The 130,889-nt window shown below is 39.5% G+C and overlaps 1 protein-coding gene and 2 non-coding genes across 3 annotated transcripts; all 3 read right to left on the reverse strand.

Annotated features, from left to right (window-relative positions):
• Positions 1-32,874: 32,874 nt before the first annotated feature.
• IPCEF1 (interaction protein for cytohesin exchange factors 1) lies at positions 32,875-109,139 on the reverse strand. Its single transcript, XM_043592640.1, has 9 exons — positions 108,744-109,139; positions 107,934-108,103; positions 83,534-83,607; positions 81,941-82,012; positions 76,763-76,821; positions 75,326-75,414; positions 63,383-63,755; positions 46,198-46,391; positions 32,875-37,719 (listed from the first exon to the last, which is right to left on the reverse strand). Exons 2-9 carry the CDS (start codon positions 108,090-108,092, stop codon positions 37,513-37,515), a joined length of 1,227 nt encoding a protein of 408 aa, XP_043448575.1. The 5' UTR covers positions 108,093-108,103; positions 108,744-109,139; the 3' UTR covers positions 32,875-37,512.
• LOC122490758 lies at positions 57,563-57,665 on the reverse strand. The gene has a single exon (XR_006299265.1). It is a non-coding gene; the product is annotated as a U6 spliceosomal RNA (small nuclear RNA).
• Positions 68,444-68,550, reverse strand: LOC122490654. Its single transcript, XR_006299198.1, has one exon. It is a non-coding gene; the product is annotated as a U6 spliceosomal RNA (small nuclear RNA).
• Positions 109,140-130,889: the final 21,750 nt, after the last annotated feature.

Below are 130,889 nucleotides of genomic sequence, written 5' to 3' on the forward strand. Positions count from 1 at the left end.
GCAGCCAGATGTTTCAGACTGCCTATTCCTTATTTGCCAGCTTTTTGAGGGTTTTTTTGTTTATTAGTTGCTTGCTTAGCTGGTTGATTTGGGGAGGGTTGTTGTTGTTGGCTTATTTTTTGTGGCTGTTCAGAATTTTTTACTTCTCCCTGGGATATTTGTCATCACACACATGCATGCTCTTCAATTTTCTCTGCTCAATGGATTTCCCTTTGTAATGACCAGGGTGGGAGGTCATCATTGCCAGAAGAAAGTAGAAAATCGAGACATACATTTGCTCATGGTTTGACATCATGGTGGGCCACCTACATTTCCCATTTCATCCAATAATATCCCCCTTCTCTATATCATTTTGACTTTAGAGTCAGTCAGAACTCAACCCTTAATATCCTGACTAGCACAAGAAACCTATCAGCTGATTGTTTTCCTGCATCTCTGCAAGTGGTAAACCTGATTCCTATTCCTTGCTCTTGCCTCTGCAGGAGTCCATTCAAAAAACAGAAAAATAACAAGGCCTTCCTGTTACTCTTTGGCTGTGAGACAATTTGTTCCCATCTGCCCCCAGGCTCACCCAGTGTTCTTACTCAGTAGGAAGCTGCTACTGATCATTGCTGTATTAGCTCAAAACTCATTTGCCTTATGAAATCCATGGCCCTTATTTCTCAAGAGAATAGAGAAAAACAATAGGCCTCCTACCCAGCTAGGCACTTTCCATGCAAGCCACTACATCTATATAAATTAGGTTCAAATAGCATCAGGTTATTTTCGAGATTTACAAACTCAATATTGCAAATAGTAGAACCTGGCAAGTAGCTCTTAGGATCCCCTTGCTGCCTGTCAATCAGTTGCATAACTTCTACATGGATTAAGTGAGGGGGGAGGGGGGGAGGAAACAACAAGAAAAACTTATGTTTACATCAACAACTGCTGCGTGATTTTTGTTTGTTTTGATAAATTTCATCCATTTACTAAGGATGCTGATTACATGATTTCTTTTTCATTTTTATTATGAAATTCTTCCTTTTCTGAGAATGAACTAAATCATTTTTTAATATTTATTTATTTTTAAAAAGAGCAGGGAAGGGTCAGAGAAAAAGTGAGAGAGAATCCCAAGCAGGCTTCGCACTGTGAGCGCAGAGCTCAACGCAGGACTCGAACCCACAAACCATTATATCATGATCTGATCCAAAATCAAGAGTCTAACATTTAACCAACTGAGCCACCCAGGCACCCTTGAACTAAATCTTATCATAATGAAATTCATAAATCAAATTGTATAATACAATTCCTAATAATGACTGGTGATCCCTTTATTTTAAGTAATGTTCATTACGATACAATTCCAGTGAGATCCAAAAGCAGGAATAGGTCACTGAAGTTACTTGCACCAGGATGTAGCTTGGCCCATAAGCATAGATATGCACATAAAAATATGAGTATCTCTTTTAAAGTATCATTTTCTTATAACAATGCTGAAGCTTCTGGTAGGAAATTGGGAGATCAGTTTGGTTGTTTTCTTATTGATCCTGAAGACCATTGAAGTGACCATGCTGGTTGTTCTCTAATAGGCTAGTTTCCCACTTAGAGACAGCTGGACGGTAAGCAGTTAAAGACACCATGGGGAAAAAGCCACCCTATACTTCATGCAGAATTGAACGAGAGGAAAGGGGAAATCCTCTAAATGCTAACTGCCAGGTAACAGCCACTGTGTTTCTGGCATAAATTTAAAAGCAAGAAGTGTTTCCTCTCGCTCTGGTTTTGCATAGTGCACAGATATCTTTGTAAAAAGTAGGAAATTAATCTTAGATTGGATCTATAAACTAGTCATTTTTTTTTACTCTGTTGTGTTAAAAGAGCATAGTTTTGACCTCTAGCTGTATTTTGTAATATTTTGAAGTCTAAGAAGCTCTTGTCAGCACTTTATAATGTTGGAGACTCCCACACACAAAAGCAATTTGAGTGTTAAGTGCCCACTGTGTGAGAAAATTCATAATGGGGAAAGTAAAACGTCAATAATATTTTTGATGTGTATTTTGTTTCCTAAGAACATCTATATTCATTTGAAAAAAAAGTTTCTATACATTTTCTCAAGCATATTTATTTAGTTCTTGGCTGGATGAACAGGTGACTTCCCGAGCTGTTGGGAATATCTCTGCAGCCTCTTGAAGATCAGAGGACTCTGTGATTCTTGAAATGTCTGGTTTGGTTGAACTTTCTGTTACCGATAAGGTCTTTACATTATGTGGCATTTTTGAACATAATTATCATGGACACACACACACTTAACAAAATGGAGCCTTGGAAATTGTATGGAAATTGTAATCAAAATAAAAAGCGATCAATGAAATAAAATTTACTAAGAACTTAGCTCCTTATTTGGAAGTCCAGCATCAACAAATTAATTGCAAGCTCTTTTACATTTATACTCGGGAAATAAAATGAAATTTAGAAAATGCTTTCAACTATACATTCTCTACTTAAAATCTTCATTTGAACTTCAAATTATGCTTTTATCTCCACCCAAACCATTAATTTCACTATAAAGTCTGAATGGTCATAAATTCTGATTCCATAAAATTCAATGCTACAACTTATAATTTAATACTCCCACCATAAAAATTGCTGCTCTGTGAATATAAGAATATAAATTCCTATTAATTTAATGAGAATTTTAAAAAAGAAGTGCCAGTTTCCACTAACACATCCTTCTCTTGGCCATACATTTTCCGAATTTTTCATTTAATTAATAATAATTCTGAAAACTTAAAACAAGTGATCTTGTTGCTTTTATTTTGTTCTGTTAAATGAAAAAAAAATTGCAAGTGGAGCTTTAAAAAAAAAGAAATTGGAAAATCTGTTTAATCAGATGTAACATCCAAGCTTTTAAAAGGTGTGAATCTAAGCATTGGGTGCTCTGTCACTTGTCATTCAATTTTTTGTAACACTAATGACACATTTTTGTTTTCCAAAGATAATTAGGATAATTTCCATTAGCAAAGGAGAGGAGGTGTGCTGCAGGCTTTTAATTATATTTGAAATTCAAGTAACTAAAAACAGTTTAAAAAGATACCCATGTTTCCATGGGAAAATCAAAATATTGCTTAAAAATATGTTTTGTTAAATGAGATTCTCTGTGGTTGATTTGGTACAAATATTTTTGTACAGATTCTCTCACACGCTGCCCACAAACTACTTTTTTCCCCAGCAATAAAAATGGCAGCAGAAATGTTGCTTCCTTTTTCTATAGTTCGAAGTCAAACCTACCAGAAGCAATCAACTGTCTATGCATTGATTTTGTTCTCACAGCTCCCATTCAGAGGTCTGACAAAAAAGCTGAATTGATCATTTTCCTTGAACATGTTGGGGACAAAAGGAAAGAAACAGATCTGCTGCTCTACATATGGATTCAGCTTCTATGCAGCACATATCCAAAGAGCTGATTATAGAAATGCCAAGTGGTAGCGTAAAAAGAGGGTCTAGAATAGTTCATGTTTTACAGATTTTCTACCCAAGTAAATGAAATGATAACCACACCATTAGAAAAATAGTACAAAGACCATAGATTTAACGGTGGGCACAACATGCTTCCTGTGTTTAAGACCTTCCCTAAATCTGCCCGCAGCACAATAAATCAAAAATATTTACCTAGGTGTCTGTATTTCACCTGTGTGCCCTTGCCAGGAAAATAGAGACAAATGAATACAGTTGACCTTGAACAACATGGATTTAAACTGCACGGGTCTATTTATAACTGGGTTCTTTTTCAATAAATACAGTATAGTCTTGTAAATGTATTTTCTCTTCCTTATGATTTTCTAATAACATTTTCTTTCTCTTACTTTATTGTAAGAATACTGTACATAATATGTGTAACATATAAAATATGTGTTAATTGACTATGCTATCTCTAAGGCTTCCAGTCACCAATAGGCTATAGTTAAGCTTTTGGGGAGTCAAAAGTTTTATGCAGATTGCCAACTGCATGCTGGGGGGGTGGGGTTGGTCAGTTCCTCCAACCCCCTCATCCCTGCCCCCCCATGTCGTTCAAGGATCAACTGTATAGTTTTGGTTGTGGTAACACCAAAGAGAAATGTTTAAAAATATATAACATTCTTTCCATGTTGATGGTCTGGTAGTTTTTCTTTAGTTTTTTGTTTGTTTTCTGGTTTTAATTAATGTCTTGGTCCCATCAGAATGTCTTTTTAATTATAGAAAAATAAATATTTCCATTTTCAGTAAAGACTAAGCTATCATTTTACACTTTATGCACATTTCCAGATAGGAGAGGATAGTCAGCTTTAACTTTCAAAAGAATGAACTGTCAGATCCCAGTGGTCTCACGGGCAGATCAAAATGTTGACTTGTACATCAAACAGTGAGCACAACAGTATATTATTTTTACATTATTCCCATTTGACTGTTGAGGATAATTGTATGTAAAAATATAAACTTTTGACTGTATTACTCTTATTGTGCCAGAATACATAACCATTTGGGCTATATTGTGATTGTCTTGCATGTAATGTACAATGATATATATGACTAATAAAGAAAATCTGATAGCGATATATAGATTTTCCTCGTCTTTCTCATTTGCACATCATAACTTACCTGTTTAAAAAGGATATTCTCCAGGTGAATGTTGCCTGTAAGGAGTCTAAGAATTAACTAACAGATGACTTTGGCACTGAATAAGTACTTTATTTTTTAAGTTTTTGCTTAAATTCCACTTAGTTAACATACAACATAGTATTAGTTTCAGGTATACAATATAGTGATTCTACACTTCCATACAACACCCTGTGCTCATCACAGTAAGTGCACTCCTTAATACCCATTACCTATTTAACCCATACCCCCCGCCCACTTCCCTTCTGATAACCATCAGTTTGTTTTCTATAGTTAAGAGTCTGTTTCTTGGCTTGCCTCACTCTCTGTTTTATCCCCCTTAGCTTGTTTGGTTTATTAAATTCCACATATAAGTGAAATCGTATGGTATTTGTCTTTCTCTGATTGATTTATTCTGCTTAGCATAATACTCTCTAGCTCCATCCATGTCTTTCCAAATGACAAGATTTCATTCTTTTCTGTGGCTGAATAATATTCCATTGTACATCTATACCACTTCTTCTTTATCCATTCATCAGTCAATGAGCACTTGGCCTGTTTCCATCATTTGGCTATTGTAGACAATGATGCTATTTTTGAATTAGTATTTTTATATTTTATGGGTAAATACCTGGTAGTGCAATTGCTGGATCTTAGAGTAGTTCTATTTTTAACTTTTTGAGGACACTCCATACTGTTTTCCACAGTAGCTGCACCAATTTGCATTCCCACCAACAGTGCAAGAAGGTTCCCACTTCTCCACATCCTTACCAACATTTGTTTCTTGTGTTTTTGACTATAGCCATTCTGACAGGTGTGAGGTATTATCTCATTGTAGTTTTGATTTTTATTTCCCTGACAATTAGTGATTTTCATGTGTCTGTTGCCCATCTATATGTCTTCTTTGGAAAATTTTCTATTTATTTTTTCTCATTTTTTAATTGGATTGTTTGTTTTTTGAATGTTGAGTTTTATAAGTTCTTTATATATTTTGGATACTAGCCCTTTATCAGTATGTCATTTGCAAATATCTGCTCCTATTCTGTAGGTTAATCTTTTTAGTTTTGTTGGTTGTTTCCTTTGCTGTGCAGAAGCTTTTTATCCTGATAAAGTCCCAGTGGTTCATTTTTGCTTTTGTTTCCCTTGCCTCTGTAAACATATCTAGAAAGAAATTGCTATGGCCAATGTCAAAGAAGTTACTGCCTGTACTCTCCTCTAGGACTTTTTTAAAGTTCTTATTTATTTATTTTGAGAGAGAGAGAGAGAGAGTAAGTAGGTGAGGGGCAGAGAGAGAGAGAGAGAGAGAGAGAATCCCAAGTAGGCTCCACATCAACAGCACAGAGCCTGACATGGGACTTGAACTCACAAACTGTGAGATCATGACCTGAGCCAAAAGCAGGAGTGTGATTCCTAACCACCTGAGCCACCCAGGCACCCCTCTTCTCCAGGATTTTTATGTTTTGAAGTCTTACATTTAGATCTTTAATCCAGTTTGGATTTATTTTTGTGTTTGGTGTGAGAAAGTGGTCCAGTTTCATTCTTTTGCATGTTGCCGTTCAGTTTTCCCAATACCATTTATTGAAGAAACTGTCTTTTTCCCACTGGATATTCTTTCCTGCATTCTAAAAAATTAATTGATTGACTATATAGTTGTGGGTTTATTTATAGGTTTTCTATTCTGTCCCATTGATATGTGCCTATTTTTGTGCCAGTTCCATAGTGTTTTGATCACTAGAGTTTTGCAATATAACCTGAAGTCCAGAATTGTGACACCTCCAGCTTTACTTTCTTTTTCAAGTTTGCTTTGGCTATTCGGGGTCTTTTGTGGTTCCATACAAATTTCAAAATTGTTTTCTCTAGCTCTGTGAAAAATTCTCTTGGTATTTTGATAGGGATTGCATTAAATCTGTAGATTGCAGGGCACCTGGGTGGCTCTGTCCATTAAGCATCCAACTTTGGCTCAGGTCATGATCTCACGGTCCATGAGTTCAAGCCCCACATTGGGCTCTGTGTTAACAGCTCAGAACCTGGAGCCTGCTTCAGATTCTGTGTCTCCCTCCCCTGCTCACACTCCTTCTCTGTCTCTGTCTCTCTCTCTCTCAAAAATACATGAAGATTAAAAAAAAATTTTTTAATCTGTACATTGTTTTGGGTAGTATAGACATTTTAACAATATTTGTTCTTCCAATCCATGAACATGGAATGTCTTTCCATTTCTGTGTGTTGTCTTCAATTTCTTTCATCAGTGTTTTATAGTTTTCAGAATACAGGTCTCTCACCTCTTTGGTTAGGTTTATTCCTAAGTGTCTTATTGTTTTTGGTGCAATTGTAAATGGTATCAATTCCTTAATCTCTCTTTATGCTTCTTCATCATTGGTGTATAGAAATGCCACAGATGTATGTACATTGATTTTTGTATCCTGCAATTTTACTTTACTTTACTTTACTCGGTCCTATCAGTTTTTTGGTGGAGTCTCTCCTGTTTTCTATATAGAATAAGTACTTAAAATAAATGAAGTAAGTGGGCTTTTTCTCTTCGATTGTTTCTACTTTTAAAATCAAAATGTCCCTAAACCTTGACAACTGTGACTCCTTCAATTAGAACTGCCAATCCAACTATATAGGGAAATAATCCTCTGCTATAAAGTCCATTGTTGAAAAAAAATGTAGGCACTTCTAGTCTTCTTTTCAAAAATAAATTTGGTATCTTAAGCAGTGAAATTCTTTGCAAGAAACAAGAAGTTCAATGGGGTAAATTTTAGAGCATACTTTAAGTTGTTCAGCATAATTTTTTAAATGGGGAAGCTGTCTCCATGCAAAAACACTTTATGGTAAGAAAAAACTAGTGTAAAATAATATTGGATAACTCCAGATTACATATTTTAAAAAGATATAAACACGAAACTTCTGAAAAGAAAAACCTAGGCCCAGATCCCAATATATGCAAATGTTTTCTCTGCCTAGTAGTACCAGAGGAACTTCCTGAAGCACAGCTTTGTTCTTCTGCTCAAAACCTCTGAATGATATTCCATTACCTATCTGTTAAAGTCTAATGCCTTCATGGAGTGCAAGAATCTTCATATTTTGTGTGAACATACCACAATTTATTCATCCCACTATTAATGAACAGTTGGGTTATTACCAATGTTAGGCTGTCATAAACAATGCTACTACATCTATAGTCTGAGGTGTGTGTGTGTGTGTGTGTGTGTGTCTATACACACACGCATATATATACTTCTCTTGGATACATACCTGAGGGTGAAATTGCTTAGGAAATAATATCAAATGATTTCCTAAATTGGTTTCATTAAAGTATGCTTCTTCCAGCAGTGTGTGAGAGACTTCCAGTGCTATACCTCCTAGTCAATATTTCATCTTGTCAGTTTTTAACAATTTTAGCCACCTCAGTGGTATATAATGATATTTTATTAGGGGGTTAAGTTGTATTTCTCGATAATAATTATGTTGAGCATCTTGTCAGGGCTTCATTGACATTTGCAAATTCTTTTTTGTGAAATTCCTATGTAAGTTTTTGGCTATTCTTTATTGGGTTGTATGTCATTTTCTGTTGACTTATAACTCTTTACATTCTGTGGGGTTTTTCGTTTGGATTTTTTTTTTGTTTGGAAGTTTCTTGTTGGTATTCATTGAAAATATCTTTTCCCACTTTATGGCTTAACATTTTACTCTTTCACAGGCATATTTGAATGAATGAATAATTGAATGAATGAAATTCTGGATTGTAAAACACTCTAACTTATCAATGATAGTGGTTTTTACATCCTGTTTAAGACATCTTTGCTGACAACAAAATGAAGAAGATATTCTATGTTTTGTTCTAGAATCTTTTACCTTTCACAGTCCATAATCCTTTCACAATACACAGTTATGTATGGGTATGAAATTAAGAAGGATTTTCCATATGGACATTCAATTAACCCACCACTGCTATCAAAAAAAGAGCATCCCTTCTGCCTAGTAGAACCGAACCCCCATGTTATAACTCACTTAGCCTTATATATCTGCATCTGGTTCTCTTTTTTTTTTTAACTTTTTTTAATTTTTATTTATTTTGAGAGGGAGAGAGACAGAACTTGAGTGGGGGAGGGGCAGAGAGAGAGAGAGAGAGAGAGAGAGAGATGGAGACACAGAATCCGAAGCAAGCTCCAGGCTCCAAGCTGTCAGCACAGAGCCTGACATGGGGCTCGAACCCACGAACCATGAGATCATGACCTGAGCCGAAGTCAAATGCTCAACTGACTGAGCCACCCAGAGCCCTAATGCATCTGTTTCTCTTTAATCTGTTCTATTGCACTGTTTTAGATACAGAAATTTTACAAGGACTCTTGATTATCTAAGAGCATAAGGCCTCTAACTTTTTTCTTTGCCCTCAAGATTGACTTTGCTATCCTTGGCCCTTTATTTTTCCATACAAATTTTAGAATCAGCTTGTTGATCTCTACAGAAAAGGCCAAAGAGATTTTGATTAATGCAAAGTATTGCCTGCTGGGAGGGACTGTGACTGGGGCATACTGTTCGAGAGCTGGACAATGGAAGCAGCTTTAAGTCTGGTTGAAACCAAATTTTAAAGGGCTTTGAATGTTATTTAAGGAATGTATACTTTCTTCAGTGGACAGTGGGAAACCATCAGAGATCTTTAAGCAGGAAACTAAGATGATTAAATTTGCATTTTTGAAACATCACCAGGGAGCAGCATCCATGCCAAATCTATCCATCTACATTCCCATATACCTGCCTTAAAAGTAGAGTCGTGTTTATACCCACATGCTGGGCAATGGACTATTCCCCCTGGAACCTCAAAGCAGAGAAGTTGTTTCATGCCTAGGATTGGGTGGGAAGAGATCTCCCCAGGTGTTAGAATAAACACAGCCCGCAATGTGCTTCTTTCTATTGCACCAAAGTTCAGTCCAAGTCTTGTTTTGAGAAGCAGGAGAGTGCCACCCTCTCTCAACCAGTTCATGTCTCCAGGAAAGATGTGTACTTCTCCGGGATGTCAAGGTGACGAGAGCAGATATAATGGCTCTGTTCTGGAGTTGTGCCCAAATGACCCACCCTGCCTCCCACTCTCTTGCTCCCCCTTCCTCTAACCCCCAGGTTCCCTGAGGCAGAGAACACACTCATCACTAAGACGTGCTAGACATATAACACAGGCGGAACAACACATACACTACGTGCCATAAAATACACACAAAGCAGCAACTTGTTAAAAGATCTTCATCCATGACTCAGACTCCTTGCATTCCCACTTCTGATCCAGACTGCAGGAGCAATCAGACAGTCCTGCAAAAGTACAGACCGTTCTCTTTCAGAAACTGGCTGACTGAGCAGCTTATTTAAAAATTCGTATGCATTTTTAGGACAAGAGTCAAAGAAAAATGCTATTCAAGAAGAGGAAATGGGAATCGTAGTTAACCCACTTATCAAAAATAGATGACAGGAACTGTCTATTTAAATTAGATTTAATGCCGAGAAGATCTCATAGCCCTTCTTTGCTTCTCACCCATTTCCTACAAGGTCATGGGGCTTTCAGGGCAGTCAGGTGGCCAGCTCAGCCTCGGACCATTTCTGTAGGTCAGATCTATAGTCTGCATCCTGACAAAGCTTTGTTCATGGAATTACTTGGATCTGTCTTTTGCAAAAACAAACTAGACCAGAATAACTAGAAGTCTATAAGAGTATATGTCTTCCCTTACTAAGTCTGTGTACCCATCCTACGGAATATTAATGGACTTCATCTCTGTCCAGATCCAGGGGGATCTTCTTTTTTTAATTTTATCCTCTCCCTTGTGACAGGCTCCACATAGGAAGGCTGAGTCAGCCGCAGTGCCCAATCTCTCTGAGCTACCCGGGCCTCTTATCCAGGCCTCTCCAGCCTCTCCACCTCATCAAGGAGACACAGGGGCTCCCACTAGAGAGCAGTAGTGTGGCTCCTTTTACGACTTTCCTTTCACAGCCCAATGCTGGCGGCAGTGCTCAGGCTCTCCCCCTGAAACTAGACATGCCTTTGCTTAGAGAAAAATCAAAGCAGACATATACTAAGAACACCAAGCTAGGAAGCAAGTTGAAAGAATTTGATTTTGAATATTACCTAAAGAAACACCAACGTGGGGCTCCTGGGTGGCTCAGTTGGTTAAGCGTCCCCAACTTCGGCTCAGGTCATGATCTCCCAGTTCATGAGTTTGAGCCTCACATCCAGCTCTGGGCTGACAACTTGGAGCCTAGAGCCTATTTCCAATTCCATGTCTCCTTCTCTCTCTGCCCCTCCCCTGCTTATACTCGCTCTCTCTCTCTCTTTCTATCTCTCTCTCAAAAATAAATGAACACTGGGGAAAAAAAAGAAAAGAAACATCAATATAATCATAATAGAAAAGTCCAAAACCTTTTGGACTTTTTTTAGTATTGAGTATTTTCACCTTTTTGTTTGCATAGGGAGGGTAGGTGAACCATTGTCTTTTGAGTGTTTAGGACCTATAAAGACATAATTCAGCTCTGCCCATCCAGAAAGCCTGAGACATGTCTCAGGGAGTCCTGGTTGGTCACATGGATGGCTGAATGAATCTGTCGGGTTGGAACTATCATAAAAAATTAAGAAGCCATATCAAAAGGATCACATGCACAATCCTACGTGTGTCACAACCTGTCACTTCCTACCCTGCTACTTCATCACCTCTGCTGCTACTCCCCCGTTCCTCCCATTCTCCACTGCACCAGAGCCCCATTCTGAAGATAATGGTTAATATAAAGACTATTCTGCCTAAGGTACAGGAGAGGAGAAGAACTGAGAGGAAAACCCTATGGAATTTATGACATTCAGCTCTCCTTGATTCTTCTAGTAAAGTGATGGTATTAAATTTCCAAGGAATCACGTAGAAACGAATGCTAGATATGGCCAAGTGACTCCGCACAGACCAAGTTCTCCTATATCCCTCATGCCCACGTTATACTCCCTCTCTAGGTTGACTAAGGGACTTCATGACCCACTCTAACTTTAGCCCTCAGTCCCTTTCCTGAACTGTCTTCCCTCACTGGCACCACATCCCAGGAGACAGTCACAAAGCCACATTCTGAAATGCAGTCACAACAAAAACTTACAGCTCCTTAAATTCAAATATGTGGAGAGTGCAATGGAAACTGGCAGCTGTTTTCCATGATCTACCCATACGATGTGGACGGATCTAGACTCTGAGGGATTCCAAGCTGTTCACTTGCAGTGGAAAGGCGAATCAGTGAAGCAGGCAGAGTGGTAGTCAGCTGCCCACACCTACCTGCCAGAAAAAATCTCTTCCACTAGTTGGGAATGTAAGAGTCTTTGAAAGAAGATGCTCACTTTATGATCCTGTGACTGACAAGATATAAAGGGATATTATTGTGAACATTCATCAAACCCGAACTATCTACAGTTTTCCACTAAGTGCTTTACAATTATTATCTCACTTACTCTCCATAACAACTTTATCAGGCAGCACTACTAGCATCCCATTTTATAGATGAGGAAATAAAGGCTGAGAGATTATATTCTCCCTGTAACCCAGGTAGTAAGTTATTTCAAAACTGTGCTCTTAACTTCTACATTATACTAATTCTTCCAAAACGTATTCCCCAAGCATATAGGTGACATGCAAATAAAATATAAATAAAAGCCCATCATCAGAAAAGTAAAGCTAGAGGTGAGTTTATGGTAAAGAGAAGATTACAGATATGTATACTGATAAAAAGAAAGGATAGATAGGAATATATTTACTCTTTAAAATGTATTTGTTGTCTCTGAATTTGCTTATTATCCATGGCATGATTTATGCAATATCAACAAATTATTTTATGATAAAGAAGTAAGCCTTTATATACTCAGTTCTTGGTGCTAGTAATTATACTTTCTAATGGTAGAAAAATTGTTTCTATCATTTGGACAGTTATCTAAACAGAAATTAATCAGCAAGTGCTTTATACCTGGAGTATTACGGGTTATTGGAAATTCAAAACAGAAGAAGTGCTTACACCTTACATAAAACAGAAAAGGGTATAGGAAGGAGCCAAGATGGCAGAACAGCATGGAAGCTTTCTGTGTGTCTCCCGTCCATGAAATACAGCCAGACCAACACTAAACCATCCTGCACACCTAGAAAACTGATTGGAGGATTAACACAACAATCTGCACAACCTGAACCACAGATTTCAGCAGTTATGCGGCGCAGAGAGGTGAACTTGGGGAGAGAGAAGCCGCAGGGGGCGGGAAGATGCTTTTGCATGCAGAGAGAGGACAGAGACGGGGGGGTGGTGGGGGGAGAAGATGGGAAAAGCACCCCTCCCCAAAAGCAGCTGGGGAGAAAGTGGAAAATTAGAAACAGCCGCAGGGACTGAACTAAAAAGGGAGAAAGGCGAAAGGAGAGGGTTTCAATTCCATTAAGACTGTAAACAAGGGGAGCGCAAAGGCTGCAACTGCGCAGCTCCCTACCTGGCGGTGCTCTGGTGGGAAGGACGAATCCCCAGGAACAGAGTGGGGTCCGGGAGGTTCTCGGGCCACACGGGGAACAGCAGTTCCACTGCTGGAAGGGCATTTGGTAGAGACTGTTGAGGCCACCTGGTCCCAGCAGACCCCAGAAAATGGCCACATTCACCCGTGCTGGAACAAGGTCGTTAAGGGTGAAGCCTGGTGCCAGATGCGTGTTGTGATTTTCCATAACCCCTGAGGCGCTGCTGCTGCACTATCTCGCGAACTTTTTCTGGGGGCGGGCTGGCACCTGGCCGCAGTCTCTGGGCATCGGCAGCAGCACAGTAACCCAAACTTTCCTGGGTGCTGCCGGCATTCGGCCTTGCTCCGTGAGACCCTCCCACAGAGGGGCGGAACCGGTCAAAGCCGCAGTCCTTCGGAAGTAAGGGGCCGGGGAAAACAGCAGCATCTGAGACAAAACTCGGGAGAGAGGTACTACGCGGGGCTCGGTCACGGACAGTGTAAAAGCGGGGAGTGGACAAAAGCTGAAGACAAAAACAGGTGCGCGATTGCTGATCGTGACCAGAGCTCATATACTAGAGACTGAGCAGCTAGGTGACGCCATTTTCACCGATCCTGCGCATGCGCATACGCATACGCACCTACAAGCATCACAACGACCCACCCCAGTAGGCTAGCAGCGCCATCTGGTGGAGAACGGAGCCATTACACTAAGCCCCGCTTAACTGGGCCAACCTCCCTCTTCAAGAACAGAAGTCTCACCGCCTGCTTAGTTTATGGACTATAAAGTGCTTCATAGTCTGACTTCTAGGGGAAAAACGAAGTGATTTCAGTCATATTTCCGTCTGTTAGCAGGTCCATTTATTCAATTTTCTTTCTTTCTTTCCTTTTCTTTTTTCTTTTCTCCTTTACATTTCTATTCTTTTTCTTGAATAAAGAAAGAAAAAATTCATTTTTACTTTCAATTTGTATTAAAAATATTTTTTGTTATTTTTTACATATTTTTTACTTTTCTGTAAATTTTTTCAAATGCTATTTTACTTCCATCATTTTATTTTAGTTTACTTCAGTGTATTCATTTTTTCAAATTTTCAAATGATTTCCTGTGTTTTTTTCTTTTTCATTTATTTTTCTTGGATACAGAAAGAAAAAAATTCATTTTTATTTTTAATTTTTATTAAAATATTTTTCTTTATTTTTTCTACTATATTTTTTACTTTGTGTAAATTTTTTAACAGTTGATCTTAGCCAAAAAGCCGAGAAGTGATGTGTGTAAATTTTTTCAAATTCTAGTTTACTTCCATCATTTTATTTTAGTCTGTTTCAGTGTATTCATTTTTTCAAATTTTCAAACGGTTTCCTTTTTTTTTCTTCTTTCCCTTTTTCTCTAATCTATCAAGCCGCTTTCAACACACAGACCAAAACACACCTAGGATCTAGCATCATTTATTCGATTTTGTGTGTGTGTGTGTGTGTGTGTTTTTAATTTTTTAATTTTACTATTTTTTTTTTTAATTTTTTTTTTCAACGTTTATTTATTTTTGGGACAGAGAGAGACAGAGCATGAACGGGCGAGGGGCAGAGAGAGAGGGAGACACAGAATCAGAAACAGGCTCCAGGCTCTGAGCCATCAGCCCAGAGCCCGATGCGGGGCTCGAACTCACGGACCGCGAGATCGTGACCTGGCTGAAGTCGGACGCTTAACCGACTGCGCCACCCAGGCGCCCCTAATTTTACTATTTTTTATTTTAATTTTTCTACCTCATTAATTCCTTTTCTCCCTTCAAAATGACGAAACGAAGGACTTCACCCCAAAAGAAAGACCAGGAAGAAACGACAGCCAGGGACTTAACCAACACAGATACAAGCAAGATGTCTGAACCAGAATTTAGAATCACAATAATAAGAATACTAGATGTAGTCGAAAATAGATTAGAATCCCTTTCTGCAGAGATAAAAGAAGTAAAAAATACAGAATGAAATTAAAAAAATGCTAGAACTGAGCTGCAATCATAAATGGTTGCCTCGGTGGCAAAGATGGATGAGGCAGAACAGAGAATCAGCAATATAGAGGACAAACTTACAGAGAATAACGAAGCAGAATAAAAGAGCGAGGTTAAAGCAAAAGAGCATGATTTAAAAATTAGAGAAATCAGTGACTCATTAAAAAGGGACATCAGAATCATAGGGGTCCCAGAAGAGGAAGAGGGAGAAATAGGGGTAGAAGGGTTATGTGAGCAAATCATAGCAGAAAACTTTCCTAACCTGGGGAAAGTCACAGACATCAAAATCCAGGAAGCACAGAGGACTCCCATTAGATTCAACAAAAACCGACCATACCAACAAGGCATATCATAGTCAAATTCACAAAATAGGCAAGGAGAGAATCATGAAAGCAGCAAGGGAAAAAAAGTCCCTAACCTACAAGTGAAGACAGATCAGGTTTGCAGCAGACCTATCCACAGAAACTTGGCAGGCCAGAAAGGAGTAGCAGGATATATTCAATGCGCTGAATCAGAAAACTATGCAGCCATGAATTCTCCACCCAGCAAGTCTGTCTTTCAAAATAGAAGGAGAGATAAAAAGTTTCCCAGACAAACAAAAATTAAAGGAGTTTGTGACCACTAAATCAGCCCTGCAAGAAATTTTAAGGGGGACTCTCTAAGGGGAAAAAAGATGAAAATATAAGTAAATAAATAAATACCAAAAGCAACAAAGATTAGAAAGGACCAGAGAACACCACCAGAAACTCCAACTCTACAAGCAACATAATGGCAATAAATTCATATCTTTCAGTACTCACTCTAAACATCAATGGAGTCAATGCTCCAATCAAAAGACATAGGGTAACAGAATGGATAAGAAAATAAGATCCATCTATATGCTGTTTACAAGAGACCCACTATAGACCTAAAAACACCTTCAGATTGAAAATAAGGAGATGGAGAACCGTCTATCATGCTAATGGTCAACAAAAGAAAGCCGGAGTAGCCATACTTATATCAGACAATCTAGACTTTACAATAAAGACTGTATCAAGAGATGCAGAAGGGCATTATATCATTATAAAGGGGTCTATCCACCAAGAAAACCTAACAATTGAAAACTATGCACCAAATGTGGAAGCACCCAAATATGTTAATCAATCACAAACATAAAGAAACTCACCAATAATAATACCATAATAGTAGGAGACTTCAACACCCCACTCACAGCAATGGACAGATCATCTAATCAAAAAACCAACAAGGTAACAATGGCTTTGAATGACACACTGGACCAGATGGACTTAACAGATATATTCAGAACATTTCATCCTAAAGCAGCAGAATATACATTCTTCTCCAGTGCACATGGAACATTCTCTAGAATAGACTACATACTGGGACACAAATCAGCCCTCAGCAAGTACAAAAAGGTCGAGAGCCTACTGTGCATATTTTTAGACCACAACTATATGAAACATGAAATCAACTACAAGAAAAAATTTGGAAAGGTAACAAATACCTGGAGATTGAAGAACATCCTATGAAAGAATGAATGGGCCAACCAAGAAGTTAAAGAAGAAATTAAAAAGTATATGGAAGCCAATGAAAACGATAACACCACAACCCAAAACCTCTGGGAGGCAGCAAAGGCAGTCATAAGAGGAAAGTATATAGCAATCCAGGCCTTCCTAAAGAAGGAAGAAAGATCTCAGATACATAACCTAACCTTACGCCTTAAAGAGCTGGAGAAAGAACAGCAAATAAAACCCAAAAACAGTAGAAGACAGGAAATAATAAAGATTAGAGCAGAAATTAATGCTATTGAAACCAAAAAAAAAAAAAAATAGAACAGATCAATGAAACCAGAAGCTGGTTCTTTGAAAGAATTAACAAAATTGATAAACCACTAGCCAGTTTGATCAAAAAGAAAAAGGAAAGGACCCAAATAAATAAAATCAAGAATGAAACAGGAGAGATCACAACCAACACAGCAGAAATAAAAACAATAAAAAGAGAATGTTATGAGCAGTTATATGCCAATAAAATGGACAATCTGGAAGAAATGGACAAATTCCTGGAAACATATATACTATCAAAATTGAGACAGTAAGAAATAGAAAAATTGAACAGGGCCATAACCAGTAAGGAAATCAAATTAGTAATCAAAAATCTCCCAAAAAACAAGAGTCCAGGACCAGGTGGCTTTCTGGGGGAATTCTACCAAACATTTAAGGAAGAGTTAACACCTATTCTCTTGAAGGTGTTCCAAAAAATAGAAATGGAAGGAAAACTTCCAAACTCATTCTATGAAGCCAGCATTACCTTGATTCCAAAACCAGATAGAGACCCCACTAAAAAGGAGAACTATAGACCAATTTCCCTGATGAACATGGATGCAAAAATCTTCAACAAGATATTAGCCAACCGGATCCAACAATACATTAAAAAAATTATTCACCACGACCAAGTGGGATTTATACCTGGGATTCAGGGCTGGTTCAATATCTGCAAAACAATTAATGTGATTCATCACATCAATAAAAGAAAGGACAAGAACCATATGATCTTCTCAGTAGATGCAGATGAAGCATTTGACAAAATACAACATCGTTTCTTGATAAAAACCCTCAAGAAAGTAGAGATAGAAGGATCATAACTCAATATCATAAAGGCCATATATGAACGACCCAACACTGATATCATCTTCAATGGGGAAAAACTGACAGCTTTCCCCCTAAGGTCAGGAACAAGACAGGGATGTCCACTCTCGCCACTGTTATTCAAGGTAGTATTGGAAGTCTTAGCCTCTGCAATCGGAAAACACAAAGAAATAAAAGGCATCCAAATCGGCCAGGAGGAGGTCAAACTTTCACTCTTTGCAGATGACATGATACCCTATATGGAAAACCCTAACGATTCCACCAAAAAACTGCTAGAATTGATTCATGAATTCAGCAAAGTTGCAGGATATAAAATCAATGCACAGAAGTCAGTTGCATTCCTATACACCAACAATGAAGTGACAGAAAGAGAAACCAAGTTATCGATCCCATTTACAGTTGCCCAAAAAAACCATAAAAGACCTAGGAATAAATCTACCAAAGAGGTGAAAAATCTATACACTGAAAATTATAGAAAGCTTATGAAAGAAATTGAAGAACACAAAAAAAATGGAAAAAGATTCCATGCTCCTGGATAGGAAGAACAAATATTGTTAAAATGTCGATACTACCCAAAGCAATCTACATATGCAATGCAATCCCTATCAAAATAACACCAGCATTCTTCACAGAGCTAGAACAAATAATCCTAAAATTTGAATGGAACCAGAAAAGACCCCGAACAGCCAAAGCAATCTTGAAAAAGAAAACCAAAGCAGGAGGCATCACAATCCCAGACTTCAAGCTATACTACAAAGCTGTAATCATCAAGACAGTATGGTACTGGCACAAGAGCAGACACTCAGATCAATGGAACAGAATAGAGAACCCAGAAATGGACCCACAAAGTATGGCCAACTAATCTTTGCCAAAGCAGGAAACAATATCCAATGGAATAAAGACAGTCTCTTCAGCAAGTGGTGCTGGCAAAACTGGACAGCGACATGCAGAAGAATGAACCTGGACCACTTTCTTACACCAGACACAAAAATAAACTCAAAATAGATGAAAGACCTAAATGTAAGACAGAAAGCCATCAAAATCCTCGAGGAGAAAGCAGGCAAAAACCTCTTTGATCTTGCCCACAGCAACTTCTTACTCAACACGTCTCCAGAAGCAAGGGAAACAAAAGCAAAAATGAACTACTGGGACCTCATCAAAATAAAAGGCTTCTGCACAGAGAAGGAAACAATCAGCAGAACTAAAAGGCAACCAACATAATGGGAGAAGATATTTGCAAATGACCTATCAGATAAAGAGTTAGTATGCAAAATCTATAAAGAACTTCTCAAACTCAACACCCAAAAAACAAATAATCCAGTGAAGAAATGGGCAAAAGACATGAATAGACACTTCTCCAAAGAAGACATCCAGATGGCCAGCCAACACATGAAAAAATGCTCAACATCATTCATCAGGGAAATACATATCAAAACCACAGTGAAATACCACCTTACACTAGTCAGAATGGCTAACATTAACAACTCAGGCAACAACAGATGTTGGCGAGGATACGGAGAAAGAGGATCTCTTTTGCATTGCTAGTGGGAACGCAAGCTGGTTCAGCCACTCTGGATAACAGTATGGACGTTCCTCAAAAAATTAAAAATAGAACTACCCTATGACCCAGCAATTACACTACTAGTTATTTATCCAAGGGATACAGGTGTGCTGTTTCAAAGCAACATATGCACCCCCATGTTTATAGCAGCACTGTCAACAATAGCCAAAGGATGGAAAGAGCCCAAATGTCCATCGATGGATGAATGGATAAAGAGGATTTGGTATAGATATACAATGGAGTATTACTCATCAATCAAAAAGAATGAAATCTTGCCATTTGCAACTATGTGGATGGAACTGGAGGGTATTATGCTAAGTGAAATTAGAGAAAGACAAATATCCTGACTTCATTCATATGAGGACTTTAAGAGACAAAACAGATGAACATAAGGGAAGGGAAACAAAAATAAGATAAAAACAAGTAGGGGGACAAAGCATAAGAGACTCATAAATATGGAGAACAAACAGAGGGTTACTGGAGGGGTTGTGGGAGGGCGGATGGGCCAAATGTTAAATGGGCAAGGGACATTAAGGAATCTACTCCTGAAATCATTGTTGCACTGTAGGCTAACTAATTTGGATGTAAATTAAAAAAAGAAAATTTAAAAGAAAAAAGAAAAGGGATTAGATTCAGTCATCAATCATATAATATAATACATGTTTCATGTTCAGAGAAAGTGAAGCCATTCCAGCCAAGATAGACTGGAAAAGTAAGTGGGATGAAGGAGGTAAGATGAATATAGTATGAAATGGAGGTCAGCAGGTAGGATGATGGACATTGGAGGCAGAGAGATTCACAGGAGGGATTTGGACAAGAAAAGGAATGACTCTTGTTAAAAACAAGGCAACAGACCCAAAATGGAGTTGCTTATGCTAAGCCACATATCACCACATGGAGCTTGAATTTCATTACAATTTCGGCTTTCCCAGAAATGGCATCTTCAACCAGTCAATCAGGAATCTCCTGGCCAGCACTATGACGCAGTCTTCCTGATGGACTCCCGCCCTCCCCTATAACGAAAGTAACCTGCAATTCCTCAACCCCCTGTTTTGCCTAATACCACTTCCTTGTTCCTGCTCCCTTCTGCCGATAAAAATCTCTCTTTGAGTATAGCTTTTCAGAGCACCTTTCTATCTGCTATGTTGGACACTGCCTGATTCATGAATTGCTGAGTGAAGCCAATAAGATGTTTGCTCAGTTGAATTTTCTTTTTTAGCACTAAAGACCCAGAGGTCAGTGCTGAGACTCACCTCTCTGCTCGACGGCCCTGGAATTCACGCACAACATTTAAAATTCATCTCATCCCAAGCATTGGGAACAATGCTAAGTGCTAGGAAAAGAGAAAGGAAAAGACATAGCTTTTGTCTTTATGGGACTCAGACCCCAGAGTAAAACAAAAGAAAACAAGAAATTAAAGCAGCATCTGCAACAGTGTAGCACCTCATTAAAATTCTGAGCTTTATAGCCCCACTGACCAGGCTTAACCCCTGGTCCCTTCTATTCACTAACATATTCTCAACCTCTCTGAGCCTGTTTCTACCACTGCAAAATTACTAATAACTGAAATGAGGATTAAATTAGTCTACAGAAAGCTTTCAATAAAAATGAAAATGACAGTTATGTGGTTTTATAATAATGTTAATATTTTAGAATGCCTTCACATAGAAGTGATTCTCACCCCATTATTTACTTAAGTTATCTGATTGGTTTAAAAAAATGCCAGTGCCTGGGTTGTACCCAGGTGGCTCAGTTGGTTAAGCATCTGACTCGAGTTTGGCTCAGGTCATGATCTCATGGTTCATGACAACGAGCCCTGTGTCAGGCTCCACACTGACAGTGCGGATCATGCTTGGGATTCTCTCACTTGCTCTCTCTCTGTCCTCCCCTGTCCACACACTTTCTGTCTCCCAAAATAAATTAATAAACTTAAAAAAAGCAAATAAATAAAATACATAAAAAATGCCAATGTCTGGGCCCTGTTCCAGATGGATTATATCAGTAGTGTCTGGAGGTAAGGGCCTGGTGATCAGGGTTTTTTAAAAGTTCCGCAGGTAATTCTCACAGATGTGCCTGTGAGTTGAACACGCAGAAGGGATAAGGCATGGAGGGGAGACAGCCAAGGAGATGTCTTGGGACTGATGACTCCTGACCTGGGAAGTAGGGATGATGAGAAAAAGACTCTCTGAAGGCCTGATAGATGAGGGAAGCCAGTTTAGATCTCTTTCTAAGTCAACATGACTGTGTATAAGCTTTGTTTAAACCAAAAGCCTGATTCATGGCTGACGTGCATGCGTTGTACATCTGCTTTGTGAACAAGTAGCCTAAAGAAAACCCATCTTGTCCTTGAGATACCAATCAATGCTCCTACACCCTGCATTCCTTTGTGCTAGAACTCATGATTCTTGTCTATATGCTAATCTATAATCATAATCTTTTGAGCTTTTACAAGATGTAAAAAGCATGTAACCCTGTAAAAAACTGTTCATTCTCCAGAGTACCTTCTTCCCCATGAAGAGTGTGTTTCCCAGGAAGCTATCCTAACTTGGGCTCAAATAAAACTCTATCTCACCTTTAGAGATTCTAAAAGATTTGTTCATTTTATGCTGAGAGGTATCAGAATCCAGTGGAAAAGATGGGAAAAGGAGATGTGTTGTACCACGTGTGGGAGAGGTCAGGAGCTGTCCTTTGGGGACTTAAAAATGGTTCCCCTCGGGGTTCCCGGGGGGCTCAGTCACTTAAGCATCCAACTTTGGCTCAGGTCATGATCTTGCAGTTCATGAGTTCCAACACTGCATCGAGCTCTGTGCTGACAGTTCAGAGCCTGGAGCCTGCTTCAGATTCTGTGTGTGTGTGTGTGTGTGTGTGTGTCTGCCCCTCCCCTGCTTGTGCTTTCTCTCTCTCTTTCTCTCAAAAATAAACATTAAGAAAATATGGTGCATCTCAAACTCCTTGAGTTCCCCCCTCACAATCTCTTGTTTTTAAATGTTCTTTCAACCTGCAGCAAACCACAAACCAGAAAATACACACTGTTGACCAACTGCAGTGGAAGGGACAGCAATCAATAGTAGTCCCCTTCAAGTGGTCCCATGCCCTCATTCACCCTGACCTAATCACGCCCTCTAATCTGGTCACTGAGCACATAAGAAAGAGTCCCTGACATGAGGATCACTGGGACCTCCTTTTTAGTTTAGAACTGTCCTTAAGAAAAGGAAGGGTGTCACTGTGGCTGCAGCTGGGTCTCGCAAAGCCATAAATCTGTAGCAGGCTCATAATACATTTTCAGAGAAGCCATCAGGGTGAAAGACACTTAAAAGACCCAGGCAAGCGTGGGTGGCCACTTATATCAGCCCCTATCGCCTAGCTTGCTAGAATTTCATCAAATGCTCTTCATTTTCTCCCCTGTATATGAAATGAAGGACATGATCTGCAGACCAAAATGGCCAGAAACAGAGCATGATCCCTTTACCTACAATTCCATTTCTTGGCGTGGGTACCTCCCATTTGAATGGCCTACCCCACAGGAAGAAGAGGAAGCAAGTGTTCTGATGGCAGTAGTAACACATTCCCAGCTTTCAACAGAAAACCAGCACGAGGGCCCAAAACATTGATATGCAAGTCACTCTCGGGCTATGAGTCAGTTTTCTTCTCAAAGCGATTAGCAATTACCAACATTTATTCAGAGAGCAGGATTCAGGCAGACGCTGACAGTCCGTCATTATCACAACAAAAGAATCACAGCTTTTATCCTCCCCAGAGGAAGTAAGATTTGAAGAACTCCAACTTTCAAATTCTCTCTCTTCCCAGACCTATGATTTATTGCATCAACAACCTTAAAATAATATAAAGTTCAGCCACTTATTTATGAAGAGCTGCTTACAGATGTTCCTCCCAAGAGTCACCTGCAGCCCCCAGAAAGCTCTGAGAGCCTACTAAACACAGATTTAATGGCAAGCCACAGGGGGAGCACCATCTCCACACTCCCCACCCTACTGACCACCTTCTGGGAGAGACCACCCTTTCCGCACACCTCCTGAGGACCGCTTCCACTGTGTCACACCCTGACCACCCAGCTGCTCTTGTCATGTGGTCAAATCAATCATTATTTGCCACCTTCCAGTTACAGGCCAGCACCAGAGGCTGTAGAAGCAAGAGTGAGCAAATGACCCATGTATATCATCTCAGAGCTTCAGTAATGGAGCCAAAGCCAACCGGGAATAAAATTGAATCCACCTATAGCTCTTACTGGATGCACAATTTGGGGCAAAGCATTTGCCACTCTGAGCTTTTTAGTGCAGTTTCCTCCTTTATCAAAAGGATAAAACCTACCTCACATAAAAGAGCGTATATCAAGCCCACTGCCTCATGCAAAATATGTAGGCAACATGTATTAAGCGTCAGAAGTTACCAGTTTGTCTCAGCCTTTACCAGCTGGTAAGTATGAATATTCTAATGGTCAACCCTGCCCCCGAAACCTCAGCCTACATCCCTCAGGTCCATCATACCTGAAAGGCCAGCCCTTCCCCTGAATTCCCTCTTGAATTATTCCCTCAGAAGCTATTTTCAAATAGGGATCGTTGCTCAAACTGATGTTTCTTTGAGGGAACAAGTGCTGGGAACTCCTGTTCTACTGTTTTGCTGACACCTCTCCCCTTGCTTGGACTTTCATAGGAATTTCATTAAACGTGTGTCAATTTGGGGAAAAGCGACATCTTTGCTATGTTGAGATTTCTAACTTGTGAACAAGGTATGTCTCTCCAGTTATTTAGATTTCTTTGATTTCTTTCTTCAGTGTTTTTTACTTTCAAGCATATAAGTCCTATCTATACATTTTTGTCAGATAAACACCTAAGTATTTCATTTTTTGAATGATTATAGATGGTATCCTATTTTTAATTTTAGTATCCATGTGTCCATCGCAAGGATATGGAAATACAACTGATTTCGTGTGTGTTCATCTATCCTAAACCCTGTGATTTTGCTGAACTCCCTTTCTAGTTCCAGGAGGTTTGTGTTTGTCTTTTTTTTTCTTAAGATTCTTTGGGATTTTCTACACAGTCATGTCATCTGCAAAAAGGGGAAACTGTATTTTTCCCATGTCATCTGTAGGACTTTTATTTCCTTCTTTTGTTTTATCACACTGGCTAGCACCTCCAGCAGTTGGGAATAAGAGTGGTGAGAGTGAACATCTTTGTCTTTTTCCCAGTCTTGGAGGAAAAGCATTCAGTCTTCCACCATTAATTATAATATTAGCTATGTGGGTACCTGTGTGGCTCAGTCGATTAAGCGTCCAACTTCAACTCAGGTCATGATCTCCCAGTTCACGGGATTGAGCCCTGTGTTGGGCTCTGTGCAGACAGCTCAGAGCCTGGAGCCTGCTTCGGATTCCGTGTCTCACTCTCTCTCTGCCCCTCCCCACTCACACTCTGTCTCTCTCTCTCAGAGATAAACATCAAAAAAAATTTAAATAATAATAATATTAGCTATAGATTTTTGGTTGAATTCTCTCTCAAGTTAAGGACGTTCCCATCTATTCTTATTTTGTTGAGTTTTATTATGAATAGGTGTTGAACTTGTCAAATGAATTTTCTGTATCAGTTAACATAATCATGTGAGTCTTCTTTAGCTCATTGATATGATAGATTTCTTGATTGATTTTAAATATTGAACCAGCCTTGCATCCCTAGAATAAACTCCACTTGGTCATCGTACATACTTCTCTTTATATATTGCTGAACTTTATTATTGCAAGAATTTCAAATCTACATTTATGAAAGATATTGGTCTATTTTTTTTCTCCCAATTTTATCTGGTTTTGGTATTAGTGTGACAGCAGTCTCAGAAAGCAACCTGTTCCCTACAACTTTTGGCTTCTCTCCGCCAAACTTCAATCCTAACAGTCCCACAGGCCCTGTTACTTTGCTTGTCCTTTACATCAGCCTCATCTGAGGTCCTTTGAGCAATCAACTAAGTGTGACCTTATCTCAACCCCAATTGTGAGCCAGTTCTTTTTCATGTGTTTTCAAGTTCTGTTCAATTAAGTGGTGGGTTTAAATTCCCTGAACTTACTCTGCCCAGAGTGGAAAACTTGCAGCCAGAATACACAGTCACATTTCGAACAGAGCAGAACACCTGGTCATTAATATGTACGTACACATATGCATATATATCCACAGGTATAATATATGTTCAATGGAAAGTACGTTAATATTTATTTTGATGACTTTTCTACAGGAAGCCAAATTGCCTGTTTCATTAATACATCTTGTATTTTTCTGACTTAATGCTGTCCCTTTGTGTCTCAGACTAGCATGCCTGGTCCCTCTGTTCTGCTCCATCTATAATCATAACTCAAAATCCAGCTCAAACCTCCCCTCCCTTCTAAAGCCCTCCTTCACTGCTCCAGGACATAGTTTTCTCTTCTTCATCTGCACCTTTTATAATTATTGTCTGTGATATACATTTGACAATGAATTTATTCTTCCCCGGGTCAGGAGGCAAAGATTAATAAGAAAGACTAACACCACAACCTTCACTTGTATCAGCCCCTGAAGGGCAGTTTGAATAAAACGCTGAGAGTATCTTTTAAAGAGGCAAATGAGGGGCGCCTGGGTGGCTCGGTTGAGCGTCCAACTTCAGCTTAGGTCATGATCTCACGGTTCGTGGGTTCGAGCCCCGCATCAGGCTCTGTGCTGATAGCTCAGAGCCTGGAGCCTGCTTCAGATTCTGTGTCTCCCTCTCTCTCTGCCCCTCCCCCACTCACGCTCTGTCTCCCTCTGTCTCAAAAATAAATAAACATTAAAAAATGTTTTTTTAAAAAGAGGCAAATGAATTGCACTTGAGTCTGGGAGGGCCTGATGACCTACTAGTAAGCATTCATCAGCTATTTTCATTTCTAAGAAAATTGAATAAATGTACTTCCTGCTCTTTTTTCAATAAAATACAACTAAATATTGAAAACAGAAAAACAATAGAGAAAGTTATTAAGTTAAAAGGCATTAGTGAAAAGATCCATAAAATTGACAAATGTCTACCAAGGCTGACAAAGAAAAAAAGAGAAGACAAATTATCAATATCAGGAATTAAACAGGAGTTATCAGTATAAACCCTGCAGACATCAAAAAGATGATAAGGAGATATTATGAACAACTCAACCCAAATAAATTTAGCAACATAAATGAAATGGACAAATTCCTCAAAAATGATAAACTATCACGACTTGTCCAATATGAATAATTTGTATATGCTATACTAAGAAAACAGAATTTGTTATTTAAAAATTTCCCCCCCCCAAAAAGATGTCTCCAAGCCCAGATAGTTTCACTAAAGAATTCTACCAAACTTTTAAAGAATAAATAACACCAATGCCACACAATCTCTTCTAGAAAATAGAAGAGAATATTTCCCAATTTGCTTGCCTATGATCACTGTAAATATACATGGATTAAATTGTCCAGTCTACAGAGTAGCTAATGGGGAAATAATAAGATCCAACTTCATGGTGTCTACAAAAGACTCACTTTAGCTTTAAGGATATAGTTTAGCTACACAGTTGAAAGTGAAGGGATGAAAATACATATTCCATGCAAATGGTAACCAGAAGAGAGCATGTACGGATATACTTACATCAAGACGAAATAGAGTTTAAGTTAAAAACCATCAAAAAAAGACAAAGAAGGTCAGTATATAACGATAAAGTGTCAATCCGTCAAGAGAATATAAAAATTATAAGTATATATGCCCCCCAAATTGCTTCATAACACAATGCCACAAAGTGGGAGACTTCTAAACAACAGAAATTTCTTTCCCATAGTTCCAGATGCTGGAATTTCAAGATCAGGGAATGAGCATGGTTCAGGTGAGAGCCCTCTTCCTGACTACACACTCCTGACTTCTTGATTTATCATCACATATTGGAAAGAGTGAGCTACTGCCCTGGACCCTTCTTAGAACACTAATCCCACTCATGAGGGCTCCACCTTGGTGACTCCATTATTTCTCAAAGGCACCTCCTCTTGTTATCACCACATTGGGGATTAGATTTCAACATATGGATAGTTTACGATTTTTGAGGAATTTGTCCATTTCATCTATGTTGCTAAATCTATATGAAACGTTCAGTCCACCTTAGTGATGTTATGTGGGACCCCATACATCAATCAAACATTCTATGAGCCATGGAATGGTAGTGTTGGCTGAGGAACTGTAGAAAGGCTAATCCATGTGTGGATACTCGTCAATCCTAGTTGGAATGAAACATTGCCTTTTCCCAGGTTGAAGGGGTCCAACCTTATCAACTTACCAAGTATTTGTTAGGTTTCCTCAGATCCTGGTACCTTTTGGGGACTCAGCATTGGTTTTTGTTACTAATGGACTAGATATTCAGCAGCAGCAGCACCAGCTTTCAGCTTGATGACAAAATGCATGTTCTGGGACCCATGATTAGCCTCCATCTCTGTAACCATTGTTTCTCTGCCCATGAGCTCACTGCACAAGCTCTGGAGTAGTCAATGACAGAGGCTAGTACACATCAACTGGCTGACTCACATTGTCCCCTTGGTTACCTAGTACTTCTTTTTTTCATTTTTTATTAAATGTTTATTTTTGAGAGACAGATTGCAAGAGGGGAAGGGGCAGAGAAAGGGAGACACAGAATCTGAAGCAGGCTCCAGGCTCTGAGCTGTCAGCACAGAGTCTAACACGGGGCTCGAACCCATGAAGCACAAGATCATGACCTGAGCCAAAGTCGGCTGCCCAACCCACTGAGCTACCCAGGTGCCCCTGCTTAGTGCTTCTGAAATGATGCTCTTTGATGGGTATTAACATTTAAGGCAAAGATCAGATCTTCACATATTACGCCCACTCTTATGGGTAGATTCTCAAGTCTCTCCCCCAGACCTCCTTGTCCTTGATTTTCCTTGGGCCACTTCTCTCTCCACACAAAGTAGATGACCTGGTGCATTGCCTGAAGCTCAGACTCCTGGGAGGTTTTCCACTCACCAGTGGCTTTTAGAAAGTGAAACTTTGGGCAGGAACAATCATTTCTGGCTAGAATTCACATGTCAACTCAACCCATTAATGACCTAAGTTCAAGCTTTTTCTTCCTCTATCTGACAGAGAACTCCCCCAGGAAGTCAAATGCGTGAACAGAGTGAGAGGTAATGACTCAATACTGGCAAGTGGCTTCAGTGCCTGAGTCGTTTGTTCATGCAATGAATTACTTCTGCACCACCCTAACTTAGGTCTATTAGTACCCACTTCATAATGTTTAGTTCTGGCTGCAAAGTTAGCTGATACTCCATGGTTAGAAACTCTACCACAGTTAGTATCTATGAGGGCTAAATACCATTCCAGAAACTTTTTTTTTTAATGGTGACTCTTTATTGCAAATGGCAGGGCCTTGGTCCAGTGACTCTCATATTACCACGGCCTCTTCCTGCTACAGAGACCATTCTTGTTCTGGGCCACACTCAAAACTAGAAACTTCCCATGTCAGTCACTGAATAAAGCCAGAACAATCTTCACAAGTAGAGAATATTTTGCCTTGAAAACTGAAACAGGCCCACCAAGCATAATGTTTCCTTCTTACTGACAGAAGTGCAAGATACAATAACTTTTCCTCTACTTTAAATGACATGTCCTTGCTTTCCCCAGGCTATCAGGCCCCTAAAGAGTTCGCATATTTGGTAGGCTCCTGAATCTCTGTAGGGTTTATCTCTCACTCTCTGAATCCTTGTATCTAATCATAGCCTCCAGAGCACTTGCTACTTCTTGCTCATCAAGTCCTTACCGTTTATTACATGATATTATCAATAGAGTGGACTGATGTGTTGTTCTATGGAACATCATGTTATGTCCTGTTTCAATGGTCCACTGTCAGAGGAGGGAAGAAAATGCCTTAACTTTTTTACTGTTTTGTGACATAGAGCAGCAGAATTAATATAGACCTAGAGCAAGGCCGTAAGTGTGTATGGTCATTCATCACATAAAAACATGAAGTGCCTCTGACCCTCCTTCATGATGGATGTTGAAAAAAACATACTTACCTAGCCAAAGTCCATGTACTTGAGGCTGTAATCTGCCCTAGGAAAGATACCACATACAACACAGCAGCTACAATTGGGGTTCTAGTCTGGTTAAGCTTGCAAGAATCCAGTATAATTTGTCATGATCCATCATGGTTCATCAGGAGTCAAACTGGTAAATTGGTATGAGTTGGGACCACTCACCTTATATTCTTTTTATTTCAAATTATTTTTAATGTTTTTATTTATTTTTGAGAGAGAGAGAGAGAGAGAGAGAGAGAGAGAGAGAGAGCACGAGTGGGGGAGGGGCAGAGAGAGAGGGAGACACAGAATCAGAAACAGGTTCCAGGCTCTGAGCTCATGAACTGCAAGATCATGACCTGAGCCAAAGTCAGATGCTTAACCAATTGAGCCACCCAGGCGCCCCTAACCTTGTATTCTTAAAGTCTTTTAGGGTGACACTAATCTGTCATTCCCATTGCATAAAATATTGGTTTTTATTTACTATCTTTCCTAAAGGACGTAGCTTCAAGCCTTTTATTTGGCCTCTCTTACCACAATAGCTTTTAGAACCAGCATAAGAGTTCTTCCAGCCACTAAGTATGGCCATTCCAATTATATATTCAGAAAACAAAAGATAAAGGCCATTCATCACTTGACTTGTATATGCCCCTACCCTACCCTAACACAGTGGCCATAATATTTGGGGATGGTTCCTAAGAATCAGCAACAAGTTAGGTCCCATATCCAATTGCTTTTGAAAATATACATACTGTATATTGTCGGCTTCCTGTATATCTTGTCTCTTCTATAGAAAAGCCATTTTCTATCAGCAATCTCCAAAGATCTGGTCAGCACCAGTCCCAGGCTGTCATTCTGACCTTGCTGCCCATGACAGTAATTCTGACTACCTTGCTGATGACTGTTAAGTGCTGCCAGCTGGCCAGGGCCAGGGCCAGGGCCACCCCGGTTGGGCATGGGGAAAAGAACCTCCTGGCTTAGGCAGCTCTCATTGAGCTGAGAACAGTTCTCTGGAAATGGGGGATGCTGTTAGCTACAAAACCTCATAGCAACTGGGGAAGGAAAGATCTGGCCAGGTGAAGGGTCCTGGGCAGGCATCCGCTGCGTCCACAACAATAACCTCTGGCATTAGGATAATAACTAGCTAAATACCCAAGCGCGCTGTTTTCCTGGGAATTTTGTCCCTTCTCTACACCTCCCACTCTAGACAGAATTGCCAAGACAGACTGAGTGGAGATTTCAGTGTTGGTAGAGTGTTTATTACTTCCTAAAACATATGACTAGAAAAACTAACAGACCAGCATCCTAGAATTACCTATAAATACAGGTTTCGTTGTTTGTTCATTTGGTTGTTTGTTTAAGAGAAAAGATGAATATAATGGTCAGATTGCGATTTACAAGGGCCAGGACCTCTAAAAACTCTATGCTTGTCAGAACATTTGAACATCAAAAATACGTTTGAACATCTGCACTCACAAGAGTCTCTTTATCCTGTGACTTGGCCAAACCCTCGGTCAGTCTGACATGGCACAGGGCAGCTCACAAACCCAAGAATATGAAGTCTAGATATCCTTTGCTTTATGATTCTTGTTGCTTGAAAGTAACTAATGCTTTGTCTTAAATGCAGGCATTATTAAACCCTGATCTGATTGTTAAAATACTGTTACCTGTTACATCTGGGTACATGTGATTTTAAAAGCTAAGACTTTGTGGGGGGGCAGGGCAGGCTGGGACCCCCTGGATGGCTCAGTTGGTTAAGCCGCCAACTTCCGCTCAGGTCATGTCTCACGGTTCGGGTCCATGAGTTCGAGCCCCACGTCGGGCTCTGTGCCAACAGCTCGGAGCCTGGAGCCTGCTTTGAATTGTCTCTCTGCCCACCCCCACCCCCCCCCCCAACTAGTGCTCTGTGTCTCTCTCTCTCAAAAATAAACATTAATGTTTATTTTTGAGGCAGAGAGACACAGAGCATGAACGGGGGAGGGGCAGAGAGAGAGGGAGACACAGAATCTGAAGCAGGCTCCAGGCTCTGAGCTGTCAGCACAGAGCCCGACACGGGGCTCGAACTCACAGACCATGAGATCATGACCTGAGCCAAAGTCAGAGGCTCAACTGACTGAGCCACCAGGTGCCCCTAAAGAAACATTTTTTTTTTAAAAACCTAAGACTTTTGTTTTCTCCTCATAAAGATGGAATTACCTTTCTTATGTGAACATATTTTGATGAAATCAAATTCAAGTCGCGTAGTATGACAAAGAACTTTCATGCCTGTGCTTAAAACTTGGAAATCTAGAATTTCTGGGAGAAATCAATGGTTCAGAAATTGATGGGACTACGCAGGCTATTTGAAAATGGAGGCTTGCAGTAGGCAGAACAATGGTCATCTCCTAATCACTGGAAATTGTGTGTGCACCCCAAAGGGGGAATCAAGGTTGCAGATTGAAGTCACGTTGCTAATCAGCTGGCATTAAAATGGAAAGAGTCTCCTGGATCAATCAAATGGACCCAATGTAATCACAAGGGTCCTTAGAAGCAGGTGACTAGGAAGAAGTGTGCACAGAGATACGATATTGCTGACTTTGGAGTTGGACGAAGGGAGCCAAGGAGCAAAGAATGTGGGGGACCTGAAGAGGGAAGGGAATGTATTCTCCCCTGGGCCTCCAGAGAAACATAATGTTGCCAACACCTTGATTTTAGCCCAAGAAAGCTAAAATCTGACCTCCAGAACCATAAGAAAACACATTCTTTGAAGCTGCTAAATTTGTAATCTGTTACAGCAGCAATAGAAAACTATAAGATTGTTCTAGAAATCAGGAACACACCGTACATATACCTTTTGCTCATCCCTTTGGTCTAGAATAATTTTTCCCACTTCTATGTGGGAGCCTAGACATAATTGGTGGTAGCCCAATGGAGAAAACAGAGGGTAGGGCTGAACGTGCGAAGTGAGAACTGGGAGAGTGGGGGCGGGGGGGGGGATAACCCTTTGTTTGTATAGACAGCAATTAAAGATGTGTGAATCCAGTTCGAACGCAGGTGAACTTCCTCCCTTCAGTGATCCAAACTAAAGGCAATTTATTATGCTATTTCAATATTTGTTCATTTCTCCCCAAAACAGCTTACATGTTTTAGGGAACATACGTGCCACAGGTCTTAATTTTTATGATCTGCAAATTTAAAAAATTCTCTGAATAAAGTGTGAGTGCCTAACAATGTAACGTTTTTTTGTGGACCAACAATTTTGAAAAAATACATATTTTTACTAACAAGCCTGTAAGGTAAGGACCACTGGAGAATAACCACATCTGTTATTACTGAAACAGACTTTCCAACACAATTAAATGCTTTGAAAATAAGAATAGTCTAGAATCAGTTATTCTTATGATGGCCACCAGAGGGCACTATAACCTTTACAGAAACTAAAAGCCCAGTCCTCAAACCCTTCCAGGGGGAGCTTGTTCTTGGAGGAATCAGCACAGCAGGGCAGAAAATGAACACAGTAGTAGATTTCGATATTTTTTCCATGTCATTTTACTAGATATATTTTCTCTTGTTTTTATTTGTATCTTACAAGTCACTCTCAAAAAACAAAGCAGAAGAAATGAGCCGTGCCTCTTTTTTTCTGTTCAAAGAGGATAGGTGACAGAGAACGAAAGCACAATGACATTGAAGGTGTCATTTCCACATTATCATCTTGCCCCAAACACCATGCAGCGCTAACAGTCACATCCCCATCATGCAAGGACATTAAAGTCTACGGTGACTAAAAATTCTGGTTTTTATTATGGGATGCTAAATGTGTCCACGGGGCATGCTTCCCCTTTGGATGCAACATGAAGAAATATCAATACAGTGCAGTTAAGTCTCACAGGAAGAGATACGGACAAACTTTGTTTTTTAACGGAGAATCATTTTTAATGTCTTCTGTGGTCTATGGTAGAATGGGGAAGAGTAAAAATGTGCAGAGGAAGCAGGGAAATTGCTTCCTGTCTCACAACCTAGAAGAACACAGAGCTGTCAAAATCCTGTTCAGAGAGAGGAGCTTTCTGTGACGGCTGGAATTATTCCTGCTCCCTAACCCGCTTCATATGGGTTGTTAAAAATCAGTTTCAGGGGCTTTCCTTTTTCATTACCTATTACAAAACCCTAGCAGGGCGGCCACCTGACATTTCTAGGACTCGATTTCTCTTGCGAGGTAAGTACACAAAAAATTAGAAGGAAAATAAATTGGACTCTCAAATATCATATTCTAATAGACTGAAGAAGAGATATACCCTAAAACGAACCAAAGGTTATTGGTTATTTTTAACACACTGGCCTGTTTTGGATGGGCATCCTCTGGACCTAAATTACCCACATCTTCTGCATGGCTTTGTATCAAAATGCTGCAGGAGAAGAAATTGGGAGAGGAAGGCTGAGGGCCTAACCCCGAGTCACCAGACTCCATCTCCAACTGGCTTTTAGAGGAAAACAAATGATCTCCATTTCTTCAACCACCTCTTACATCCACAGATCTCACAGCACCCAACAAACATGGAAGTTACAGAAGGAAGGAAAAGGAAGCACAGTGATTGGGTCACACCGCAACTCATGGTCAACCCAGCAGTCGGTTGCTGCAGGAAGGGCAGCCCCTCAGCCCTGGGGAAGAGACCGTGCTCAAGTAAAAGAGCCTCCCCTCAGGCTCCCAGCCGATGACTTCACAAAAGCCACCCCGGCCACCCCGGCAATGCATGCACACTGCATGTCACAGGGCTGGGGCCCAACAGTGACTGCGCAAGGAACCGGGAGAGAGAAGAATGAGAGAAATGGGAGGAGTTTCTTTCCTCCCTGTCAGAAAAGGAGGAGTGATCACGCATCCCACCAAGACCACTGGGGAGGGAAAGGGACAGAAGCCTGAAACACGCATACGTGCAAACAACAAAGTGCTACGTAAATATAAGGCTTGGGTTTCACACTGAAATCTGACTCCAAACGTAATCTTTCTTAGGCTTCTGGGAGTCTTGGCAGTAATATATACCTTATGATTCTTCTTAGGTCTTTGATGCCAAGCTGAGATTGTGCCGGAACAAAAACTTATTAAAAGTAATAGACGCCCTTCAAGTGTGGGACCATTTGATTCAGCACGTGCTGCAATGTTCCAGCCACGGAGGTATCCTATCAGGCACTAGTTTGGGTCTACAGGCTAACAATAGAGAGAAATGGTCCTCCACACAACCCCAAAGAGGAGTCCCATCCAGATCCTAATCCACAGCAGGTGCCACAGGTTTGGACCCGATTACACTCAGGTTCTCTGCTTCTTGAGCTGGCATGGTTCTGGGTCATTTCACAGCCTTCAGACCCTACATCTACAGGAATGGGCAAAAGAGTTACCCTGTGAACCCCATGAAACTACCCAAAATCCATTTCAGAGATGACCTAACCCTCAGGAATAAACTGGAAGTAATCCAGTTTTCCTAATATCCTTTGAAACAACAACAACAACAACAAAAAGGCTGAGTTATTCCTAAACTGAGTGTCAGGGAAAGTGTCACCCACTCTTCCTGTCACTTCCCACTACCCTCCACTTCCTCTTAGTGGCCACAGTTGAAGCTGGGACCTCACAGAGGCAGCCCCTTACTTCCTAACACAAAGCAATGCAGAGTGAAAGTGTTTTCAATGGGTGAAACACTAACCAGAAGGTGAGCCTGGTCTAGAAGAGAGGGGGCAGGACGGGGCAGTTGGATCTCACTTTCACTGGGGGACATTCTGCACAGTATGTGCTTTAACAAAGCCAAAGCTTCTAGACTAACCTGACTTTGAAAAGTAACTGAAAGGTTTAATTCAGCAATCTCATGGACCTCTTTTGCCTTTAATTTGGAGTGCTCCTAAGGAATTTACCCTACACGGTCACCTAAGCGTGTATTCATGAAAAGCCAAAGCCAAAGTAAAGCACTGAGGTGTATTCACAAGCCCAGGCCGAAAGCTTCTGGGGCACCTCAATTTAGAAAAATTGTTTTGAAGTTTATAGGTTTGTATTTCAAGCCAAAGGAAAGAAGGTGGAATTATTAATTATTATGTCCATTATTATGTCTCCTTCTCTCAACAATCTGTTTACACTGTGAATCCTAAACAATTAACCTTCTAATAGCTGCTAATTGTAGAAATAATCAGTGATGATTCCCAGAGTAAAGACAGTAAAGCACTGGCCTCTCAAAGCAGGAGCTTCGGGGTCTAATCTGAGGACCTGTATGGTTGCGTCCAGAGCTGGGGCCAACAGAACATTCACCGGGGCCAGGCCCCCTCTTCCGGGGAGTCCTTGGCCCAGCACACTCCACTTGGGATGGGTCCCCTTAAATGTTTACTGGGCCATAGGGACTGACATAATCTCTTATCTTACAAAAGCTTCTAGTACTCTGACTTGTTTCCTGTTTTTTTTTTTCTTTCTTAATATGAGGATTGTTGTTGTTTACAAAGTATTAACACTTCTGAGTAAAGATTGAGGAAATATTCAACAACTATTTCCATCTAGTTTGCAGATTAAAAAAGACGGTTATTTCTACTTGAATGTCACGCCACACTTTGACTCTATAAAGCACACTGTGTTAGCCTGACCATTTGCTAGGGGTAAGGCCAAACTGGGTTTTTGCTGGGTTGTGGTTATTCTTATGAGAAATATTCATGATTAGTAATTAGTAATAAAATGAGTTCTCTTTAACAGACCCCCAAATTTCTATTAGACCTTAGACAAAACACCATATTAGCTGTGTTTCATTTGGTTTAGGGCTTGTGGGCATAAATGGCATAAAGCTTACAAAGTTTATTCACTACAAGAAATAACCTAAGATGAAAATCCTTTTCTGGTTAAAAGAATGCCTGACCACAGATAGAGAAATCTGAGCACTCTGGGTTGAGAAAGAGAGGGAGAGAAAGAGAAAGAAGCCAGAAAATGGAAGATTATTAACGCATGCCTCCGTATTTATCCCACAAGATATCCTGAGCATTCCTCATACAGCATAGTGCAACATAATAACTCCAGTGAATCAACAGTATTCCTACTTTCTCAAGCAAAAAAGTATATACTTAGAGAATATACATTGAGCAAAATGTATAATTACCATCTTTTACAACACTAGTAATTTGACCTTCTATAAATATACTTAAATAACAAACATTATAGAGAGCTATTCACAGAGGACCCGAAGTGAGACATAAACATACAAAAATAAAATAATCATATTTTAACTCTTTTGTTGTTTTCATTGGGTTTTCTGGAGTCAGGATATCAAAACCATTCAGACACCAGAATCGTCTTGTCAATCTTGATCCTGGGGAAACTGGACATAAATTGACACTGTGCAGAGGCACCACACCCAGGGACGAACGCAGCAAACATTCCCTGCTGGACTTATTTCTATCTCCTACAGTGGTTTAGAAAGGCTAGGAGGGAGTGGAGGTCTCGAAGTGTAATGAAACGTATTTCTGTAGCTGCTCTGTGGAAAGGAAACTTTAATCAGATCCCCCCCCACCTGGGTAGAGTGTGGAAACATCAAGCTGTCCTTTGAGAGAGTGGGAAGATAGGGCACACCTCCTCCTCGGGCTCTCCCACACACCACTCGCTCTGAAGTATTTCTCAGCTCACGGAAAAGGCACCACCATTCTGGACCAAAGGCAAGAGATTTTGGTTCCACAACACCACAACTGTCTCGTTCCAGTTGCTGCCGCAAAACACACTCCTCCACTCAAAACATAAATGATTCGAAGAATTCAACTACCCAACCCAGTGGAATATGTACATCCTTACATTCTTCTTTTGGAAAACACAACACTTCTATGAATAATTATCCTTGGTAGAACGTGATCTTTGTCCATTAGAATCTTCGTCCCGCTGTTGTTCTCTTGAGGGCGAAGAACAGAACACACATTTCTCACATCCCACCTAAAGCCTAGCATAACCGTGAGCTCCTAGGAGGGACACGGTGTTTGTTCAACTGAGCTCAATCTCTCCAGTCTCCATGTAAGCACTGCCACCGGAAGGAGGGCTCCTGTTGCCAACACAGTAGGTCCTCACCTAAGTCGCGTCTTTAGAGGACTAGCCACCGCTTGAGGAATTGGTTTCAGTTTTCCCTTTAAGGAGAGCTCTCGCAACATCTTGAAGAGTTGCTCAGGGTACGATAAAAGGGGAGAGAATGTTGGCTTGTTCTCAGATAGAATTTCCAACATGGGCAGAGGAAGGTGGTTTCTCGAGTCCCTGGGGGGTGCCCTCATGGGCAGACATGGGGGCCCGCTGCTGCTGATAGATATCCTGGATCAGCAGGGTGTTCATCAACTTCCACTCCCTGTATTTTCTGGCTGTCAACTTCGGATCGTCCAGCAACTGGTTAATCATGGCCAGGTCATGTTCTTTACACTGTCCAAGAAGGAAAAAAAAAAAAAAGGAGGGGGGTGGGGAGATGTAGTGAGTATTTTAATTTCAATAAACCCTCTTCAAATCTTTTACAAATACACATATACCTTTGCCATAAAATTATCAAAGTGTTTTTACACATTAATATTCTAATCCGGAAGCCTAAGATATGACAGGACATTCATTTGCATACATTTGCCAAGAAGACGTTAAGTTCTCCTACCCAAGGGCCAGTAGAAGAACCTAGCCAGGATCTTCCACATGGATCTTCCCTCACCGACCCTTATTCCAAACCTCAGTAATGTTTCTATCTCAGAGTGACCATTATTTCTTCTACAACTTACAACTGTATAATCATTTCATTGACCACCCAAACTTCACTAAGTAAAACTGGGATGTAGTACGTTCCCTAAGACACAAGATGGCACAAAATATATCTTTATTAAGTTATCTTCATTTTTGATAACTCACGTGCATGTATTTAGTTAACACACACTGAATAAACATATAGGCTACCTTTTTGTTCAAAGAAAAGACTACTAGCCTCCCATCAAAACAGTATGTGTTTCGATGATACTAATGGAACAAACGATCTATCTGTATCGTTTTACCCTGCCTCCTCTGTAACCAGTAACACACACGTCTGAAATGCCTGGGTCAGGTGAAGAGAGTGTTCTGTAGCCAAGGAATGAGAGAAAAATGAGGTGTAACAGCCTCCACGTTCAATAACGGTCGCTCAGTCCTGAAAATTTTATCTCAAGTCTATTCTTGATTCCATCATCCATCTGACCATAATCCTAATCCAATTCATCACACCTGATGTGTCCCTGCCCCTAATCCTCACTTTAAATCCACCCTCCACGGGCAGTGCAGGACATCCACCCAGAATGCCGAGTCCTCTGAATGGTCCTCCTTCATGTCCAAGGTCCTAAGGATTTGAGCTCTATCTGTTGATCCCCACGCCCTTCTCATTTTCTGCTGTGTTGATGTGCATTCCCGCCCCCCTGCCCCACACGATGCCAGTCCACACTCCGCGATGTTGTGCCACAGGCAGGACCTTCCATATCTTTCTTCTGGTGAACTCTACTTCCTGGAGTTGCCTTCACATGGAACAGTTTCCAATCTTTTTTTACCGGATTTTACTATAACTCATAAATCTATACTCACTTCAGGCATCCTGTTCTCCAGAAAGTCTTCTCTGAACCCCTAAATGCACTGAGAAGCTTTATTTATGCTCTCATGCCTTCCAATGCTTAGAACTTAACATGTTATACTTAGATGTTCATGGATCTGTCATGCCACCTACTCTTAAGCTTCTTTTTTAATTTTTAAGTGTTTTTTTTATTTTTGAGAGACAGAGAGACGGAGCATGAGTGGGGGAGGGGACGAGAGATGGGGAGACACAGAATCCGAAGCAGGCTCCAGGCTCCAAGCTGTCAGCACAGAGTCCAATGCGGGGCTCAAATTCACGAACTGTGAGATCATGACCTGAGCAGAAGTCAGACGCTTAACCGACTGAGCCACCCACGTACCCCGTATTCTAAAGCTTCTTAAGAACATCGACATTTTATTCATTCCCGTGTGTCTTGCACGTAACACAATGCCAAGTGCCAGGGAGACAGTCAATACATGTTTATTTTAAACCAATCTTTCTGCCTATCCCCAGGCCACCATGCGTGTAGCTAAAAATTCACAACCGGAATCAGGGGTTGTAGTTCAAATTTATGACCAGTGCCACTAAGTGCCTTTCACTATTATCCATTAGTCATATTTTCCTACCCCTTTTTTCTCCCAATCTCCCAAATTACTATTTCAAAACCTTCCATCTCTTCCCAAATCTCCTTCCCTCCCCCATCCTCCTTTGCAGTTGAAGACCTTGTTTTCTATTTTTTTTTTTTTTGAGGAAATGGAAACAATCAAAAGAACACTTCTCCCAAGTTCCTACTGCCCACTCCCTATATCAACACAAGCACATCCCTGCCTTGCTTCCTGTTCTTTTGGATAAAAGATCTGTGCTCCTAGCAAAGGCCAGTCTCCACTTGTGCACTGTCACCCACTCCCTCATACTCAAGAAACCCGCTCTGGCAATTCTCCCCTCTTCCCTGTGACTCATTAACTTCCCATCTCTATCTACTTGCTCATCATATGTGCCGTTACCTCTCCCATCTTCAAAGCCTTCTCAAGCCCACATCCCTGCTCCAGCAAAGGCTCTACTCCTCACCTTGTCTCCAATGTCCCCTTGCCCATTCTCTCATAGAACCACGCCCATCACGGTTCAACCCGAACTCCTCTTGCTCAGGCCATCAATGACCTCCATGTTGCTAAATCCAGTAACTATCATTAACTTACTTACCAACAGCATCTAAAACTATCGGCTCCTCCTTCTTAAATACTTTCATCGCGTCATTTCTGTGACACATTTTTCTCATCCCCAAAATGGCCATTTATTCTAAATCTCTATTGCTGATTCCTCATTCTAGTCCAATCTCTTAAGATTGGAGAGCTCTAGAATCTCAGCCTTTAGCTGCCTCTGTATGTACATCCACGTTCTTGGTAATCTCATGTCTCCCATTCTCCCTATGCACTAAGGGTCACAAATTTATTTTGCAAGCCTAATCTCTCCCCTGAACTTCAGACTTGTTTGTCTACACCCCCTCTTCTGCAGCTCCACCTGGACATGAACGGGGCATCTCAAATGTAACACGTCCAAAACGAGGCTCCTATTATTCTCTAAGTGTCCCACCCACCCCAATTTCCAGTACTCATTGAAACCTCTTCCCGCCATGGCCTTTTGCAAAGCACCCAATGGCAATTCCACATTTCCAGTGGCTCAGGCCAAACACTGGAGTCACCCTTGACTCCTTCTCTCACTGCCAGTCCACCAGCAAATCCGGAGCTCTACTTTCCAAATATGTCAAACTACAGCACACCTGTGTTCAGAACCTTCCAAAGCCTTCCTATCTCACTGAGTTGAAGTTAAGGTATTAGCAGTGGCACTAAGGCACTATGTGATGGAATCCCCCATTGCCTCTCTGAGCTGTTTTCTCCATGCTCCAGCCCCCCAAAACACTCCAGCCAAACAACCTCCTTGCTCTTCCTTAAGCCTACTAGGCATTCCCGGACCAAGGCACTTGCATTTTTGTTCTTTGCCTGTAACATTCTGCCTCAGATAGCCTCAAGACTCACTCCCTTCTTTTCAGATTTCACTCAAATTTCATCTTTCAAAAAGGCTTTTCATGCCTTTCCTAATTAAAAATCATCCATCAGCATTCCTCACCCCCACTTCTATTCTCTATCAAATCTATCATCATTTAGCGTACTATAAAATTGTTTTATTTACTTAGTTATTTTTATTTTCTCCTCTACCTAAACATAAGCTTCTTAAGGAAAGGGATTTTTGTCTCGTATGCCCACTGTGAGACCCCAAGTGCATCAAAGAACGGTTCATACGTGGTAGACATTCACTAAATGCTTGCTGGAAAAAGAAAGAATATATGAAATAAAATGTGAATGAATAATTACCCATTTGCTTTTAAATCTCTTTTTTTAATGTCTATTATTTTGAGAGAGAGAGAGAGAGAAGAGAGAGCACAGAGGAAGGGCGGAGAGAAAGAGAGAGTTCCAAGTAGGCTTTGCACCGTCAGCATAGAGCACAGCACGGGGCTCAAACTCACCAAGCACAAATCGTGATCTGAGCCAAAATCAAGAGTTGGATGTTTAAATGACTGAGCTACCCAGGCACCTCTGCTTTTAAATCTTTTTTATATCGTGAACTCTATTTAGAGCCTAAGGAAATCCTCTCCATAAACAAACAAAAATGTTTACATGTATGTATTTTATATACATATTATTTATTACATACGTCCTATTTGTTTACATATAAATATATAGATACTTCTATCTATACATTTGCATATCGTTTTAGAGATTCTAGAACTGGTAGCATTTATTCGATCCAAATGAGGGATCTGGTTTTAGATGATGACAAACATTGGCACAAAAATGTATTATTTGTTCTTCACACTTTAACTTATGTTTTACTTGGGGCATTTTACTACCTTTTGCTTCTTTTTTTTTTTTTCCTGTTTTCTTGAAATGTGGATCTCCAATAAAGTACTATGTACATACTAGTCTGAGTGGTAAGATTTATAATTCTGAATCAAGAGAGCAATAATGTGGTGACAGATGGAGGTTAAAATATACATATACATATATATATATACATATACATATATATATATATATATATATATATATATATATATATATACGGATTCCAGAAAGGAAAGAAAAATTGTGTAGTGGTAAAGTAACCAAGGAGTGATAACAAGCAGGTTGACCGTGAACCAGAAGCAGAGGGAAGGCAGGGTAGACGAGCGGGTAACTAGAAAAGACTGGTGGTAGAAAGTCAAGCAAGGCCAAGGGAGTTTTCTCTCTTCCCTCTGAGTTCTCAACACCTACATTCAGATAACAATCTTCCCCTCTAAAATAAAAATAAATAAGCTTTCTTCCTTTGGTATCACAATAGTGCTATTCATACGAAGTTATTTAAGGAGTTTTATTTTGTCCCTAAATTTTGACATCTGGGGTGAAACAGGTGATGGAGTTTAAAGAGTCCACTTCTCATGATGAGCAGCGGGGGTGGTACAAAAGTGCTGAAACACTATATTGTACACCTGAAACTGATATAACCCTTTATGTTAACTATACGGGAATGAAAACTTAAAACTCCGTAAGAAATTTTTAAATCTCTAGTTTCTTCCACACACACAAAAATTGTGACATCCACTTCAGAGAGAGATCCTAATATTTTATCAAAAGAACGAAGACCTTTGCAGAGTAACACAATGTGAAGAATTGATTCTCTTAAGGCAAAATGAATAAACCACCCCTCTAAATGTGATCAAAGGTTTCAGGAAAGGGTCTCTTCAACTTTGGCCTGACACTTCTCATATAGTTCTCAGCTCTAAGCAGTTCAAGTTTCTTACCGTTTGGCTCAAGTCTGTGTTAAGTTCTTTTATGGATAAAAAGAAATTACTGTAGACGAGAATAGAAAGGAAGGAAATTAATAAAACAAAAAGAGCCTCTGAACTGCTTCCTAGCCCACGACTCAGTCAGCAGCGTGGCGCACTGGCCCTGCTTCTCCCTGCTGTGGTGCAGGAGGCCCACCGGACGCTTTGAACTACCTTTACGACATCCTCCTGGTCTCCTGGCAGGCAGGCGGGGTCTGGCAGGGCTTCCAGATAATACCATGAAAGAGACAATGCTATACTTTCCTTTTTCACTCCAAATAGTCAGTGCCTGATTCAAGAACTAAGCGCTGGAAATGTCTTCTACCAGAGCAGTTGAGGAAAGGAGGGTTCGTTTCTCTTTGGACACAGACCAGAATAACCCTGAGAGAAAGTTCCAGGCAGACCCATTAATCGTTCATTTTAAAATAAAGACATGTTTAGCCAAAAGTCAATGGATGTTGAGTTATCACAACTTCCTAAAGATCTACATTTAGTATATGACATGATAGTTCATTCAACATCCTGGAAGAATTCCCATGAAGAGAATTTGTTCCAATACAATCCCAATGCAGGGATTTTTCTTTATTTATGGAATGTGCCTATCACTAACATAAACATTATTGTTAGAAGTTTCCTTGTTTCTGTATGAAACAGTGTGTTTGTCCACACCGCATCTTTGAAGTATTTTTCAAATCACATTTATATTACAATGTAATATGTACAGAAAAGCACTCATATAAAAAGGCTTGTGCTTGATGAATTACCACGAAATGGACATATCTTGTAACCAAGCCACCACTGAGGTCAGAAGGTGACCTGAGAAGCTGTACTGTGGCCCCTTCCAGGCATCTCTCCTGTTCCCCTCAACTGCTCTGAATTTTAAAACAATTATAATTAAATGTGATTCGATTAAAAATAGCTAAAGTAAGTCTTAAAGACTTTTGACATGAATAATCATACATGTACTGAACGATCTTTCTCCAGTAAATAGGCCGATGTGCTTTTTTTCCCCAAAAGGCCAGTTTCCACATCAGCATGACTTCCCCCTCATGATGAGGTTCACAGGAGGACCGTATAACATGGATTATGTTTCCGCAGCCTAGCATTACATTTTTGTGAGGCCTAAGGGATCCTGTGGAAAGGGATCATTTCCAGCAATGTACAGAGACAACAGATGTTCACATGGGTGTGGTAGACGCCCCCGAGATGGCCCCCTATGCTCCTTGCCTTCCTGGCATTCCCACCCTTATGTAATTCTCCCCTCCTTGAACACGGGCTGACTTTTATACCAAAGTTTTATGCTCCTAATGCACAGTGCCCTGTAACTGTAATATGGTGTCACTGCTGAGACAGGACTGATCCATCTTGCTCACTCACTGTTCCTGTCTTACTCACTCTGGGGAAAGCCAACTTCCATTTGGGAAGCTACCGTATGTTCACAGAGCAAGGAAATGTGTGAACAACTGGGACCTCAATCCAACAACATGCAAGGAACTGGATCCTGCCAACAACCATATGATAGATAGAGCCTAGGATCACATCTTCCCCAATGGAGGAATGAACAAAGTCCCGGCTGATGCCGGGATTGCAGTCTGTGAGAGACCTGGAAGAGAAACATCTAGCTCCATGCCAAGATTCCTGACCCACAGAAACTGTGAAAAGACAAATGTTCATTGTCTGTAGTTGGTAAATTTGGGGTTGTTACCTCACAATAGATAACTAATACACAGGGAGAAAAGAAAAAGCTGAATTCATAAATTCCATGGCCACAGTGCATGGAGAGCAAGAGGTCACAGAGAATCATATTATGGGCCAATAAAAGCTTTGAATTCTTTGTACAAACCTGGCCTCCCTGTGGCCAGGTCAGGGCATGGTCCTGTGACCATCTAGAGTCCTGAGTTGCTATTCTGTTCTTAGCTATTCTGCTAAGACCATAGTCTTTCTCCTTCTAGAAATGGCCTGAACTGTCCATCCTCTCCTTAGCATGTTCCTTGTTTCTCCCAACATGGACTGCAATATATCATCCATTGACATACATTTCCTCCTCCATGAATGTCCTTCCTTCTAACCCTAATATTCTTCATCTCTTACTCATGGGCCAGTTGTCAGCATCTTCATGACTTTGTCCCTAATGGCTTCAGAGAGGCGGCCATGTCCCTCCTCTGGGGCTACCAAAGCACCCAAGCTTGTATCAGCTACACCGCTCAGCAGACCGCATTCTATTTTCCTCTCTGTTCCACCATCCAGTGTGGTGCACTCAGTGGTCCCAGCGCCCAAGAATAGAGCCTGGTACACAGTAAGATTTAGGAAATATTGGTCTAATGAAAAATGTATTCACTCACATCAGTTATCACAAATAAAATCGTAAAATACTACACTGAATGACCAAACATGTTTACCAATTTCATACATACCATGGAATAGAACATTTTTGGCTCTGAAAGGAGTGCTACTAATGTCTATCATTAAACGTTAGAGAATTTCTCTACACTTTGTTTTTCTTTGTATAATTAAAATACTCCTCTTCCTTTTCTTTTTCAGCCTCATTTTTGCAGCCTCTTAGGATGCTTAGCTATTCTACTAACAGGGACATCTGACGAAGAGTCCCTCAGCCGTTTCTTTGTAGCCTTGGCTTTTGATTGCTGTTTCTTCCTGGAAAGAGACTCAAATTCTTGACGCAAAAGGACATGTACAACCCAGAATGAAACTGCAGAATCTATCAAGGCTTTTCAGCATCTATAAATCTTCTGCTAATTTGGGACTATTTTACAAAGTATCCTGGCCTCCTCCTGTTCATGCTATAATCTACATGTGAAAGCAGGATGCTTTTGTTGTGAAGAACCATTTTAGTTGAAGAGGACCTGGAAATAGCCTCAGTACGTTTTGCGCCCTGTGCCTCATTCCCATTGTGAAAACACTTGCTAGTCTATTACCATCGAGTGTACCTTTTCCATTGCCTGTCTCTCACGTGTTTCTTCACTCCAGAGCCTACGTCTGAGAATCATGAAGTCTTGGCTCTATCTGAAATCTAGATATTTTCTTCTGGAAGTAGGAGAGAAGAAGAGTGGCACTCTTTAATGAATCCAATGAAATTCCAAAATCTTATGAATCTCACTGTTTATTCTCACAAGGTGACTATCCCAAGCCTTCATCAACATTTACTGTGCTAAGTAAAGGGTACAAAAAAAATTACACATGGTCCTTATCTTCTAGGAGCTTGACATTTGAACTTTTATACCAAAGTGAATGTAAAAATCAAGGCCTATTGTAGAAAAGTGCATTTGGTGCTACTGTGCAAATGTTCTAGTGCTTTAAGGAGGCCAAAGGTCATCCCAACCTACAGAGATTATAGTTACTTTTACTGCCCTCCCCTCCACCCAAACACACACACCGGTGAGCACGAATCTCTGCAGAAGCAGCCATTCCTTGCCCCACACCCAGAGTTTATCCACAATCTGAAATTTTTTACCTTCAATGTGCTGTTCAAGGTTCGGATTTTGTGCAGTTTCTCATTTATGGATGGATTCTTACATCGCTTCACAAAGGACTTTCTCAGCTCCTTTTTGGTTGAAGGCCGTCGGTCCCCGAGAGGAGAGAGACTAGCTTGCTCCAACGATTTGTAGAGTCTCTCCATTTCATCATCTTCAGACACCTTTGTTTCCTCTATTAAAATAAAAATTTTTTAAAAAGCAATAACAATAAACCCAGTTGAAATCAAATTGAGAACATGAGACATTGTGGTCTGAACACCAGGCCCTGCTGACACTTGATCTCGCACTTCTAACTTCCAGAACTATGAGACAATAAATTTTTGTTGTCTAAGCCATTCAGTTTATGGTCCTTTGTAATGACAGCGCCATGTTCCCTTCGAAGGCACTAGGGAAGGCTCTGTTCCAGGCCTCTCTCCTAGATCCTGTCAGTTCCTTGGCTTGTGGCAGAATTCCAGTCTTCATGGGGTGTTTTCCCTCTGTGTATGTCTCTGTGTCCAAATTTCCTCCTTTTAGAAGGATGTCAGTCACATTGGATTCGGGGCTCTCCCTCCTGACCTCATCTTAACTAATTAAATCTGCAACAACCTCATTTCTAAGAAGGGCACATTCTAAGATACTTTTGAACTAGAATTTCAACATAGAAATTTTGGAACTCGTGACAGTCCACCATCTAGCTCCCTCCAAATTCATGTCCTTCTCACATGCAAAATGCATTCACCCAATCCCAACATCTCCAAGAGTCTTAACCCATTCCAACATCAATTCTAAGTCCAAAATCTAATCCAAATAGCATCTAAATGTGGTATTGGTGAGACTCAGAGAATGATTCATCCTGTGGCAAAATTCCTCTCCATCTGTGAATCTGTGAAACAAGTTATCTGCTTCTAAAATACACTGATGGGACAAGCAAACTCTAGCAAACTAATATATAATCTAAAGCTTGAGAACCATTGCTCCTGATAAGTTTTTAATGTCCTTCCTAAAACTGCCCTTTGAGAGAAGGAATCCCCATGTGATAATGTGGCTTTGAGCAGATAATGATCATTTCTCACGCTGCCACATACCTCCACCCCCCTTCTTAACCACAACTTGCTAACCTCAGCCCAAATGCTTCCAGTGACGTGACTCTGCATGGGATCTAGTGGGGGACCACATGAGCTAGGCTAAGTCAATGACAGTTCCACACACTGGCCAGAGTCATTGATTCAGGGATAAGCAGATGTCTCGGGTCAGAACAACTGGGGCCAGGAAGACTCAGTTCTGAGACTTGGGTGGGATATCAGGGAATCAATCTCTCTTGTTTTCCTAAACATGTGATAATATGAGCTGGAGGCTTCCACAGATCACCCCAAGAATCGTAAGAATTGAGCCAATCTATAGGATACAGCTGAAATATGGATCTTGGTCACTCTACTGGAGCCCTTGCAGTTCTGGAAGCCAATACATTGCCTTCGTTAAGCAACTGTCAGTGTAGTTATCAATCACACACAACTGAAAGGACCCCAAATGATATAGGTTACCCAAAGAAAATCTTCATCTCTGGATATTGTTTTAATACCCACTAGAACTTTGGTCCTTTATTCCTTCATTCCCTGAAAATAATTTTTCAGCAAGATTTCTTTGTCCACAATGTACTTTTTAGTCTCTAGGTGTTTCACGTCTTACTCTGAGAATAAGCTTGATAGAGGGCCATATCAAAGGTATGGCATTAGGAAGAACTGAAACAAAAGAGGCCTCTCCAAAGGGTAGAGAAAAGCATACAATATTAATATAGGAGCTTCAAAATCAAGCAAAATTGATTTAATTTACAGTTTATTTTTGTAAGATTAGACATCTTTAAGCAATAACTTTTCCTCATCTACTACCAGAAAGCCACCACAAGGTGTTGCCAATGTTTTTTTCATAAACTGGAGGGAGGGTAAAGATGTTGAACTAACTTTGCAACTGACGTTAAGTATCGGTCAGTAAACCTCTTTGCTCTCTACCAAAACAGACTCCAAAAAGGGGGGGAATATTCAAAACTGCATTTGAACACAATTAGAACTTCCGGCTCAGACTGTGTGCAGACATCAAAAGTGAGTTTTTCTCAATAAGCACATGAAAAGATGCTCAGCATCATTAGTCATTACAGAGAATCCAAATCACAACCACAATGAGATACTACCTCGCACCTGCCAGGATGACTAAAATCAAAAAGACAGACAAAGTAAGTGTAGAAAAGGATGCGGAGAAGCTGAAACCCTTATACATTACTGGTAAGGATATAAAACGAAGTCACCACTTAAGGAAAAGGTTTGGCACTTCCTCAAAAGCTAAACAAAGAGTTACCATATGACCCGACAATCCCACTCCCAGGTACATACTCAAGAGAATAAAAACGGCATGCTAACACAAACTTGTACCAACTGTTCATAGCAGTACAATTCATCACAGACAAAAGGTGGGAACAGCTTAAATGTTCATCAACTGATGAATGGATAAACCAAATGTGGTATACGCACATAATGGAATATTATTCTGTAATTGAAAGCAACGAAGTACTCATACATATTACAATATAGATGAACCTTGAAAACATTCTGCTAACTAAAAGAAGTCAGTCACAAAAGACCACACACTGTGTCCCATTTACATGAAATGTCAGAACAGGCAAATCCATATAAACAGAATTAGTGGCTGGATGGGGCTGGGGAAGCGACAGGCAGAAATGGGGAACGATAGCCAATGTGTATAGGGGTGTGGGGGTGTGTGTGTGTGTGTGTGTGTGTGTGTGTGTGTGTGGTATTGAAAAGGTTGTCAAATTCAATTGTGGAGATGGTTGTCCAGCTCTATAGATATACGAAAAAAAAACACTGAACCATTTTTATACATGAATTATATGGTATGTGGAATATATATCAATAAAACTCTGAGAAAGTAGGTTTTTAGGAGATTGTCCTGATAACTGACGATACTTGCACAGCAGGAATACTAAGCATGGTAACAGTCCTGTAGTTAAGCTGTAGATACTAGAAAGTCTCAAGAAAACTGAATTAACAGATATCAGACTCTCAGAGGGGACATTAGGATTGAGGACTCTGGGGCATTTCAGACATACAAGGATACGACAGTTTTTATATGTCCTTTTTTCTACAGCAAGGCAAGTGAGACTCCACTTTGAATAAAGCCTAAACACACAGCTTTCAATGCCACAGGATTTAAGTACTATCTATTTAACAAACTTCAGGAAGTAAACCAAATAAGTATATAACAAAGAAAATAAAAATGGTTTCTTTAAATTTCTCTGTGTTCATGAAGCACCTCAGTTGTACCATTAAAGATGGTGATCGAAAATAAAATTACTTGTGACTAGTACATTACTTCATAATTAAGTCAGGGCAAAATGATTATGTTAAGACCACATATCTAATTCAAAAGATAGGAAACTGGTAAAGCTAAAAATAACTTTAGAAACTTAGAATAAGGTGGTATAAAGTACATTCCCTAAATGAAAAATAAACAGGGCTGCTTTGGATAGTTTTATCATGATTTAATATATTTATATAGATATATTTCATCTTTATGTTAAAATATCAGGAATTATCTTTCTTCCCCACACACATTCCTTTCCCTGACTGAAATTTGGGGGCATTAATCGTGAGCATATGGGTGTGTATGTGTGTGCATTATGGATGAGGTGTCTGTGCGTGGGTAGCGTGTATGTGGTATGTGATGTGTGCAGTGTGTGGGGTAAGTGTGTAGAATGGGGGGTGTGGTATGGGTGTGATGTGTGGGGTCTGTGTGTGGTCTGTAGGTATGTAGGGGAGGTGTGCATGTGTGTGCGATGCGTGTGCAACTTGATCCTCCAGAAATAAACCCACAGGTAAAGCGGACCTGTTGGGATTACCGAAAGTTAATACAGAATTCCCCTAAAATATGACCAAATAATGTTCAAAAGACACTCTCTACTTGAATTCACTTAGAAACTGAGGTAATAGGAAGCTGCAAGTGTGCTCAGATAAGGCTAAAACTGCTGGGGCAAGGGGGAACCTGACAGGTGAATGTTCCTGCTGTGCTCTCACCTCCCAGCCATCTAGCACCCCCTTCTGGGAGGAAACCTGAAACCGAAAGATTAGATGTGCATCTGACCTCTAAGAAGCAGATTCCAGAATTGCCCACAAGCATAAGGACAATACAATAACAAATGGTGGCATTAAGAGTCAAGAACATATCTCTATTGGCTCTTTTGGGTCATAATCTGAGAGATGTACAGCATATCGCTACTCAGGGGACAAACCTATGATCCAACTCCTCCCGTGACCCAGCTGGGAGCTCTGTCTTGTTTTTCCTGCCACTAATGGCTGGTGCTTGGGTCTTCACGGGGCCATAAGATGAACAGCCAATAATAATGGAAGCAGATGATAAACAGGGTTCACGGGACAACTAAAGACACAACAGGTATAAGCACAACAAAATACAACTTACACCTGACCCCAGAGCACAGGTGACTAGTGCTGGTGTGTTAATCCTGTGCCTCGAAGGGGCTACTGCATAAAGTAATGTTTAAAATCTCCCTTTCAGGGGCACCCGGGTGGCTCAGTCGGTTGAGCGCCCAACTTCACCTCAGGTCATGATCTCACGGTTCGTGGGTTCAAACCCCGCATCAGGGTCTCTGCTGTCAGCACAGAGCATGCTTCAGATCCTCTGTCCCCCTCTCTCCCTGACCTTCCCCTGCACGCTCTCTCTCAAAAATGAATAAACTTTAAAATAAATTCTCCCTTCCATGTTTTCATGTAAATAATTTTCTAAATTATAATTCCATATTAAGAGATATTAGATTATTTGTCTTATTTTAACCAGACTGTAGAAAGAGCAAGGAAAAAGACTGCCGGCAAAGACTGCTGGTCTACCTCACATTGGAAGCAGAAGTCACCTTTATCATCTCCACATCCCTTATCTTTTGCAGCAAAATAAGTGAATTTTTTCTGACAGTCCAGTGTTCACGCAATTGCCAGCCTTCCCCTCAAGAGCTCAGTCCTTCTTACATAAAATAACAGGACTTCAACTCCCTTCACCACATACGGCACTTGACAGTCTATCTCATCCAGCTCACAAGGCTTTGCCAAGGAAGATGATAACTATTTTTATTTTATGGAGGGGGGGAAAAATGGAGAGTCTTGAAAAACAGTAAGTGATCTTTCCAAAATGTAAATCAGCGATGGAATTAAGAACAGAAGTTCAATTCCACACTGTGCAGGCCCGTGAGTTTCTAGACCAGTCTTCTCAAACTTTAATAGGCAAACAATCACCCAGGGCTTCTGTTAAAATGCAGAATCCGACTCAGCCAGTCTAGCATGGCTTTGAGCCTCTCAATTATAAACAAGCTCTCAGGTGATGCTCAAACTGCTGGCCCATGGACTGTGCTCTGTGCAGCAAGGCGAGACTGTCACAAATTTGTCATGCAACCCCAGCTTCAACTCACTGGAAGAGAAAGGGACTCGAGTTACAGGTGAAAAGTAGGGACTCATCCAGAAAGCAGCTCACCTACTTTTTCTCCGGGACCCTTTACACCTGTTAGACTAGCTCAAAATGTCTCAGGGGATCCAACTAGCAAACCCTCTCAACGGAGGTCCAAGTAATGCAGAGATTTAAACTCTAGAAAGAAATAGGATTTTTTTAAAATAAGATCTTTCTTGGTGACATCAGCAGATGAGACAAAACAACATCTTAACTAATGGTTAGAAGTTTGCTCCTTTCCAAGATTATGCCAGATGAATGCGCTGCTCTCTCCCCATCCTCCCACTTTTCCCGGCCTATTGTCTGCCTCTGACAGGACAGGCAGGCTCCTGGAGGCCCAGAATTTGGCTGTCGAGAACACCGTATGCAGATTATCCCTTTAAATGCAGTATTTTCAACTTTGCCTCCCCCACTATCTTATTTTTGGTGTTTCCTTGTGCTTTCTAGAGTGTGGTTTTTATTTTTCTATTTGGAACATACGTGCTCCAGGAAATTCATATGCCATATTTCATATCAGAATTTGAAAGCAAGCCTGTTTGAGACTGAAAAAGTTTATATGATGTCTCAAGGAAGACAATGTTAGCTCCCCACCACGAAATGCCTGGAAAGGTTTACGTAGAAAACGGTATTCCCTGCTTCATGCGCTATGTTCCACTATGTTCCAAGTGTTTGAGCTAGGCCATGGAAGACACTTGTTACAAAGAGAGCAACTACATGCTTCTTTTGACATTATGTGTAGCTATTAAGACTGCAAACGTTATTTAACAGAACACCTATCGATGCGAACAGATTCAAAAACTTTCATAGGCTTCTTCTAATTAGTGATTCTGACAACTCTACATCATAGCAAAAGACTTAAAATAACACTGACAGACAAATTTGAATTATGTAACTAAGATACATCTGGATAACTCATTTTAACAGTAAGGACACTGCTAACCAAGAACATTACCACGGTATAATTTTGAGAGACAGACTGCCTATTTCCACAGCTGTTGCTGCTGGTGGAGACAGCCATCATGTATTGAGTTTTTAGTATGTAAAAGGCACTATATTACCTACTATGCCAACATTATCTCATTAACTTTGTAAGGACCCTATGAAAAAAAACATTAGCCCTGACATGAAGGACTGTCAAGATATAAAAACTCTGACCAAAGCCACAAAGAGACAAACATAGGTTATGACCCCAAATTCATAGCCTGAAACACTATGCTAGGCTAAATATATTTCATGAACTTCCTTTTGAATAAAGCCCAATGAAGAAAGATTTCAAATGAGGCAATATACAGTCAATGAGATGACAGCCATCTGGACCAGGCAGACCAAGGCTCAGATCCCTGGTCCCACTATTCTGTCTTCCAAGGGAAAATTCCCCACCCAGAGCCTCTGTCTCTGAGGTAGTAGCCAGGATTTAAACAGCTAACACTGTTCTCACAGGGCCACAGGGCACCAGACCAGGAAATTCCTAAGCTGCTCAGCAATGTAGGAGACAGGCTGTATAATCAGATTCTCTGCTCAGGCATTTTGAACTGAGCACCTGGGGATAATCCAGTTCCAATCAGGAGCCCGAAGCTGAATCATGGTTATGGTAGTCTGGTTCTGTGTACAATAAAGAGAAAAGCATAGACATGGAGAAAAGAACATTGGAAGAAGGCGAGTTAGGAAAGAGGTGGTTAAAACAAAACAAAACAAAAACGATCGCAGGTGAGATAAATTTTTAAATAGAGAAATCAGACTGGGAAAGAGCATCCAAGTAGAAAACGAGTATTTTTACTTGTCCCCTTCAAAGCCTCTCACCTTTTCTTCTCTTGGGTATGTGATGTTTCTATTAAGTTAGGTGACTCAATACTCTTTTACCCTATTTTGCTTTTATTGAAAAGACAAACCTAGTTTACTGGGTGATCTTTAATGTTGTTCTTTTTTATTATTATAGCATCTTGTGGCAGTGATTTTTAGAAATAATCTTAAGATTGAGTCCATGTAGCTCTACATTCTTGAAACAAATATTCCATTTATTTCTGAAATGTATTCTTCCAATCATAAGAGCACTCAGGATTAGGTGAAATACTTAAAGCAGACATCAAATTTTTATATCTGCTCACATCCTAAGAAAACAAAACATATTGGCATGCACACAAAAAAGGCATTTCCTTGGGTTTTTTTTCTTTTTTAAATACATTTGCAAGGTAGAGGTTGAATGGGAAATAAAAGGGGAAAATAGCTGGAAATTGCCTAAAATCAAGGATATAAATCCAGTGTACCATAGGTAAATATGTCAACCTTGGCTCCAAAAACTGCAGAGCCCATCAACCATGTGGATCCATGATGGAGACAAGTGAGCACAAAATACAAAAATGGGAGGGCAGTGGGGCAAGATTAAAGAAGTTACCCTATTCTAATTTCACTAAGCAAAACTGAAGGTTTGGAGCAGATAAATGCTCTTACCTTTTTTAAGATGGAGCTCTCTTTTCTTTATCTCGATGATTACAGTCTAGCGTGATCTATAATTACTTGTATAACATCCTTCTTTTGGCCTTAGAGGAAATCCACAGTGTACATATTTAGAGTTATGTATTTAAATATGGAGTTAAATCCCTCCCAGCAAACATTTTCCCAGGAAATGATACCAATTCTAAAGAATTGCAATTACACTTAGTTATACAAGAGACTGAATGTGCTGGAAAACTTATAACTCAACCTTCATTCCACTTTTTCCCTTCCACTTCTGATCCATTCATTTACCCAATTCATCAAATACTCTTTGAATGTTCACTCTGTGCTAAGGCAGTGCATTTTAGAGACTAGGGATAGACTAGGCAAGAATCTTTTATGAATTTGATATTCTTATATTTTATGTGCACAATATACCCCACATGTATAATTTTTTCTGACCCCCTGCTCCCCACCCACCACCACTCCATTGCTACCAACTTAGACCAGACCACCATCATTTCACTGTTTGCATATTTCAACAACTACATACGGGGTGTACTGCAGCTTCTAATATCCATTTTCCATATAATGAAGTAATTTTTTTAAAACTTAAGCCACACCCATAACACTCCCTGGGTTCAGTTCCTCCAAAATCATCCCATTGCACTTAGAACAAAATCCAAACACCTTACAGGACCCACTAGTCGTCACATAAGCCAGCTGCTGTTGACTTCTCCAATCCCTTCCTATGCTTCCCCTGCTCACTCTGTTCCAGTCACACTGGATTTCTTTCTGTTTCTTGAACCACAAAATTTATTCTATTGCTAGAGCCCTTGAATTTTATTTTCTCTCTGTCTGGGGCACTTTGCCAGATAGGTTCCTTTGTCCCATTTGGCTTTCAGATCACCTCTTCAGGGAGGTCCTCCCCGACCAGTCATCTAAATCAAGGTCCTTCCTCCAACCCTATACACTCCTACTTCATTTCCTGAATAGAACTTATTCATCACCTGAAATTATCTTCTTATATTTACCTAATTATCTCCCTACCCTGCCATGATAGACATATTCATGAGATTGTAAATTCTACCCAAGAGGACTACTGTCTTTATTATAATTCACTAAGTACTTCCAAAGGCCAATTGTGCCAGGAGGACAGTAGGTTCTCAACAAATATTTGTTAAGCATTATTTGGCCAAAATTTTCATTCTTGATCTCATTATTATCCCCTTCACCTATCCTTCAATCAAATAAACACAATAAGCTAATTTTGGAATTGGATTCTTAAAAACTCAGTAAGTAAATTATACCTACTAAATTCCAAGTATCTAAATAGGCCAAAAGTAAAAATATTTTTCAGCTAGTTAAGCAAAAAAAAAAGAGAGGACACAAGTCACCAACATCAGAAATGAAAAAGGAGGACATCACTATAGATCTCACTGGACACCAAACAGATAATGAAGAAACACTATGAACAACTCTTATGTCCACAAATTCGATAACCTAGGTGAAATGGACTAGTCCCCTGAAAGACACAATCTATCATAACTAACATGAGAATAAATAGTTAATATGAATAGACCTGTCTCTATTTTTAAAATTGAAATAATAATTAATAACCTTCTGAAACAGCACAGGCCCAGATGGATTCATTGGTGAATCTACCAAACATTTAAGGAACAAATTATGCCAATTCTCTACAATTTCTTTCAGAAGATAGAAGCAAGCAGATGGAATACTTCCTGACTCATTCTGTGAGGCCAGATTTACTCTCATACCAAAACCAAATACATTATAAAAAAGAAGACTACAGACCAACATGCCTCATGAACATAAGATATAAAAGTCCTCAACAAAATATGAGCGAATTGAACCCAACAAAGTATAAAAAGAATTATATAACACAATCAAATGGGATTTATCCCAGGTACGTGGGGCTAATTCAATATCCAAAAATTAATGTAATCCATCACATCAACAGATTAAAAAGGGGGGAAAATCACGTGATCCTATCAACATATATTTAAAAAAAGCACTTCAAAAATCTATGACCCATTTATGATTAAAAAAAAAACTCTCAATAAAAAGGAAGTGAAATTTCTCAACTTGATATAGAAGATCTACAAAAAACCTACAGCTAACTTCGTAAGTGGTGAGTAACTTGAAGTTTTCCCACTAAGATCAGTAACAAGGCCAGGATTTTCCTTCTCACCACTCCTTTTCAACACTGTACTGAAAGTCCTAGCTAATGCAACACAAGGAAAGGAAATAAAAGATGTAAAGATTGGGATAGAAGAAATAAAACTTTGTTTGCAAATTATATTACATGACATTGTGAAAAGGCAAAACTGAAGATAGTAAAAAAGATCGGTGACTGCCCATGAGGTAAGGATAGTGAGGCGTGGATAGGTGGGGTACAGAAGATTCTTGTAGCAGTGAAAATACTGTATATGATACCACAGTGATGGATACATGTCATTATACATTTGTCCAAACCCATAGAATGCACAACCAAGAGGGAACCCTAACATAAACTATGAACTTTGGCTGATAATGATGTGTCAATGTGGGCTTGTCAGATGTAACAATATCCTACTTTGGTGGAGGTAATGTTGATAATGGAGGAGACTATGCATGTGTAGGGATGGGGCCAGATGGGAAATCTCAGTATGTTCTGCTCAATTTTGGTCTGAACCTAAAATTGCTTTAAAAAAAGATATAAGTCTACTAAAAAAATATTTTTCAATCTTATACTTACTATAGTTTGTGTAGTTTGAGGAAGATAGAACCTTATTTGCTTTGGCTTTAATTAGGAAAGCATAACATTGTAAGGAGAAAAATTAGAAATTAACAACAGAAGGATAGTGCAGGAATAGATCTCAAAGGCTTAAGATATTACCCTGATGAAAAGGTCTGCCTGGAAAACTGACCTTCGATTTGCCCAAGCTGCAAATTCAGACACGTGCTGGTATCATCACAGTTTCTTGCTATTGCTAAGTAGAGAGAAATGTATTCAAGGGTCTCCAGAATAGCAAAAATGGGCTAGGAATAGAATTATAAAGACAAAAAATGAATCTGAGACCATGAGGTAAGAAGCATTTCAAAGAACTACCAAGGATTCTTCCCAGAGCAAATAGTGTAAATGGCAGGTATATGTTCTCAAGAAGACATGTAGATCAGGGGAAGTCATGTTCAGCACTGTGCAAACATATCCCTAAGAGAGATTACCACAGCCATTGTCATTAAGAAACCTACCATCTTTTTCTATAAAGACCATGGTTCCTCAAATTATGTCACTGACCTTTTGTCACTGATCTTTTGTGAATCCCATCCAGACAGCCAAAAACATATTCACTTTGAAATTTTCAAAAATATTTTGTGTGTGCATAAGTTTTTATTTTAATTCTGGTCAACAAAAATATGGAACGTTTCATGAATTTATGCGCCATCCCTGTGCAGGGATCATACTAATCTTCTCTGTATTGTTCCAAGTTTAGTATATGTGCTGCTGAAGCACTCACTCTGAATTTTAAAAGCACTCTTCTAAAAATATGTTTGGTTGCAGAAGAAATTAAGTTAAATTACTCTTAAAATGGACTGTTTGCAAATAGCCAACAGTGAAAGTACTACATTACACAAACCGCATGGTCTAGTCAAAGAGGTACTCAGGACCTGCATATATTTACTAGGAAAAAAGACGTGAAAGTGAACCAACTAGGCAGTTAACTTAAGGAGCTAGCAAAGGTCAAACAAAATAATTCTAAATAAAATTAAAAGAAAACTCGTAAAGATAAAGCAGAATTTAATTAACTGGGTAATAAAAATAATATGCAATCAATAATGCCAAAGACTTTTTTAAAGTAATAGAGCAAATAAACTTCAGGAAAATTCCGATCACACAAGTAACAAAAAGAAACGAAGCATAACTATTAGAGAGGACCAGCTAAAGTGGTCATCACATAAAGATAGGATAATTTATCTAGAAACAAAACAACTTCCAACTGTAAGGTAGGGAGACTAGTGTAAGACAAACATGTAATTAAAAACCTTCTATTTCCACAACAGCAATAATAATTATTTTAAAAATGGAATAAAAGGACTCCATTCACAAATGCAAGAAAAATTATAAAAGGTCTAAGAACAAACTCAGTAAGATATATGCTAGACTTATAAGAAAAACACTGTACTTAAAATCATAAAATGACCTGAATGGAGAAATATACCATGTTCATAGATGAAATGCCTCGATGATTGAAAGATAGCAAATTAATCTAAAAAGGCCAAGAAAATTTTAATCAAAATCCAAATGTGATTTTTTAAATTAAACTTGAAAATCAAATCCAAAAATTTACCTGGAAGATCATGCAAAGGAGAGTAATGTTCTACTGAATAATAAAGCATGCTATAAAGGGAGAATCTAACTCCTCTACCATCAAAGCAGAAGATAAAACATCAGTAAAAGACTAGAGAGCTGCAGAAATAAGCCTAGAGAGAGAGAGACATAGATTCATGATTTATCCTATCATAAATATTTATCCCTATTTTGGGATCACTTCTCAAATTATAGTTCAAAAAATGGGATCCCTGGGAAATCCAGGGACCGAATTAAGTAATAGAGATACAAAGAGCAAGCGCTCTTCACCTTGACAGGCATACTATAGAAACCCTTTAGTTTCTCCTTTGCTTCCCATTTCCACTGCCACCCCAGCTACTCTAGAAGTTTCCCCACTCTTCCAATTTCCTGTGTCCCCTTATATGTGTCTACCCCACATTCTAAAGTAGACATAATTTTTCTAAGGTATTGTTTTCATTATATGAGTACGCTGACCAGAAACAATCATCCACGATCTACTGAAATAAATTAACGACCAGCCCAGCATTCAACATCATCCAAATTTCTTTTCCATCCCTCTTTCTTACGGCCCCCCTCTCTGTGTGCAGACCCTCCCACCTGGATCACAGATTACTTAGATGTGACCTTCTCTGTTTCGAACGCCTGCTCTCCTTTAAATCCCTCAGGTACCTTCTATCTCTCTGTGGCACTTACTTTGCTTTCTTTTGTTAAATAAGTCTTATTCCTCCCACTCTCCCCATCAGATGTTAAAATTTTTAGGCCAGAAGTTTTATCTTCTTTGTCTGTGTCTTCCTGGTAGGACACGGTCATGAGTACATGTTAGGTAGTCAAAAAAATAAGGCTAAATTGAATGGACTTCAGTATCCAACGTTTTTTTAATTATCCTCTTGCTTCCTAAAGAGACATGCCACATCATTTCTACAGCAACATCTGAAGTAGCTAACTAAAATAATGTAGCATCCATCCTGTCTGCACTCAGATTGTGTAAAAATTTTGGTAATGTTTACTAACTCTTAAAATCTGGTTCATTTATGTCCCATTCTTGAGATGTCATGCATGCTCTAGTATGCCTGTCTCTTCACTAAAAATTCTTTTAAGTCAACATGATGCCCAGATTGATTCTGACTGGCCTTTTACTTGACCATTTATTTACATAAATTGAGCGTTAGTCTTATTAGTGGTTATTCAGCTTTTCAGCATCCAGGGTGTGGTCACTCCATACCCTTTATGTAAGCATACATAAAATCATCTCCACATTGTCAGCATAAAGTAAATAGAGACATACATGTGAGTCATTATCACAGAGGCATAAGTACCAGGCCAAGTAACCTCTCACAAAAGAAGGAAACGATACAGTGTAAAACCAAGCTGAGAGGACTATTCCACTGACCCCATCGCCTCTTTTCCCACTGTGCTTTGTGGAAAGACTCTGTGAGGAATCTGGATAGCTCTGGAACTCTGGAACTCCCAAAGCAGAAAGGCAGTAGGATGCAATTAACACCCTGCATTTTTTTATTAGCTCACACCACAGGGAAGAGATGTCTAAAAAGCCACTTAAATTCAGTATAAAATTCTAGCAACCACAATTGTAATTGCCTAACTGCAAAATATTTCTCTCATTGTCAAAATTAAAGAAGGCTGTAATGCACGCTGTCTGCTTCTTTCAGGACGCAGTAACCTAGAAGAATCTTTTCTAGGATACAAGCCTCATTCTCCAGCAAATACATCTTGAGACTGCGACTTAATCTAAAATCCTAACTCCTGTTTTGGACTGTGTTGACATTCCAATCCCTGTCATAAAAACACCCTGAACAATATTTCAGACACAGGAACTTCAGGGCTTTTCCTTTTTTAATTTGCAGCTAAAAAGAATAATTTTTAGAAGCCACAGAAGTGAAAAGCTACCTTATTCTCCAACACACACGTTAAAAAAAAAAAAAAAGCATAATATGCAGACTGATTACTCAACAGCAAATCATCACAAACGCAAAAAAAGACCTGGTCTCCGTTTCCATAGCAATGACTTTATGTGGTTTAACTCTTCTGGGAATTTAACCAAATCCCCAGCAGCAGGGGAAGATCATCAGCAAAAATTTTGTAACATATGGCAACTGCCAACACATTGGTGAGGGAAAAATACTTTTATTTTCTCCTCCTTTCTACTGAGAGGAATACCTTCATGTCAAGCAGTCTGAGGAAGCACAGAGATTTTGTCAGTCAATCTGCACTTAACTCAAAATTTAAAAATACCAGGTTTCTTCTTCCTTAGACTAAAAGAGACATTGGTCCCCAGCCAGCTCTGCAGCCCCTGCACTCCCAGAATGACATGGACAAGAGCTGCGTGCATCTTCTCATGACTCACAGGTTATTTGTCCTAAAGAAAAACTTAATCCGCAGGGTCATCTCTTAGCAAAGAATGCAAATGGAATTTTATTCTCTATTTTGCTTTTAAAGCCATCCTCATTTGGGGATGGGGTGTGTGTGTGTGTGTGTGTGTGTGTGTGTAAGAGAGACAGAGCACGCGTGCACGTGTGCATACATGACAGGTTTTAGTTCTACGCATGGCCCCATGAGTAAAGTAAGAGTTTTCACCTAGAAAATAATAGATGTGCTACTTTGCATGATTTTCTTTAGTTCAAGCAGCCTTGTATCTGGAAGCCTCTTCCAAGTATCAAGTTAGAGGCCATCCAGTTCAAGATACTTAAATCCTCTCTTCGGCGTATCTTTGTAAGAAGAAAAATTGTGATCAATAGGTGATATGCAATTAAAACCCAATGAAAATGGTTGGCTCAGAATGAGGAAAAACCTCCAACGACAAGGAATGCACTACTTTCCAAGAAACCCATTCAATTTTGAACTGTTTTCAACATAAAAAAGAAACTTTTTTTTTTTTTTTTTAGAGAGGGGGGCACACGTGCATGCAAGCTGGGTTGGGGCTGGGGAGGAAGAGGAGCAGAGAGCGAGAGAATCTTAAGCAGGCTCCACACTCTGCACAGAGCCCCACGCGGGCTTGATCCCATGACTCTGGATCATGAGCTGCACTAAAATCAAGACTCTCAACCAACTGAGTCACCCAGGTGCCCCAATTAAAAAGAAGTTTCTTACGCTGCATTTCAAACTACCTCCTTTTTACTTGCGCCACTAGCCACACAATCTGCATCGGTTTTTACTTCCAAGGAGACAGAGATTACGCCCAACATTTCTTCTACACAACAGCACCTCTGAAACCAGAGGCCAGCTTGTGTCTACTGTTTTCCATTCTTCAGAGGTCACTTGTGACTCCCCCCATACTCCTCATTGCTGTTTCCATTCTCCTCCTTGTCCCACTTCCTTCGCCTATAGACACAGGCGTAATTTCATAGGAGTAAGACATACGAGTAATTTCACCAATTACTTCATTCACTCCACTTTTTCAAATGTAAAGTAGATCACAGGCCTAAAATTAGGGGGATTAAGCAAAAAATGCCATGAGTAGCCAGGCAGGTAACTCAACTGCGTGAAGTATTTGGATAAGGTCACATGCAGTGGTGACAACCGTGGTGACTGGGCAAGTGGAGTCCCCAGCCTGAGCGTTCCAATTTGTATATTTCAAAATACTGTGTACACATACACACATACACACACAACTGGGCCTGCAGTTGTGATACTTGGCTCAAATTACCCTGACACCAAACATTAAATTAATGGGTATTATCTGGAGATTTGAGGACTGAAAGAAACTTTCCCTGATCAGGCTAGGGAAGAGGGGAGAGCAGCCATCTGTGTTTTCGGGCCACTCTAGAAATGTTATCCTGAGAATTTCACTGGTCAACTTTTTCTCACTAGTACACTGAAAAAAATACAAACCAAACAACGTTCTCTCATTGCTCAGTATCTTTTGATCAGGTAAGCTTGTTTTATACCTGAATAAATAAATAAGGTACAGACTATCCAAAAAGATGCATCATGATTGAAAACAAAACAAACAAACAAACAAAAAAGCTTGTCTGAACAAAAGATAAAGACCAATTATCACAGAGTATTAAGGAAGTTCACATTATAGGGACGCCTGGGTGGCTCAGTCAGTTAAGCATCTGACTTCGGCTCAGGTCATGATCTCACGGTTTGTGAGTTCAAGGCCCACGTCGGGCTCTGTGCTGAGCGTTCAGAACCCGGAACCTGCTTCAGATTCTGTGTCTCCCTCCCTCTCTGCCCCTCCCCTGCTTGCATTCTGTATCTCTCTCTCAAAAATAAAATAACCATTAAATTTTTTTTAAAAAAAAGAAAGTTTGCATTATTAATCTCTATACTCCATTAACTCTTTCCTTTGCTAAGACTTAAATTATTTTATTTCAAAAGCATAAACTGTGCTCACCTTTGTGTTTGAAAGTTCTAGTGCTGCCTTCCAAAGTGCATGAAAGTTGTCTGTCTTCCTTTCAACCACACGGGCACCTTCAGAAGCCAACCAGCAAGGACCCAGACCTTGACTGTGGTCATGGTCCAGGGAAGGTGATGGCTCTCCATTTGTTTGGAGCCACAAAGACAATGTTATAAGTATCAATTTACAAAATCCTGATCTAATCACCACAGGCTCCAGAGCATAGGACATGGGACCAAAAAGGAGTCAAGGGTTTCCTCAGATTGGTGGGAAATCCCATGTCTCATACCTGTAAGCATTTGGCCAGTAACACTTACAGTGGGTGATTAATGGCCTTGAAGCTGGAATCTTCCACATACACTCCTTTTCAGAAGTAACCCCTGCGCTTAGCCCCACCTGACTGTTTAATTATTGAATTATCATTCATGCCTTTAAATGTTCTTTTTACGAATTAACCTTCGAGTTCCACATCTATACACAAATATTCGCTCTCTAGAGAAGAGTAAACAACATCTTGGTTTACCTCTGTCCGCCATCTTTGATCCAGTGGGCTTGTCTGGGACAGTAAGATGGTCCAGGTTGCTACTCAATGAAGAAGTGTCATCACTAGACAAAGAGTTCAAAAATTCACTTTCTGATGTGGCACAGCTGTTTTCCAGGGCTTTGCGACTGTTTGCCTCTGAGGGTGCAGGTGAGTGAACATTCACGGCAAGTGTTATAGACTGTCCCTCATCGTCAGCAGCAGCAGAACTATTAACTATGTCGATCCAGGACTGTCTTTCTCTAGATAAGGAGGAGGCCAAACTGCTGTGTGTCTTTTCTGTATTTTCCAAGGAAGAGGAAGAACGTGACGTGTCCCTCAGTTTGGGTGAAGATGAAGATGCCTGCTGTGTAGCCTGTTTCACAAAAAAAAACCAAAAGTGAATAAAATAAATCATGATTCAACCAGCATTCTCTACTCTCCATTCTCAGTGAAGGTACCCCAGTGTGTCAAAAACAAATTATTAGTAACAAATCATTTTAAAAAACCATTCACACGTTTTGGGTTTTGTTTTTTGTTTTTTTTCATTTGTCTTACCAACTATGATTCAGAATAAAAGCTTTTTTGTTCTTGTATTTAAAACCCCCCTTTCTGATACAGGAGTGCTGATGCATAGGGGCACTTGTACCCCAATGTTTATAGCAGCACTTTCAACAATAGCCAAACTACAGAAAGAGCCTAAATGTCCATCAACTGATGAATGGATAAAGGAATTGTGGTTTATATACACAATGGAATACTACGCGGCAATGAGAAAGAATGAAATATGGCCTTTTGCAGCAACGTGGATGGAACTGGAGAGTGTGATGCTAAGTGAAATAAGTCATACAGAGAAAGACAGATACCATATGTGTTCACTCTTATGTGGATCCTGAGAAACTTACCAGAAGACAATGGGGAGGGAAGAAAAAAAAAAAGAGGTTAGAGAGGGAGGGAGCCAAACCATAGGAGACTCTTAAAAACTGAGAATAAACTGAGGGTTGATGGGGGGTGGGAGGGAGGGGAAAGTGGGTGATGGGTACTGAGGAGGGCACCTATTGGGATGAGCACTGGGTGTTGTATGGAAACCAATCTGATAATAAATTTCATCTTAATAAAAAAAATTAAAATACCCCCCCTTTTTTATTCAAACAGCTGAAGATACCACATTTAACTTTATATCTCAGTGATACAGAAATAGCTGCGTTGACCGTGCACAAGACATTCATTCTCAGACTTCATGTGAGGATTGTTAGTACAATCCCTTTTTGTTCTGTTTGAGTTAAGTTTGCTATAAGGGAAAAATTACAATTTTTAAGCATCGTCATTATTTAATTTGAAGACTCTTTAACAGATCACAGCAAAGTTCGTTATGAAACTGTTACAAAGACTTGATAAAATACACTGACAGATAATTCATCTGTTTGTATTCTGTATTTCCATTAGTTGCCAAAAGGAGTGGGGTTAAGATTAAATTTTTTTTAATTTTTTTAATCTTGATTTATTTTTGAGAGATAGTGTGTGAGCAGGGAGGAGCAGAGAGAGAGGGAGATACAGAATCTGAAGCAGGCTCCAGGCTCTGAGCTGTCAGCACAGAGCCTGACATGGGGCTTGAACTCATGAACTGTGAGATCATGACCTGAGCCGAAGTTGGATGCTTAACCAACTGAGCCACCCAGGCGCCCCAAGATTAAATTTAAATTTAAATTCCATCCTACTACTTATGGATCTACAGCCCATGTTTAACTAACATGCTGGGGGTTCAGTTGTATGCTGTAATGTCTTCTTAAAGAAGATATTAAAAAAACTAAACTAGTTTAAAAAAAGAATCGAAAGAAAAATGTATGATATTTATATCCATGTGACAAGAACCAAGAACTATGATGCCATTTTCCAAAACCGATTTGTAGAACTCTGAATTCTCTGTTTTAGGATCTGAAAGATCTCCATGACACAATTTACCCTATCTTCAATGCTCCCTAGAAATGTAAAAAGCCTCTTTGGGGAATTCTTTGAAATATTGAAGGATATTTTGAGCAAAGAGTAGATTGTAATCTATCACTGTATTCTCACTGATTGAGCAACAAGTCTTGACAAAGGTAATTAAGAAAAAGAATTCACAGAAAGAAAAGTTTCAGCAAAAGCAGACGCCAGACAGGAAGCAAAATACTGAGTGAAGACCATGGATGTAGACAAAGTACATATATTTAAGCCCTCCAATATCATGGAGAGTCACATTCTTTAGTACATGCCCAGCAACCACTCATAACTACATAGATGAAATCACGTTAACTCACTAGCTCTTTAATAATTTAAAACCTTTAATAAACTTTCACCAAAAAAGACAAGAATCCATTTGCAAGCTCTTCATTCATTAAAAAGAAACCAAAAACTGTACCTAGACTATGAGAAGTGGGTTGATGATATAGGATCTTCTGAAAGCAGATCCTAACACACAATGCAAGAGTGAATAACATTCTTCGGCAAAATGCTCATCTGTCCACGGAGAAAACATCAACGCAGCATCGCCAATCACTGCGTTGGAAAGGACTCCATTTATTCTGAGATTTTATCCTTGATTCATTTTGATGGTAAAATATATGCCTTCCTTTTTGGAAAATGGTGATGGTAGATATTAGTTTTGTCTTTTTTAAGTTTTTTTTAATGTCCTACATAGCTAAATAAAGATCTGGCAACCATATGTTGTTCCTTCATTTTTAATTTTATTGGTCAATAGAATCCAAAAATCTAGACAACAGAGACAACAGTGCTCTATGGGTCACCCTGTATCTCCAATGGCAGATGAGACAGAAAAGGCATCTTATAGTTCAGTTTTATTATGTCATCCTGTGGGACACTATGTCAATCTCAAGCATTCAAAAGTCCAAAGAAGTGGTAGGAAAAAAAATTGCTAGTGAGAAGCCAGAGAACAAACTAGGATTTTCTCCCCCAAATCTCAGAATCATTGCAACTAATTCAGAATGGTTGATTTTGTTCCCAACCAGTACGTCCCCAAGAATATATTGGGGACATTTTGCAGATTCTAAACTCTGTGTTCTGATGGGAACAGCCAGTATTTACCCAACGTGTGCCCAGTTTGCTGAATACTAGACATACGTTGTCAAACAATCGATAGATCCACTTTTTAGTAGCATGACATTAAAATAGCCAGTTGAGATATTAACTCACCACGTACATCTTATTAGCAATGTATTTGCACAGACATAAAACTTTCCATTCAAGAATGTGTCAGTGAGTTGAGGAATCGGTTGCCTTAAATCACGGAGACGATTTAACAACTAAAAGATCAAAGATTTGCAATTCACTAAATAAAACCTTAGTTATCTAGAGGAGAGAGTGCATACGGCCACCCCCCAAGCTGTCGAATAAATGCCAAGACTGGTTTACTCATTAGAATGAGCTACAAAATACATATTAACAAAAATACCATTCAGGCCCAGTCCTGACATGTTCCCCTATTGTGAGCTATTTTAGTAAAACTTGGCTTTGGTGGAGTCAGCCTCCTTTTCTTTTTTTTTTCCAACGTTTATTTATTTTTGAGACAGAGAGAGACAGAGCATGAACGGGGGAGGGGCAGAGAGAGAGGGAGACACAGAATCGGAAACAGGCTCCAGGCTCTGAGCCATCAGCCCAGAGCCCGACGCGGGGCTCGAACTCACAGACCGCGAGATCGTGACCTGGCTGAAGTCGGACGCCCAACCGACTGCGCCACCCAGGCGCCCCTCAGCCTCCTTTTCTGAAAAGAGAGCATGTGCAAGCTTTTCCTGTTGCCCTTGCGGATACTACTGTAATTTGATTATAGCAAATGGGCTGTTTAAGCAAAAGCCTGCACACATCACTGCTGTGGCACTTTCCACAAACTTTTTTGGACCTCAAGGAAAGGTCCTTGAGGACCAAGGAAAGACATGTTCATTGAACATCAGAAACTTTGGGGAAGTATATTCCTTTTTGAGGTACTACTCCCAACACACACAACTCAAATGCTTTCAATCCACTGTCTTTGCTCTTGCTCCATGTAACAACTACAAAATTGATTTTTAAAGGGAGAAAAGAGTGAGCAAGGGGAAAAAAGGAAGAACAAGAGAGAAGGGAAAAGAAAATGAGAAAAAAAAAACGATGTGTATCAGGTCAGAACGAGTTTTTGTCAGAAGAGAGATGAACAAAATATGAATCAACGTGAACCTGGAATGCTGTGACAGAGGAAGGAACATGAAAATGTACTTTATAAATAGATACTGTGGTGCTACATCATGCTTTCGTATTTCTACCATTCTGTAGGAACCAAAAGCCACAAGTCAAACAGAGAACATTTAGCTCAGTGCCTTCTATGAACCATCCATGTACTATACTCATAAAACTTCTCACAGCAAATCAAATGAAGGTAGAAAGAAACGACAGTCTCTCCTCTTCACCCCACCCCTGTGTGATGAACACGCGCCCATCCTTCAGTATCAGTTCAAGGACTGGCTCCACATCCTTCGGTGGCCTCAGAGCAAGATGGCTACCTCTGCCTGGTGCTCCCGGGCTTACTTCTGTCACACCAGGCGGAATGTCAGTTTATTTGTCAACTCATACCGTAACCACCGATTGACTTGTTCATCTTTTTTTTGGTGAGCGACTTGAGAATAGGCCGTTTTGTAGTTATTTTTGCATCTCTGTGTTTTACATCTATACGTGACCCACAGTTGCTAACAAATTAATACCATTACAAAGTGGTCTAGAAGAAAAACAGCCCAGAACAGTTCAGCCTCTTTCTGAGGAGCACCCTGAAATTCTCTGCAGAATTGCTACAAAGGATTTACCTTAATCCCAGGATCTATGGTGACTGTTATTGACTGCACTGCAAACACCCCCACAAGATGTTCTCATAATCTTAAAATTATTGTGTTATCTATTAGAAGTTAATAATTGCATGGTGGTTCACTCATTTCAGAACATTTGGGTTTTAAATATTTTACTTTTTAATGAGAAAATTAAAGACATTTTAAAAATCTAAGTTTTAATGAAGAGACTATATATAACTAAATTAAAAAGTCAATACTGCTTTTTCTCATATTCTTCACAAATTTGCGCATCATCCTTGCACAGGGGCCATGCTAATCTTCTCTGTGCCATTCCTATTTTATGATATGTGCTGCCGAAGCCAGCACACTTTTTCCCATTTTCTGTAGATTATTTTTATTTAAATTCCAGTTAGTTAACATACATTGTAATATTAGCTTCAGGTGTAGAATTCAGTGATTCAATACTTACATAGTTTTATTTATCAAAGAAGCTTAGTTCAAATGCTCATCAGCTCTACAATATTTTTCTTTGAATTGTTTAAAAACACAAATTTGACATAGGGAAAAATAGTCTGAGACAGCCACCAAAAGCCTGTAATTAGGAAGACGTGAGTCAGCCTATAAATTTTAAGCAACATTAGTCAAAGTATATTTAAAACAAAAAGAAAGAAAATACAGGAATTACTTAGGACTAAACATAATAAAATCAAGTGAGAAAAAAAAGAATGTATACAGGGTTTCTTTTCTTTTATTGGCCACATGAATAAAAACAGATCAGTCAATTGCTGCTAAACCCTAGGAAGTATTGTTTGTATTTCTACCGTATCCTAGCAGGAAGCATTTCTCTGAAAGCTCAAAGACTTTGCAGAGCACAACCCCCCCCCCCCGCCCCCCATCCTCCGGCCTCCTGCATGATCTTGGGCCATGAGGTGACAGAGGACCCGCTCCTCACTCCAATCCCTGCCATCCAAGTGACCTTGCAGAGGACACTTTATCTCTCCGTCCTATTCCTTTGACTTCCTCCTCCCACCATTACCCACCCCCCTCTCTATCCCAGGCCACCTTCCAAACAATTAGAGTGTTTCTCAAACATAAAACAGATCACAATATTCCCCTGTTGAGAATCCTCTAAGAACTGCCCATCACAAGTAGAAAAATAGCCACAGTCTTCATTATGGCTGAGAAGGCCTATGTGGACTCCCTATCTACACCCCCCCCCAGCTACATCTCCTTCCACCTCCCCGTCCAGTCCCATCAACTTTCTTTCTATCCCTCGAGAACAGGTGCCTTCTGCCTGAGAGGCCCTCTCTGTGGACTTCTGGTTGGCTGCTTCCTTCTCACCATTTTGGTGTCAGTTGAAACATCAGCAGGCTCTTCCCTGATTGTCACAGGCAAAGCAATGCCCTCCCAACTTGACTCCAGTCACTCCCTAACACATCACCCCATTTTAGCTTCTTCATAGTATTTATCGTTACTCAAGACTATTTGTCTGAATCACAAGTTTATTGTGCCTCTTCCTCAACTTAGAACTTAAGATGCTCTGGGGAAAAGATACGGTCTAGTTCAATGCAGCATTCCCTTATCTGCAACAGTACCTCGTACATGGTCGACACACACACAAAAATGCATTAGCTGCCTGCCTGCCTGACTGACTCAGATTCATCACAAGGAGCACATGGGATAACTGGAAAGGATATTCTTAATAAAAGGTGAACTTCAGCTTGCAAAGGCTACCTGTGACAGTTCTATTTCTTTCTCTTCGGCTTCCTCATTTGTTAAATGCAGAATGTGAAAGTCTAATGAAACCATCCTCCTCGAAGCCATGTGAAAGTGCTAGAGACGTGTAAAGTAGGGACGTTCTAATTCACATGGGGAAATACCTGTAGAGTAACAAATCTGCAGAGAACGTGGATGAAGTTACAATCATCCACTTGCCCGTTTATGGTCCAATAAAAAAATATTTATTTCATTTCAAATATGTGTTATGAAAAAAGGTGCCTCTTCCCTCCAAAAAAAAAAAAATGCACTAGGAACATAAAGAGTTCAGAAGAGGGCAAGATTAACCTGATTTAGAGGACCAGGGAAGCTTTACTAAGGGAAGTCATATTTGAATGGGAGAAAGTGGAATGGGGTGGGAGAAACAGTTCCCACAAGCAGAGAAAGTTTATCAATACGGCGCAAGAGCAGGAAAGTCTGGAAAGTTCTGGGGAGACAGCGGGCAGTTTACTGGGCTGCTGACAAAGGAGGAATCAGCAACAAGACTGGAATGGCAGCCTGAGGTAAACCCAAGGGCCTTAAATGCCATGCCAACAAGTGGAGAATTAATTTGATAAGCCATGAAGAGCCACTGGAAGGTCCTGTGCAGGTGAATCAAGACCATCAGAACCACGCTTTGGGAAGACTAATTTGGAAGTGGTTTTTAAGAGGAGGGGGACGTTAGAGACAAGGAAGAAAAATAGCCCACTCTCTCTATGACTCGGGCAGGAGCTACTCCAGGCCCCAACAAGGGCAGCAGCCGTGGGAATGTAAGGTGTCAGGGGCAGTCCCATACCTTGTGAGGGACCTCCAGAGGAGGTGCCTGAATTAGACTGCTGAAGCAGAGATGCAAACGCTAACTTCAGAAGTCTTGAAGTCAGTTAAATGGTCAACCAGAGAGCTTGCGATAACTGTATCTTCAGGAGAGAGGACGACTTTTCTTTCTACCTTTACCTGGCTTGTTTTTGAAGTCACTGATAACTTTTCATACAACGATCTCACTTGCAAGCATTTCTATTATTTTATAGAGTACATGCAGCGAAAGATCAAGTGACGTTTTGTAAATAACTGTGCGAGATTCATCCTACCAAGATTAAGTGTGAGTGTCTAAAACTGACTTAACCCCTTTCAGTGTCTAATCTTTGACTTCTTCCTCTGCCACCGACCAAGAAGCCGCAGTTTACAGGGTTTGTTTTTACTCACTGCTTCTTTGGTTTGCTTTAGATTTTTTTTCTCATCATTTGGAGCCAAAGGAATTGTACTTCGAAAAAGCATCAAATGTGAGGACCCTCATGTTAAAATAATCTGCAGGAGCTGTTTGAAGCTGTTTGAAGTTGAAGATAAACATTTATCCTCTCCGTTTTTCCGCCTATCTGATCCACCTATTGGGTGGTCTGCCAAGTTCAAAATCCACCCATTCTATTTTTCAATTATGCCATGACCTGCATCCCCACCGTCTCTCACACTAGACCACTGCAACCCTCCCTTTTCTTTGCTTCTATCCTACTCCCTGCCTCCCAGAGTCTCCCCCCACACAGTATCCCGAGTGGTCCTTTTAAGATGGAAACTGATCACATCACTCCTCTGCTCAAAACTCCCAAAGGCTCCCTAAGTAACCCAAAGCATCAAGGTCCTTAACTGGCCCTCGGGCCCCGCATGGCACGGCCACCACTACCCTCCAACCTTACTTCCTGTTATTCTTACCTTGGCTCATCCTGCTCCAGGGACACTGACTTCCATGCGCTGCCACCTATGCGCCAAGGAGATCTTTGCTTGGAAGACTCCTTCCCGAACACCTGGCTGCCTCTCACACCACGTTTCTGTGGTTTTGCTCAAACCTCAGCTCTCACTCAGGCCTATCCTGGCTATTCTATTCACAACACAGCCCAACTTCCAGCACTCTTATCTCCCCTCATCCACCATGCTCCACTTCTACTGACACAGCAGATAATTTACTTATTATGTTGACTATTTATTAGCAGTTTCTCTCAACTAAAAGTTTGACTCCATGAAGAAATAAATCACTGTCTTTTTTATTCACTCATGTCCCAAGTATTTAGAACAGTGACTCTCAACAAAATTTGTTAAATGAATGAAGAAGCATATAAGCATAGGTTAGGTTACCAATGCTTTTAATAATTAAACTTAGAGGAAAAACATGTGTAACAAAGTTTTAATGATGGTTAAGCTCTTAAGTCACTTTGTAACTTACAACCTTATTGAGTTTAAAAAGTGAATGAAGTCAATTCCTTTTCTGCCCTTTTGTGGGTTTCAAGGAATCATAAATCTCAAGGAATCGTGGATACTGATTTCGACAAAGCATCTTCCTAAATGAAATCTACAGAGTCCCATCTATTTTCAGTTTTTTTAGTAAGCCTATCAAAAGGTCCCCATTTCTCCTTTCTCTGGATGCATGCCTATCCATCCTGTGAAGTCTTCTCAAGGAGAAGCAACAGAAACAGAAACCTCTTGTTCACTCAGGGACAATCCCGAAGTGTTCTTTACTGTCTTGTGGAATGTGGTCCCACCCATTAGAAGCACAGGTCCAAATTGGTCTGGTGCTGAAATCTTACTGTTTGCAGCAAGCAATTAGAATTATTGGACACTGAATTAAATTTTCAATTCAAGAGTCTACTTTTGGGAGATAATTTTCCAGGAAAGTATTATTTTACACTTTTGAGTCATCATTCCAAAATGAAAGTTCATTACCCAAAATATTTTTTTTAAAGCAAGAACTTAGAGAAAAAAAGTTTTTCCACCGTGGCTTATATAACTCAGTCATGGCTAGCCTATGCCAGACTGAGCCAAAACAAAATGAGTTGATTCATGCTCTGGATCAAAGTCACCATGAAATTTTTGAATTTTCATCTGTTTAAATAAAAAGCTTAAATGGTATTTTAACCAAGTGTCTTGCATGTCTGTTTTTCAGAAACAAGAGGAAACAAAAACAAAATCTGCCTGGAAAATATGTGAACAGGAGGAACATATTCTGTTTCTAAGGAAAATAAAATCTAACTGTTCAACATTTATCTATTTCCAATATATTTCTTCATAAAAAAAATGTTAGCCTTAGTGGCCTTCCAGAAAATGCTCAACTTAAAACTGTAAGAAATACTATTTGATTGAGGACTCAGAAAATTCTAAAGACTTCCCACTTCAACGACCTCACTTTCTGGCAGCCCCCTCTGCACCCCTTCATTTCTTTGTTTTGAAACAAGCATTCTCTGAGCTTCTACTATAACATCAAGACCATCATTGTGTAATGCAATGGAGTCCTGATCCCTCATCTACGAAGACAATCTGGTTGTTTTTACTTTCATCAAGGCGAGTTCTAGATGGTTGACAATGCTCTTAGTAATCTGCGATGCTAGTGTGCCACTATAAAAATGAAAATCACAGTATTTTAGAACTGAAATAAATCATGTCAGAGTCGTATGTGGGGGGGGGGGGACAGTAGGAGGCAGAGAGAATTTCAGGAAGAGAAGGTTGGAGGACCAACCAAATTATTGTGTGTTACAGGTTAAAATAGGAAAGAGAGAGAAGGCAGAATAGGCAGAGGTAGACAGACAGAGACAGAAAGAAGAGAGACTGAAGCAGAGAGAAACTAAACAAATATACGTGCTACTCTGTTAAACCAGAAAGCCACATCTATTTAGTCTTTTCCAAATTTAGAAAGTGATTTTAAAAGAAGAGAAAGACGACACTAAGGAAAAGTTATGAATATGTTAACATAGGATATATTGTAAGTCTAGTTCAGAAATCAGTCTAAATTTTACCAGATTCAAAGTTTAAATTTATTTATATCTTGCTTAATTTTAGCTAGCCCTATTTCATAGAAATTTTAATAAACATACTCATTCAACAAATACTTCTTTCTGGACTTGGTTGTTAGCCAAATAAACTAGAAAAGGGACCACAATTCTCCACTGACAGTAGGTGAAAACCATAGAAGTCATTATTTAAAAGCTATTTAATAGCCTACATCCAGAAACTGGCAAGATACAAATAAAGATGAAAACTTCATCACACAACATGGAAAATTCTGGCAAAAGAGGTCTGGCAAGTGAAGGAGAGGCTGTAATCTATCAGAACCTATAATTACTTGGGTGCATGGATGGACAAGTGCAGTAGTAAGGTGGAAAGAGCATATGCTATAAAGCTAGACAGACCAGGGCTCCCATCTCAGGTGTTCCATATACTGCAAATGTGACCAGGTCATTCTACTTCTCTGAACCTCGGTTTCCTCATCCATGAAATGAAGATAACAGTATCTACTTCCTCATGACCTAGCAATAGGAAACAATTTTTAAAATCAGAAACAAAAGCACAAACCACAACAGAAATAATGGATAAACCTGACACATTGAAATCAAGAATATCTGTCTATGAAAAGAAACCGTGAAACAGAGTCAAAAAGAAAAAAAAAGCCATGTAGCAGAAAAGGAGATGTGCCTTACTTCTAACTAAGGACCAATATATAGAATAATAAAGAAACTTTATAAATACAAAATAGTAATAGTAAGACAGCTAAAACTGTACTGAAGATTTTAACAGACTAAACAGAAAATCCAAAAGGCCAACAGATATGAAGAGATGCTTGGCCTCATTAGTAATGAGTGAAATGCTGATTAAATACTACTACTTTTCAGGATTATTTGAAGGGTAAATATATTTAACGCATCTACTTAAGTCCTGCCACATGATAGTTAGAAGAACCGTAAATAAACCTCCTCAAAGATCCCTGCTTGAATCCTTCTAGGGGCCATCAATACAATGCCAATGAGCATCCAAATACAAAGCAGCATGCCATAGTCTTAACATCCATTAATAACCTGAACTTATGTTGGATGCTTCCAAAGATAAGAATCAAACTTGAACTTCTCTCTAGTGAATACACAGAATCATTCCAGGTGCAGATTGAATGCACTGACCCCACTCCTGGCCTCCTGATACCTTTCGGAATCCAGCTTTCTCTTCATCTACTGTCTTCGTCCTTTTTATGTTCATTTCACATGGATATAGTGCATGCACCCAGGACAGGCACTTTTCTTCTTTCCGAAGACCAGAAGGGTATAAATAAACATTACAGAACAAATAAATCTTTGCAAGCTTTGGCCCATCACCTAGAAGCCCTTTGCATTACCATGAGTCCTGTCAGCATGACACATCTGTGGGTCACACAAAAATCCACTGAGTTTGTCATACCTGGGGGATGCTATGGAGAAGGCTCCAGATCAGCACCCCGAGAACAGTACTTGCTCTTTGGCAGGCACTTTAATTGAGCCCATTCTAAAAATTTACCGGTCAAAGTACATTCTACGCAACTGAAAGGAACGACATCCACACATTTCATCGTGACCAACAGACTAATCACGCTGGTACGTACCAAAGGAGAGAAAGTCTCCGCAGAGTAAGGAGGGGGTGGTGTCTCCACAGCTATTTCAGGGTCTTCCTGTTCACTCTCACTGTAGCATTCTATACAAAAATGAAAATGCTTAATGTTTCAACACTGTTGTCACCGATTCCAAGATGCATGAGCAGAGGTTTTTTTTCCATCTGGCTATTGCAATTCCAATCGATTCAGAAAGGACTCATCTACTGAGCTACCTGGTGCCAGGGGATTACATAAGAGGGGAAAACACGAATAGCCATGTTAGGGTTTCTGCCCTTAAGAGGGTCCAATACATAGGAAGAGGACTGGCCATAGCTGTCCTCAGCAATTCCTCAAAAGACGTGTTGAGTCATATACTAACAGAGCATAAAATCAGTAGTGAGTAATTTTGATCATGGGAGCCATAATGAGCTAGAAAGGACTGGATAAGTAAACGATCAGTGGTGCACACAGAGTAATGGGAATACCACGTGGAGGGTGCAGGCTAAACCAAGTATATGGAGTTCTCAGGGGTGTGGTGAAAATCGAAGCTGAAAGTTTGCATGAGGCCGTATCACAGAAGGCCTTACATACCAGGGTTAAGGAGAAGGTTTTCATGTAGTGATTTTTCTCCTCACAATTTATAAACGCACTTCAAATATACAATGGGTATTTATGTCATGGAAAAGAGGACCAAGGAGATGGTTAGGATACTGATTTCACACTCTTATGTTGTAGTTCTTTATTGTTTTAAATCAAGTTGCCGCTTTCCCATTTCTGAATTTAAGCTTTTGTAATTTTTGTTATCCAAGGATACAACTCCCTGCATTTCAACTGCCAAGTTTTATATGGTCTAAGCGTTTCAGAAATAGTATCAACTCTGTGACCCTGACACCTACAGCTTCCCTCTTCTCAATATTCAGGAGTAATTTCATCATTAAGAAGATTTCAACTCCTGTAGCTTTTGAACCCAGAGAGCTACAGACTGAGCTAAAAATATGGCCTGTGTCCCCATCTGACATTCAGGTTCCTAGCACAAACTTAGAGTAATTAGCCTCAGCACACACCTGGTGGAAATATTAAAACATCTGAGAGGAAATAGTGGGATGAAAGTTATCCGTCTAGATCATGACAAGATCATGTCTCTGAGTAAGAATTCAGTGAGTGGGGCAATAAAACATTTGCATTGGCAGCTGTTTGAGATGTCAGCGAAGCCTACAGCTGCTAACGTGTGGGTGAAGTGTAAAAAGCATTCTTAGCCAGCATGGGAAGCTCTGTTCCATGTTGGTGAGTCCGTGTGAACACGTCTGCCTCGACAAATTTTCAGATGATTTTAAATGCCAAAGTAGGTTTCATTAGGACAAGACCATGCATAGAACTTGACATTGTATTTCCATTCTATCTCATCCAAATATTCTTGCTAAATTTTCAGAAATTTAAAATAGAACATACCTTCATCCTTTGTAACAGTTTCATGATGGATTACAGCTAATCCAAGCTTGTTTAACCACCTAAAATTCAAATAGCAAATAAATGCTCGACCAAAGACACTGGTCCCCTACCTATCTACCTTCCTCCTAGACCCTGAAGGAACATCTTGTGCCAGACATTATAATGCAACTGTCATAATTTACAGTCAGTCTAAACATTTGCAGAAACAGTTTAAGTCTTTAGCATTGAAACCTATAACCTCAATATTTTCCTTACACAGGGCATTCTCTGTAAGACAAGAAACAAGATGGCCCATTATCCAGCTGGCTAATGTGGGCAACTACATTAAATATTCTAAATATATAAACAAATATAACTTTTGCCATTGTGCATTTGAAATTTTTAGCAATCATCAAAACCCGTATCAAGCGCCTGGGTGGCTCAGTGGGTTAATCTTCCATCTTTGGCTCAGGTCATGATCTCATAGTTCGTGAGTTCAAGCCCCATGCAGGGCTCCGTGCTGACAGCTCAGAGCCTGGAGCCTGCTTCAGATTCTGTGTCTCCCTCACTCTCTCTGCCCCTCCCCCACTCACACTCTGTCTCTCTCTCCTTCAAAAACAAATAAACATTAAAAAATGTAAAAACAAAACCTGTAGCATTGAATTTAGTTAACTTGACCATTAAAGTTCCATCTCTATAATTCTTAAAATGTAATTTTATTCCACAAAAAAATAAAGGAAGAAACAAAAGATGATCCATTTTCAAGCCAGGATTTTTATATTACTCAATAAAAGATCTGGCCAGAGTTTGACAGGCATTCCTAAGCTGGGGAAATTTCTGATTCCTTGAAAAATTTTATATTAGGCAAAAATTGACCATGTCCTATCTTCTTACCGACTTATCATTTTACTGGCAATAAATTTCAACAAAACGTCAATAATAAAAATAGAACTAGATAAACCTTCAGGAACTCAAACTTGGCTCATGATTTCAGGCCACTGGAGGTCCATCTCAAGGGGTTAGCCAGGAACATACTATATGACACAAATTCTTAAAAGTCACAAAATGGGTCAACTTTGTATGTTCCTAGCTATCTAACCTTCTATTTAAAGGAAAAATATTACTTTAGGGTAGTGATAATATGATTGATTTCCCAGTTGTTTCCAGTCTCCTAGATTTTTAGAAAGTATTTCGTATTTTACATTCACATCTTTTTTGGAGAAACCAGTGCACTCGATAGAGGCCTAAGTCAACCAATATCAAAGAAATAACAGCAAGAATGTGGTGCACTTACTGACTCACTCTTGCTTTCATTTTTTCTAGTCCTGTACTGCCTCGTGACTATTCAGCATGCCACACCCCCACCATTGCCTCAACACCACACACTCCCAAGTCTGCAAATTTCAACATATTAGGAATCCTTACCCAACCCTCCATCTGCCATGGTCTTGCCATATTTATTTTCTATTAACAGGAAATATATAAATTTGATTTTTAGAAACAAATAAAATAGGCCTTTCTATAAGAAGGAAGCTGAACTTTCGCCTCATTTAAGAGCCCCTTCAACACCATGAAAGACATGAGCTCTTCAATGGCCACTTAAAACCAGACTGATACACAGGCCCAGATCAGGCCACAGGAACCACAAAGTGTTCATCAAGACCTGATAGAATAATAAACAACCAAAAAAAAAAAAACAAACAAACAAAAACAAAAAACAAAAAACAAAAAAAACCCAGTAAATCACAGAAAAAAACACAAATGGCTAATAAAGAAATAGAAAAAACTTATCAGCCTCAATAGTATTTTGGGAAATGCACATTCAAACACAGGAAAATATTCACCACCAGACTGGCAAAACTTTAAAATGCCATCGATTTCCAGAATTTAGGAGGAAACATTCTGATCCTTTGTTGAGTTGAACATCAAAATTGAGACAGCCGATTTTAAGCAGGCAATTTGATGATACTAATCAAAATGTAAATATCCACACCCTGAACCTAACAATTTGAATTATAAATGTCTATCCTGAAGACTACAAATAGATGTTGAAGAATGTTAACTCAGTAAGATTTGCAATGGCAAAAAGAAAAAACACTGATACAATATAATCATCTATTAATAGGAAAATGGATAAAGTATGACACTAATTTCATCATTAAAATCAATGTTATAAATGAAGGTAATAAAGGCTTTGTGATGACCTGGAAAAATCCTAACATTTTTAATTAAAAAAAAAAAAAACAAGTACAAAACAATATGATCAGCCAGATTCAATGTACTTTTAAAACTATATATTTGTACATGTACACAAATTGGTAGGCAAAGAAAAGCATCAGGAAAGATATAGGTCAGTCATACTGTTTAAAGTGGTTAATCCTGGGGACAGAAATTGAACTGGAGGGTGAAGGTGGGGGTATGGGAAGGATTTCACTTTACATCCTTCTGTATGATAGAATTTTTTACAAGAATATATCTTAGGTGTCATCTAACTAAAAGAAACATTTTAAAGTACACTTTTAAAAACTGGTCAGGCAAACCACAATGAATGTAATGGCTCACTTTTAAAATACCAACATAAACTATTCTTAGTTTATACCGGATTTCATAATTGTATACTGATCCTCTCCCCCCCTCCAAAAAAAAGCATCTAAAAGTGAAAAAGATAAATTTTTTTAACATATCAAGACAAAAATAGTTTTGAGCTCAGAATGCCTGAAAAGGCATTTCTAAGTTCCTTTCCAGAACACAGAAACACAGAAATATGGCAAAACACACGAATATTGACAATAAAGATTCCTCTCAGCACTTACCCAAAACTCGTGTCCTTTTAATTGCCGCCATTAGCTACTTGCTATGGAAAACGTGATTGTTTAGAATCTTATTTGACTGTTTTCCTTCTAGAACCCACTGGCTTCCCGTATCTCCTTTGCTAAGAACGTTTTTTAAAAACATCAAGGCAGTAAGAAAATTTCTATTTGTGGCTAAATAGATGGATGCACAAAAAGACTTATATTTACATAAATGAAGATGACAGATGTTTCCTGGGAGTTTGTTGTATATTAACTTGATGTGTTGGAGGAGCACAAGTGTTAAGAAATTGATATACAAAACAAGAAGGTTCTTCCCACAAACACTGTCTGAGAAAGGCAGCTACCAACCAGTCTTGGTTTAGAAACCAACTCGTCCATGACCCTAATTACTTACCCCCGTGCTTGTAAATTGAGGGTCCCTGCAGAACACAGCGTTTCTATTAAACATAATTACCTTTCCCTTCATCGTCCCTGAGCGAAATGTCACCACCCAAAAATGCAGTTTCCCAAGGAAGCAAACTTCTAAAACAGGACGCTGGTCTCCGCACGCGTCCAGATTCTCCACTCCCTCCCCCAGATTCTCTGCATCTCACAAAGAAATACCCAGCTACAGTATTTACTGGCTTAAACTGGCCATATCAGTAAGAAAGGGTGCTCTTCAGGTGCCGCTGCGGAAAAAATATCTTTAAATGCCATGTGCATAATCTTGTGGGAGAAGAGGGTTAACGTGGAGGCCCAAAGAGATTCCACACTGATGGCTATTAATGCCACCAGAGGCCAGAAAGGACCACTGGGGATTAATCGATGGCTCAGCTCCAGACTGACCCTCAGTATCATGGGGCTCCAAGTACTGCTGGGTAAGACGTTAAGCCTTTCACACACCACTGACACACCTAAGGCTTGCTAATCAGTAGGATTTAGTTACCAATACAAATAAAAAGAGAAATAAAGAGCTTTGTGAGGTTTTTTTATCTTCTTGTGGGCATCTGCTTTTCTCCTTCTCAGGCACTTGAGAAAGCTAGGCAAAGAAAGCTAAAATCAGAGGGTAGAAACAAACATCTCTCTTCATTTAAGTAAATACAAGTCTTGTCTGAAAGAATTAATTTGTCAATTCCTTGCCTTGTTATTTAACATGGGCTTTCCCAAAGGTCTATAAAGAGCCATTCTGCCTTCATCTGAAGGTTGTGGCAGCGGCTTAGGGAACAGGTGAGAATGTTTCTAGCTAGATGAGCCTGCCAGGGGATATCCCGAAAGAAGGGGTGGGTGGGTGGGTGGGTGGGTGTGTGTGTGTGTGTGTGTGTCTGTGTGTCTGTGTGTCTGTGTGCGCGCGCGTGCGCATGTATGCTTAACGTTTGGTGAAAAGCAGTTTTCTTTAGGTTTCTATCCCGCAAGAAGGGTGTGTGTGTGTGTGTGTGTGTGTGTGTGTGCATGTATGCTTAACGTTTGGTGAAAAGCAGTTTTCTTTAGGTTTCTAGAGCAAGACGGTGAAGAGAAATTATATAGAGCAGATTGCTCAAAAAATCATTATGTATAACTAAACAAAACAGATTAAACCATAAGCTCTTTGAATGAATTATGTATGTATTCTTTTATTTCTCTTGCTCAGGATCTGCTGCAATGGGACATATAGTAGGTATTCCACTGACACATTTTATTAGTTACGTAAAGGTAATAAGGAACACGGAATTCTGAGAATAGGGCTTAAGTTAAATAGAGGGCCCACTGATGCCTCAAGCACCTCAAGTATATATAGCCTCATTCAATTAGCAGCCATTGTGATCACAGCATAATCTAAACCAGTAGGGGATGGAGTGGGGCTGGTAGTCCTCAGTGCATACATTCCACTTATTTAAACAGAAAATAAAAAAAACAGGAAATGGTGTCAGAGATATAAAATGTTATGTTAGATGTACTCTGAGCAAGGACACTTTACAAAATTTTCAGGCTAGAACATGAATTGTGATAAGCACGGAATCATGATGATAATCACACAGCACATAAGAAATGTTATAGATATTTTTCACATAGAATTCTAAAAGCTGTGAGATCGGTCACAGTACTTTTAAGACTTTATCACTGTGATGCTGATTCTCACTGTAACATTTTCTTATAATGACTTCTGTCTTTTCCTTTCTCAACTTAGTGGTTCCCTCTGAAGAATCTTATTACTTCTTCCTAAAATAGCCATTTTGATATATGTAGTTCTCCGAAACGCTTCCAAGTCAGGGAAGAAAGCAAGAACACTTTAAGTGCCAAGGAAATTAATTTTTAAAGCAGCAGAAATAAATAAAACAAGAATTAATATGAATATAGACTTAAAATTCGAACACCTGACCAAAGTAATCTATTCCCATAAAGATTGGATTTAGCAATTTTCTCTACTTACACACTCATTTCCTGTGCATTTTCAGCTGCAAAATAAAAGGTCTTGATTTGTGGATGGCTGATCTTAAAAGCACTTGAAGGGGGGAAAGCACAGAAACATTAAGAAAAAATTAGTGTAGTTGTCAATGGGTTTGAAATGAAATTAAATATAAATATGGTCAACTCATCTGCTTTCTTTGTAAACTCGCAAAAAATAATTTAATTACATTAAGTGCCCACTGTCTAACCTCTTTCATGTAGAGAGCAGAGAATTAATTTATCATGTTGAAATATCCAGAATAGGACTGAGTCTTGGCCAGCCCATAGTTTCTATTTAAAACATATGGGCATATTCTTTTATTTTTGATTGCTAACTGCTTTGCTGTAAAGACAATAAATTAAAATTTACAGTCTTAGAAGTGTCACTTCAAAATACTCAGATCAACTCCTTAAAGCAAAATACTTAATTCAAATACAATCAAATACATACAAGAATTTTATACATCAGAAAATAATCAAGTATAGAACTTCTATACTGTGACAACACATCAAAAATCTTAACCCAAGCCACCGTCTTTGGGTAAAAGAAAAATAAAAGGTATATTTTTCCAGTTTAAAAGAAAAGTATAAAACATTGGAGATCAGCAAACAATGAAATATATCCTCTTCACCATTAGACCGGAAGTCCTGCAGTAGAGGCCAGGGTTTTGGTAAATAACCAGTTCAGTCAAAACCACGAGAATCAACACGACCTCATGTATCACTGGATACGTGCAGCAAGACGAGACTGGCAGGGCTTAAAGCTAATAATTTTATTCATTTTCTTAGAAAAATCTAGTCAATTGCCACAACTTGTAACATGGGTCAGTAGGGAAATGCTTTTTCTGATAAGACAGAAAAAGATGTCAAAGGTAGGATAAGGAATAAGAACAAGAAAAAGGTGAGGAGGGCACATTTGCAAAATGCATTGGGATGCTACCACGGAAAAAGCACGTGGACGGGAGCATGGTTAGCTGGTCTGGAGCCAGCTCTCCTGTGATTTCTAGGCAAGCCCTGACTCTGTGCTGTTCCCTTGTCAGCACAACAAGGACCATAAGCTGGTGACTTTTTTGGTTCCTGTCTATTCTCAATCTTTTGGACTTGTATTAGGGCACAATCCCAAAGTCGAAAATGTCTCAGAGAATTCAAAATCCAGGATGCCAATGTGAAGAACTAAGAAAAAGAAACTGCTCTTGGGATCATATCTGCAGCTCTGGCCAGTCCTGTTGATCTGGTCATTCTCTTTAGAAAGACAAAATCTTGACATTTGATCTCCCAGCTAAACCTGGATGGGAGCTTGTTTTTCATTCCATCTCCAACACAGGTGTCAAAAATATGCCATGCCAAAGCTCCGTGGGGTTTTAAAATCCATCTGTTCCACAAAATGAAATTCCAGACAACAAGAGGTTAAAAGCTTAGACCACTGTTTAGGATGCCAACCCATGAGGTTCAAAATTCTCAAGACATTGGGTGTTACCGTCACTAACTTCCAAGTCACCACATCACTCGAGAAATGAAAATTATTCAAGGAAGTTATTCTGGTTCAGAGTCTTATAGGAAATGATAGACAACTTACTGCTTTTTCTTGCATTCAGAAGCTCTCTCCACAGTGAAATCGGGCAGGTTGACAAATCCATCGGCCTTCTCTGCCTGAGAAAAACACATACAACAGATATGAATAAATGCATCAATCCTAGTAAGTTTATAGAGATCACATACATTGAACAGAGATCATATAAATGCAAAGAAAGGCAATCAAAAGATACCTCCCCGAATCAGCACTGGACTTATCCAGATACGTATTTTATGAGAGAAAGTAATATTCTCTTGATAAGTCATCGCAAATTATTCCACGAGAAGTAACATGATGCAGCTTAAGTATGGCCAACGTATGGCATGCACAGGACCTCGCCCACCCCTTTCCCGTCTTCCTGGAAAATGCCAGCTAACCAGTCAGAGCTCCACTCCCTGCTGAGTTAGTAGGCATCCCAGTAAGCCAGTTCTCAAACTCCAGTAAGCCACAAGCACAGAAGGTAGAACGTAATTAGCATTCCAGCTTAGCGGGGACAGAGGCCTGACTTTGGAGTTAGCAAATCGGGCTTCATATCATGGAGCTACGACTCACTGGTGGTTCTAAGACTTAAAGGAGCTCAGATAAATAAAACGCTTAACAGTTACTCAACAAACATTAGTTCCTCTCCCACGTCTATAGGCTGTTCCACAGAATTAAACCACAGAGCCATTCCTTGGAAAATCTCAGTTCGGTAATCCATTCTTAGGAGGCCTTTCTACAAAGGAAAGGCTGCAGGAAAAAAAAATGGCCCTGCTGAACATTGCCTGAATGTCACCTCCAAACACCAAAAATCGTATAGGACACGTAATTATTGTTCCACCTCTCTGAGAATTTGTTAATCTCTACGAACAAACTGTAACAACAATAGGAAGCTAGACTGCTGGTCCCAGATGGATCCCACATCTTCTTCCATCTATGCTCATATCTCTGAGTACGGAAATACAGTCCACAAGATTAATCGTAAGTCAATCAGTGCTTATTGGCAGAGGAGTAAAAACTTGATTTTGAAAATCCAATCTTAAATTTAAAAATCCACTAGCTATTAACTTAGCACCATGGGTCCTCCCCCTTCACTTTATCATCCTGCACCTTTCCTTTATCTGCAACCAGAGTGCAGCTCCTACTTTTCCTTCGGCAACATGAAACTGTGAAACATTTGAATCTCTGCCTATCCAACCTTCCCTCTCCTACAGGAGTTAATCTATCCAAACTCTCTGTTTGAAATGCTTTCATATAAGCCTCAAAACTCAATTCTAAAGGGAAATTCCTTCTTATCAAATGATGTATATATTTTTTCCATTCAGATTATCTCTTGTTTTTAATGCTTATTTATTTATTTCTGAGAGAGACAGAGTGATGAAGGGGCAGAGAGAGAGGGAGACAGAATCCCAAGCAGGCTCCGGGCTGTCCGCACAGAGCCCGACGCGGGGCTCGAACTCACAAACCATGAGATCATGACCCGAGCCAAAACCAAGTCAGAAGCTTCACTGACTGAGCTACCCAGGCACCCCTCAACTTATTGATCTCTTCATGAACTGTGTACTTACCAGATGATGGTTTCACCAATCCTATCTCAAAAAGAACGCAAAGTACTTAAAAAACATAGAGTGTAGATCAACTGTTTCTACAATCCACAGCGCTTCCTGTGAACTCTCATCAGCATTATATAAAAGTATAATTTTGGAAAATTGTTAGGCTCCAGCAATAAACATATATACGTGTTTAGTGTGTGTGTGTGTGTGTGTGTATACACGTATACGTCTATACATACATGTCCTCCACAGAAACATTACTCACAGTAGCCAGAAGGTAGAAACAGTCCCATCGACAGAGGAAGAAACAAACTGCAGTATAGCCACAGAATGGAATACTACACAACTATAAAGCCCTGATACATGCCACACACAAAGCATCACACGTTATACGATTCCGTTTACATGAAATATCCAGAATCGATAAATCCAGAGACAAAACACAGATGAGTGGTTGCCAGGGGCTGGGGAAAGTGGGGAATAGAGAGAAACTGCTTAATGGGTACGGGTTTTCCTTTCGGTGGGTTGAAAACGTTCGCAACTAGACAGAGGTGGGGGTTGCGCAATATCTCCAATGCACCTAATGCCACTGAATGCCTCATTTTAAAATGGATCCTCTTATGAGAACTTCACTTCAATTTAAAAACCATAACCTACATTAGGCGGAAGTATTTCCATGCCGATTTCTATAATGGCTTTAGAAAGAAAACCACCTGCATTCTCCATTTGTTTCTATTTCCTCCCCTCATTCACTTCTACGCCCACTGTTCCCAGAAGCTAGAGTTGCATGAACCCCCGGCGACTTTCATGCCCATAAGTCCCATCAAACTTTCGCGGTCCTCACTCAACTGAACTCTAGTAATTGATCCTAAAGCTCACAGTTTCCCTCTAGAAATGCCTCATTTCTCGCTCTTCTGACAACATATTCCTGCTGCTCCCCTTCTCCTCCAACTCTCTGTGCTCGCTTTCCTGAGGTCCTCTTCTCCTGCCTGTGTCTTAAATGGCAGTGTTCCCCAGACTTGTGACCACAAACCTAATCCCTTCTCGTTCCAGTACCCTCTGTGGGGGGGACCACAGATACCACCATGACCGCACGTCCCCCCACGATACGCACACATTCAAAATCTATACCTCAAGGGGCGCCTGGCTGGCTCAGTCGGTAGAGCATGCGACTGTTAATCTCAGGGTCATGAGTTCAAGCCCCACACTGGGGGTGGAACCTACTTAAAATAAAATTTTAAATAATTCCAAATCAAAATCTATACGTCAAACTGGGATTTAATCCTGAGCTCCACTCCCAGAGATCCAACTGCCTAGCATAACTGTCCACACACAGGCTCCCGATTATAGACTGAACATTTGTATCCGTCAACCCCAAATTCTAATTTTGAAGCCCTAAGCCCCAGTGTAACGGTATTTGGAGGTGGGGCCTTTGGGTTTTAAATGAAGTCTTGAGGATAAGTACCCCCATGATGAGATTAAGCCCTTATAAAAAGAGGAGGAGACCAGAGCCCCCCCCCCGCAAGTAAGGTTACAGCAAACAAAGCAGTCATCTACAATCCAGAAAGAAGGCCCTCACCAGACACAGAGCCTATCAGCACCTTGATCTTAGACTTCCCAGCCTCAGGACCATGGGGAGTAAATGACTGCTGTTTAAGCCACCCGTTGAAGGCATCGTGTCATAGCTGTACAAACTAAGACACTCCCAAGAGTGACAAATCCAACACCAAACTTATCACTTTATGCCACAAAACACCTGGTCCTCTTTCTCCTGTGTTCTCTACCTCACTGGATGATACCACTTTCCATCCTGATGTCCAAAAGGGGAATGTGGGACACATCGTTGATCCCCTTCTCAGCCTGTGTGCAAGTAATCACTGAGATGTACCACCTCACTGCTGCCTCTGTCCCAGCTCTTCTGTGCCTGCATCACCTCGCTCCTTCCTCCGCTCACCACCAACTCTCACCTCGCTTACCGCGGAGTCTCGCAAACCACCCTCCCTCCCTCCGCTTCTATCCTTTCCCCTCATTTGGTGTCCAAATCACAGTCACAGCAAGTCTTGACTTGCTGTCACTTCTCTCATTAAAGTCCTGCACAGCTCCCAGTGGCTCTTGGACAAAGTCCGAGTGCCTCAGCAAGAGTAGGAGAGACCGTCATGATCAAGGCCTGCTTAGTGACACAATTTCATCTCCTCCAATGTCCCTGGCCCCTGACTCCACCAAATTAAACAAACAATTCAAACAAAGAAGAACCATACTTCCATTTGAGCTGAATTAGAATTGGCCTCCAATTTATGGCATTGTTATTCTCTAGGCAATTTATTTTCGGCACAAAGAGCCCATCTTAGATAATAATACAAAGTCAATCAACGAAAACCGTAATATATGTGTGTGTGTGTGTGTGTGTGTATATAAATACTGTAATATATATTGTAATAAATACTGTAATATGTGTGTGTATATATATATATATATATATATAGTAAATTTTCAATTAGGTGGATTTTTTTTCCTGCACAACTGAAATGGCTTAGTCCTTCAGCTAAGAACCGAAATGAATTTGAGTAAAAGATACCTTTGTGTTTCCTCAGTAAGTCCTTCATTAGCAAAAGCAGCTTTCCATTGTACTGAAGACACTCAAGCTGTATTCAAAAATCACAGATAACTGTGTCAGAAACTGCCTTTGCTTATTTGACTTGCAAAAATGCCTTAAAAATGACAATCACTTTGGGAAAATCCTAAAGGAATGACAGTTTTCTCCTCTTCCTCCTCCTTCTTCTCCTCCTACCCCTTCACATCCCTTGTTCTTTGTTACATTAACCAAAATAACTGTCTCGAACGTACCCTTCCTCCTCAGTAATGCCTAACTTTCCAAAAAGTTACTTGAAAGTTCTGCATTGGTACCTGCAATTTTCCCTCTGTGTCCGAACGAAATAAAATCTTCTCTTGCCAGAGCCACCAAATCATCCTCTGGCCATTGTGCAACCTTGCCTCACCAAGTGTATCTTAAATTCTGGAGTGAGACAAGGCTTTTCAATTTCTGGTCTGCTGTTCAACAATCTCAAAGGCGTTCTTCCTCACATGTGAGTCCGTCCACGTTCCCAGCAACTCTGATCTTGTTCACCCCAGTGGGATCTCATCTGTAGGTGCTGTATGAGGCAGCATTACACACAGTTTTATGAAATCTGTTCATGTTACGCATTCATTTATCCAACAAATATTTAAGTACCTTCTTTGGGTGAGGTACTGTGGCAGAGATTTAGGATATATCCATGGATGAAACAGGCAGAGATCTCTACCCTTGAGGGGAAAAGAGACAGTAGTTCAACAAATAAACACATAACCCATTGCAGGCAATAACTGCAGTGGAAAAAAGAAGAGTTGATCAGAGCAAAGGGGTTCTGGCTGTAAGCAGGACAGGCTACCCTTCTGCTCTAAGACTTACAATCCCTTCCAAGCTCACTCCCCTGGATACAGCACCACAAATCAATTCAGCTCTGACCTTCTCCAAAACCTTTCCCTGTTCCTCTAAGCCTGCAATTGGTACTCTCTTCTTTGTGCCAGGGGTAGGCTTTACTTCCAGACTTCTCTTACTGTAGTTAGTTATCCGGTTATATCTCTGTTTCTCCAGTAGACTATGAGCATCTCGAAGGAAATAATCTTGTCATTTATTGTCATATCATTAATACTCAGGACAACATCGGCATTCAATACGTGTGAAAGAAAGAAAGAAAGAAAGAAAGAAAGAAAGAAAGAAAGAAAGAAAGAAAGAAAGAAAAAGAAAGAAAGGATCACTCTCTTTTTCCTCTGGCAATAAAAAAAGTGCTAAAATGAGATGCAGAAGACACTTTGGAAAACTGTTCAGCAATTTCTAAAAAACACAAACATATAATTACCATAGTACCCAGCAATTCCATTCCCAGGTATCTACACAAGAGAATTGAAAGCTTATGCCCACGCAAAGATTTGCATGCAAATATTTATAGCTGCATTATTCCCACAAGCCAAAAACTGGAAACAATTTAAATATCTACCAACTGGTAAATAGTGTGGTATATTCATACAATGGAATATTGTTTAGTGAACTATCAACATGCGCTGAAACATGGATGAAACTTGAAAACATTGTGCTGAGTGAAAGCCAGATATAAGAAGTCACATATTACTGTATGATTCCTCTATATTAAATGTACAGAAAAGGTAACCTATGGAGACAGCAAGGAAAATAGCGGGGTTGCCTGGAGTTGGGGGTGGAAATGAAGATTAACTGTAAGTGGGCATGAAGGATTTGATGGATACCATGAAAACTGTTTAAAACTGATCCTTATAATGGCTTCATCACTCAGCGCACTTACCAAAAATTACTGGATTGTAAATTTTAATAGGGTGAATTTTACGATTTGTAGAATATATTCCAATAGAACTTTAAAATATATTTTAAATATATAAGATCCAGGGGCATCTGGGTGGGTCAGTCAGTTAAGCATCCAACTGTGGCTCAGGTCATGGTCTCACCGTTCATGGGTTCCAGCCCCGTATTGGGCTCTGTGCTAACAGAGCCTGGAGCCTGTTTTGGATTCTGTGTCTCCCTCTCCCTCTGCCCCTCCCCTGCTTGCACTCTGTCTCTTTTTCTCTCTCTCAAAAATAAACATTAAAAGAAAATTAAAGTGTATATATATATATATGTATATATATACACAGACATATATATACATATATATACATACATATACATATACATACATATACATATATACATATATATGTACATATACATACATATACATATATATATGTATGTGTATATATGATTCAAAAAAAGGTTGGGAAAATATAAAACTATAATAAAACCTCTTTGGTTATCAGTAAGACTTGAAAGAATGTAAAATATGAGGTCTCAGATGCTCCCACTGGTGACTCAATATGACTTGTTCAAATTTGAGACACAATTGGTTTAGTATTTCCTGCATTCTGTGGTTTAAACTAAACTGTGGCTTCCATTTTAGACTACAGGAATTTTAGAGACAAAGATATTTTATATAGAATTTGCCACACTTCAGACATATTTTTGAAAGTTAATTAAAATACGACATCAAGTTTTAATATTTAAATGCAAACATCAGTGTCCATTCCCCGTGATAATGTTTGGCTTTTCATTCTACAAATACGTTGCAAAATACACAAAATTATTTTATAAGTATCTACATATATCTGAAAGGTACAAAGGTAGACCTAGAAAAATAAGACTGATATATATATATATATATATATATATATATATTCCAGAGACTAAGTAGGCTAAAGAAGACAAAACCAGAAACAAAGGATATGTGTGATATAGGAAATTGTTACATATTTCATAGTTAAAAATAAAAGGTATAATTATCTCTCTATTCTCAGTGGAATCATAGTTCTCTGATTCTAAGAAACCTGATTTTTTTATACTTCAAATAATGCTGAAATCAAGAGGCATTTTAGAATCATTATATATTTTTAGTGCTGCATTTTCCCCCAAAACCTGATATTAAATATATGGTAGGTCTTAAAATGAATAGAATTTTAAATTTGAGGGGAAAATAGTTTAAAAAACAAAATATATATTTCTTTGTAAGACACCTTTCTGCGTACATGTGAATATGGGTTTAACATTCTTGCAATTGCATGAAATAAACATAGTGAGGGGGTTGCCTGGGTGGCTTAGTCAGTTAAGCATTCGACTCTTGATTTCGGCTCAGGTCATGATCTCAGGGTTGTTAGATCGAGCCCCCCATCTCAGGGCTTAAGATTAAGATTAATGTTTAAGATTCTCTCTCTCCCTTTCCCTCTGCCCCTCCCTGCTTCCCACCACCCCCAATAAACAAGCAAACATAAGTGAGATTACCCAATGAATACCAGAATCAGGAGAAGCTGCAAAAACTCCATTTTCTCCAGATAAACTTGTGGTTTGCTCAGTTCTGCCGTGAAACCCCCAACATGCTGGAAACAGGCAGGGTCTAAGCTCTAAGCAGAGCCATCCTTTCTCATATGGTCTTAAACACTTGTTACTAAGTCCTCACAGATCACACAGACTTGTGAGCCCTACGGAAATCTGAATTATATTCTCTGAAATACAAACTTATATGGAAGAAAAGAAAAGAGAATGTACAATCAATGGGGAAAACTCTAGTTTTACAGAGAACAATCATTCTCATACATGGTGCAGAATGGAACCCAATGGAAGGAAACTGGGCAGTAACTAGCAAAAATGCATTTACCCTTTGACCCAGAAATCCAACTTCTAGGACCTGTCCTAAATATAAATACGTGTAATAACATGTGCATTGCAACATGATTTGCCATAGCAAAAGAATCCAAATGTGTAGCATCAGCAGACCATTGAATAAACTACGGCATCCACATGCAGCAAGTAACTATAAAACATGGCATATATACATATAGAGTAACCTCCCAGGCACAGTAAGTGAAAAATAAGATACAGGACAGTAGATATAATATGCAAATTATATGTACAAAAAGAGATCGGATATGCCTCTGCACACATACTTGGTTGTATTTGTAAAGGAGACCATGGGGGAAATGCAAACGTAAAAGAAAGGAGAAAAGAGGGTAGAGAAACAGGAACGGGAACAAGATTTATCTGTTTGTAATTTGTTTTACAATCTTGACTTTGGAATGAAGTCAATGATTTACATTTTCCAAAAACTAAAAAAAAAAAAAAAAAAAAAAAGAAGCAATCCATAAAATTAAAAACAAATAGAAGCAAATGAACGTAACTGGTTACGACATGGCGATGTCGCCCCACACAAGTCATAACTACTCCCAGAGACCTTACAGCACAGAATTTTGACTGTACGTCGTTGGTGGAATACAGGCTGAGGACTTTTAGGAGCAACATCGTTATTTTTTTAGACAGTTTTAGTAGTTTTTTACGGCTTTCCTTCCCACAGAAAAGAACTGCAAGCAACCTAAAGGCTCCCTCGTTGTCTGCCTGCCTGTGCTACAGGCCAGGACGCTGCTTTGTTCTGATAAGCAACTCATCTCCCTCTTCCTTTCAGAAAAGGAAATGCGTGTACATTCTGCAAATATACCTGGACCTGCGGGCAGACAGCTGAGCTTATTAGCACTGGGCCGTGACAAGCCCTGCAAGGAAGCAAGAAAAAATGATGTTTGCCTTTGTTGTGTCTTCCTCTCTCCTAGATATCAGAAGCAGGCCTGACAGTGATAAGGCCTGAAATCCGTTAAGAAACATGATAAACTTGAGAAACATCTAACAATAGCTAACCCTTACTGAGTGCTAAGCACGGGTCATTGAGGTTCTACCATCTTAGCCTTCAGGGGAAATTAATCATATCTCAGCCCCAGAATTCATGAAACTGATCCATTTTTTAACCTTGACACCAAACTAGATTGGCATCATAAAACAGGAAAGTTATGGAGTTCTTTCACATTAAAGAAACAGAACTCAGACCGGAACCCAGAAATCGGTTAAATAATTCTAAGACCAAATGGTCTCATCCAGGCACTAACATAGAAGAGTATCTACAGTCATTGGACAGCACAGAAGAACAACCCTAGATTTGGAATCAGTATATTTCAATGCAGGGGCACCCAGGTGGCTCAGCAGTTAAGTGTCTGACATCATCTCACGGTTCATGAGTTCAAGCCCCACATCGGACTCTGTGCTGACAGCTCAGAGCCCGGAGTCTGCTTCAGATTCTGTGCCTCCCTCTCTCTCTCTCTCTCTCTCTCTCTCTCAAAAACAAGTAAACATTAAAAAAGATTTTTTTTAAAGAATATTTCAATGCAAGCCCCTTACTGTGTGATCTTAATCAGAGCACTCAGGTCAGTGTCCACACAGTGAAAAAGCAGATATAACCAGCATCTTGAGACAAACTAGACTTAACATGGATGCATGCTGTACTGTAAAATTGTTAAAGTTATAAAAAATTTAGGATTTTATTGACATCAGTTACAAGGAACCAATCATAAGAATGGGGAAAAGGAATAGAAAGAAAAGAGAAAGAATGAAGAAAAAGATGAAGTAAAAGAAAAAAAGATGAAGAAAAGAAAAAGATGAAGTAGAATAAGTTTTTATTCTGTCCATTGTCAGTGGAGCCCTCTGAATAGCGGTTTCTAGGTCTTAGCTCTCTTGTCGTCTTTGCACGAGATTAATCGCTATAAAAAGTATTTTAAGTTCTTTGGACAACAATTATAATGCTGGCAAGCTCACTATATCCTTCACACGTGACCTAGCGCATGTTTTTGTTCAAATAGTGTTGCATTTGAGATTATCTAACGTTATGAGTAGAATGAGATTTTGATCCAAAGAGATTCTCTTTACAAATGCCTAGGAATAGATATGCCACATAGAAAGTATTAAGCAAAAGCTTTTTTTTTTAATTTTTTTTAATGTTTATTTACTTTTGAGACAGAGAGAGACAGAGCATGAACGGGGGAGGGTCAGAGAGAGAGAGAGAGGGAGACACAGAATCTGAAACAGGCTCCAGACTCGGAGCAGTCAGCACAGAGCCCGATGCGGGGCTCGAACTCACAAGCCGTGAGATCATGACCTGAGCCGAAGTCGGACGCTTAACCGACTGAGCCACCCAGGCGCCCCTAAGCAAAAGCTTTTAACTAATAAATAGCAAAGCACAATTTCCTACAGAATCCACACGTTCCTGACATTAATTATTAAAATGGACTGAAGGTGCTGCTGGTGATAATAATCACGATGGTTCTGAGGGTTCTGAGGCTCCAACACGGGGGAGAAAAAGACACCTGAAGGAAGCAGACCACTTGTAGTGATGCTGCCCCTAAACCCGCCACCCACCCCCCATCCTTACCACCAGGCCAGACCAGCCAGACTTCCACTAACAGCACCTGCACCTCTTTGTGGGTGAGCTTCTCAACCTGCCAGATTCCACTTCTCCACCTGTGCGGAGGTGCTCAGCACTCACTGGCCCCAAGATGAGCCCTCAAGCAATGACTGACGGGACTTGATATTTAAATACCCCAGCTCCCTGCCCCTTGGGAGGGAAACCCTGAGGTACATGTTTTCCAAAGGCTCTCAGGGTTCCCTAGCACAGTTGGGCCTCAGCTCCCCACAGTCATAATTTGCCTGTGAAGGAGAATTTCTTTAGCTAATTTTCTACCCTTTCTCACTTCCCCATTCCCTTTCCAAGTATTTCTGGTTTCACTTCCTAAATACACTACTTGTACCCAAATCCTCTTCTCAGGGTCTGTTTCTGGAACACCTCAACCAAGATGCCATTTCTCTCACAGAAACGTATCTCCTCATGGTTCCTACTCATGAATAGCACAACTCCTCACACCATAATCTTCTTCATTATTTCCTCCTAAGTATCACCCAAGGCCGTGACTACCTCACTATCACATTAGGTCATATTTAAGCGGTGACCAAGAAGTGACTGGCATCCTATTCTATGATTTGTAAATCAGCTCTACTCATTAGTCATTTTTTGGTATTCTTCCATTCTCTTTCTATGGAATCATATTTTATATGAAATTAAGTTACTAGCAAACTTTCTGGTAGTCTGACATAAGATAGTCCTTGCTTTCTGAAACATCATTTCCAGAAACAATTAAGATGGAAACCTCACAATGCAAAAGAGTCTTGTGTCACAGTTCTCTGTAATATAAAATCCTGAGCACACAAGGCCCTTGGTGATCTGGTTCTGTCCAATATCATCTCCCAACTATTGTTTTAGAAACTTTAAAACGCTAGAGATAATTTTCACCTACACAGGGTTGGTAAGAAAGAAAAGAAAAGAAAAGAAAAGAAAAGAAAAGAAAAGAAAAGAAAAGAAAAGAAAGAGAGAGAAATAAACAGAGAGAAAGAAAGAAAAAAAGAGAAAGAAGAAAGAAAGAAAGAAAAAGAAAGAAGGAAAGAAAGACAGACAGGTGGGAGGGAGGGAGGGAGGGAGGGGGAAGAGAGAGTGAGAAAGCTGGAGGGAGGGAGGAAGGAAAATAAAGCACTAAATAGGAAGGAAAGGTTTCAAATAAATAGGAATAAACTTGATGAAATCTCACTATTACAGAATAAATTGCATATCTTGCTATCTAATAAACTTTATCTACCATCCATTGTTAGAGCAAGAGTGGGGGAAGAGTAAAGAATACCATTTAGGAAAATTAAAAATCTGATGCATTCTCTTTCAATATTAGAAATGCAGGAGAAATAAAAAATAAAGTTATTCCTTTTAGAATCCCAGTATGATACATAATCTTGTCTTCACACAATGTATATGAAATCGCCCAATAGTTCATGAGACTTCAAATATCTTCAAATCGTTTTCATGAGTTTCATGAGTGCCATTAAGGTATGACTCAACCCCAACAAAAATGGGAAAAGACATTTCTCCAAAGACGATGCACAAATGGCCAAAAACACACGAAAGGATGCTCAGGGTTAATAATCGTTAGAGAAATGCAAACCCAAACCCCAATGAGATAATACCTCACCACATGAGAATGGCTACTATCAAAAAAGTACAAATAAAAAAACTAACAGAAAATAACAAGTGTTAGTGAGGATGTGGAAAAATTAGAACCCTTGTACCCTTTTGGGGCGAATATAAAATGGTGCAGCCTCTATGGCAAACATGATGGCAGTTCCTCAAAAACTTAAGAATAGAATTACCACATGACCCAGCAATGCCACTCCTGGGCCCGTAACAAAAACGAAAACAAAAACAAAAGAAAAAAACAGTCGGAAGCAGGGTTTCAAACAGATATTGCACACTAACGTTCATCACAGCATTAGTCACAATGGGCATCGCAGCATTAGTCACAATGGGCAAAAGGTGGGCACGACCCAAAGTGTCCATCAACAGATAGGAATGTATAAAAAAAAATGTGGTCTGCACATACAAGGAATGTTATTCATCCTTAGAAAGAAGGAAAATCTGACCCACACTACCACACGGATGGACCTTGAAGAACACTGAGTGAAATAAACCAGACCCAAAAGGGCAAACACTGTGTGATTCCACTCACGCGAGGTACTTGGAATAGCCAAGTTCACACAGAGAAGATAGAATGGTGACCGTCAGGGATGCAGGAGGGAAGAAATGGGGAGTTAGCTGTTTAATGAGTACAGAGTTTTGGTTTCTTAAGACAAAGAGAGTTCCGGAGACCGTTGTACAATAATGTGAATATACTTCTTGCCACTGACCTATATCCTCAAAAGCGGTTAATGGGAAATTTCACGTTACATGTATTTCATTACAAGTCTTCAAAAATAAAAAATAATTTTTAAAATTTTTTTTTGTTTTGTGTTTTAAAGAAAGAATGAGTGAGTGGGGGAGGGGCAGAGAGAGAGAGAGGGAGAGAGAATCTTAAGCAGGCTCCAAGGTCAGCGTGGAGCCAGCCCCAGGTGGGACTCAGATCTCATGACTGTGAGATCATGACCTGAGCCAAAATCAGGAGCTGGATGCTTAACCGACTGAGCCACCCGGGTGTGCCCCAAAAATAAAAAAATAAATTTAAAACATTTTTCAAGATACTACTGCAATGCTCATTATTAAAGGATAAAAATTGTTAAGGATGAAAATGCATTTACGACAGTAATTTTTTTAAGACTGAAAGTTCGAAAATCGTGGCTAACGTGCTGTTAACGAGCATCATCTCTTTCACAGGTAAGAGCCATCCATGTATGCATCTGCTACAGAGATAAGGAAGAAGGCCCAGAGAGGGCAGGCAGTTTGCCTAAAGCGTTAAGTAGCCGTGGTGGCAGGGGAGAAACTGCCCTCCTGATTCTGAACACAGGGATCATCTTCGACCCTACCACGTTATTTCCTGATGTCTTTTTCGAAGACATTGTTTCAAACATAGTCTCCTGAATTCTGGCTCCTTTAAAAAATATTCAGTGTTTTTGGTGGTGGTGGTGGTGGTGTTTTTCATTCCCACTGCACAGTTTCCTTTTGAAATGTTCTTGAAACGTGCTCTATGGGAGGCCAAACACAGCAGCACAATGACGAACGAGTTCATCGGTTAGCTTTTCTGTAGAAGCAGGTGGGCCCTTGGCCCTTAAAAAAGCTTGCTCCAGAGGGATGATGAATCAGCAAATAATGACTTCACAGGAAAATCCTCAGCTCTAACCAAAAGTTCAGTTCATCCCATGGGCCACGTGGCATTCTACTGCTTGGGAAATGTGCACAGAAAGCCTCACCACAAAATCACGGGTTCCCTGAATTCTTCCAGGTCAGGAACTAAGGAGCTGAAGACTCCTCCAGGGCTTTCCGGTGCACTTCCCTGTTTCATAGCTTAAAATCAACCTTTACACAGGGTTATTAGGTGCATGTTTCAGAATCTCTAGCACAGGATAGGCCATTCTTGCCAAAAGAAACCACTTCTGGTGTCTAAAAACCCTTAGCGCAATTCTTCTGCACAGTATCATGTGAGCACATTTCACCTTATGCATACGTAAAATTGTGTTTCTTTGTGTATTACCTTGATTTTTTTATGTTGTTTTCAGGTACATTTGATCTTCTCAAAGTTGCTCTGAACTATATGAAGATATTGTTCTTGGTCAGATTACGCTTGTAAGAAAATGGATGCATAGAGACTTACATCCCTGAGCCAGGGATACTCAATTTGTAAGGAACTACAAGACTAGAATGCAGGTGCTATTTCTCCTTTATACCATGTGGGTGAAATCCACCTTCCTGCCTGCTTGCTTAAAAGGATTTGTAAGTTAGGGGCGCCTGGGTAGCTCAGTCAGTTGAGTGTCCGACTCTTGATTTCTGCTCAGGTCGTGATCTCACGGTCATGAGATCCGGACCCACATGGGGCTCCACACTGAGCATGGAGCCTGCTTAAGATTCTCTCTCTCCGTCTGCCCCTCTTCCCCACTTGTACTCTCCCTGTCTCTCTCTCTAAAATAAAAAGAATGTGTAAGTTATATACACATACATACACATACACAGATCAATATATTTATACACACACAGCAATATGTACACACACACTAATAGTTATACAAACGTACATATATATATTCATACACGTAAGTTAAGTATGTATCACTTTATTTTTAAGTTAGTGTATTTGTGCTTATGTATTCTATCACCTGTTAGCAATTTTAAGAAATTTTAGAATAAAAGGAATTTCTGATTTTAAAGTCTATAGATTGATAATTAAACTATGGTATAACTATGTGGTATAAATAACTATGCTATTACACATACATATGTATAACTATATGTACTACACACATAGCTATTAGAAATGATATATATGTGTTGATGTGAAAATATATTGATAATATATTGGTTAGTGAGAAAATCAAGTTACAAAAAAATACATAGTATTTTATTTTTGGAAAACGTAGAATAAAATGGAAATATACACACCAAAATGTTTATAGTGATCACATCAAGCTGGTAAGACTGTGATTCATTTAAATAAATGATCATAATTCATTGACTTCTTTCTGTTTGCCACATCTTATTTTTTTTTATTTTGCTTAATTTTATTTTCTAATTTTTGTAAATGAACACATCATTATTTTATACTATTTTCAAGCACTTTCAAACTTAAATTTCCAACAAGCAAGAAAATAGATTCTACCAAAAAAAGATAAAGTAAAACAGAAAGAAGGTGTGGAAACACCAGCAAAAGCACAATGCCCTGCTCACCGTGGCCCTGAATGCACATGCCAGTCACTGCTGTGAGCTAAGAGGACTGTCCTCTCCTACAGCCCAACCTACGTCATTAACTCTGACATCCTCTTCCAAATCAGCAGTGACGGAGCATTTCACTGCCTCCTGAGGACAAGATAAAAGAAACAAAGGATTTCATAGTCTTGGCATTTCACAATTGATTATGTAAAGTTTGGAAAGATTTTAAAGAAAAATAGGATTGGCAATATAAGCCACTGTTGTCACCTTACATGAATTCAGCAACAAGAAATTATTGAAAACGGCCTGACCCAACTATAAACTGAGCTGATCATAAAGCTTTGGTGGTGAACCATTATTTTGGAAATTCATTCTGGGACCTCGCAAGGAAAACAAATGTTAGGGCACAGTGGTAGAGAGCATCAGAGAAAATAAATAAATTAGGCTGAATGTTCCCTTTAAATTTTTTTTAATGTTTATTTTATTTGGGGGGCAGGGAGGGGAAGAGAGAGAGGGAGTCACAGAATCCAAAGCAGGCTCCAGGCTCTGAGCTGTCAGCACAGAGCCCAATGCGGGGCTTGAACCCACAAACCGAGAAATCATGACCTGAGCCAAGTCGGGTGCTTAACCAACTGAGCCACCCAGGTGCCCCACAAACGTCCCCTTTAAAGATCATTTCCGCTTACTTGAAATTATAATAAGGGAAGTAACAGAATTCAAAAAGTCCTTAAGTATTCTTACATTCACATTTCAAGTGGTACCTAAATAGTCCTTTTCACCCCTTTCAGCCATCAGTCGTCACCCTGAGTTCAGCTGCTCACTTAAAGCTGCTAACACATCCTATTTTGCCCTGTGTAGATCTATCAGCATTGCATCTTCCGTTTTCCCCTTTCTGGTACAAACTCTAGGAACATATGTTGGCAAAGGGTTCCTCAATTTTACATAATTAGTCTGAATTTTCTTCTCTGAAGAAACATTTTTAAATATTGGAATTTTGTTTGGGATATGCTCAGAAGTTGGCTGTTGACTAAAAACAATGAATATGAAGTTTACATAAATTAGAGCCCATTATTCCAAAGCATCTCATTTTGGTAGAACTCTGGGAACATGTAGGTGCTCAATTATGCTTTGACTAATTGAATTACATAACTAATTGATAATTATGCAATATAATAAGTAATTCACTCAAAAAACACTGGTGCCTACTCTGTGCCTACAAGCTCTAGGCTCTAGGGACACAGTTTAAACCAGAGAGGTAAAGAATATACCCTCAGGTGTTTACACTGTAGTGGGTAAAAGAAGAAAAAAATCATATAAAGAGTTCTGATTGAAGGATTCATAAATTCCTCACAAATTTTTTCCAATCTATGGTAAACTCATGCAGACATTTTCCCAAAATCTGTGCTAAGAGGTGATTACTAATAAAAGGGTCAGAAGACTTAAACGTCTCTTCCCAAGGGAAAATGAACTAATTCTTTACTTTTCTTATGCTGAAACACATTGTATATTTACTGAAATTTTCAAGGACGTTGTCCCACAAAAAGAGAAATTCTGGCTTTCAAGTATCATTTTCTGAAAAAGTAAATTTTGCCTAATCTAAAACCTGCTTAGATCTTTGCTGTAGAGATTCTCATGAAATTGATTCCCAGAAAAAAACCCTTCCTCTGAAATTCGCACACGCAAGGAAAGACCAAAAACATATGATACAGACATAGTTACTTGAACTCACAGACACGTGGAACCATTTAGCCAGGGAGTGAAAAACCGGGGTCACATTCAGGCAGGCAGATTGGATTCTCAAAGAACTGAAAAGTCTGCATAATATATATTAAGCCAGATATTAACCTCAAACCTCATCAGTTCTCATGAAATAAAGAGTTGCTGGATTCACCTTTTCTATGTGAGGCCGAGGGGCCCCGAGGCTCCCCTGAATTGTTGATGCAATAGATCAAATGAATTGTTGATGCAATAGATCAAATGAAATCAATCAACAGTTACTTACCTGCTGAACAATGCAGGTTTCTAGTAATTTTCTACAAAGATGACAGAATGTACAAAACTAAAAGAAACCAAAACAGTAAAAGAGAGTGGGTCTAAAGGAAATTCACATTTTTAGCCACACTCTTCCTCCCTCAGTTTACACATTATTTTCTCAGTCTCCCAGGCTCCAAAACTTGGAATCATTCTTATTTTAGGCTCAAATGTTTTGTGTCTTATATTCAAGCACTCAACATAGTTTGCCATTTCTTACTATTAAATGTGCCCCCCGCTTTCATAATGTCCACTCCAATCCAGGAGTCCATGTCTCATGCCTGCATTTTGTTATATCTACTCCTGAAAAGTAGCTTCTGAAAACTCCTTTCTGCTCCAATATATTCATTTATTACTGCTAGGTTAATACTTTCACTTGCTAATGAACCTGCAGTGGCTCCCTATTGCCTACTGGATCAAGTCCACATTCCTGCACCATGCATTTGATGCCCCCATTTACTGTCCCTGGCTACCTCTAAATGTGGACACCAAGCAGCCCAGGGAAAAGTGCCCGGCTTTGATATTGGTAGATCTTATTTTTAATCTCAGCTCTGCCACTAACTCCTTATTGACTCTAAGCAAGTTACTTAAATTCCCTAAGCTTCAGTAAACTTCCTTGAAATATGGGAATAATAAAATCTATCTTGCTAGGTTATGGGAATTCAATATAATACCTAACAGTGGGTTGGTACAGTTCATTTATATTTTCATTCCTTTGTTCACATATTCCCTTGGACTGGAATGCCCATCCCCCTACTCTCCTTGGGGGTAGGGGTCGGGGGAGGGGAAACTGTCTTCCAAGATGGATCTTAAGAGAATCTTCTCCCTGAAGATATTCTACAGTCACTGAAATGCACAGAAATAATGTTTTCTGATTGGTGAAAACTATGTTTACCTAGTAAAGGAAATCTTGGACCAGGAAAATCACACAGCTTTGGAAAAAATAATTAAAAAACAAAAACACCTTCTTAGATAGGAAAAAAAGAGAGAGGGGGAAGAAAGAGAGGAAAAAAAAGAGAAATTAAAAAAAAAATCACTGGGGCAGAAGTCCTTCACATTTGGCCCAAAATATTTTCCTTCTTCCCAGAATTTACAGAATTGATCTGTACTGTCAATCTCAGAGCCGCTTTTTTTCACAAATCTTTCTTTGATTATGTCACTTCCATAGCTCTCTCTCCTCTGCCCATCTAGAAGCCATTAATAGAAAGAAGAAATGCAGTCCCTTATTTTTTTAATCCTGTACTGACATTTACAACTGTTGGCCCAAATTATTAAGACCTCACTAATACTGGTAGGAGGATATGCATGTGGGTGGGGAGGAGGATGAATAGGTTGGGGGGACGATGAGCTTTTCATGCGGGGTTCACTTAAAAAGAAAGTATTTTCAATCTCTCCTCTATAAGTAACATTAAACTGTGCTTTGTAATTAAAGCCTAAATTGTTTAGGCAATGGCTCCAAGTTGATTATCACCATAATGCATATGTTCCCTTGATGGATTTTGATAGTCCACATACACTCCTAGATAAGATAAGAAAATACATCAGCGAGATGATTAAATGCTCTCTCTGAACAGAAACATTTAAGAATTTCAAATGAGTTATATAATACACTTTACTTTATAATAGGTCTTGGGTATAAATAAAATCCACCATATATTTCTCAAGGAACTAAGCAAGATTTTAATTAAGAATTCTTGGGGTGCCTGGGTGGCTCAGTTGGTTAGGCGTCAGACTTCAGCTCAGGTCATGATCTCACAGCTCGTGGGTTCTAGCCCCTTGTCGGGCTCCGTGCTGACAGCTCAACCTGGAGCCTATTTTGGATTCTGTCTCTCCCTCTCTCTCCGCCCCTCCACCAACTGCGCTCTGTCTCTCAAAAATGAATAAACGTTAAAAAATTTTTTTAAAAATTCTTGGGGCGCCTGAGTGGCGCAGTCGGTTAAGCGTCCGACTTCAGCCAGGTCACGATCTCGCGGTCTGTGAGTTCGAGCCCCGCGTCAGGCTCTGGGCTGATGGCTCAGAGCCTGGAGCCTGTTTCTGATTCTGTGTCTCCCTCTCTCTCTGCCCCTCCCCCGTTCATGCTCTGTCTCTCTCTGTCCCAAAAATAAATAAACGTTGAAAAAAAAAAATTTTTTTTTAAATTCTTATAAAAGAGGGGCGCCTGGGTGGCTCAGTCACTTGAGTGTCTGACTCTTGATTTCGGCTCAGGTCACAACCCCAATGTCCTGGGATACAGCCCTCTGTTGGTCTCCATGCTGAGCCTGGAGCCTGCAGCCTGCTTAAGATTCTCCTCTCTCTCTCTCTCTCTCTCTCTCTCTCTCTCTCTCTCCCTCCCTCCCTCTGTACCTTTCGCCCACTTGTGCTTCTCTCTTTAAAAAAAAAAAAGAGATGGGGCGCCTGGGTGGCTCAGTCGATTAAGCATCCGACTTCAGCTCAGGTCATGATCTCACAGTCCATGAGTTCGAGCCCCACGTCAGGCTCTGTGCTGACAGCTCGGAGCCTGGAGCCTGCTTCGGATTCTGTGTCTCCCTCTCTCTCTGCCCCTACCCTGCTCATGTTCTCTCTCGGTCTCAAAACTAAATAAAAACATTAAAAAAAGAAAAAGGAAAAAAAAAGAATCAAGAAAAAGAATTCTTAGAAAAGTGAAATTAGTTACAGCAAAAGCAGAAAAATCTAAAACCTTAAAAATAAAAGATACTTTTAATGACTAATAACATCTTAAGGTCTTGTCACTATTTCGTAGTAACACACCTGAAGGAAAACAGTAATTCAGAACTTTGCTTCTTCACCAGAGAGAAGATGTTGGTCCCAAACTTCTCCAGCTGTGCCTGGTGTCCAGGTGAAGTGTGAGAGTGCCAGAGGCTCCCTGGGAAACGTCTGCCTCCCTTTCAACATTTTCCACCCCAGCTGGATCAAGATCAAGTTGATCAAGATCACCAGACCCTTGTTTACAGCCAGTGGCCATGGTTAGAAATAATCTTTGATTTTTTATTTTTTTAATGTTTTATTTAGCTTTGAGAGGGAGAGAGAGAAGGAGAGGGAACGGGGGAGGGGCAGAGAGAGAGGGAGACACAGAATCCAAAGCAGGCTCCAGGCTCCGAGCTGTCAGCACAGAGCCTGACGCTGGGCTTGAACTTACGAACCATGAAATCATGACCTGAGCCAAAGTCAGATACTCACCAACTGAGCCCCCCAGGTGCCCCTAGAAATAATCTTAAAATAATAGCCCCTAATACAATGTTACCAAATGGGAGCGGCTGTGTGGCACCTACTTGGGACCATGAAACCCTACTGGAAAAATATTTTCCAGTAAAAGCAGTCCTTATCCCTACCATTTCTCAAGATCCCCACGGGAAATGTAAATGTTGATGATTCCTAACCTTCATTTATTTCATGAGATCAGCAAATATTAATTGAATGCCTGTGTCAGCCACTGCACTAAAATATACTTGTGATCCTGCCTTACAGAGATTATCTTCAATTATAGAAAACAGCAAGCCTAACAAACATGTACAAAGGGGAAGAAAGGTATAAAACTAAGAAAAGTACAAGCTTCTATGGGTACAGGCAGAGGCGCCCTGATTTAGGTCAGAGGATAAGGCCAGGATAAGGTCAGAAGGAAGGCTACTTAAGCTAAAATCTGACTTCTAAGGAGGACTCAGGTCATTGGGATTGTGTGGGAAGAAGACTTTTGGGCATGGAGACAAAGCTTTTTCTGGGCAGAGAAACAGCATGTGTAGAAAGGCTCAAAGAGAGTGCCAGCATATGTGATGCTAAGAAGGAATTAAAAGAAATTCTGTAGTTGGAGGCTGGATGGTGAAGGGGAGGGTGGCACAATAAGAGAGATACAGGTCAGGAGACTCTCACAAGCGAGGAAAGCGATTTGTACTTTATCCAAGTGGAAAGGGAAAACAACTGTGTGGATTTCAAGATTGTAAACAGCCTGGGTTTTTATGGCTGTTACACTTGAATATGGTTTTGTTAAGACCTGGTACACACATTCTTGTGTGCTGTAGCACATTCTAAGCACAGAACATGGGGTGTGAAAATGGCAGATGAGTATCTGGACTTGACCTTTCTCAAGGAAATCCGGGTAGTGCTGTTTGAAGCAGCAAAGTGTCATGAAGGGAGAAGGTACACCATGAATCAATTACTGGGTAATAATATGACAAAAAAGGTGCCCAGGATGGTGAGGGTGATGTGTCAGAGAGCAATAGAGACCAACAAAGGGATCCCATGAGATAGATCACCATACTTTCGTATGAGAATTGCCCTAGACTTCATCTCTAGAGCTCTTCTCTCAGAACCCTACTGAAGACTGTCATTTATCCTCCGGTCGGCATGGGGTCAGGCCGGCAGATGGCAACGATTCTGGCTACAGAGTCAAAGGGGCGGAACATGATGTTTTCCCCACTTACTACTTGCATCACAGGGCTAGACACACAATCTTCCTGGGTCTCAGCCTTCCCAACTTTCCAAATGTGGTGACAATTATTACCTCAGAGGGCGTTTTTGAGCAGTAAGAAAGAGCATGTGTGAAGGGTACCTAGAATATCCCTTGGCATCATAGTAGGCATTCAGTAAGAAGTGGTTCTTGCTGGGATGCTATTGGCTCCATTACCTCCCAGCATCAGGCCAAGGAAGAAAGAATAGAGGAGAGAATAAGAGGTTTGCTCATTAGGCATTAAGTGCCTTGGGAACTACTTTGTTGAATCTGAATTCCTTGCGTGGCAGAAAGTCAATAAACGTTCTTAGCTTGAGGACATGTGTTTGGTTCTTATTTCACAGTTGACATTCACATGGATACCAGGAATATGACTGCTAATTAAGTATTCATTGAGTAGCCTTTTTTCCTCATCACAAACATGTAATTAAGATGTCAGGGTATGCACGCACGCCCACTCATGTGGGTGTATGTATGCGTGTGTGCATGGAAAGAGAGAAAGTGAGAATTTCTCTATAATAGAGTCATAAAATTAGGGAGCTGGAGGTCCCTCTGTTACATGTCACTCGTTTATCAGGATAACTCCAAGGCCAGATAACAGTAAACTTATTCTCCATTCAATATCGCTAACCTAACTCTATTCAGGTACATGATTTGCTCCCTGAATATTGCTTTATACATCTGCATGAAAGCAAATGAGGATAGGGCGCTTGAGGGTGCCAGATGGTTCTCTCCTTTACCTCTTTCCAATCTCATCTCAGATGACATTTCTGCTCCCTGTGGAAGCATGAGATTCCTAATGCCTAAAACAGATAACTGTCCTTTAAGTTGCTGCTGTAAGAGAAGCTTAAGCCAAATGAGCCAGTGAACCAAAACAGCCAAATCTGTAACTGTGTGTGATTCAGAAGGGGCTTCCTTTAAATTCTGTGAAGACGGGGACAGCACCAAGAACATATCTGCTCAATAATTTCACTGAGGAAATTAATGCCATGCCTCTGAGTTTGTTACTTCCCACAGATGTACCAGGCTTGATCAATACCCATTCCTTCCAACAGCCTCTGGAAATTCCCAGAGAGCTGTTGAAAGGTGTGTCGGTAAGTCCTCTCAACTTATAAAAGACGCAGATTATCACTGCCCACAACTACCCAAAAGCAAGAGCCAAAAATAATATGAAACAGGAGGAAAAAATCTGTAATGACCTTAATTCCTCCTAAGAAAAAAAGCTGTGTTCGTTTAGGAAAAATCCCTGAAGACAGAAGGTGCAACCCCAGCCCTAGGTTGCCTTAATTTGGGTAAAACCATTCCATGTTAAACAAGAGATGACGGATATACCCAGAAGGGGAGACGAGAGAAGGGAGATAGTGGGTACCTGCATACTCCGCAAAGTGATTCTTTCTTGAAACCCTCCCAAATCTTTGATAAAGTTGTTACAGCTCACTGAAGCCTTAAATAAATATATATTTTACGGAACTCAATAAAGGACTTTGTACCATGTTTTGCATGGGGTGAAACCAAAGCAATTAGCCTGAGAACAGGGGGCTGGAGAGGGGTTGTAGAGAAAGAAGCATGGCGGGCTGGATGGGCTGGGGAGGGTGGCGCAAATGCTTATTCCAGAGCACTGGAGTTGGATTTGGGTCCAGTTTTACCAAGTCTTTACATAACAGCTGCCTAGGGGCATATGGGTAACAAATTTCTTATTAATGCCCAATGAATGTAAGTTGATCCACTAAAATCCACAAACTATATACAGCACCTCTATTACAGTTATGAAGTTACATGCTCTAAAGCTCTGTTACTTGAGTGATGGGGATCCACAAGCCATTTTAGAAGAATGGCGTCATACAGAAAGGATGGCTCTTGCTTAGGGGCAATTCCTAAGTAATTTCCCCTTAACTGCTTAAAGGATATCCATTGCTGAACTTCATTAGACCCCAAAAGAAACTCCAGCTCTCCTGAGATCAGCAATTGGCCACTGGGGGTTAATGGAGAGAATTCCTATATGAAAAGTCTCTACTCATTCAATATTCAACAACATCGCTGTCTTCAAAAATGTTGCTAGCCAGGAACGCTCAGCAAACCTTCTCATAATAACTTTATTTCCAGCCCTTCCCAACAGAAAACTAGCCTGTGAAGCAGACCACAGAAGTGTACCGCTGATTAAGGACAAATCAGGTAACTTTCTTTTCAAGTGTTGTCTGATCATCGTACTTTAATGCCATCACCAAGCATGCCAGGGAACAAGAGACAACAGTCAGCAAGGCAGTGCTGGTACGCAGATTAGCGACTCTAAAACCAACCCACCCAATAAAGGGCAGAGGAAAAAATAGTAAAGGAGGAGAAATGAAAATACATTCTGTGGACTGAATCAGTTTACACCCCTAATAGGGCTTAAAGCCGATTCCCCGTTTTACTAGAAATCTTAATAACAAAAAGTTTCCATATAAAGTGCTGTCCATATAAGTCTTGAAATGAGTACAATTTCTCATGGAAGAGTAGTAACGTTCATAGATAGATATAAGTTTGGACAGCCCTCTCCAACCAAAGATGAGTCAAGCAGGATGATTTCTGTCTTCCGTAAAATAGAGTGCAATAGCCTTCCTATCTATTGGATCAGAAAAGGTTTCTAGAACTTATTTATCTGCTCTGTTCCAAGTTCCAGAAATAAAAATGAACTTTCCCATAGGAACCACCTGGTCCTCAGTGATGCTTAAGCCACCCTTGTCAAAGCAGCTGAAAGGAGAGGAATATTGTAGACTCACCATTTGGTGGCTGTACCAGTAGAGCGACGTTCCCTTCAGCACCACCCAGAACTTTTTCCATTTGTTGCTTAGGAAAGTTCCTTTTTCCTTTTTCTTATACAGCCACCCTTGGCAGTCAGCATGTCCCAGGTCTTTACATGATATCCTCCTCCGACTCATCGTGAAAAAACCTGCAGCAATTATATGAGAAGGTAAATAACACAGTACCCTGATTTACATGACCAAGTGAAAGGTAACTGTTAATTGTTTACCTCTTGAGAGCTGAATTTTTTTTACTAAAATTTATGCAAAGTAAATGCAAAAAAAGAAAAGAATTAATATTTATTTTATTTTTAAGCATTCATTTGGTGCTTAGAAGGTACAAGATATGACCAAAGAAAGAGGAAGGCTAATATGCAAGTGTTAGTCTAAGAATATTATTCAACAAGAATAAATTGAAAAATTCAAATCATGAGCCTGGCAGGCATATCGTTGTACTAACACAGCTCCTTTCAAAATAATAGCAGTCATTATGCAATAGATAGAGAAGGGTTAATGCCCACCTAAACACAGCTACTTCCCGACTCGGGTGCCAGCTTTTCTAAGCTTTATTGACATACCACGAGGGATTAATCCAAATGAACAGCATGCCGTCATTTCTTAAAATCGAGCCAAAAATAACCAAAAATTTAATCTGCCATCCACCTTCTGATATGAGCATTAAGACAGACAAAAAAATAAATAAATCTGATCCCAAAGAAGGCATCCGAGAGAAAACCCACACTCACGCACACTGAAAAGGGGATAAAGAAACAAAAGAGATCTAATTACCTTGAGTTTTCTTTCTCTGCTTCTGACGCAAGGGAACCTGCTGATAATGCAGGAAGGAAAGAAAAGAGGAAATTTCTGATTGTGTTGTAACATTTGTAAAGAGAGAAGGAGGGAGGGGGTGGCAGTGTTTATGAGCAGGATGGAAGCTAAAAAAAACTCTCCAAGCAGAGCTAAAGGGGAGCTACTCGCTGAGGCACAAAATGTGCTAATTAGAATGGTATACGTTGAGCTGAACCTGAAGAAAGACACGAAGATGCGTAACTCGGCGTTTATCACTAATGTTTCCTGTTTCCACCACAGACAGTTTTAATGCTACCGCTTCTGTTAGGGCAGGACAGTGTGCACCGAAGTTCTTAAAAATAACGAAATATTTCCCCTTTGACTTTTTTGTGGGTGTCAGAGAGAATCAAAAAACAGATCCTGCTTCTTCCCTGGCAATTTTTTTAAATAACACCAATTAATTAAATAAACCGGGAAGCCAACTGCGATCTCACAACACTACGGGTTCGTATCAGATTGTTAAATCCATGGCCCTGCCCCCATCTAGGGTTACACCTACACCACATGAATTCAATATCCCAGAAAAAGATGTCCCACAACCTCTTTTGGTGACATCTAAGTATCTATCCTCCTTATCAGGAAATTCTTATCTACAGCCAGATTCAAATTACTCATTCTGTCTTTAAGCATCTCTGAATGTTTCTCACATGTTTCACAGAAGATAAGTTAATTTCAACTTCTATTTTATACTAGCTCTTCAAATATTCAAATCAGACATAAGATAATATATCTGAAATACACATCTTTCACAATACATTTTAAACAATATGTGTAAGATCAGACTATCAGCAAACACAGACAATAAAAAAAAAAGAAAAAAGCTTTCAAATGGCCATGTGTGTGTGTGTGTGTGTGTGTGTGTGTAGAGACGTTTTAGATTAAAGAAGTTGCACATTATCTAAGCTGAATTTACTCATATATAAAAGACTTAATCTTTTATGTTAACAAGTAGAGAATTTAAAATATTGTACATAATCGCAAAGCAGCTCTAATGGTTGACATACAATCTTACCACAACATTTTATAATATAGATGTTCCTGGCTAGTATTCTGCATACCTAACTATTGACCTAATAGCTATTGTGTATGGTACTACTATATGTTTCAAGAGGGAATATGATACAGGGGAAAGAGGGTAGGATTTAAAAATCCAGGGGCCTGAAATCAGCTCCTGCCTGGGTAGCTGTGTTACCAGGAAAAAGTCAGTTGACCACTCAGAACCCGTTTCCTTGTTTGTAAAGTCAAGATATTTCTAATAATCCCAATATAAAGGTCTTACAGATTTTTTAACAAGGTTGTATGTGAAAATTATCTGAAAACCAAAGAACATTATATGACTATATATAATATCATATTACACTATTACTGATATAAGCAAATACTTAATACTAATAAAAATTGCACCATTTTTAGGATAAGTGGGACTTGTATTTCCTACAGCGACGATGATGAAGTCAATGTGCTTAAATTATTTTTCCTGGGAAATCTCATACTGACTTTTTATTTTACAAATGTTAGAATACAATTTTAGTTCTGCAGGAATCAATCATCCTTGCGAGAAAAGGGCATAACAAAAGCAGTGACTGCCCTAAGTTTTAGGCAAGAATAGATTTATTACAGTCCTGACACATGACAAAAAGGTCGTCTCAGCGCCTCTTCAACAGATATCTCCCACCCTGACCTGCATCTTGGTCTGAAATTCCCACCATTCCCTCCAATGGTCTCCTGGGGTCTTTTTACTAAGCAATTATCTGAGATCAGGGAAACCAAAAAAAAAAAAAAATATATATATATATATATATATATATAGCCCAAATATGTGTATCATTTGAATAGTTAAAACTTAGGTGAGTCAGGACTAAAGACAAAGGAGAGAGTAGGTAAATTTAGATGTGGGAACAGAGGCTTTCCTATAAGGTTCTGGCCCCAGATGACCAAGGTCAGTCACATTTAGTTCATAGAAAAAGAGCAGCTCTAAGAAGAACAAAGCATGGGAAAGTCACAAGAAGACAACTGTAGAGTCTGTAAAGGCGGGCACCATTGGGTCCATCTCTCCTGACTGAGCACTAGTGAATCTTCTCCATCCACCCATTTTGAGCCCCAATGGGACTGGGAACTCTCCAGCTCATCCATCCAACCCTAGGGCCGGCTCTAGAGAATGCCCAAATGAATCTATAGGTTTTACCTCAATTTTGCCCAAGACCAGCCCTTGGTGTTTGCTAGAATCTTGTGTCTGGGCTGGGTGAGATCGGGAGTTGCAAGCAGGACAATACCTCAAAGAGAGTGAACACTCAACACCAAGAAAGAATGTAGACCTTTTTTAAGGGGGGTAAAGGAGTTTAGTCATTGAGGACACTCTCCTCTGACAATACTTCCCCTAAGGCAAATTATTATAAAATCTGTATTAACTGTTAAAACTGTTTTCCCCCAACCAGAAACAGAGCACATATTATAGAAATAACAAATTTTAGGGAGTTTCAGTTTCACCTCAGATATGTGAATTTGAAACCTAAATAGGTTTAGATGAGAGAATGAAAACAATCTTCAGAACTTTGGTGAGTTTAAGATACATTTTACTCCTCACAACAGGAAGTGGAACCCACTAACTAGTCAGTTTTAAGAAGATGTTACATGTGGGTTTTTTTTTTTCACTAGGTAAGTGAAAAAAAAAAAGCCGAGCAACCAGTTAAGCAATTTATGAGATAGTTTTTCAATAGTGGAATTATAACTCATTATCAGAACAAGTGTCCAAAGCCTGATAAGATCTTCCCGTTGGGATGCTGTGGGTAAAAGTGAAGAATTATCCTAAATTCTGAGTTTGCACTAACTTGGTTCTAAAATTGGGGGGAAATTTTTCTTTTAAATATATATTCCCTTTTTACTGGAAAGCAGTACTTTAATTTTACAAAACGGTTACAGAAATTCATGCGGTTATTAATCAGTCAAAACACACATAAACATACAAAGGAACCAGAACAAAATATACAAAGGGACCTTCCTCTGATGCCTAATGATGGCGCTAACACTCAGGTTACAGAGTAATTAGTCTAGTGACTTCCAATCTATATAGTAATTGTTAAATCCTGTGGGCACCATTTACCTCCATGATATATTGAAATTCACAGTAAAGTGGTTTGTCACTTCATGAAACTTCATAACGATTCTTCTGGTCTTTAGCAAAATTGTACAATGATATGCTAGTAAATGCACCATGATCTGTGGCATTTACCAGTTTCCATGGTGTAAAGCCTCACATCATTGTTAATTTCAAGCTACCAATACTTTAACCAAGGTACAAAAGTCCTAAGTATTTTAGTCAAGCCAATTCCAACTGACCGTGTTGTTAGCAACGTTTCTCCACGAACACCTTTCCCCTACAAAGATCGTGTCTCCTTCCTGGAAAAGTAGACTCAACTTTATATAGGGAGTTTTAAAGCTTTTAACTATTAAAATCTTACCAGAGAAAATACATGAAAAATTCACTTACTTTTTTTCAGAAGACTAACCTACCTTAAATATTACTCAATAATTCATATGAAAAAAAACCTCTAGTAGTAAAAACTGGAGTCAAATAATAGACATTCTAATAATAATAGGAACAGGAGATCATGACAGCTAGAAAATATATATAAAACTTGTAGAACGTTTGCCATGTGCTAGGCACTGCCCTGAGTCTTTTCACAAATACCTGGATTGAATCTTCACAATAATTATGGCCTAGGTGCTCCCCATCTTACAGAAGAAAACTGAAGCAAATGGAGGTCCAGTATTTTGCCCAAAGTCATAGAAATAAATGGCAATGTGCAAAAGTTTATTTCAAGAACAAAACTAGTGGCAGCTTCTTATGATATTTGCGCTTGCTGTTGATGTTATATAAAGGAGTGGGACAGGGAATGTGAGTGGGACTAGAATGTGAGGGGAAGCTGGAGGCATAGAAGAGACAGAAGAAGGAATAAAGTGGGAAGACTAGGAAGAAGGGGGAGAAGGAGAGGAGAGAAGGAGCCAAAGAGAGGAGCTGGAAGAGGGAGGAGGGGCCAGAAGGGGAGTGAGGAGGAGGGAGAGAATGTAGAAAGTGAGGGAGAGTGAAATGCCACGGAAATTCTGGAGTTTCTAGCCTAGACAATTGGATAAATGACAGCAATATAGACAGCATAGTTTTAAATATACACGTCCAGTAGTAAACAGCAAATTTGATGTACATATGAGGCATCTAAGTGGAAATGCTCTGTATACATTGTACTTAAGGGTCTAGGGATTTGGAGAAAATCTGGAACAAGATATAGAATTGGGAACCATCAACGTATAGAGAGTACAAAACTTGAGCTAGGATAAGATCAGCCATGTGTGCAGAACGACAAAGACTCGAAGTCACAATCTGAAGGAAGCCCAATATGTTACACAGTAGCAACAGAGAAACAATCAAGGAGACTGAACATAACAGCTAATGAAAAGATACAGAAAATCAGAGGAGGGGTTATCCTGGAATTGACCAAGAGACTTGTGGGGGGTCTTTAATTTTTTTTATGTTTTTGTTTATATTTGAGACAGAGAGAGACAGAGCATGAGCAGGGGAGGGGCAGGGAAAGAGGGAGACAGAATCCGAAACAGGCTCCAGGCTCTGAGCTATCAGCACACAGCCAGATGCGGGGCTTGAACCCACAGACTGTGAGATCATGACCTGAGCCAAAGTAGGGACGCTTAACTGAATGAGCCACCCAGATACCCCTTGACCAAGAGATTTGAAAGAAAGGGGAGTCCAAAACATCAAGTGCTGCCAGTGTAAAAAAAAAAGAAAGATCCACTCTCAGATAAATACTCCAGCCCACAGAAACACATGCCCCTATGCACAGTGGAGATCACAGACGGTTTGTTAATTGCACCATTGTACTGGTAATACACAACTGTAGAATGCTTATGTGTTTCATATGTGGGTGGATAAACAGCGTCCTTTTCCTTTAGTGCCATGGTCTGTCAGAACTAGCGCTACCTGGGCAAAACAAATCTCAAAAACGCCATGCTGAAAATTGAATGCCTGTAATAATGCTATTGTTTATAAGATTGTTAAATATTGCGTGTAAATACTAAAGCTGCATGGGAATGATAAACATCACAATGTAACTTGGGGTGAATGAGAGGGAAATGGAAAAAGGAAGGCGTCAATAGGAAAACACGACTGTATTTGTATTCTATTCCTTTAAAAATAATAAAAAGTAACAAAGAAAAGAAGGAAGAAATATATACTCCGTGAGTTATAATATGAATATTCTTTAACTTTTTGGATATATTCCAAATTGCTTTCGAGAATCCTACTTAGAATCTCCTGCAATATATGTTCAGTTCTCTGCAATCTAGAGTATATTTTGGGGTCCTATTTCAGAATTTCAGAAATCCTTCCACTTGCTTCTTTTTTTTAAAACTATTCCACTAGTTTCTGCTCTTAATTTATTATCCCTATATCTTTAAATTTCTTTATATTTACTGTGTTATTCTTGTTCTAATTCCTGCAGGTGATATTTATCTCATTTATTATCATTCTTTGCTTTTAATAATACATTTAGAGCTATAAATTTACATCTAAATTCTACCTGAATCTCCCTGGTTTTCAATTCTAAGTCAGTTCTCTCCACCCAGTGAGATATTCTAGAATGTACTTGTAAGTTTCCTAACTTATGAGAACTTTCTACTAATCTTTTTCTTTTTGAGTCCTAATGTCATTGCTTTCTGTTCAGAAAACACAATCTTTATGATATCAATTTCTTGAAATATGCTAACATTTATTTGTGACTTGCTACATAGTCAAGTTTTGTAAGCATTCAATGTAAACCTCAAAGTTGCTAATTTTGTTTTCCAAATATCTCCTATCCCTATGTAAATTTTGTTGCTGGAGCTATAACTTTATTAGTATTTCTATTATTTTCAATCTTTCTGTGTGGTATTTCTGTGTGTACGATTTTTGTTTACTTTTTCTATTTCTTTTATAAACATCCTATAGTCAGATTTTTATTTTTTTAATATGAATATATATGCCTCTTGATAGGTGTTTAATCTACTAACATTTACTGTAGTTTCATTTTGTGTTTTCAGTTTACATTTATTTTATTTTCTCCCTTTCTTCCATTTCCTTACATGGCATTCCTCTGATGCTCAATTTACTATTTTAATTTAGTATTTCTAAATTCATCATGAATATGTCACGTAATTCAGCACATTTTAAATTTTTTTTTTAACATTTATTTATTTTTGAGACAGAGAGAGACAGAGCATGAACAGGGGAGGGTCAGAGAGAGAGGGAGACACAGAATCTGAAACAGGCTCCAGGCTCTGAGCAGTCAGCACAGAGCCCGACGCGGGGCTCGAACTCACAGACCGTGAGATCGTGACCTGAGCCGAAGTCGGACGCTTAACCGACTGAGCCACCCAGGCGCCCCAATTCAGCACATTTTAACTCCTGCTTCGATGCCTTCTCTCTTGGTACTATATTCTAGATTTTTATTTTTCTGTTAAAATGTTATTATTACCATCATTACTCATCAATAGGCAATTAAATTTAGTGCCATATGTTATCAATTTCTGTGATCACCTTTGTTTCCTTTATCAAATATCTGTCTGTTGGGTTCACTTTTCTTTTTCCTGGAGTACCTCCTCTAACAGTCCATTTAATGAGGATTTACAGGTAGTAAATTCTGAATGTTTATCTAAACACTAATGTCTTTATTTTGCTATCAAAATTGAATGATAGTTTAGCTGAGTATACAATTCTTTTCACCTGGCACTTTGGAGCGTTTAATCATTTGTCTATCATTTATCGTATTGATGAAATTGCTATCAGTCTGTAATTCTTTGTATGTGATCTTTTCACTCTTTTAATTATCATCCTTGATATTCTGTAGTTTATTACAGTGTATCTAGTTATGGACTTATTCTTTTTTATACTGCTCAATCCTTAGAGTGAACTTTTTTTTTTAAACGTTTTATTTATTTTTGAGACAGAGAGAGACAGAGCATGAACGGGGGAGGGGCAGAGAGAGAGGGAGACACAGAATCGGAAGCAGGCTCCAGGCTCTGAGCCAACAGCCCAGAGCCCGACGCGGGGCTCGAACTCACGGACCGCGAGATCGTGACCTGAGCTGAAGTCGGCCGCTTAACTGACTGAGCCACCCAGGCGCCCCTAGAGTGAACTTTTGATAACAGCATTTGTATCCTTTTTTAAGCATGGAAAATTAGCAGGGATATTCAATAATGCTTTCCTACATTTCTTTTCATTCTCCTCTTTTGCCACTACTATCAAATATATATTAGTTTCTTTTTCTTAATATTTAATCTGTTTCTCTCTCAGTACCACATATGTTCTGTATGTTTTTTAATTTGCCAATATTCTTTTTGAAAGGATCCAATGTTGAGTTAATACCATTTGCTGCACATTCTATTTCAAAGAATATATCTTCACTTCTAATACTTCTAGATATGTTTAAAACCCACTTCGTTTTCATATTTTTTAATTTGTGCCTGATAATCTTTCAAAACTTTTTCCAAGATATTTTGAGTTTCATACTTAAATTTTTCTGTCAGGCTTTTAAAAATTGATTTCATGTAAAATAAAGTCTCCCTTGAATTTTTATTGTATAGTCTATCTTTCTTGGCATTTTAAAAATCTATTTTGTAATTTAAGTTTACAGAATATGAGTAGAGAGGTTTTGTTTATCCATTCTCTTTTCTCTTCTCTCTCTCTCTCTCTCTCTCTCTCTCTCTCTCTCTCTCTCTCTCTCCTTCTCCCCTTCCCCTATTGTGCCCATGGCTCCCTTCTTATCAGTTTGCAGATTGCCTCTACTGGGTGTAGAATCAGTCCTACAATCATGTGTTGAGGTGATCATAATGAATCTTGCATACCCAGTCACTAATCTAGCTGGTGACTAGGTTCAGTTCCTGATTTTGAGGCTGTGTTCCTGTCTCCCACTCCCTATCCTCTAGGGGGTTAATTGCTTAAGCCCAGGCAGGGGTTTGACTATTGTTTTCTCTTCATCTTTAGCACCTTTCACAAGTCGGGGAGCCCCTGTTTATTTGTCACCAAGAAATGAATGTAGCTCTCATCACATTTAGGAGCAGCTTTTAATCCCCTTAAACTGGTCCAGGAGGCAAATTACTTTCTCCCTCCGGACAAGGTACCCATTAGTCCCATAGCTTCAGTCTTGCTTGCTGCTTTTCGTTTCTGATCCTCAGAGCTATTACTGTATTTTTAACCTATCTTCGCTTTTTTGGTTTTCCCTATTTCTCTTTGTCTAGCATTGTGCTATGTTTACAACATAGTATAGTGTCAGAGTGTGAACACACAGGACCATTACTGAAAGGAAACCAGTCATTTCATTGATAAGATTCTATCTTGAAATCACAGTTTGAGTGACAAGAAATTCCCTTTTCATAGTAGCCTCACTATGCCACCAAGACATCTATTCATTTCCTTTCCTGGCACCTTAAACTTTATTCTATTATGCAGAAATTTCAAGTATTTTGACAACTCCATACTTTTGAATACTTTATTCCCTACCCCATTTTTCATCTGGTTAATGCTTACTCATCTTTCTGACCCAAGTCAAATGCCACCTCGTCCATGAAGTGTTCTCTGACTTTAGAAGGCAGTTAGCTCCTCTGATAATCTTACATTCATGCAGGGATATTTATTTGGAGTCACTGTAATAATTGCCTCATATTATGTCCCCAAAATCCTCATGATAGGTACTATTTTTATCTTCCTTTCCACAAATGAGGAACTTGATCTCGGTGAAGTTAAGTAACGTCTCCTTAGATCACACATAACGAGAAGCAGAGCCAAGGCTGGACCCCAAGCCAGTAGGACTCCTAAGCCTATTGTTTAACTCTATGTTACTTGGCCTATTCTGTCTTCTATATCCCACCATACTTTGCTGATGGCTCGGCAACAGATATTATAATTTATGTTTATATATCTGTGTGGTGCATACATGATGGTAACCCTATCCACCAGATGGTCCAACTCAGAACCTGTGAGTACTCTCAGGCCTTTCCTCTAGTTCACATGTTTATTCAATCATTACCCCTCTTCATTTGATTCTTCAAGTTTTCTTATCTCTTATCAGCTCGTGCTTGAATGACTATAACTCTCCACAGACTCAATGATTGGCCAAGACTTCAAGACATAATTGATGTTCTTGATCATACCATGACTTCAAAATCTAGCACCTAGCCCAATGCCTGACACAGAAAGGACACTCAGTAAATATTTGCCAAAAGACTGACTATGTCCTATGTCAATCTGTACTTCACATGATGCCTTACTAGTAGTCCTGGCACATGTGGAGATTTAACAAATACCTGGAAAGCCATCTACTGCTTGATTACGCAGAGCTGAGAAATGCCCCCACTAAATAACATCAGCACAGTTAAGCAACATGAAGATTGCCCCAATACCTTTCTTACCCCCAAAGCAGCACATGCATAGAGAAAAGTTTCCGGTATTAACTGACACTAAATTTGAACCCACCTGAAGTGCTGACCCTTGATATTTCTTTGAAGGTAAAATAACCTTGTGCTCAACAAATCTCTACTTTTATCTAAAATACCGTTTCCTCAAAAACTATCGCAGCTTTCTCCAGCATCCTGTTTTAACCATGTCCTACAAATAGTAAGAATCTGAAACCAAAGAAATAAGAATGCAGGGGACAAAAGAAGAGCACTGGAAAGGGGGACAGAAGTTTTCCAGTGGTAGTTAACAAGACCCTACCCGGTAATCTGCTCCCCAGACAGCTGTCAGGCACTGTTCCACCGGAAGTCCTACTTGGAACAGCAAATATGTGAAACAGCCTCCCAAGTTTGATCTGTGCACAAGGCCTGTGCACAGCAGCGTTGGCATAACGGAGTTATGTTCATGTGGCCTAAATGAACAAGCTGCCAAAATGTGAGCTCTTTTTAGTAAATCAAAAATGTGAAAACTAAATTCCTCACTTCATCCCCGAATATCACCCCAGCCCTGAGGCACACACGATGAGCACAGAGTTCAAGTGAGGGGCAGGCAGTTCCCCATGGGGACGAGAATCATGTCTAGACTGTTCACCACACACAGAACACCCAGGCAACAAGTGTTCCATAAGTGATGAATGCAGAGCTTTATTGTGAAGTAAACACAACAAATACGGGTTTGCTGTTAGACAAATCATCCCACAGATGACAGTCCAGGAAGCAGCAGATGAACCCAGCCACGGCACCAGAAGTAAATGTCCCTTCCCATTCAATGAGCCTGCTGTCCTCATGGAGCATGAAAACTGAGCAAAGTTACCATGATTCATATGCAGAGTTTTCTGTTTCAGGAACAAGTTTTCACTTGACATTTAGGCAATATTTAATAAAACAATTTTATTTAAAAGAATTCTTGGGAAACCACTGTAATAAGGTTCTTATCTAAGATGAATCTGACCATTTCCTGCCCACAAGAGCCATCCCTGAAAGTAAGAATTCTCAGAAGCTTTAGGTGAAAGAACTAAATATGATGATACAAGAGATGATGTGTAGCATTCCCTCTAACCCTTGTCGTCTTCAAGGTAAGGCTGTTTTCCTTTCTTGGCTACAACATTGTTACTAAAATCTGAGAACAGAGAACTTTCTTAATCAAGCCTTTAAGATTCGTGTATGCTAATTGTGATTTGTTTGTTTGCTTATTCATCTATTTCTTTATTTTAGTGAGAAACTAGTCATATCAGAAAAATAAGCAATACTCATTTAGTGTATAATACTGTGTTATCACCACAGCATGAGGCATGGAAAGCCTTATAAATATGGAGGACTACACAAGTGGATTCTTAGAAATGTTTAGGGATTGTACCAAATCTAATGATTATGTTGTAGATTTCCCAACAAGCTATGACCCAGATCCTAGAGATGATTATGCTAATTCTTTATTTCAGGCCACGATTTGGTCAATTGTGTCTTTTGTTTATTCAACCCCCAGTTCTTGCACAATTACTCCGTGCCAAGGACCCAAGATTCAGAGGCAAGCAAGCTCTTACACAGCTTCCAGTCAAATGCAGAAAAGAAAGAATTGAACGAGGATAATGAGGTCCATATGGAAGTGCCATTACCCAGGATCAGGGAGTCAGGGGAGTCAGGGGAATCACCCCGCGGGTTGATAAAAACAAAGGTCCCAAGGATGAAGGCCTGAGCATGAAAGGCTCTAATACAGGAATGCAGGTGTGAACCAGAAGGCACCCACCACAGAGTGTTGGGGAATAACCACACTGAGTAGTAAAGCCAACATCACACAGAACCTTGTAAGTTACATTTGAAAGTATGAGGTTTACCCAAAAGTCAATGGGAAGCCGCTGAACAGATGTCAGCAGGCAAGGGACACAATGTTATTTGCGTTTAAGAAAGTTCACTCAGTCTGTTGCATGGCAGGTGGATTGGAGGGGCAAGGGAGGTTGGGGGCGGGGGGGCAGGTGCAGAGGCAAGGATCCCAGCAGGGATAGGGAAGGGCAGTGTTGTGCCGTGAAGACAAAGAAATACCAAGAAGGTGAAACCAATGGAACTAGGTGAGTGAATACCTTTGGTTCTCTGGGAAGCTTTAGCTCTAAAAATTCTGTTTTTTTCAGAGTAGAGAAAAGGCTACTATCAGATAATGAACAACTCAGCTTAACCAGAAAAACGCTATTCTACCACACACATAATAAAATCTCAGATGCTCAGAATCTGGTTTCTTGGGCAGTTTTATTGGCACAATTTACCATGCCAACCTCAGCAACTATCAGGTCACGGTCAACAAAAGTGCCTTAAAAGTACTGGCCTTCACCCCTGCTGATGGTAAGTTCCCCATCATAAGCACCAAACAGAAGGCTCAGCACATATAGCTCAATAAACGTTAGGTTAGTGGAAATGAAGTGTGATTCGGGATGTGATTAGGTCAAATGTGTCAAGCCTACTGAAACTACCTAGCATAAAAATAGGTCTCCTGTGCTACATTTTATTTAGAGAACAAATGACAGCAGAAAATTGAACTAATTTTCTGAATGGAAATATAAAGTAGGGTAACCACTGAAAAGCAACTGGAAGAAATGCTTAAGAGAGATGTTTAGCCATACCACCTAGACACTGATGGCCGCGAGATAAAAATAACAGGTAAATAGGCACATGAGGAGAGCTGAGCTGATTAAGTCTGGGAGTGGAGGATGGCTCATGAAATGAGAAAGACCCATAAATAGCCAGAGTTCCCATCAGTGAGGGTAGAATCCACCTGCTCCCGGGTCCAAGGGGAAGCAGGTTACATATTGCAGCGGTGCTGGCTCTCGATTGCGGATTGTGTGGGTGGTAGGTTAGTCCTTTGGTAATGAAATCTTCAGTGTGCACCAATATCCAGGGTTATACTCTACTTAAGATGTGGAGATTTAAACATGTTTCAGGTCATGCTTAAATCTCCAGTTCCTACCTAGTACAGTGGGTGATAAATGATAGAGTCGGGACAGGTAATCAGTGAACTTTAAATGAATGTTTGAATGAGTGAATGAATTTCTTAAAGTGCTTAACTGCTCTCTTACTATCTTAGTTTCCATTTCTTCTTAAATATATAAGATCAACTGCTTCCAGTTGGAACACTACATTCTTTCAGTAGAAAAGGGAAATAATGTAAAAAAAATCAAACCCTCCATTACTTTTCTCAAGGATCTAACCATTCCAGTTCTTCCTTTCCATTTCTTTGCTCTGCATAACATGTCCTTATCATCATACGCACTTTTTCTTTTTAAAAATTTTTATAAACGTTGGGAACTCTAAGCTTTAGTGTTCCTGACTATTTTACAAATCTGTGATGCCTGTCTTTTGCCCTTGACCACAGGACCTTCCTTGAACACCCTAAACATATGCCTTCGTATTTAATCTTGGCCAAGTCTCCCACTGCAGCCTCATTTATTCTCTTAGGTGTTCCCCTTCTTTATCTTCATCATGATTATTCACATTTCTATGATCAAACAACACCTACTCGTTTGTGTCCAAGGGATCACATTTGCCTTTTCCGCAAGTTTTAGATGGCAAATTTCCCAGGGTAAATAATGAACTATAATTTGTGTTTTCATTTTTAGTTTTCTGCAGTCCTGTCTCCCAAAGTTTCCACCATTTTCATCACTAGCAAGCTTTTCCTTCTCATTTAGAATTAGCATCAGAATTAAAGTGCTCTCATTGCTTTCTCTATTTCTGGAATAGGAAATTGTTAACAAAGCAGAGAATTAATCAGCTGCCTTGCTTTTTAGTAAGGTGTCCCTTCCAGGAGCTTTCTAGTTCATTCCATTTCTCCATCACGATTCCTACAACCTGCCTTGACATCCATTTCCTAATTTGCATCAGGAAATTATGGTCCATGCCCCCTATTTTGCAGGAAGTCTATACTGTATTCTCTCAATACCCCATTTCTGGTTCTGCTTTTGGCTCTACTCCAAAAACTATCCTATGCATCCATCATGAGGCCATTAGGTTTGCCAAAAGATACACACTATACAGTCCCACACTACCCCACACCCCTCCTATTAGAAATATCATGTTAATTTTATCAACTATTTAATTTTCTCTGCTAAGTGTCCTTGTCTAATAGAGATAACATACTTGCTCAGTGGATTTACCTAAACAGGCAAATTTATAGCTGTAAAAGTATTTTCAAAAAGGCCTAAAATTTCAGCAAAATAATTAGCAGAATTTTTCCCATAGACGTCACATGAGAGGTTGTGCTATTACCATAGTTGACCTAAAACACAGAGGCAATTTATGTATCGTATATTAAAATCATGGTTATGTTTTTGATCTTTAAAAGCAAATAGCTAGCAGTCTTAAATGCTTGGTGATCATAAGAAACCCCCTGAAACCTAACAAAAGGATCATTTAATCCCATCGTGGCTAATGAAATGGAGGACAGTAAGTAGCTAGCCAAACTCAAGATCAATTTGTTTATTTTTTACTCATTCATCAAACTGACAGTATTTAAGTCTGCAGTGTCCCAAACAGTACTCACAAGAGCATTGCCATCAGTAGCCATGTATGATGTCAAATTGGTGGAAACAAAAGCTAGAAGAGAAAAAAAAGAGTCTCAGTTAAATGTGGGATTAAAGTGTTCATAAAAGCATATTATCTCGGGTTGCCTGGTGGCTCAGTCAGTTAAGTGTCCGACTTCGGCTCAGGTCATAATCTCACAGTTCGTGGGTTGGAGCCCCGCGCGTCAGGCTCTGTGTGGACAGCTCAGAGCCTGGAGCCTGTTTCGGATTCTGTGCATGTGTGTCTCTCTCTCTGCCCCTCCCCTGCTCTCACTCTCTCTATCAAGAAAATGAATAAACATTTAAAAAATTAAAAACGAAAAGGATATTATCTCTTTGATACAGGGGGAGGCATGTCTAATTTGATTGATGAATTTCACAATAAAAGCAATTAACTCAATGGCCTTTTAACACAGAGCTATATGGCAACATTTAAAACCAAGTTCATAAAATAAACCAGAAGTTTATTTGTACATGGGTCAGTATCCTTTCACATCTACAGCAAGACATGCATGTTATTTACATACTTAATATTGTGTTGTATATAAACAGATATCTGAAAAATGAAAATATTTTCCTCTTTATGATGAGCAACACAGTGTAAGATGGGGAAATATTTGATCGAATACTACTCTGATTATATTCACTAAACAATTTCAAAAATGTAACTAATCCCCGTGCCTCAGAAATCCCAACTTTAGTATGAAGATGAGCTGCTTTTGATGTATTACACTTTGTAGTGGATGACCTGAAAGACAACATGCTCTGTGGTTTCAAGAAAAGTGGATGAAAACAAAAAGAAAGAAAACCCATATTTCAGACTTTGATCAGCAAGAAACTTACTAAACATGCTCCAGCCACTGAAACTCTTCCAAAACAGAGAGCCTTTCAATCTCTTTCTCCTTACCACCAGAGATACAGACTCATAATCTGCATGACTTTATGCCTTACACCATGGTTCCCAAATCTCAAAGAATGCATATCCCTTTTTAATGTCAAAAACACCATATCTATATTACGTAGATATGAATAAAACATTTATTTGAAAAATGCCAAATGAAAAAAACCACAGTAAAAATGACTGGCAAATTTAATTACTTAATTTTTATTTATTTAAAAAAAATAGACTAAAACCTAAATAAAAACACAAGCTGCTGATAATATCTGCAATATGTACTTAATACATAATAATCAATTCAAAAATGGGCAGAAGACCTAAGTAGCCATTTATCCAAAGAAGACATACTTAGGACAACAGACATATGACAAGATGCTCAACCTCACTGATCATCGGGGAAATGCAAATCAAAACTACAAATGAAGAAAAAAAAAAGCTACCCAAAACTATGTTACCTCATGCCTGTCAGAATGGCTAAAATCAACAACACAACAAACAACAGGTATTGGTGAGGATGTGGAGAAAGGGGAACCCTCCTGCATTCTTGGTGGGAATGCAAACTGGTGCAGCCACTGTGGAAAACAGTATGGAGGGGTTTCCTCAAAAAGATAAAAACAGAACTGCCCTACAATTCAGCAACCGCACTACTAGGTATTTACCCAAGCAATACAAAAATACTGATTCAGAGGGATACACGCACCCTGCTGTTTATGGCAGCATTTCCTGCAATAGCCAATTTATGGAAACAGACCAAGTGTCCATCGACTGATGAATGGATAACAAAGAGGTGGTGTATATATACAATGGGAAACCACTCAGCCATAAAAAAAAGAATGAAATCTTGTCATTTGCAACAATGTGGAAGGAGCCAAAGAGTAATATGCAAAGCAAACTAAGTCAGAGAAAAACAAATATCCTATGATTTCACTCATCAGTGGAACTTAAGAAACAAAACAAACAAGCAAAGGGAAAAAATAGAGGGAGGCAGACCAAGAAACAGATTCTTGACTATAGAGAACAAATGGATGGTTAGGAGAGTGGAGAGAGGTGAAGGGTGAGGGGCGGGTGAAATAGGTGGTGGGGATTAAGGAGTGCACTCGCTGTGATGAGCACAGGGTGTTGTATGGAAGTGGAGAATCACTATACTGTACCCCTAAAACTAATATAACATTGTATGTTTTGGGGTTTTTTTTCTAAATTTTTTTTCAACGTTTATTTATTTTTGAGACAGAGAGAGACAGAGCATGAACGGGGGAGGGTCAGAGAGAGAGGGAGACACAGAATCCGAAACAGGCTCCAGGCTCCGAGCTGTCAGCACAGAGCCTGACGGGGGGCTCAAACTCACGGACCGCGAGATCATGACCTGAGCCGAAGTCGGACGCTTAACCGACCAAGCCCCCCAGGCGTCCCCTATAACACTGTATCTTAACTGCAATTGAAATAAAAACTTTTTAAAAATCATCATTATAAAGAGTTCTTAAATACCGATAGGAAAATCATAAGCAAACTAATAGAATAACAAGTGAAAAAAATTCAAAAAATAAAAATACAAACGACTGATGTTTAACCTCATTAGCAATAAGTGCAAAATGAAACAACATGATTTCATCTTTACTCTTCGAGATTAGTACACACACACAAATTAAGTGGTAGAAGCCACATTTGGTGAAGGTGTGCTGCAGAGAAAAATTTCGTGTTGTTGGAATGTCAAATGATTACAGCCTCGCTGGAGGGTGGTTTTCCGAGATGACGGCGATGACAATCAGCGACCACCAACATTTGCGGAGTTGACGCTATTTGCTATCCACCATGCTATATACTACCGTCCTAAACATGCAAAGAGTTTTATGATGTATTCTTACTGAAAAAAAATAGGTTATCATTCTTTTTTTATCATGAAAATACAGGTTTATATACATACATCTCATACATCAGTGCATTGGGGGGGAAGTCTGAAGATATTTGTAGCAGAATGTATGCAGTAATCATCCATGAGAACTGGAATAACCACATAATGTATTGTTTGCTCCCCAATGTGTTTATTTCCTACCATAAGTATTTATTTATAAAACAAAAATGTTCGGATAAAACGCTATAAATATTTTATTGGCTCTTTATAGCAACGTATTTTTAATATCCGTTGATTGAGCAAATACATAATAAGCAAAAGCTGGTTTACATTCAGCAGCACTTTTAGACAATGAAGGTTGTAAACTTGTAGAAGTTAAGAGCAAAGCTTTGGAATGGTCTGGACTGGATTTAAATCTCAGTTTGCCAATTTACTGTGTAATATTGGGCAAATGACTGGTATTATAAATATGCAAATGACTGGGCATTGTAGTAGTATTTCTTTCTTAGGGTCAGACAAAAATGAAGTGAGAAAGTATCGTTATAATACTCATAGCAGTACCTGACATGTTAAAAATATTCAATAAATTCTTTTACCATCATAAAACATATTTATGCCTTAAGCACACACTTATTAAAGGTCAACTATATATACCCTTTAAATATGATGTAAAGCATTGCTGTGTAAACTTTCCTGATTCAGAGGGATCACCAGCCCCTCCCCTAGAATAACATAATGGCTACATTTGTTGTATTTATTAAGCCATTACTACATCCTCTACCAGTTGATGATTTTCATGTCTCATGCCATCTGATTGTTACAATCACCTATGAATAATCCACTATTTTTACTCCCATGTCTCAGAAGAGGCAACTCGGAAACTTAGAATCCGGATATTTCCAGATTCAAACCCAGGCTCCACAGCCTGCTCTCTTAAATTCTCTTAACCTTCGCTCCCCCCAACAGGACAGTGTTCATAATTAACCCTTCAATAGCCATGGCATTTTACATACCACGACGCTGTGGGCAGGTCTACCTGATTGGACAATGAGAATATCAAAGGTAGAGGCAAGACCCATACATCTTCATGCCCCTGAGCCTATCCCAGGGAAGCACACAGCTTAGGCAAGAGTTGTCAAAATGTTTTTTTTAACTAATAGATCACACCATCAGAAAACCTTATTATTTCAGTGGAATTCTGAATGTCTTCACTCGGCTAGATTTCTAATAGCAAAATAAGCAGAACTGACAGAAGAGGATAGAAGACAGAAAAATTCAGCACTGATTCTTCCACTAAGCATTGGGGTTTGTTGACACTGATGTTAAGCCTTCCTTTGATCGCGCAGAATATGTCTCTTATACATATTGTATTCCTTAAACTCCTAACAGTCTCTTGGGTGTGTTCTGTCTACACCCATTGCAACCACCATAGTCAAAGGCACCTCTTTCCCGAACCATCGCAGAAACATCCCAGCTGATGTCCTAGCTTTACTTCTTACCCAGAGTGAGGTTTTTTCAATGCACGTTTAACTATCCTCTCTCTCCTTAAATCTCTACCATGGCCATTGAAACATGAGGTAAAGACCAATATCATGAAAATCTACAAGGAAGGCTTTGCCTGGCCTCTGCCTCCTCTCCAGTCCCATCTTGGATCATTTCCATGTCTCTTTCTTTCCTGACTCACTAGCTTTTTTTTTTAATTCCTTAAACATGTTTCTACTAATCTCAGGAGCTTTATGCATGCTCTTCCACAGCCCGCACCCAAGATGGTTTATACCTACCATTTAATCTTTACCTATACGTACCATTTAAGCCTGTAGACCAAAGGTCATTTAGTCAAGAAAGCTTTCCCCAGTTCCTCTGAGAGATCAATCCCCTTTTGCATTCTCTCCTGGCATGTTATCTTTTTTTTTAATTTTTTAATAATTTTTTTATTTTTTTTTTTTTGAGAGAGAAACAGACAGGGTGGGAGGAGCAAAGGGAGGGAGACAGAGGATCTGAAGCAGGCTCTGCACTGACAGCAGGGAGCCTGACGTGGGGCTCAAACTCACGAACCATGAAATCATGACCTGAGCCGAAGTTAGATGCTTAACTGGCTGAGCCACCTAGGCGCCCAGCACGTTATCTTTTAGACATAGAAGTTCTCATAATTGTACTGAATTATTAATGTTACAATTGGTTCTTTAACATCTGACTCCCCACTATAGTATAACTGACCGGAGGACAGGCACTATATCTTCTCTTGTTCACTTGTTTACTGCTGTATCCCTAGTCTTAGTACACACAGGGATTCAATAGACATTTGGGGAGTAAATGAATTAAAAACACAAACAATAAAAGTACTCAACTTTGGATGAGTTTCCATAAGGAAAACCTATAAATTCTAATTTTGTTTGTTTGTTTGTTTGTTTGTTTGTTTAGGGGAATGGCGCGGTCAGGAATATCCCACTAGAATTATCCTTCCCAATCTGCAAGATGTGGTGATGACACTGTGTTGATGTCAGACTTCCCTAATTCAAAGAGCTGATGGGTAGAAACAATATGTGCTCAGGGGTGGGGGCAGGGAGGAATAAGTGGGGAGACCTAGGCATGGAGGTGCCATTGTAGAGGCTATGTATATTAAGTAAACAGTTTACTTAATAATTTTAGAGTTTCAGCGCTTCTTAAAATAGTGAACATATATGAAATCTAAAATTTCACCAAAATTATTCAAAGATAATTTGGGACAGAAGAATCATCAAAACAATTTAAGCCCAACTCTGGCTTCTCCTCTTCCGTAACAAAGCACATGGCCATAACCCAGAAGAATTAAGAAGTGAAATGGTAGTCACGGAGACTAACGTAAACACATTTGCTTATTGTTTCGACAAAGAGAACCAGCTCAGCTAACCTCGTTACAGCACACATGTTATCTATATATTGACACACTGAGTATATAGGTCCAAGATTTTGATAAAAATACTTATAAAGCACACAAAGGAGTTTATGAAAAATAAGAATGACACTGACAAAAGTGTTTTGAAAGTAATAATTTTGCCTTATTCCCAACCCTTCATGAGAATATTAGTTTAAGCAAGGTGCCCATATGTTAAAAGAGTTAAAAGGAAGAAGGAGTTTTTTGATATGTCTTCACAAAAGAGTTTTTTTGCTAAAGGATTTTTGTATAATTCCCAGGACTTAAAAATGTATAAGAACCCAATGACAAGACAACAAATAACTTTCATAAGTCAAGAGGTATATAGTTCTTTGCTGTCAACAAAATTAAAGGAAAATCTATTTTAATGGTTTGTTAATTATTAAAAGGAGTTGTGATAGCTCACATATACTTGGCATATACTTGGAAAGAATTCAAAAGTGCTTCATTTCCATCTATTTATTTATGTGAAAAACAGTTTTAAGTGCTTACATATATAAAAACCAACAATAGGATTAAAATTTGCTCTGAACTCTCTCTCATTCTAGCAATAAATAATATTTACCTAGAAGTAGTTCCATAATTAGAGGAAAAGCCTCATCTATCTCATTAAATAGTTCATTTTCAATAAAAACATGTACCTCTTGTATTAATCATTATTTGTCAAAATAGCATATTCATGTCGTCAAATTATATACTACTAATAAATATGATATAACCCACTCCAAATGAAATCTTATTGGCTTAAAGAATTATGACACACAAAAAATTAAATTAATTTCAGTTTAAATATGTATTTTTTTTTGCTGAAATGCATAATGTCATCAATGAAAGTTTTTGAAGCAAAAAATAAAGTATACAATTGTACAAAAATCCATGGAGTAGTAGAATGAAAATATGAGTTTCGGGGGGCATGGGGGTAAATAGAACAATGTAAAATTAAAACTCTAAAGATGGCTTTTTAAAAAATAATTAATGAAACATATAAAATCTCTGTGCTATTTAGATCGCCTAGGTTATATTTAAGTATAACGTTTTATATATTTTTATATATATTTAAATATAATCTTTTTACTATCAAGACTTATAATACACCAGAAGTGACATCTTTTGCAACCATTTAAACATACAATGAAAATTCTAGGTGACAATGTAAAGTGTCAGGGAATATATCAGGCTTCCAAATTACTTTCTGGGTACACGGCCAACATAACACGTTTCAAAACTACTACTACACACCCACATGGGTTAGGGTCAAACATTTCACTCCGCCGCTCCTTAAATGTGGAAACCTATGAAAATCACTTAATGTCCCCGAATAATGAAAGAGAAATACTAACAACCAGCTCAGGGATTTCGTGAGAATTAGATAAAATATCACATGAGGAATTTGCAGGACTTTATGCAGGCTCACTAAATGGGAACAATTACTTAGAAATGGTTTAGCTACAGAAAACTATTCCTCCTGATGGAATTAGCACACAACTAAAGGATGCGAGCAAGTGTGATAACAGGTTTCATCAAATAAAATAGCGTTTACTCTTCAAGGTTGATTAAACTTCCTAACCTACCCTCCTAGAGACATTCTGGGTGCCTTGTTTCAGAGTTTAACAGTTTCAGGGGATACTTTTCTCAGTCACATTGAAGACACTTATCTTCTTTAAAAACACAATTCCTTAACACATCACAGCCAAAACAGGAAGGTCGTAAATATATTTTTACGTTTGCGAAATGAAATAAAATGTATTCCTGATAAGTTCTGTAAGTGAAAAAGTGGAAAACACATTTCATTACCAAATGAATAATAAAGTTAATTTCAAAGAAGAAAAATTCCTTAATATATACTGGTTGTCACGGACTGAATGTGTCCCACCAACACTCCCCCCCCCCCCCCGCAAGTTCATAGGTTGACCTTTCATCCCCATGTGATGTGTTTGGAGGTGGGGCCTTTGGGAGCTGATTAGGTCATGACAGTGGAGTCCTCATAAATAGGATTAAGACCGTTAAAGAGGCCGGAGAGCTAGTTCACCCTCTTTCCACCATGCGAACAGACAAGGAGAAGAGTCGCCAGTCTGCAACCCAGAAGCTCCTACCAGAACCCAACCATGATGGCACCATGATCTTGAACTCCCAGTCTCCAGAACTAGGACAGATAAATCTGTGTTGTTGACATGTTACCCAGTTATGTATTTTGTTCTAGAAGCCCAAGCTGACTAAGACGCTAGTGAAGAAGCATTCTGTTTTGTTTTAGACACAAACAAAATGCAAGTTTATTCTGGCAACTTATTTTAGAAACTATTTAGCAAATTAGTTAAGTCAAAAATATGGACTCTGGTCCTGCATCACTTTGAAACCAGAAAATAAACCAAGAATATCAACATGGCAACCAATG

This window comes from Prionailurus bengalensis, chromosome B2 (genome assembly GCF_016509475.1).
Source record: "Prionailurus bengalensis isolate Pbe53 chromosome B2, Fcat_Pben_1.1_paternal_pri, whole genome shotgun sequence".
NCBI classification, from domain to species: Eukaryota; Metazoa; Chordata; class Mammalia; order Carnivora; family Felidae; genus Prionailurus; species Prionailurus bengalensis.

Excerpts from the sequence above, each read along its gene's own strand:
- IPCEF1 (XM_043592640.1), bottom strand. The coding sequence starts at position 108,092 with ATGAGTCGGAGGAGGATATCATGTAAAGACCTGGGACATGCTGACTGC. Across the intron at positions 83,608-107,933 it reads ACTGGTACAGCCACCAAATG|GCAGAGAAGGCCGATGGATT; the intron begins GTGAGTCTACAA and ends TGTTTTTCTCAG. Across the intron at positions 76,822-81,940 it reads AATGCACAGGAAATGAGTGT|GTGGTTAAACAAGCTTGGAT; the intron begins GTAAGTAGAGAA and ends TTTGAATTTTAG.